Raw genomic sequence first — 144,179 nt, forward strand, 5'->3', positions numbered from 1 at the left:
TAGTTCCAACCCCCCTGCCATGGGCAGGGACACCCCACACTAAACCATGTCACCCAAGGCTTCATCCAACCTGGCCTTGAACACCGCCAAGGATGGAGCATTCACAACCTCCCCGGGCAACCCATTCCGGTGCCTCACCACCCTCTCAGTAAAGAATTTCTTCCTTATATCCAATCTAAACTTCCCCTGCTTAAGTTTGAACCCGTTACCCCTTGTCCTGTCACTATAGTCCCTGATGAAGAGTCCATCCCCAGCATCCTTGTAGGCCCCCTTCAAATACTGGAAGGCTGCTATGAGGTCTTGTCCTGGGTTCAGCAGTAGCAGTCAGTTTTTCTCCTTCTTAGTAGCTGTTGCAGCACTGTGTTTTTGACTTTCAGCCTCGGAACAGAGCTGATAACACTGATGTTTAGACTGACCAAGGACTTTGTGAATCTCATGCTCTGCCAGGGAGGAGGAGGGGCCGGGAGGAAGCAGGGACAGGACGCCTGACCCAAACTAGCCAAAGAGGTATTCCATACCACAGCACGTCATGCCCGGGGATGTAACTGGGAGCTATCCGGAAGGGCACGTCCTCTTTTCGGTCGGGCTCTTTTCCGGCGAGCGGTATCATATTTTCTTCCCTTGTTATTTCTCTTATCATTATTATTATTGGTGGCAGCAGTAGTGATTTGTGTTATACCTGAGTTACTGTACTGTTCTTATCTCAACCCGTGGGAGTTACATTCTTTCGATTCTCCTCCCCATCCCTCTGGGGAGTGGGGGGGGGGAAGTAGACTGCGTGGTTCTAATTTACAGCCGGGGCTTAAACCACGACAGGTCTCCATGCAGCCTTCTCTTCTCCAGGCTCAACAGCCCCAACTTTCTCAGCCTATCTCCATACGGGAGGTGCTCCAGTCCCCTGATCATCCTCGTGGCCCTCCTCTGGACTTGTTCCAACAGTTCCATGTCCTTTTTATGTTGAGGACACCAGAGCTGCACACAATCCTCCAAGTGAGGTCTCACGAGAGCAGAGGAGAGGGGCAGGATCACCTCCTTTGAACTGCAGGTCACGCTTCTTTTGATGCAGCCCAGGATAAGGTTGGCTTTCTGGGCTGTGAGCGCACACTGAAGCCGGCTCATGTTCATTTTTTCATCGACCAACACCCCCAAGCCCTTCTCCGCAAGGCTGCTCTGAATCTCTTCTCTGCCCAACCTGTAGCTGTGCCTGGGATTGCTCTGACCTGGGTGTAGGACCTTGCACTTGTCATGGTTAAACTTCTTAAGGTTGGCATCAGCCCACCTCACAGGCATGTCGAGGTCCCTCTGGATGGCATCCCTTCCCTCCGGCGTATCAACCGAACCACACAGCTTGGTGTCATTGGCAGACTTGCTGAGGGCGCACTCAATCCCACTGTCCATGTCACCAACAAAGATGTTGAACAAGACCGGTCCCAACACCAATCCCTGAGGGACACCACTCGTTACCAGTCTCCAGCCAGACACTGAGCCATTGACCACAACTCTTTGCGTGCGGCCAGCCAGCCAGTTCTTTATCCACCGAGTGGTCCATCAATCAAATTGATGTCTCTCCAACTTAGAGACAAGGATGTCATGTGGGACAGTGTCGAACGCTTTGCACAAGTCCAAGTAGATGACGTCAACTGCTCTGCCCCATCCATCAGTTTCGTAACCCCATCATAGAAGGCCACCAAATTACTCAGGCAGGATTTCCCCTTTGTGAAGCCATGCTGGCTGTCACCAACCACCTCCTTGTTTTTCATGTGCCTTAGCATGCCTTCCAGCAGAATCTGCTCCAAGATTTTGCCAGGCACAGAGGTGAGACTGACTGGTCTGTAGTTCCCTGGGTCATCCATTTTCCCCTTCTTGAAAATGGGGGTTATATTTCCCTTCTTCCAGTCATCGGGAACTTCACCTGACTGCCATGATTTTTCAAATATGATGATCAGTGGCTCAGCAACTTCATTCGCCATCTCCTTCAGGACCTGCGCATGGATTTTATCAGGTCCCATGGACTTGTGTACGTTTAGGTTTTTAAGATGGTCTCGAACCAGATCCTCTCCTACAGTGGGCCCAAGGTCTTCATTCCCACAGTCCCTGCGTCCGCCTTCCAAGACTTGGGTGGTGCAGTCAGAGCCTTTGCCAGTGAAGACCGAGGCAAAGAAGTCATTAAGAACCTCAGCCTTCTCCAAATCCTGGGTAGCCAGTTCTCCCGATATCTTCCGGAGGGGGCCTACGTTGTCCCTAGTCTGTTTTTTATTCGCTACATACCTATAGAATCCCTTGCTATTACCCTTAACATCCCTAGCCAAGTTCAATTCTAACTGGGCCCCTAGCTTCCCTGACAGCATCCCTGTATTCTTCCCAGGCCACCTGTCCCTGCTTCCACCTTCTATAAGCCTCTTTTTTCCTTTGAATTTTCCTGAGCAGCTCCTTATCCATCCAAGCAGGTCTCCTGGCCCTCCTGCTGCACTTCCTTCTAGTTGGGATGCAACACTCCTGAGCTTGGAGCAGGTGATCCTTGAATAACAACAAAGAGTCTTGGGCCCCCCTGCCCCCTAGGGCTGTATCCCATGAACCTTACTAAGCAGATTCCTGAAGAGGCCAAAGTCTGCTCTCTTGAAGTCCAGGGCAGTGAGCTTGCTGCATGCTCTTCTCACTGTCCCGAGGATCTAGAATTCGACCATCTCGTGGTCACTGCAACCAAGGCTGCCCTGGAGCGTCACATTTCCAACCAGCCCTTCCCTGTTGGTGAGCACGAGGTCAAGCATGGCACCTCTCCTTGTTGGCTCCTATATTACTTGCAGAAGGAAGTTGTCTTCCGCACAACTGAGGAACCTCCTGGATTGCTTGTGCCAGGCTGAACCTTCACTCCAACAGATGTCAGGGTGGTTGAAATCCCCCACGAGAGCAAGGGCCTGTGAGCGTGAGGCTGTTCCTATCCATCTGTAGAGCGCTTCATCTGCAGATTCGTCTTGATCAGGCAGTCTGTAACAGATCCCCACAGTAATGTCCCCCATCGCTGTTCTCCCTTTAACCCTGACCCACAAATTCTCTGTCGACCGCTCACCCATCCCCAGACAGAGTTCCATACTCTCCACCCTATCCTTAACATAAATAGCAACTCCCCCTCCCCGCCTACCAGGCCTGTCTTTTCTAAAGAGTCTGTAACCTTCCATTCCAACACTCCAGTCATAGGAGCTATCCCACCATGTTTCTGTGATGCCTACAATATCATACTCCCGTAGTCATGCACACATCTCTAATTCCTCTTGTTTGTTCTCCATGCTACGAGTGTTTGTATAGAGGCATCTGAGCCAAACTCCAAATGAAGCCGGCTCATTGGCTGGAGTGGCTGGAATATCTCTACATCGCTCTGAGCATTTATTGTAGGTGCTGGCAACTAACTGGGTGTGTTGGGATGGAACAATGCCCTCCTCCCCCAACACATCTAGTTTAAAGATACCTCGACCAGCCTGGCAAGCCTCCTACCAAAACCGCTCTTCCTCTTCTTTGCCAGATCAGCTCCACCAGCCTCCAGTAGACCTGGCCTACTAACTTGGGCTCCATGTTCAAGACACCCAAACCCCTGACTACGACACCACCCTTTTAACCATTTATTAACCTGGCCAATCCTCCTACCTTTTTTAAGGTCCTCCCCTGTACCCTGGAGAATTGATGAAAAAGATATGAGCTCCAGAGCCCCTAACCACTTCTCCTAGGGCTCTGTAGTCCTTCTTTATGTTCTCCAGGCTACTGCTATCAACATCACTAGCACCCACATGGATCACTAGAAGTGGGTAATAGTCCGTGGGACTTACTAGAGCAGGCAGCCTCTCTGCAACATCCCTGATCCATGCCCCAGGCAGGCAACACACCTCCCTTGAGACTGGGTCAGGCCGACAGATGAGTGCCTCTGTGCCTTTCAAAGTAGAGTCCCCTACCACTATGACCCACTGCTTTTTCCTGGCAGCACCAGTAGAGATCTTCTTTACTGGTGCACCAGCCAGCTGTTTCTTGTGCAAGTGACCTTCCTTCTTAGCCCCCTGCAGGACAGCAAAGCAGTTCTGGGTGGAGACAACAGCTTTAGGAGGAAGCCTCTTGCTTCTAATTGTCCTCTTCCTCTTTTTTTTGTTGTTACTATTTCCCAGCTTCCCAGGTTGATAGCGTACTCCACTCCCCCATGAGCTGCAGGGGACGTCTGAGGCCCCTGCACAGTTTGGGCCTGGACCAAGCAGTCCTGCTTCCTCTCAGCTTCCCTGACATCTTGCAGCCTATTAACAGCATCCTGCAGCTCAGCCACCTGCTGCAGGAGGACCTGCACCAGGGAGCACCGAGCGCAGCCCTGCCCATTGTGTACCGTTCCCTCAGGAGACCAGTGCAGACACTCTCTATGTTCTGAGCATTGCACTGCAGCCTCCCCTCTCATCGGCTCTGTCTGGGTGCCTACGCTGGCCACTGCCGGGGCAGCCAAAGCAGAGCTCCCAGACTGGGCCCTGGTCATGCGGCGAGTGCTCACCATCCCGCTCGCCTGCCCGCGCGAACTGCCTCAACCCGCCCTGTTCACCACGCTCCCGGTCGCTCGCGCTCCCAAGGGCAGGTTTTTCACCAGTCAGGGCTGGTGCCGCTCCTCGTGGCTCCGCCCCCTGTGAGTCCCTGCTCGCGTCAGCTGAGCTGCCGGCTCCTGGGCAAGTCCTGTCGAGGACCTGAGGCTCCCTCGGTGGCTCTGCCTGCTCTGAGTTGAGGCTCCTGGAGGCTGATCTCCTCCCTGCTCCGGTGTTGAAGGCGTCCTCTCTCGAGCTACTCACCTCAGCAACTGACTTCAGTATTTGTATAAATACAAAGTATAATACAAATCTATGGACTGTCTATTACAGACAATAAATTTATTTCACCACTAAAGCCTCCAGATAACATACAATAATTTCTAGTTTTTCAGAAAATCCAGAGATATCTTTTTCAAGTGTCATGCATTTTTGTATGCAAGCAGTGTCTAACTGTAGTTCAAGATACTTTGTTCTTACTGCCAAACACAGAACAAGCTTCTTACATTTTCTCTAACCCAGATTTATACAGAATATCGTCTTAAATCGTCTTAACACTAAGACATATTTACAGTTATACCAGAAGGTTAAAGATGCAGATCATAAGTTAAAGGATTTTTTGAAATTACCTCCACCAGTGTTTTCGGAAACCATCCCATAGAAATCACGATGCTATTTTTATGCCAGTTCCTCTGTCAAATCATTTGTACTGCCACCATGAGATTTGCTGCCAAAAAGGAAGACAGCAGATACAGTACCTTTTTTTTTATGTGACAACCACGTCACAAACCTGCTTCTTACCTAAGAAATGTGAGATGTTTGTCATGTTATCAGCATGAATGTGCCAGTCAACGCAGTACTAAAACAATGATGACACATGAATAATTTCTTTTTCTGTTATGTTTTCTTGGTACCCATTCAGTAATGTACATTACATATTGCTTTCTGCACATGATCTACATAGTATTTAGAGTTATTACAGCAGACAGTTACGATCAGTTTGCATTGATTCATGATCGCTTGTTTGGAAAATCCCAGTTTGGATTTTAGTGTGTCAGAGAGTCATGGCTATGGCAACAATGAGGAATGAAAAGACCAAGAACAGAGTCTTTGAAATGCTTCTAATAAGATTTTGCAATGAAAGGGCATTTTTTAATATTTTGGAGCTGGCAGAAAAAAAAAAGAAAAAAGGTCAGAGTGCTATTGTCCCTTTCTATGTCTACTTGTACACTCTGCATAAAAGGCTTACTGCTGGGAGAGACTGAACCAAGGGTTGAAAATCTTTTCTTACGTTTTTTAACCTGATGTACCTACTAAATACATACTATGTTAATTCCAGAAGACTGAAGACTCTCAAAAGAAAGCTCATGCATATTTCAAGCCTCGATCTGTCAAGAGGTGCCTTCTATCTTCTGAAATTTTAGCTGCCCTGAGCTACAAAAGTATAATTTCCATTTAGTTTATCTGAGGTGTGCCAAAGGGATATAGTAGTATATAGTGCAGAACTGACAGGCACTGTATTTCATATTATCTTCCCTTTCACAGAAAAATCACACACAGTATATGTTTTTCTGTTGACTTGGGATAGTGGGGACAAACCAGACAGCATAAAGACAGACAACATTGTGAATGCACACTGCTGAAGATGAAAGAAGCTTCTTTAATCAGTTTTTTTCATTTTTCTTTTATTTCCTGCTTATTATGCAAGGAGCAGATATACCACACTGACGAGCACAGTGTGAATGCTTGTATTAATAGATTTTCCTCAAAGTATAATTTCAAAAACATTAATTTACTCAAATTATGTTTACATAGTGTAAATCACTTTAGCAAACTAAAACCCTGCAGAATTTGACTCAAAATCCTATCATAGGTCATATTCACAACACTTTTTAAAGGGATATACTGGCACAGCTGGATCTGGACAGTCTGGATAAATGGGCTGTGGCCAGTTATACAAGGTTCAACAAGGCTCAGTGCCAGGTCCTGCACCTGAGTCAGAACAACCCCATGCAATGCTTCAGGCTTGGGTAAGAGTGACTGGAAAGATGCTCAGTGGAAAAAGACCTGGGGATGTTGGTCGACAGCAGTTGAACGTGAGCCAGCTTCTGCCCAGGTGGCCAAGAAGGCCAATCACATCCTGACCTGTATCAGGGATAGTGTGGCCAGCAGCACCAGGGAAGTGATCGTCCCCCTGTACTCAGCACTGGTGAGACTGCACCTTGAATACTGTGTTAAGTTCTGGGCCTCTCACTACCAGACAGACATTGAGGTGCTGTAACAGGTCCAGAGAAAGGCAACGAAGCTGGTGAAGGGTCTGGAGCACAAGTCTTACAAGGAGCAACTGGGAGAACTGGGAGAACTGGGGTTGTTTAGCCTGGGGAAAAGAAGGCTCAGAGGGGACCTTATTGCTCTCTACAGCCACCTGAAAGGAGGGTTGAGAGAGGAGGTGGCTGGTCTCTTTTCCCAAATAACAAGTGATAAGACAAAAGAAAATGGCCTCGAGCTGTGTCAGGCGAGGTTTAGACTGGATATTAGGAAACATGTATTCACGGGAAGGGTGATCAGGCATTGGAACAGGCTGTCCCAGAAAGTGGTGGAATCACTGTCCTGGAAGTGCTCAAAAACCATGGAGATGAGGCCCCCAGCGATATGGTTTATTGGTGGACTTGGCAGTACTGGGGTAAAGGTTGGACTTGATGATTTTAAAGGTCTTTTCCAACCTAGTTGATTCTATGACTCTATGGTCATATGACATGAACAAAGTGATATCACCTTCAAGTTGTACCTGCTGAGGCATGAAAGATCTTAATACTGTTTTAATGGATATGACATACTTATGTATTAAGAAATACCAACAGAAAGACATGCCAGCAGCCGACCTTCTTTTACACTGGTCAGAAGAGGCTGAGCACACTTCTTCAGTCTTTTTAACAGCTAAAGGATCCTGCAATTAGAACAATTCCCCATTTTTAACTGCTTTAGCAGAGAAGACTGTACTTATTATAATGTTGTGGCACTAGCACTTTCTACAAAGTTGCATCTACTTGGAATTTTGGTGAGAGCAGGAAAAAGCTCAGAAAGCTTGTGCACTGTTGCAAGGAACAAAACAGAATAATCTGAATTACTGCAGTAGGACATAAAATCTTATATTTTACAAGCAGCAGACAGGCACAAATAATAAAACATAGTTTCTGAAAGATAGCTATTATTAAAGACGTCTAAAAATAAAAGTGCTGAAGAAACACTAAGTAAATAAATGTTACATGGAGAAGTGATGGAGCAGATAAAACTGAGTCAAGCACTGGAAAATAGTATAGAGGAATTTGTTTCGAGGTCCAGAGTCAAATGTAAATACTGATGCTGTCTCAAATCCTCTGACTATTCATTTACATTATGTAGAAGATTGAAATACTCCTGAGAACTCAGGATGGAACCCTGATTTCTTACACTGTATTTGATCACTCAATTGTCTCATTCACTTTTTTGTGCAGTTTCTATGCTCTGAGGCTCTGCATCACCTGATTAACCCAGGGACTCTGGCCACCAGCTAGGATCTGGTTTACCCAGAGTGGACTGCTTCTGTGTGCAAGTAGGAGTCTAAGTTCACAAACCTGAGGAACTCTGAAGTTCAAAATACTGACACCAAATCAAGTAATGAGTTCTGGGTAATAACCTTTCTTAAGAATTGTGTTGCATGGAGCAGCAACATATCCACATTCCACCAGAAACTTATCCCAGGTGCCAGAGAACCCCCTCTGAATCATACCTGACCAGCAAGATTTTAAGAACAGAGTTTATTGAGTCTTTCAGCTTCACAAATACCTTGATCACAGCAGAGACATTTCTTAGAGTTTAGGTCATTTTCTCTTACTGGTAAATATGAAGAAAGCAAGAAGTCATTTTACTTTCATATACTATTCCCCTCAGCCAATCTGCACTGCTTGCAGAGAGGGAGAGTTTAAAGCAGAAGGAAGACAAAACAAATCAAATGAGTAGTAGCACATTTTATCAGACAGATTAAGCAAATGAGTTTTGCTCCCCAAATACCCTACCTTTCTACCAGTGGCCAATTGCTAATGGAACACTTTGATTATTTATTTTTCAAACCATAGATAAGGAAGGTATATATTTATGAATGTGCTGCTCCTTTCTAAATTCATTTAGAAGTGTGTCTATACAAATTTGTAGATATGCAAATAACTCCATATTTACCTGAGGTGAAGCTAATAAATGTTTAATGTATTCTAAAGCAAAATAACCTTTTCAAGCCAGTGCCACACCTGAGTCTAATGCTTGCTGACAGATTCTATTTTGACAATTATTTTTAAAGGTCTGCTTCTCTTCATTTTATTAGTGCATGATACAGTCAAGCCCTGCGACATTCAATTTCTGAGTTAAATGATGAAACACGGTAGTTACTGAGGAGGACTAAATTAAAAAGGTAAAAAACATATTATATATGAAAGAAAAAAAAAACAACAAAAAACCCAAACTTCCACACAGAGTGGGTTTTTTTTTAAACTTGGGCTCTAGAAAGAGTAAGAGTATACAGTACGTATAAGATGACAGTATAGGCAGTATATTATTGACAGGCCATCCAGTATAGTTCAGTTTCTATGCCTTTCAGTTGTACTAGATGGTAAGGTACATGTTACTGAATGCAAGAGAGAATAGTAACCCCTCTGACTTTGTGCTGTTTAGAGTCAGTTGGTTAACACACTCAGTAAGAAAGGTATGGACAAAACTACCGAGAAAGGCAGCAAGCTGGCAAACCAGCAACAGAACAGCTGTGCTGAAGGTGAAAGGATGTAACCTATGAATTAAGAGCTTCTCCATTTTGGAAGTGCAATGATAGAGACAGAACTGTGAACAGAAAACCTGTCTATCGTTTAAAAAACTTAACCTTTTGTCCAGTAAAGAAGCATGAAATAACTCATTTAAGCTCAAATACAGGTTTCACTAATTATCCAGACATTTTTAGCACTGGGGTAAAAGATTTTAAGCAGAACACTGTTTCATCTTCTTAGGACTGCTTATTTACATTTTGTGAAGAAGTCTTAGAACTGAACGATGTTGTGCAATATATGGATGTAAAAAGAATTTGACCTACGCCTTTTTGGATACATGAAATATATTACGGTGTCAATAGGAAACTAGTAACCAGTATACATAAAAACCTTTTGAATTGTGGATGTGAGAAAGAGGTCTGGGACAGTAGAAATAATACTAGGTTACATAATCTATTAAAAATAAACAGCATTTAGTAACATCACTGCAGCATGATTACTAAATGAAGCTTATTGATTACCTTGACCTTTATGGACAAGTATTATTGCTAGTTCCTGGTGTACCTGGAATAACCAGAAGAACAGGAGATGGGATGCACCTGACCATAGGCAAATTGCTTCACCTTCTATATGTAAGCTACTAATTTAGATAAGTGGTGAAAAAGATGGGAATTATAGATTATGTGTGTCTCATGTTAGAGAAGAAATCTTAAATCAGATGAATTGTTTCTGTGTTTTCCTTTGATGGTAATAAGATACCTGCTGTAGACATCTACATTATAAATTTACCTAAAGAGAATGTTATGAATTCTGACTCTAAATGCAACAGAACTGAATAGTATGTGTACATATAGAGAGGAAATAGTCTAGAAGATGCCTGGAGTGTGTGGAAGATAACTTCACAGCTGATGAGTGTGACAAATAGAGAAGGTGCCTTGCTGTGAATAGAGAAGGACTTATGGTGATGTGATGGTTGAGGCCATCTTGGGCATACCAATTACAAAATAAGTTTGATTCTCGGAGGGGGTGCAGCAAAACTGCTATTTTCGACCTCCAGAGGGCAGACTTTGGCCTGTTTGGAGCTGGCTGGTCTCTTCTCCTGAGAAACAAGTGACAGCACAAACGGAAACAGCCTCAAGTTCCATCAGATGAGGTTTAAATTGGATATTAGGAAAACTTTTTCATGGAAAAAGTTGTCAAGCACTGGAATAGGCTTCCCAGGGAAGTGGTAGAGTCACCATCCCTGGAGGTATTTAAAAGATGTGTAGATGCGGCACTTTGAGATATGGCCTTGGTAGTGCTAGGTTAATGGTTGGACTGATGATCTTAAAAGTTTTTTCCAATCTAAACTATTCTATGACTCTATGATTCTATATATGTGTGTGAGAAAGCAAGGAATAGAAACCATACCTTTCTTAGGAAGCACACGCTTTCACTACATGAACACTGGTTCATGCTGACTGATTTTCTGCAATTCCGTTAGTATTAATGTATTTTTTACATAGTAGCTTCTGCTACTTCATTGTCAATTTCTAGCACCTTCTTTTCAAGTAAATAGAAATAGAACTTCCAAAATATATGAATTAAGCCTTCCAGTTTGTTCAGTCATGAAAAGCATTCAGCCATAGTGTGGTATTTCTGTTTGAGCATTGTGCCTCAAAAAAACACGCAGACCAAAGAGATGAGAGGAGAATAATGAGAATATCTAGAAAACATGCCACATGGACATATGATCACTAAAATAAAAAATAACTTGCAGTCTTCAAATACATAAAACACTGTTAAAAAGAAAGAAAGTAATTTGCTTGTCATTTCTACATTTTCTTTTCATTCTCCATTTCTTCTACATTTTCATTTCTACATCTGCTTTTCGTTTCCTACAGTGGATAGGAACAATGGCCCTCACTTGCAGCAAGACACATTTATAATAGACAGTAAGGAAACACTTCACAACAATAAAGATGACGAAGTACTGCCAGTGTAAGCTCAGGTGTCTTCATCACCAGAGGTATTTAAGTGGTTAATCAAGTTGCTGTCAGAAATGCTTTAGCTCTAATTGGTCTTGCATTGAAGATAGCAAATGGAATACATTGCCTCAGCCCTTTCACATATGTTGCCTATGACACATATCTGCTAGACCCTATATCCCTCTTCCCAGAATTGAGGAGAATTTACCACTCAGAAATAGTGCATTGTTTTTCACCTTCTGATATTCCAGTAATTAAACTTTCATGAACAAACACAGACTGTGAATGTGCTTTAACAAAAAAAATTATCTATTTGAAGAAGAAATAGTATTTAATCAGACATGGAATCATAAAATAATTCAGGTTGGAAAAGACCTTTGGACATCATCTAGTCCAATCACCTCCTCCAAGCAGGTTCATATGTGGACTAAAATGCTCTAATTGCCCTGATCACTCTCTAATCTCTTTGCCCAAGGCTCAGCTGCCTGCATAAAAGTCAGCTATGCTGACTCTATGCTTGCATCAAAGCACAGCTGTGATACCCTGGTTCAGACTCCTATGAAGAAAACTAAGTTGTGAAAAAGAGCGGTGAGAAACCTCTTCTGGCTTTCTTAACCATGCACTTCTTGTGCATGGGCTCACAAGCTGCATTTAACCTCAGGCCCTTGGTTTTTTTCATCCTTCCTTGAGCTATAATGGATGCATGCTGTGCATGGCCTTGTATCTTGTTGATCCTGGCCTTGTTGGCTTGCCTTTCTGGCTTGACTTAAAACATGTTTTGTCACTACAGACTTCTCTGGTCATCACACCATGAACCTGGCTATCATTACCAGATCTGATCTCCTCATTTAGTTTATGTGGAACTGTCCCCTGTCTGCAAGGGAACAGTTTGTCTGCAGGAAACAATTTGTGCACATTGCCTGAGGCCATCAATGAAGCTGCTAGTGCCTGTGTACCAACATTTAAGAAAGGACAGTAAACACCAAGACAAAGGAATAAGGCCAAAGCAGTAGGTGTTCCACAGTGGAGATGGTTAACACCCCAGAGGGACTGCAGCCTCTAGATAAGCCCATGATCAAGTAGGTACAACCACGAGGAACCCGTGGACACTGAAGGTCCCATGTCAAAGCAGGTACATCACTGAAGACTGCAGCCTTGGAAGCACCACCACCAGAGAAGAGGAAACCGTTAAGAAGGAAGGCACAGTGGAAGAAATGGAGTAAGGAACAAGTACTGCAGAAACCAGTATGTAGTGAACACCAGCCTCCTGCAATGGCCTTTGCTTCAACGAAAGGACTGAGACTAGGCAAAGGGAATGAGATGTGTCTGGAATGAAGCTGAGCATGGGAAAGGGGGAGAAAAGGTGTTTTCTTTAAGTGTTTGTCTTTTTTGCTTCCCAATACTGGATCAGTAATTAACTGTTTGAAACTGAGTTAAATTTCCCAAGTCAAATCTGCTTTGGCCACAACAGTAATGGGTGAGTGACTTCCCTGTCTTGATTTTGATTTGTGAGTTTTCTTACTGTGTTTTTCCTATTATTCTTCCCTGTGTCACTGTGAGTGTGTATGGGAGGAGTGAGCAACAGCTTGGCTGATAGCTGGGGCCAACCCACCTTAGCCTAAACAAATTCATCTTCACAGCCCCTCTTCCTACACTATATGCTCCAGGCCCATAAACACCTTAGTCGCCCTTTACTGAATTCTCTGCAGTTTGTTGATATTTCTCTTGTACTGAAGTAGCCAAACTGGGCAATTATAACTGATTAATAACAAGACATTTAAAATTATGGTCATCTTCAAAATTTTCTCTTCTTCTGAGTAATTCTTTCATTAAAGAAAATAACTTCTGACATTACTAACGGAAAAACTACGCTGACAGACAATAAAAAATTAAACAATCTAATTCTTCTAGTTATCCATCCTCACAGGGCTGAGATGAGATGGGTTAGGAAGGATATATAAGCAGTAACAGAAAGAGGAAAATGAAACAATAGTTTCAGGAAACTGAAACTTATAATTGGATTAGGGCAAGGCTGAGACATTCTCCTTGTTCAAATATCCTTTCTTCCTACTCAGACTGTGAAATTCTTGTGTGACTGTTTTATTTATTCTTTCCTTTCCAACAATCAAGAAGAAAGGCATAGACTGCAGTGATATGGTTTTTTGACATGCTTCCAGTCAATGACAGAAGGTTCAGAGTGGGAGTTTCTATTTCTTTCAACAAAACCCAAAATAAACTAATACAGCCTTTTTTTTAACTTGATCCCTCTGAAAATCTGGACTGAGAATTTTAGGCTAATTGCTGAAGCTCACAGAAAACAATCCAAAACAAAATAAAGGTAAAAAACCCCCACAAACCTATGTCATTTACTCATAGAAATATAACAGCGTTATTGGTAATGTTCTAAAATATTACAATAAAAATCAAATGAAGTCATAAAAATAGATGTTTAAATAACATTTAAAACTTTAGCTAGACCTTATAAGTTAGATGATGGAAGCTTTAATATATTTTCTTCCCATGTGTTACTACCACATTTCCAAACAGGAGCTGAAATATTTTACCATGTAATAGGCAGAGACTATAATAAAATGGTTAAAGAATGGAGTTTAAAATGCTAATTTTGTATTCTCATGCTTTGTGTGAAGTGGGCCCCTATGTGCAATATGCTTAGGATGAGACAGCTTCCTAACAAGAAGATTTGCCTATTTTTTGGAGATAATAAAGGAACAAAGCAATAATCAAACAACATTAGAACCATGCAACATTTCCAGCTCCTAGTCTGGGGAAAGCTAGTTCTCTCAAAACATAATTATTAGTTATGATTAATCATTCTCCCATAGAGCCTGGCTAGGATCATTGATTCATTACCAGTTCATTGTCTCAAAGGAGGATATTTAAGCCAACAGCAAGCAGGAATCATGCTGAGATAGAAGTGATGTCAAAGCATTTAAGCCAAGAGGGCTGAAGCTCAAAAATATAATCAAAGCAAAAGGGCAATGTGCAAAATTTACATATTTGTTCTTGCCTTTCAATAGAGAAATACAAGGTAACACTTGTCTTAAAGTCTGCTTGTTCCTTTTATTGGCTTTGCCTGTTTGATTTTATCTTTTCAAAATAAGTCTGTTGAAGGATGATTCCACGCTTAGCTTTTACACTGAACACTTTTTTTTCTGGTTTGACATGTTACAGAAACTGTTGCACATAGACAGTCTGGTTAAAGGATACACACAAACAATCACCTTTGTGCATCTACAAATTGCAGTTCTTCTTCAGATCCAAGGCAAATTACTCAGAAATCTGCGTTTCAGCCCCTCTGTGCTACCACTACCATCTAGTTGATCGTTTAAACTAACAGATGGTATGATTGCTAGTACGGATAAAGTCTTCTAAAGCACAAAAATCTTTAGCTTATGTTCCCATTGAAACAAGAGGTATTTATCACAGATATTAGGGGTGCTAACTTGAGATATAGATGTCTTTTTTGAGGCATTTACTGGTTAAAATAATTTTGTAATGATAAATCACAGGAGTGATAGGCCATAGGAACAGAAAACAGGATTCAGCACAGTTTTAATCTTGAAATTAAATGAGAGAAGTGCGATCTGGGAGGTGTTCCAGTCCAGATCCCTCAGCCCTCATGATGTGGCTGAACCATGCACTGGAAACCCAGCTGCTCTGGGGATATGAGCAGGTTTCCCAGGGTGCTGTAGGCCAGACAACCTGTGGAATTTAGCTTTGCAAAACTGGAACAGCCACTGAATTGACAAAGCTCCCTGAGGCAGGCTGCTTCACAGGGAAGGAAAACTACAGTTGAGGTTACACTCAGCACAGGTATCTCCATGTCCTCACCAGCAGGACACAGTACCTGAGCAGGGTGAGCACAGTGGGGATACCCGTTGCAGTGGTCCCACCCACAGTCCAGACAAAGCTGAGGTAACCAGTCACGTCTAACATCAGCCCAAGAAATCTAACCAACACGTTAGGAACAGCAGAGGACAGGGCTGGAGAGTGTCTGCTGAGGCCAAGACTAGGGGCTCAGGCTTGAGGTGAAATGGGGCTTCTGGCCATGGACAGAGTGGGTGGGTGAGAGTCCCAGGGCAGGCTTCTCAGGGCACTAAGGCTATTTCATAGAAGGATTCAGGAGCCTCAGCAGAAGGTTTTCACTGTTAGCAAGAGGAAAATTCTCTCATCAGGGCCTCTAAGCTGTCCTCCTTCTGTAGCAAAACATCCCAGTCTCATTAGAGTTAGAATTACCTTGGGTAACCGACTGTGAAGGAAAAGTAAATGACTGTAGACAGACCCATAAAACCAAAGAAATAATTAAATAGGTCCTTGTGGATAAGCAGCATTCCAGAAAACAGAGCAACGGTGGCGCCTATTTGGTAGATGTGTTCTGACTTTATGGGAAGAATTAAAGCTGCTTATTACTTCTCTCATTTTCAGTATTGATCCTGGTATCTAAGAAATAGTGCTTGATTATGATGCCAACTGGTTCCAGGGAAGGTGGAAAGTACACAAACCTTATATTTCACATTTGTTTCTTGATGCAACAGCATTGCCTATCCTGCCTGTTTCACCCATGGTTAGTGTTAGTTAAATTTAAAATTAATAAGACCCTACAAGTGTAGATTAAAAGAGACCTTCTTGATCTCTAGCTCTTTGCTTTCTGTTCTATAATACAATTAATAAACAAATAAACTTGGCCTTTGAAGTAATTGGTGCTTTTGTTGTCACTTATTTTTTGAAGGCTACTGCAAGCTATTTGTTTGCATATCGTGTAGTCAGTATGTGCAAATGTCAACACTAATCAGTCTTACAGTCAAGTGTTCATAACAGATTTAAAAAAAAAAAAAAGGCTAATTTTATGAATGGCCATTTCAAGTTATCTATTAATAAAAATGGGTCAATTCTTATTCTTCACTTAATCTGTGAATGGAAAAGGAAAGACCATTACACAATTGATAAGTAAAAAAGGTCCTATCTTGCAGAGCAGGGATGGATCATCAGATCATCACAGTTTTCTCAGAAATACCACTGAGTCTCTCTTAAAGGTGTTTATCAAACAAGTTAAATAAACAGTCTGATCAGAATCAACCGCTTCACCTGACATCCATGTAGCACTGAAGTGTTGCAAATAATTGTGGTAGAGGGAATCTCCACCTGACAACATTCAAGATAGTTCAGGCTATATAGTGAGATTTTTCTGTTTATCAGTTTTGCTTCATTCTCTGCTTTTCTTTTTCTTCTCAGCTTTTCTTCAGTCTGTGGAAGAAACATGCTAATACTTTCCCAATAATGGAATAACATTTAAATGAATACTCTTTCCTCCAGCTCTGCCAGTTTTTTCAACTATCATACTATTGCCACTCTATTTATCTTATATTTCATTTATCTTTATACTCCTGTGGCTACACCAGTACTATCAACAGTGAAAGAAGATCACTACAGCGGCCTTAGTACTGGTGAAACAGTTTGAGTGCTGGCATGGTGGATTTGCTGTGTAAATTTGGATAACCTTAAGCTACTCTTATTCATAAGAAAAGTTTAATTGGCTCTTGGCTTACCAGGGCCATGGAAAAAGAAATATGCATTTGAACATAGTTAACCAGAATTCAAGGGAAGCTGTCTGGACTCAAATAGTACTCACTTGTCTTAGATTAATGTCTGAGTATTATTTATACAGTTATACTGAATTTTTCAGAAGTAAATATCCATGGAGAAAAAAAAAAGCTTCTTCTATTTCAGTTTCCAGCTTTAACTTTGGATGTTCTGAGCTGGATCCATAGCTTTCTGAATATTTGCCAATTATTTTTCCATCAGGAAATCTGGTATAGTAAAAAGAAAATAAAAATAGAAACACATTAGGCTAGACAGAAGGACTTGTAACAACTTACCTCTGCTCCTTCATAAAACCCTGATGTTTTCCCTTGAGGGAAATCACAATTTTACAGCATGAAAATCTGTAAATTCCATTTGAAAAACCTGGGGTGAAATTCTGAGATGATAATTTTTCAGTTTTTCATATGAATTTTCAGTGGAGGAGAGAAGCCAAAGTCACTACTTCCTTTTAGGAGAGGCAGCCCTCAGGGGGGTTTATTTTCATTTTGTGGTCATGAATATGTCTAAATTTTTTACTAAGTCTGCTCCATCTGGCTACAGAATATATATAAAAAAGAGTATAATTTTACCTATATGTGATGCTGTTGAAATTACCAATGTTAGTCATTGATATCAGCCATTATGAGACGGCCTACTGATTTCACAAGGATTAGCTATGTCAGTAATATTAAAAGCATGCATCTATGACAACAGAGAGTTTAGAATAATGTAGTTTATGAATTACTATATGCCTTTAAGCACTTTGGCAGTTCATTTTATGTGCTTCTGCATTTTAGGATGTTTTGCTACTGCATTTACAGGAAAGTCTATTGAGAATTTTTTCCAAAGCTTCAGTGTATGGATTCTGGTGATTCATGAGCAGCAAAAATATTAAATTCCTAGACCTAGGTAGTTGCAGAGAAAAGTTTGAACATCTGAGATATAACACTTACGGTAAATTGAACCAATAAAAGAAACATATAATTATTTTCTTAATTGACCCTTCAGACAGTTTTCTAAGTATGAAAGACCCAACTTAGTTTTTCTGAATGTAGTCTAACGCTGAATTGTGAGAGATCACAGGGAGCTTTATGAAGATCAAGTAAAAATGAAAAGAAAGGAAAAATGAGACACCAGAGAATTATGCTAGTAAATTAAATTTACTGAGAATATTCCTTGATCTTGAAACCAGCTGGCACAGCAAAGGCTGCTTCTATGCTAGTAATTGCTGCTATCCTGGGAAATTGGGTGGTCGCATGCAAACTATCTATTGGCAACCCTCACTGGAACTCTCCAACTCCAGCATCATGCCCAGGAATTCTTTGGGTAAGCCACTTGTGGCACATGAAAACATCATGACAGGAACACTAATTAAAAAGCTAAAAGCTTACTAGCATAGGCAGTGGTATTCCGACACTCAGAAACAGCACTGCAAATCACGTAAAGAGTTAGTAGCTTGTGTCCAGTGTTAGGATTGCATGAAATATATATATATAAAAAAATCAGATATACATAAAATAAACCTATAAAAAATAAATGCTGCAACAGCCATATAATGTGACAACAGCTTCTATGGCTTCCTACATACAATATAGTCTCAAACACTGTGTTTATTTATACTGATTCAATTTTACATCATGTCTTTACATTGTGTTAATCTAATGCTATGTTTATCTACTCATTATTGATCTCACACATTGCTCTTCTGCTCCAAGTGACAAGTTCCTGTCCCAGGCACTCTGAAACAACCCACAGACCATGGCACCAAGGTAAAACTTAAGATGATCTATTTGAAGATGTTCCTGCTCATTGCAAGTGGGTTGGAACTAGATGACCTTTGAAGGTCCCTTCCAACACAAACTATTCTATGATTCTATGTCTGAAATGCGCATGTGCCTTTTGTCACATGTTTTCTGACATTGTTTATAGCTCCATCATTCTTCAGGAAAAGCCTGCAACTGACTGTCTCCTGAACACAGAGCACCCTCAGGCTGGTTCAGCTGACCCACCACGCAGAACAGCACCTTACATGGACAAGACTGGAGTATATGGAGCTGATGACCCGTAACTATTGACAGGCTCCACAATAACTATAAGCTATGATAACATACAACAAGAGGGGATTTCTCCTATTTAGGTAAACTCTGTTGATGTAAAGTTAGCAAAAATATGCATACAAGAGGCACAGTGGACTAGACAAAACAGTTCTCATGCAGCTTCAAACAAATCCAAACTGCCTTAAACTACGCACACGCTATTTGCAGCTGACCTGTTCTATTTCATCCAGCAGTGGGAAAGTATTCTGAGCGCACAGATCATGACCTCAAGCAGAGAAAACTTACTGCAGGAGTCTACCAAACATTCCTTCTTGATAACAGAAAACAAAGAAGAACACTGTGGCTCTTTTTGGCCAAGCCCAGCCATGATTATCTCATGCAGCTGTTTCCAGGTGGTTTACACTGTCTCAAGGCACAATAAATTGTTGAAGGGTTTGTGAACAAACTGCTCCACAAATTGTAGGCTAGGATAAATATCCTAGACTCAAAGAAAGTCAAAAAACATCCTCATATTTTGAAGCATTTTTCATCTTGAGGACAAAACATCAGGTTTGGGGAATTTACAAACCTTCCAGGTGAAACAGTCAAATTGATTTCCAGAAAAGTGTTTTGAGCAAGAGTGGTTCAATTCATCAAATACTGTAGTTCTCTCAGCTGACAGAGAAAATGTCAGGTGTGGAAGCACAAATCAAGCTACCTCAAGTAGTGTTTGCATGCATGTAGCAAGAAAAAAAGGGTTTTGATATTACACTGGGCTCTCTGACATATAACTGCCACAGCAGAGCCAAGCATGCTGGCTAGTGCTGAGAGTGTGAGGCAGAAGCAATTGTATAAAAGATTAAAAGCCACATTTTTAGTCTTGTTTTTTGCCATAAATCCTCCAAAGACTTTTGTGATTTTGTGACTATCAGTTACACATCTGTGCCCACATAGTCAAGTAATCTCAAGCTCATATTTCTGCCAACAACTGAAAAGTCCTGCTGCTTTGGCCAGCACTGAAAGACCACTTCTTGTCTGCTGAAGCAATGCCATATATATTGCCCTGCTAAGCAACAAATCTGCTTTGTCGTTGTTCAGAGCCTGCTATTGTTATTCAGAAAAAGCCAGTGCAGTTTTCAAAAAGCTGAACTAATTTCTCCACTTCATGTAAGAGATTAAATCAGTAAACAGTAAAAAAATTGAATCCCTCAAAATTTCTACATCACATCATGCAATACTACTGTGAATAAGCTATATCATTTCATAAAGTACAATGACATGAATGAAACTTAATTCTAGCTTAGAATTCCATATAGTCAGAATTGTTTTATATGTTTGCATTTTTTATTTTTCCTCTTCACTCTCTTTTCCCCTAGTAATTTAGGTAGTTTTGCTTCTTTTGACTTGTGGTATCTGTTAAAATATGGCAAAAATCAATTTCACTAAAATAACACAGGTCACATACATGAAAAGGAAGCAGGAGAGAAAACTATTAAGTTCTAACCTACCTTTTCCTGGTTTACTGCTGTATGTATTATATAATAATAACATAATAACATGTATTATATAATAATAACATACCCTGCTGTTCTCTGCAACAGGGAAATAAAAATAGCAAAAAACTATTACATGGAAAACTTCTTTGGAAACACAATTTCGAAAGGGTGACAATATTTAAGGAATGCAGGACTCAGGTTGTTTATCCAGTCAGTGAAATAAGTAGGGTTTTTTTGCTCTTTCATGTGCTTAAAGACTGTACCCTCACCATTTTTATAACACACACTTGAAGAGCTTACAAATGTGGACCAAGTACTTCCTCAAGGGAAGCACTGAGTTTTCGTAGACCAGTGAGAATTTTCTAAAATAAATCTTTTCTGCATTGCAAACTCTCAGATGCTGTTAGATAATTTTTAATGAAGCCCTCCTGCTACCTTCTGAGCAACTTTCTTCTGTTGAGATTTAAAAAGATCTTACATTATTCCTAAATTAGTCACATTTGAAGCAATCACCAGGGGTTTCCTTGCAGGTTTCTTGGAATTGGTTGCTTCATGGAAATTTTGACTTCATGAACTGTGAAAAGATCAGAGTAACTGACAAATTTGTCAAGCTTGAACTGGAATGTAAAGACAGGTTGTTTGATGCAGTAAATCATGTGAAAGCTATTTCCAAGAAGCATTTTGACAAGCTGTCAGGACATTGGTTGGACAAGCACCAGGTAGTGCTACTCAGGAGTAAAGCAGTGACAATGGTGAGAAAACTCATGTCATTTCACTGTATTCCACTTTTTGAGAACCAGTCGTCATACGATAGAAAATATCCTTCCTGTCAGATTGATTTTGTGTGCTAAGGCTCTTCAAGCTGGCTGCTGAAAAGATGCACATTTACAAAGTGCAACTTCAGACACAAGAACCTAAACTATGCAGTTTCCTTCTTTCTCAGGCAGTGGTGAGACTGGCTCTTCCACAGACTCCTTCAGAGATCACAGGTGAGGCTCCTCTCACAAATTAACCCTGAAATGTTTTTTCTCTGGGGTTCCTGTTGGTCCACTTCTCTGTTGTGGTCTCTCCGAAGGTTAGATAGCATAGCCATTCCTCCCAGTTTTGCATCATATTCAAGAATCATATTCAAATGGCCTGTCCTGTTGTCCAGGCTATTAATGAAGATGTATGAAGATGCCCCAATATCAACTCCTGGGGCATGCCACTAGCAGCTGTCCTCCAGAAGGACTTTATCCTGATGATTGCAACCCTCTGAGCCCAGCTCTTCAGCCAGTCTTTAGTCTACTTCACTGTTCACTTATCTAGTCTGTACTTAATCAGCTTGTCCTCAGAGACAAGCTGTTAGAAGAAATAAAATCAATAGCCTTACTTAAGTTGAGATAAACTACCTTCCCCTCATCCTCCAAGGCAATAATCTGACACAACCTAAAGGGTTACCTAGTCTGCAAATGTGAAGAGGTTATGACTGTGGGTTCTTAGGATTCCATAATAGACAAGGACATGGAGGCTTTATCTTCTAAATGTCTTTGCCCTATTACAGATGACCACAAGCACCACTAGACAGTATAACTATGATTAATAAAAAAAAAAAGATTTATCAAGCTCTTACAAATTATTATCAGCCATCAGTAATACAGTAATAGCAGCAATCAGTAGTATAACTACAACTGATCACATAGCAACAATCAATATAATAGCAACAACCAGTAACAACAACAACGAAGTAGGTATATACTACTACAGGGTAGGAGGAACATCATTAATGAAGCAAATGTATCAACAATGTAACATTCATGTTCATATACCTATGAACATTGTGTGTATATATATATATATATGGATACAGAATACCAGTATCAAGAAAATTCATTTCAGAAGGGGGCAAAAAATCCCAGAGGGGGGCAGAAAATCCCAAAAGGGGAACCAACCATCCCAGAAGTCAGAGGACAAACCAAACAGAGCCCGAAAGTGTGGGCCCAGAGGGGGACCAGCAGAATAACTGACGGATTCTCACTGCAAAGATGATCCATACAGAGATTCCAGGATCTTGAAGAAAGTTTGTGCAGAAAATTCAACCTATTTAGGAAGTATTTGCAGCATAGGAAGCTTTCAGAGAAAGGCTCCATTTTGAGTAAACACTAACTTATTTTTCTGTCATAGTGACATAAGAGACCATGGGACACCACCACTTTCAGCAGCCAATAGGTGTAGTTATTTTTTTTTTTCACCTGGAACAGCCAACAGGTGATTATTTTCTATTCTCTCAGACCAGTTTTTATTTTTTCCAGACTGTTTTTCTGTTCCTACAGTTCAAACAGCCGATGGCAGTTACTGATTCTTACTGTCTGAAGATGTTTCCCCTTTTTGTGGAAAATTGTCAACAATTCTCAGCAGCATTCAAAAAGAATATAATTATTACTGCATTGACTCAAAGGAAAAGCATTATGCCAGACTCAGCCCCATCTGACGAGCTCTGATGTTTCACAAGACCCACCAATAACTGATAATTTTGGCTTTTATAAGAGCCTTATATAATTTTAAAGTTTATTGTAGGGGTATTTCTCCTTACTTATCAATAAACCTAAGACCTAATCGTAAGTATCCCCTTTCTTGGAGTTCTTACTCATCCTAGTTTTTGCCCTAAGGGTGGTGGTATAGACTTAAAGTGAATTATAGATGACTGATCAAATAGTGAAATGTTAATGTATCTTTTATTGGTTTTATAGCCTTCCTTTTTCTTGTTCTGCTCCTTTTCTATCTTATTTTCTAGTTCAGCTTTTCATATCACCTTTTTCTGGTTTTCTATGTAGATATGCCATGACAGTTAAATAATTCATAAAAGGATTGTTCATGACTTTCCATAACCATCCATTAATTTCTGAAATGTCACTCTACATAGAGAGTCCACATCAATTCTCAGATCATTACATCCAACACCTGTTGGTATCAGGAAGCTGTGCTCTGTCACACATTATCATTTCAGGCAGTACTGATAAAATTTCCATTTTACTAGTACCACACAACAAATATTTCCAGAACAATCTGATTCCTGACATCAATATAGGACAGAAAGATTGTTAGTATTCTGAGCAGTGTGTGGTACTTTGTTTCGCAAGCACGTCATGTGGAAAATCACTATATTTCAGTGATTATTAAGTTTAGAGTGAGATTATGGCAGTAAACAGACTACCAATTAATCAATGTCTTGCTATTATCTTGCCTATGAACTTCATGATTGTCATCTCAGTGTCTTCCCACTTGTGAGATATGCTAAACTGCAGTACCACTGTCATGAGAAAACTGTAGAAAGCCCTCTCCACAGAGGCCAGAGGTGCTGACCCAATAAACATACAAACCCTAATTTCTTTGTTTTCTTCTTCTGATACCAAGAGTTCAATAAAACTACTATGAAGAAGGGTGGATGAGAAAAAAGGCAGAGTTTATAGGTAACGATGGCACATTCAGATTTAAGAGATGTACAAGGTATTGGTCTTTAATCACTACTGCAGCCCTTTCTTTTTTCTTTTTTTTTTCTTTTAATTATCTCTGTGATTTCTTCTCTCATTTAGCCAAATACAGTAGCTGCAGGATATCTGAATCCTCTGGAATGGTTATTGGCTATTTCTCCAATACTGGTAATGAGCTACACTGTTTATTATGATCCTTTTTTTTAAAATCTTGTCCACCACAGTTCCTGCCTTCTGGCTTTTTCTCCCTCTTCACTCATTCTCACACATGCAGACTGGCTTCTGTCAGACCAATAGGAAAATGGACAGATGACTCACTAAGAAATTGGACTGCTGACCTTGGCAACACTTACTTTGCTGCTGTGCTAAAACTACCTCTCATCAGGCTGATCTTATTACTTCGCTGGCTTTCTCTTGTCTTCAACTGGTTGAAAGCACTTACTGTCAGCAGCTGTTGCTCTCTTCAGGACAATGTGGTGGTAGTTTCTCATAAAGCTCCTACTTGCTAGACTAATAAACCTAATATACATTAAAAAAAAATTGCCTACCCCAAGAGAAATTTAGAGCTGGATATCAATGTAAATGATAAATTATCTCTGTCAATGCACAGCAATATCTGTTGACTGTCACATAAGTCAGACTAATAGCTATAAATAAATATTTTATTTTTTTTAATTGAAAGCCATTAGCCAATCTGAGAAGAAAGGAATTGTGAAAGCTGACGAGAGCATGCAGAACTTCAAATTTCTGACGATTTTATTCAGTTCTTAAAGTGATGAGATATGATTTTTCTGTCTGAAATGTGGATGGATAAAAGTTTCTGTGTTGGGGTGGCAAGGGTTTGGTAATGGGAAGTTGCAGAGGTGGCCCCTGTGGTCAGGGACTGTGCTGGACACAGTTCTACATGGCTCTGGACAAATCACAGGCCAAAGCTGAGCCCATCAGCGAAGGAGAGAAAAAGGGAGCAGAGATAGGAGGAAGGAATCGGAAACAGAAAGAGAACCCTGAAGTCGGAGGGGTAGGAGCTGCTCCATACCAGAGCAGGCATTCCCAAAGGGACAGAGCCTGTGGAAGACCCATGCCAGTGCAGAGGGAAAGCACATAGAGGAAGCAACAAAAAGAACCACTGTGTCCTAACTGCAAAGACCACCGTCCCCTACCCCTCACCCCCTCCCTCGCCTTTTGCATTCCTTGCCTCACTGAACGCACTGAGCATAGCCTGCGGCCATAAAGAGGTGGGAAGAGAGATGTCTGATGTGAAGTCAAGCCTGTGAAAAAGAGTGGTGTGTTTTCCCTGTTTTAATGCTTTTTTTTCCTAGTTCTGTTTTGGTTTGGTTTTTGTCTCTTTATACCTGAAAGAGTAATTAAATATCCAATTAGATTCTATTTTGCCTGCCTCCATAACTGGTAAGTGACGCCCTTGTCTCTATCTTGACCTCCTGGCTGCCTTGCTCCTGTTCTATTTTCTCACTTGCCATGCTGAGGGTGGGGGCAGTGAGCACACAGTTGGGTGGATGCTCAGCTGCCAGCCAGGGCCAACCCACCACTACTTCCTTAGTAATTATCTTTTTAGTAATGTTGCTTCAGTAATCCCTGCTCTTAAAAAGAAATGCACCTTGTTTTGAAGAATCTACCTTTCTAGCCACAGAGAAGCTAGAACTCGTGAAATCCTTACCATTGTAAATATTTCAGAAACAGCTTCACGTTTGAGAAGACATATGCAGATATGTAGTGTTTGATCAATTATAATGTTGTTCTGAGAACAGAATCACACAAAAGATTCTCATGTAACTTGCAGAGAAATGCTCATATTCACCAAGGTTGAGACAAAAGTGATCTACGTGAATCTCCCTAGTGTGTCTTCTTGGAAAAATGTCCTGTTTTCTTTGAAAATACCATCTTGGACTTCTTCTCTACAGATATTAACTACAGTAACATTAATAATCATATGCAAATAAATTGACCTTCTCCTCTAAGAGTATTTGTATTAGCAAGAGTTGCAAGCTCCAAATGTGGTGTGCTGTTGTGCTCCTTCAAGCCTGACTGCTTTCTTAAAGATGCAGAAATCAGTATCAGGAATCCTTGTCTATATTCATTGCAAACGCAGCATTCATCTGCAATTTTTCAAAATAATTAGATGCTTGGCTGAGCACCTAGTTTTAGTCAGTTCAGTTGAATGCACATATAATTACATCAGAAATTCTGTCTAGAATATTTATTCCTTTTTGCTACCAATCGAATTATGAAATAGATTTTAAATTTTATTTTTGAAACCACTTAGCACTTCTTAGATTTTTCAGTTATCAAAAAGATGACAATTGCACCAATAACATTAAAACACACAAACCACAAAACTGAATAACACTGTCAATACAAAAAAAAAAGAAAAAAGAACTAAAGCAGCATGAAAAGGTGGCAATGAACAATCACGCAAGATTGGATTGTGTAAAATGAAACTAAATTACAGCTTTTAAGCACATATTAACCACAACCAATCAAATACAATGAATATATACTAAGTCACAAAAAAGCAACAAATCATAAATATTTCACAGTCTGCATATAAAGAGCCTTCCATCCTTGGCCAGTGGTTGCTTTGTGCTAAAGTAAAAGACATAGAATAATGCTGTCTAACTGAGAATAGTACAGCTTTAAGAAGAGAAAACATTTTAAGTAAGTTTCATACCAAATCTTATAGAACCATAGACAAATAGAGTTGAAATGACCTTCAGAAAGTATCTTATCCATCCATCTACTCTGAGACAGATCAGCTACTTAAACTAAATATTTTATTAACCTGGTCAAAAAAAAAAAGATCTCTTTAGTAATGCAGATTTCAGAAAAAATATTCCATGCCTCAACATTTTTTTTTGTCAGAGTCCATCATATTCTCCAATAAGAATAATCCATTTTGTAATTTAAGCTTATTACTTCTTCTCCTGTGTACCATGGACACATAGAAACAATTATTTCTTCTTTGTTTCTATTTTTTATTTACCACATGACTCCATATGAGAAAAACATACTCTTGACTTCAGGCTAAATAATCCCAGATCTTTCCATTCATCTTTAGAGACTATGTTTCCTAAACCTTTCATCATTCTCGCTGATGTCCTTCAGAACCTCTTCCAACTGACCTATGTTTTTCTTGAAGTTTCATGACAGAAACTAAACACATTACTTCAGCTTATCAGAGCCCTTGAACAGAAAGATAATTTAATGTATTTTACAGGTTCTTTATGTCATTTGTTCTTTTCCAGAAGTGAATGACACGGCTGACCCACAATCAGCTTGTGATTCATTCCTTTTTTCTCCAAGGAACTGTCACTTAGCCCACTGTTTTCCCGCATGTATTTATGCAGTTGACAATTTCTGATTAAGTGCAGTGTTTTTTGCTTCTCCCTGTTGACTGTATCTTATTTTTAAAACCCTTTTCTTCAATCTGACAAAATACTTTTGTAGTACAACAAAGAAGCAACATCCTCAGTATGTGATATTATTTAAGTCTTTCTTCAGATTACCTTGCTTCCCAGGGGTGCTATATTTAAGAGACCACGGCAACAACTCCATTGCTGAGGATGTGAGAATATGCCAGCATGTTCTCATAATTCTGGAGGTCCTGAGTATCTACTGTGACACTTTTATGGAAATTCAGCTCATGCTGTACCTCTCAAGAGTTCAGTAGTCTGCTAAAATAAGGTCTCAATGCAGCCAAAGAATGCTTATTTCCACAAAATTCCATGTGGCTTCAAGTCCCACAAAAATCATCAAAGTACCAAACAGGTGAACTCAAAAAAACCTTGGCCAGTAAGGATGAAATCACAGGCATTCTTAAGTTAAGCAAACCTTAGAAGTAAAGATGAGTGCAAACTCATCAATAAACTGTTATATCAGATATTTTCACACAGGTTAGAAGCTTTTCCTGTGCTTCCCCCTTACTCAGTTGCTGAAGGATTCTTTTTCATGTCAGTCATGGTAAAAAAAAAAAAAATCTAATATTTTGCCTCAGTCTGAATATTTTGGCTGTTTCCAAATGCAAAGAAATATTTATGTTTACCACGTTTTGGTAAAATCTGCTTCTGTTTTTCTGTAATACAAAAACTTCAAAAAATAATCATCTGGCCTGAGAAAATAAGCAGATGAAAATTTTTGGAAGATTAAAACCAAACATCTTCAAAATTATAAAAGTTTTAAGACAAGGTAGTTTGCCATTCATGGTAGAATAACTTCTGTTCAGTTTTCAAAGAGCACTGAAGCAAAAGGGGTTAAGAGCCTGATGCTTTAGCATCAAGGTGCTGAAAACCACTTAAGGTCCTTTGAGTTAAAACTTGAAATGAGGATCTCTTAGAAAATCTTCAGGATGTCTCAGGACAGGAGGTGAACATGGCTAATGATAAAGTCATCCTCTTTAAGCCACTGGTCTTTCCCCTCCTTTATTTACATAGTTTTGATTTTCATTTAATTTTCCTTTTATCTTGCTGAAAGCAAAATATATAACTTCTTAAAAATATATTGATGCAAAGCCAAAATGAGAATTAAATGTAAAAAAAAAGCAGGAAAAAAAGATTATATAGATAGATAGGTGGATATTTAATAATCCCACCACAGCCATTGAAGACAAAATTATCAGAATTGAGCCATAACAGCTAAAGATTTTTCAAGAACAAGAACAAGGGGAAAGGGACCTGGGGGTCCTAGTGGACGGCAGGATGACCATGAGCCAACACTGTGCCCTTGTGGCCAAGAAGGCCAATGGCATCCTGGGGTGTATTAGAAGGGGGGTGGTCAGTAGGTCGAGAGAGGTCCTCCTTCCCCTCTACTCTGCCCTGGTGAGACCGCATCTGGAATATTGTGTCCAGTTCTGGGCCCCTCAGTTCAAGAAGGACAGGGACCTGCTGGAGAGAGTCCAGCGCAGGGCAACTAAGATGATTAAGGGAGTGGAGCATCTCCCTTATGAGGAAAGGCTGAGGGAGCTGGGTCTCTATAGTTTGGAGAAGAGGAGACTGCGGGGGGACCTTATTAGTGTATATAAATATATGAAGGGGGAGTGTCACGAGGATGGAGCCAGGCTCTTCTCAGTGGCAAACAATGATAGGACAAGGGGTAATGGGTACAAACTGGAACACAAGAGGTTCCACTTAAACTTGAGAAGAAACTTCTTCTCAGTGAGGGTGACAGAACACTGGAACAGGCTGCCCAGGGGGGTTGTGGAGTCTCCTTCTCTGGAGACATTCAAAACCCGCCTGGACACATTCCTGTGTAACCTTATCTAGGTATTCCTGCTCCGGCAGGGGGATTGGACTAGATGATCTTTTGAGGTCCCTTCCAATCTCTAACATACTGTGATACTGTGAAATGCTCTTTGTGCTTTTGGGGTATTTTATATACACCAAAAAGTCTGGGGTTCCTTAAATTATAATTCGTTTTATGTAGTGAAGTTTTCTTCAGGCTGGAGAATGCAATGATATCTAGAAAACTGACACCATTATCACACAAGTGAAAGCAAAGTAACGTAAGGAATAGGTTTCCCAGTAACATCTCTTCTCAAGTCTCCTCTTGCTTCCTGACATTTTTGTTTGTTTGTTTTAGATTAAGTATCTCACTACATTATAAATTCACTTCAGTTCTAATTGTCTCAGTGTATTCTGACTATAAACCTAGCAGGGTAGAGGCTACCATCACACTGTAGAACACAAATGGATTTTCAGTTCATGATGGCATCTGTAGATTTCCACAGGGAGGACAATGATGTCTGGGATAATAACCAAAGTCAGACTTTCATTCCTGAAACTGAAGAACTTGAATTTTCCAAATAAACTGGTTGCTAAAGAATGCTGTTTAAAAAGTCAGAAAAAAACTTCCCTTTCAGGTTTTAATATATATCATAGAAAAGCAATTGCTTCAGTTAATGAAAATAACAGAGCAAGAAACACTTCACTATATTACAAGTAATACTTAAATAGCTTATAGAAATAGTTTTATTTATCTGTGCTTACACAATTTCACCCTTTAATAAGCTCTTTCAAGGACTTCCTTGGAAATAGATGCCTAGGTTCCTGTCCTCTGTTGTCTACAATTGAAGCACATTTACCGAATTCACCTGTAATGAATGGGCATACAAATGCTCTAGCATCAAGTACAGGCACATAAAAGATTAAACACCTCGCTGAAGACACTTTCTTTAAAAAAGAAGATCCAGTGCTTCTGAAGTGTTGGGGTTTCTTTTAATTTTCTTTTTCTTATCTTACTCCCAGGACATGTGTCACATAACACATCAACTCCTTGAGAAACCACATAAATTAGATTTATTTTTGCAGGAACTTTCTTAGCCAGGATAAGCTCTCAAGCATCAGTGAAGGAAGCACACAGAAACTTCTATAGCTAGTCAGACAGATGAGGCTTTAGAATAAGGAACAGTATTTCTGCATTCTTAGAGTAGGGAGTATTTAATTTAAAATATAGAAAAATTACTATGTAAAGAGAAAACAAATCTCCGTTACTGTTCATTTCACCAGAAGGCTTTTGTGCAACTGCCTCATTAGAAAATAAAAGAATATTGCTAAGCAAATTAGCTAATACACAACCACAGAGCAAGCATAGTTAAAAAGCGTATTAAATTTAGAAAAGAAAAATGTCTCATTTTAAACAAAGAGGCAGACTTAATATTGGCAAACAAAAATCTAATATGCAGTATCTGTGATGATTTGATGAATGGGAAAGACTTGAAACCAACAGAAAGACTAAGGTTGATTTCAACCATTTTTGGGTTGGGTTCCAAAATTTACACTGACTCTAATAACTATTTATATTCTATTAATATCTGTCTTATTAATGCTGAAAACCCCAGTAAGCTTTGAATTAGCCAGTAGGTATAAGAACTATTCCTTTGAGGGAGACTTCTTGTATCATCGTCTTTTATAAGAGAAGTTGGAGACTGAAGATATATTTTAGAGTTGCTGAACCACATAATTGCCACAAGCAAAGATGTTTCAAGAATCACAATAGTGGAGACCACCTTCACTCCTTTGCCTTACATTCAGCTTTTTGCTTTTCCCTGGATGTTCTCCCATTTCTTTTCCTTATCACCTAGATACAGGAGAAAATTGTCTTCTGACAAGAACGAGTCTTTCTTCACCACTACTACTCTCTTAACAGAGTTATTTACAGCTGGCTTCTTCTGGTCAGGGACTCATGAATCTGTTCTGTGAGTGAGGTTCTCAAACACCAGCAGTAACCTGTGAAAGTGACCCACTGCTGTCATATAACTTGTACAATCTACAACCTATGCAATTTGGTCTAATAAAAGATTTATCCTCCTTTGTAAATCTTGCTTCCTTAATTATCATAATTATCATAATGTACCATTAAATACTTATTAAATGTATGTTCTGTTTATTTTTACATCAACATAAGCTATATCTATGTATGTGAGATTCAATTACATAAAACATTAATATAATACAAATAGTGAAGAATTACTTATTTAAGTACTTTATAGATACTGATTTCAAAAGACTAATTCTGGCCTCTGTATTTCAGGTTTGCCAGCAGCGAGAACAAAAATTCATGGATCTGACTGTTCTTTAGAGAACAAAAATCATTTAAGCAAAGCACTTTGCAGTGGTTCGCTGCACATAAGCTATGTTTAAAAAGACGCAATTAGTCAAAATGCATTCTTGGAAATCACCTAGAAATTGTTAAACATTTATACTGTAATAATTTTAGTAATTTTGATAAATCTGGTTTTTTTACTTCTATTAACTTATCAACTATAACAAGCAACACATCATTTCAGATATCCTGCAAAAGATCTTTGCCCCATAACTGTCTGAATTTGGCCTGTATCTGTAAAAGTCTAGTAAAAAAATGAGTTCTGCCTTTAGCTGTGGATATATTTGGAAATAGTTGTACAATAGCTTTCAAATGAAATGAAATGAAAGATGATCTTTTTTGAGAGCTACATTATTTAGAATTAGAGTATCTACTTCACATTTAACACATCTCAGCAGCCTCAAATGTCTCATGCTGAACATGGAAAATGCTGTACCAGGAGAGCTGCTAATGGAGATAGGCTGTATTCCTACAGGATGATTCTCTTGCTATTGTCTTCTAAGATGTCAGAGGAAAATAAGGTTGAACTGATAGAATTTTCAATATTGCTGTGGACTTGACTGCCACTGCAATGTTAAAAAAAATAAAAAAAATAAAAAAAAAATTGAAAATCTTGCCCAGTATTTTCAAGTTACGCCAAAAATTTGAAAAAACCCATGAGCCTGACACTAGTTTCCGAAACCCCTATTTAGTTCCCTGCCTCTTTATGAGAACAGTCTTCAGGAGCTTCAGTGACTACATATTGATTTAATGTATAAATCTATTTCTGAAAGCTTTGATTCAGTGTCTTCTGATGCATATATTTTCGATGGGAAAGTTTTGGTCTTGCTGAAGTGAATGGAAAGTTTTCATCATCATCATTATTATCATTATTATTATTATTATTTCACTGTTATGTGAGATCATAATTTCAGTAGCAGGGGCTTTCAAGGATTCGTTAACTGGTTAGGAGTACAACCAACTGTTGCCTGTGTATCCTCTTTGCAACCCCCCCATTTCAAAACACAAGTTCAAGAAATAAGGCTATTGTGTTGTTATTTATTTATGAACTTTCGTTTAGTAGTGAAAGCTTTAAACATGATTTATTGAAAGTTACATAGCAAACCAATGTTAAGATGAGAATTCTGTTGAGGGGGGTGGTTTGTTTGGGGTTTTTCCTCTACAGAGATATTATTTTTTACTAAGATATATATAAATTGCAGCACATTTAAAGATCACTGCAAATAGCATGAGAACATACAGTATATACATACCAGAACACAAAATAATAACTGTCTGATGTAATGTAATTCAATATATTTTTCATCTAAATTCTCATATTGACTGTAATATTATACTGACAGAAACTGGATAATTTCTTGAAGAAAACTAATAACTGAAGAGGAAGATTACTATAATTAAAGAACAGCCCCCCCCCCCCCAAAAAAAAACAAACCACAAACAAACAAACAAAACAAAACAAAACAAAACAAAAACAAAAACAAAACCCAAAAAACCAACAACCCTACAACCAGTATCAAAAACTAAAAAAAAAGATTTCAGGCTACATTTCTGACAGACACAACAACAATTCTGATGACAGATAGAACTGGGATCTATCTTCTTTTGTCAAAATTCTGCTTATATGCCTCTTCTCATTTATTTTTCTCTTTTGATTATATACATATAGGTTTGAGATGAGAAGATCAAGTAATCATTTAAATTACTCAGGAGTGCAACTTCCGAACAATTTTAATTTAATTCATCTATAATGCATAAGCTTTCCATGATTTCATTTCACCCTAATTATAATTGCTAAGCAGTTCTTTTACAGGCATGAAAAAAGAATCAGAACAGAAAAGAGAAGCACATCAGTGGGCTGAAGCAGAATTCCTTCACATTGCACTCTTTTTTAAATTTTACAGATTTTTTTTTTCTACTTAATGTTTCTAAAAATGTTTCATTCTTGACTGTATTCTTTGCTGCTTTATCAACTTATTTTCTGATAAATATTTAACTGTAATCAAAACTGTTGTTTTCAAAATGTAGATTTAAAACAGAAGACATAAGACAGGACAGGCAATACCCCACCAGGAATGCTCACTTGATATAACTTAACAGTCTACAACTAAGGCTGATTTCTCTAAATCTTTTGATGGAAGCAAAGGACATGGATAATTGACACCAATCTTCTCAGCCTATCTACTCTGCTGTAGTTGGCTCTTCAGACAGCCAGATCATTAACCCTCCAGAAAACCAGGTGTGCTTAAATTCCCAGCTCCATCCTAGCTCAACTGTGTGCTATTTTTATCATGCCTGTATAACAAGGTCTTAACAATATTCTTTGCTTATAACCAAGCATGCTACATTAATACCCAATGGAAGGCATAGGATCAAGATTATTCAAAACAGCTATGATCAAAGAGAAGAAACCTATTCCCGAAAAGTCTGGCAACGATGAAAATGAGTACAAAACATAAATGTCAGCGTATCCCCCTCCAGAGGCTTCCTGAACATGAATGGATTTAAGTTCCAGTTTTTAAAGTGAATTTGGATTCAAAGTTCAACTAAAACACTTCAGAGACTTAACTAGAACAGCTGCAAAATACGGGGAGGATTGTAAAGAAAAAGTTTTAAAGGTAGAGAAAGGAGAAAATTATTTCCAGTGGGACTTTTTTTTAAATCAGTGATGAGAAACAAGAAGAGGAAAGGTGTCCCAGATACCCAGAACTGCAGAGATGAGAAAGGGGAGAGCAAGCACTGGCTGGCAGAAGACGTTTCTTTAAGGTACTGAAGAGAGAAAGCTACAGTCTTTAAAGGAAGGAGCCTTGCTGTTGCGATGTTGAGCCACGTGTGCTGTAATTTTGAATTGTCAAGTACTGCAAACGGCATCTTGGCATGTGTCAGCTCTCAGAACATGCATCAGTAAGCCTGAGGGACCCCGTGTCTCTGACAACGACAAATACTGTTGTTCAAAGCCTGACTGATGCCTCCTGCCGTTTAAACAACCAACAAACACAACCAGGCAGCAGAGCATTTTTCCTCCGTAGCTTTTGACATACTGCAGGTGAGAGTTTAAAGTGCTCCTGAACACTGTCGAGGCACCCACGTTATACCGGCTCCCCAACAACGGGCCGGCTCCTACGGGCGCAGGACACACTCCCAAGGCGGGGGCGGAGCAGCCTCGGGCCTTCCCATTGTTCGCCGGTTGCCCTGGCGGCCGCAGGCAAAGGTGACTCTTGGAGCGTCGCAGCCCCTGCACCCACACGGCTGATGGTGGGGTTCAGGGCCGCACAGCGGGGCTAGGGGCCAAGCTGCCAAGCCCGGCTAAGAGAATACTTTGTTTCTCCCGCCTTTCCTACTGCTCCCACCATCGCCACCCCTAACCGTGCAGCCGATGAGAAAAACACACTCCACCCTCCGCAGAGCGCATGCCTGCTCCGCCCTGTGCCTTGCCCAACGGCGGGCACCCCGCCCAGCGCACGAGGTACGCATGCGCAGGTCGCTCTGTGTGGCAGGAACAGGCGGAGCGCCCGGGCGGAAGTGGGATTGGTGACTGTTGCGGTGGGTGTTCTTCTTTCGGAGGCAGGTAGCTTTGGCGTTGTGCTGTGGTTGCTCGGCTGGAGTGAGGTGCGGCGAGATGCACTGGTCCTTCCTTGGGGCTGAGGGGAGTGAGCGGACGGGGGGCCCGGCTGTGGAAGAGAGGCTATCGTAGCTCCGAGGCCTCGCCTCCTCCACCTGTACCCTGGCCCCTGCACGGGAGAGGTAGAGCCCGCGCCCTGGCTTTGAGCAGCTCTGGCGCCTTGCTAGGCTTGCCTTTCCTCTATGAGACCTGCAGTTACCTTGCGCCGACCTTTCGTCCCTGAGCTGTCCTGCAAACGGCCTCTGCTGCGGGGGTTGAGCCCCCACTTTGACAAACGCAGTGTTTCTAGGATTAGGAGCTTTTCCCTTTTCCTTCATAGGTGTTGAATGTACTGAAAAAAAACTTTTGTTGTTAATACACGTGCTAATGCTTCTAAACTCTTGGTTTTAAAGATCTCAGCTTTTTGTAACTGCTGGGTTGACTAATTGCACTGTTCGTAGCCTTGTCTTCCTGAGGTCTGTTTGTTTTTCAGTAGCTGAAGCATTGTTCAGATAATGGCAGTATAGTAGTCTAGTTTCCTTGAGTAACATTTGGTTGTGGCCTCTTTTGCACAATATCAGATTACTAAATTTTAATCTGAATTTAATAAGGCAGATTTTTTGTTTGGGTTGTGGGTGGTTATTGTTTGTTTGTTTTTCTTTGTTTTGGATTTTGTGGTTTGGTTGTTTGTTTTTTCCCCTTTGTTTTGTTTTTGCTAGATTTCTAGTTGTATTCTAGTGAAAGTAAGTACCAGCTGTGTGGTTAAGAGTAATAGCCTAAGACTTGTTTCCAGAATGTAAGTTCCTGAAGATTTGCAGCAACAGCAAGCTAGATCCTTACAGCTAAGGGAATAAGATGTGTCACAGTGCTGAGTTGGTTTCTTCTTCTGTTTTAGTTAGCTGACATGGTGTTTTCTTTTGAGAATTCTCAAGGACATCACAAGTTACAAAATTAAGGCTATTAGAAAAATTCTAGACTCTTCCAAACTTTGTTCTTTGTGAATGGTCCTCTTCATTTCTTTAATACTGCTATATAATGAAAGATTTCTGTTGTGGCTGATAGCAGGTAGAGTTTGTGGTAGTTCTGTACTGTTTTGTTCAATGGTATAAATGTTAAGAAAATTTCACATAAACTGTATCAAGAGCGTATGGCAGCATCTACATAAGTATGCATATTTAAAATGAAGTGTTGTCTATTTCGTATCTTTTAATTTTTGCATATTTATCCCAAATATTGCACTGACTAGTGTTTGTGTTTGCAGGACCTTCTGATATCTACCATTTTGACTGACTACATCAATAAGATGCTGATGCTCTTGGCTATTCCTTCATTCTTCATGAAACTTTGGTGAGGTTTCCTCCTGAGGTCCAGCCAATCATGTGTTTTATTCTCTGATTTGTAGAATGAGTTTATACGTCTGTCTGCAAGTAGCATCTGCTTGGATAGATGAGGAATCTCCTCATGCTTCTGACAGCTACACCTTTCTTCTCCCAAAATGACATTAATTCCCTGTACGTCATTTTCATGTTCCACTGAAGTATTTCTTGGTCGTAGAGAGGGAGTAATCTTTCCAATTTACCTCTCACTTTTTGTGTTTTGTTTATTATTCTGCCCCAAAGCTAACCTCTCAGTAATTCGTGAAGAAAAATTGTGTTCTAGAGGAGACAACAGCGGAATAGCCCACTTGTTCTAGTAAGAGTTAGAGTCAGGACCCAGTAGTATCTTTGTCTTTGATGAAGGCTCAGGTGTTGGCAAGATGTTAATTACTTCCTGTCCTATGCTCTGGATGGCTGCACTGTGATGATAAACCATAACAGAGGAACAGATCTAACTTTCACTACCTCCTCCATGAAGCTAATTCTGGAGTCCAGATGGAGAATATTTATATGCTTGTTTTTCTGTCTTGTTTTTTTCAGGATTAAGGGTTTGCAGTTTTTACAGTGGGCTTCTATTGTCTGTATTTGTATTTTTAGTTTTTGACAGTGTGAACTAAACATGACAAAGCTTGCCTTGCATCTTACTTATAAATTAGGGTGCTCTTATGGGCTGAGTTTGATTTTATTTTTTTTTTTTAATTCTTTTAAATATGTCTTGATAATTTTTTACTGAAGGAAATAGCGAAATTGTAATGGTTTAGAGAATAAACATGGAAGACAAATATGGTGGACTTATTCAGCAAATAAAGGCAATGGGGGAAAGTTTTGCTTTGCAATCTCTTTTCCTCTTCCACAAAATGCTTATTTCTCTAGATGTGTGAGGAAAAAAACCAAGATATTAACTCTGACTGTCACCCTATTTTTCTTATATTACTTGTTCCGCATCTATCCTCAGATATAAGAGGTCTATGGAACATCATTCCATTATGAGCAAAATGAGTTTTCTTCTGATTTGTTATCATATGTGAACAGTAAGTAGATATTCACTGAATGCTAGTGATTCTTCTTGCTCAAAAGAGTTCACCAACTTGTATATTCAAACTGTAGGTGGAGTGATTCCTGGGCCTAACAGGAGGTTTACTTGATCTGTCTGTCATGGCTAATAAGATGTTTTCCACTGCTAGAATGTTCCCTGGGGCTGTAGGTTATTGTAAGGCATGTTAGTACCATTAGTTTAACTTTGACAGCATATAGGAACATTTTTGTGTACTGAGCTTGCTACCTACAGCTTTTTATACTGAAATCTTTTTAAATCTTTGTACTGCTTTACTATGTTTACTGCCATACAAAGTTTGGCTATTTCATGTCTATTTGCTTGGAGAATCATGGATGAAGGGGAGAAACGGCGGTGCATTATCTTGATGATAAGAGCAAATTTGCCTTTCATTTGTGGCTTATTTACCTTTGTTCCTGTCTTTTGATCATGTTACGCTGCTGTTCATGTCAACAGTTCTCTATTATTTGTGGATCTGTGGTGTTAACTTCACTTGCAACTGCACCTTGTCCTTTCTTAATGATTTTCAAAGTGCAGTGAAGGGTGATGCAACTAATCTGAGAGTTTAAATTCTGGTGGTTTTCCAAACATAATTTAAGATGATAATGATTTTTTTTTTAATTATTATTATAATGGAAGCTTAAAAAGCCTAGAGAAAAAAGATGTGAGGCTTTCACAAGACTTAAATGAACAGGGTTTTTTTTGCAGTGCAAGGCTCCAAAATTACAGTCTTTAAGCCTCTGGTAGAGCCACTGTCTGATTCTGTATGTGCATAAGCCTCTGGGTGTATGCTTTGTCTTTACCATCGAAGTTACCAGGCTCTCAGAGCTTGTATCTGGGTTGTGCTGTACCTAAAAGGAAATGGTAATTATTCTGCTTTCTGTGTGAACTCATAAGAAGACTGTGAACCTGAAAGCTTTCTTGTTTCTGTGCACATACCTCACAGCATACCTAGCTGCCTAGTTCATGTCTGAGGATGTTTAAACTCTCAAGCTGCAAGTGAGAAGAATAAGGTAAAGTCCTTCAGATATAGGAATTTTTTTCTCTTGCTTCTGGACATAGAGGCATTCTGTGACTGCAATATTCCAATGGAATAGTGTCCTCATTCCAGAATAAAAATAAATAAAATTATTACTTATTTCTGTTGAAGGTTAACCCTTGCTCAAAGTGATTTCTACTAGGCAATTGTTTTCTGGTGTATTTGTGTTTAAGATGGGTTGGAATACATACTAATGTTCTGTTGTTGCAATACATCTTAATGTTTTGTTGGCAATTGAGGCAGAACTAGTCGATTGTTCCACTCTCAGAAATGTAAGGTCTAGAAAATTAGGTAGAAAATCAAAGGTAGGACAGAGCAGCACATGAAAAAAATTCAACCCATAGCCATCCTCAAATGACTTAAATAGGTGGCATAGTTTTCTCTTTAGGGTGCTGTGCTGCCTTTTTCTCTTTACTGTGTGTGTCCCTCCTGTTCCAGACACAATGCTGTCTATCTTAATTGCAGGCCTTTATTTATTTATTTACTTATTTATTTATTTTCTATTCTGTTAAACTGATGGTTCAATGCCAACTTCATGGATTTCAACAAAGCCAAGTGCAAGGCCCTACATCTCGGTACGGGCAATCCCAGGCACAGCTACATGTTGGGCGGAGAAGAGGTTCAAAGCAGCCCTGCGGAGAAGGACTTGGGGATATTGCTTGATGAAAAACTGAACATGAGCTGGCAGTGTGTGCTCGCAGCCCAGAAAGCCAACCTTATCCTGGGCTGCATCAAAAGGAGCGTGACCAGCAGGTCAAAGGAGCTGATCCTGCCCCTCTACTCCGTTCTTGTGATACCTCTCTTGGAGTATTGTGTGCAGTTCTGGTGTCCTCAACGTAAGAAGGACATGGAGGTGCTGGAGTAAGTCCAGAGGTAGCCACGAGGATGACAAGGGGGCTGGAGCACCTCCAGTATGAAGACAGTCTGAGAAAGTTCGGGCTCTTTAGCCTGGAGGAGAGAAGGTCTCCATGCAGCCTTCTAGTATCTAAAGGGGGCCTGCAAGGGTACCGGAAAGGGACTCTTCATTGGGGACTGTAGCGATAGGACAAGGGGTAATGGGTTTAAACTTACACAGGGGAAGTTCAAGTTAGATATAAGGAAGAAGTTCTTTACTGTGAGGATGGTGAGGCACTGGAACTAGTTGCCCAGAGAAGTGGTAAATGCTCCTTCCCCGGCAGTGTTCAAGGCTAGGCTGGACAGAGCCTTGGGCAGCATGGTCTGATGTGAGGTGTCATTGCCCATGGCAGGGGAGTTGGAGCTAGATGATTTTAAGGTCCTTTCCTAACCATTCTATGATTCTATGAATAGCTCTGTTTATGACACAGGCTTCTTGAACAGCAAACTCAAAGACTGAAGTTGAAATGATTCTTGTGTTACGAAGTCAGCCTTTTGAGGACAACAGAGATACTTGTCATACTTACTTTCATTTAGATGCTATTCAGGAGAGCTGTGAACACCAAGCACTACACTAAACATATTTTCCTATAGATTTGGGAAGCCAGTGCTATATCAATTTGGTTTTTGAAAGCTTACCTTTATGGCTCTTAAGGGCTGGATACTCACATCTTTGTTTTTTAGTTGCAGGGAACAAGAATGTGGGAGTACCAGTGCTTAGCAGTAAAAATACATGACCTTAGTTTTATATGTACAGAAGCTGAAGATCTAAAAAAAAAATAAAAAATAATTGTTTTCTACTTGGATGGTATTTACATAAATGTCTTAAATTGTAGGAATATATAGTAAGTAAAGGATATGGGCAGGTCCTACTGCATCAGCCTACATATGGCTCCTTTTTAGAACCTTTCCTTTGTAAACTTGAAGGCATGTGTGGGATATTTGTTCCATTGAAATAAATAGCAAAGGCTCTTTTTAAGTGAAAGCAGAGGAGCTGCAGAATTTGAGGGTAGTCATCAGAGAGAGTTTTAAAACTTCAATTCTGGTCTTTGCTTTGTTTTAAGAATGATGTTTGAATTGTAACAGAATGCATCTTGCTGTTAGACATCTTTGTGGGGAAAAAACCCCAACCAAACAAGAAAGTCTAATTGCTCAAGTACCGTAACAGAGAGTAATACATAAAAAGTGTTAATCTGCTGTGTTGTATATCTCCATAGCTCATTATAGTGTTGCTGGATGAAGATCAGTATTACTGATTAACTTTGAAGTTGCCTGATTCTGGGTGGAAAAGATCAGCTTCTTAGCCTGCTAGAATATAATGAGCCTTTATAAATATATATGGAATAATATATAAAAATATACATAGAATAGATATATTTATAAATATATTTATATATTTATAAATATATATAGAATATAGTAGAGTCTTTAAATTGATAGGCTTTGTGCGACTTCTAGTTGCACTTTACACTGGAGGCTTTGAAATCTTGGTAAGCCAATGACTAGGCTATCCCGGTTCATGTTTGAAAACGTGGAGATCAAGCCATCATCTTGGCATCAGTTAGTGATATTTTATAGAAATTCTGACTCCTAATACTTCACTAGTTAAAGCAGCCAACAGAGATGGAACAGAGTCTGCACATCTGCATGAAGCTTTTACCTTTCCTTCAGCTCAAGTGGAAACTGAAACCTGCCTGGTGATCTACCTCCCAGCTCTGCATTGTGGTGGGCTGACCCTGGCTGGTCCCAGGTGCCCATCAGAGCTACTCTGTCACTCCCCCTCCTCAGAAGATGGGGGAGGAAAAGTTTGTGGGTCAGATAGGGCCAGAGAGATCATTCACCACTTCCCATCATGGGCAAAAGACTTGAACTTGGGGAAATTATATTGATTTGTTGCTGATCCAATCACAGTAGGAATGAGAAATAAGAACCAATCTCAAGTCACCTTCCTGCCACCTCTCCCACCTTCTTGAGCTTAGCTTCACTCCTTCCTCCTCATGGTTTTTCCCTGCTCCAGCGTTTGGTCCCACCCGTGACTGACTGTCCTCCATGAACTTCTCTGATGTGGATTCTTCCCACAGGTTGCAGTTCTTCACGAATGACTCCAAGTGTGGGTCCTTTCCATGGGGTGTCACTGTATCCTAGTGGATTTGTTTTAGAGATACACTGGATCAGTCTGGGATGAAGCTGCCTTTATAGTAGCACGCATAGTGCTGTGTTTTGGATTTGTGACTAAACCAGTTTTGATGATGCATGGGTATTTCAGCTGTGGCTGAACAGTGCTTGCCCGCACCAAGGCTTTCTCTTCTTCCCTCTGTTTCCCTCAGCAAGTTGGCTAAGAGAGGTTTGGATGCGATGCGGCTGGGACAGCTGACATGAATTGGCCATAAGGGCATTCCATACCATTGAGTCATGCTCAATAAAAACATGCAACAATAAAACCCAGGCTTTTTCATTGGGTCTTCCAAGAGAGCCATTGGTTAAAGACCATCAGGGCATTGGTCTGCTTGTGAGAGATTGTGTTTCTGTTTTGTGATGTGTTAAAGTTCCCTGCCCTGCTGTCCATTCCAGATAGTTGTTCTTGTTTGTGTCTTTTGGGTTCCTTTCAGAAAAGTCAAATTCTCTATGAGACAAAAGACTCTCAAAAGCTTAAGTAATTAGGCTTAAATTTGTTGTTCAATTTAGGTGTAAGCTAATGTACTCTGCATTTGGGACAGGCTAACATGGTACACAGATGATTACTGAGGTGAAGGTTAGTAATCTGTAACTGTAGCTAATTCCATGATTCTGTATGAATTCTTTCTGTGCCTATCCCAGCTAATAAACTTTTTGAATCATCTCTTCTTAGTAGTCAAGCTCTTAACAGTAATTGGTGAGATCTGTCTGTTGCTCAAAATCTGTGCAGTAATAGTGATTTCTGGAGCCTCTTGTGTCTTCTGAATGTTGTAAGACCTCCTAATTTTATGTATACGGAGTTGGATGTTACAAAGGAACAAATTGTTTATTGTCTTAGGTTCAAAGCAGTCAAATTGGCTTTTACGGAAACAGCTGAATATAGAGACTGTTTATCCATGACTTACTCTGGGGAAGGAGTCATTCAAAGTGCTTGGTTTTTAATGTGCATTTCTGTATATTAAATGTTCACATTGTTTATATTACCTATTGAATTCATATATAAAGGAGGACTTTGTTGCCATTTGCAGTGTTATGAAATGCTTGCAAAATAAAGTAATTTGGATGGCTGTCTATTGCTAAGGAAATGTTACTTTCTCTCTTCCTGCTATTCGTGGTACTAAGAGATGAGGCCAGTCCCTCTGAAGACTTTGCCTTACATAGCTAAACTTTATTATTACAAAATAGATAAACACGCCACTCCTAAGTAAATTGCAACTTTCAATAACTCTTAATTTGAATAATATGAGTAGCTTCAGGAATCTGTTTATTATTTTTGTTTAGATAAAGCAGCTATGCCTGTTCAGTTGCTGAAGATCATCAAAGGACAATCTGAGCCTCCACTACCAAGCCATTTGCAGAAGGAGGATTTGAAACATTTGCGGGAAGGCTTTGATCATACCAACAAATATTTCAAGGTAGCATACTAATAAAAAGAATTTTGGCTTACTTTGAAATAGCTACTGGTGTATTTATGAGGGACTCCATATTTCAGCTCAGTTGGTGACTTGCTGCAGCTGTGTCTCGTTGTGTGCATCTGTTGCATATCTCTAAGTTATGCAGAATTATGACCCTGTTGAACTTTGTTGCATGTTGCTATTGACTTCACTGATTTACTGTCCACCTCTTCCTTTTACATGGTCAGACTTAAGTTTTATGAGAGATTTTCCTAGTTTCTAAGCTTCTAACCCATTTAAAACCACATTGCTATGCAGAAAGCTGTGCTGAAAATGAAGGCCTTGGCGAAGGTTAAGTGGTATTTTGTTAAAAAAAAAAGAAAAAAAACAGCAAGCATCATTGTCCTTTTAAAGATCAGATTTCAGAGTGTAATGACTTCTGAAGCAGTTTTCCTTTCTTGTATGAAGCAATTCAATATATAGTTTTGTGGACGGAGGACTCTGTAGCAACTACCTGCATCAAGATAGAATTATGGTTTATTAGCATTAGCAAGTGTGTATTTATGTTTTACAGTAGTCCCAAATATATTTCAGATTGGAATTACAATCCTAGTGTACTAATGAAATACAGTTTTGTTTTTTTTTTTTTCACATCCTTAAATATGTTGTGTAAACCTGAGTATTAGTTCTTGAGGGTTTTCTTTTTTAACCTGTTTAACTCTTTATGGATGGTTCTGAAAATCCTTTTAATTCCTGACAGGTAAGTGGCAAGAAGTCAACATCGTCCTGTGCCTGCCTTCAGCCTGTTACAAAAAAAAAACCAAAAAAAAAAAAAACAAACAGAAAACCAAAACCTGAGGGAAGAAGAAGAAATTCTGTAAAAAAACCTTAGATGGCTTGAATCTTTAAAAGTTGGCACAGATCCTTTAAAAATTAGCTGAACTGGCCTAATGATTTTCTGTATCTGAAACCCATGTTTGCTTCCCCAGCTATATATTCCAAGTTCCAACTCTGCTGCTTATCTAACCCTGTGATTGTGTCCATTCATTGGAAATAAACTGGCAGAAGACTATCCATATCAATAGAGAGAGAGTAGTTTGCTCCTGCTCTCACTCTTGACTAGTTCATTGTGGTGTCAAAGAGATGCCAGGAGTAGTGCAATCAGGTAAAGCAAAGGATCAAAACTGTCCTTTTAGGAAGCAGGCAGCAGTAGAGTGTGATAGGAAGTGATTTGACCAAGAATGATCCAGCCTCCATTAGGTCTTACAAAGGAACAAATGGAAATATCAATAACTAGTGCTTCTGGTAAATGGGGTTTTATTCCTCAGAGTGTAGTTTTCTGTCCCCATTCACCTGCAGGGTGTATAGGCTTTCCTGCTTTTAAGAGCTATGTCTGCAAGCATCCCTCATGGAAGAGCAGGGATTCTTGTTCAGGAAGGAAATGTTGAAGCAGACAGAAATGAATTATAAATTAGAAAATCTTTCTGCCAAAATGAATGTTTCCACTAGGAAAGCAGAATAATTACTACCATTATTAGAGCATACATGCGGTATTATAGTTGATTGCTGAAAGTCTCTTTCTCTGACTTCTGTCTTATGTTAAGAGAACTTCATACTGCTGCTGACGTGGATTAGTAGGTGGCTAAAAGAGCTTGGCATAAAAACAGTGCAGCTGAAGAGCTGATAAAGCTGGTGCTAATGCACCATTAAATATGTAGGAAAATCCAGTTCTGCAGGCTGAGCTTGAAGTGAACTTTAGAATGCACTGATGTTAGTTTATCTTAGCTGTGGCACAGCATGCTGTCACTCTAGACCTGCCAAAATAGGGATCAGGTCCTGCTTTAAGGAATGAAAGAGGATGTTTTTTATGAAGTGTGTTCTGGAAAAAAGCAGCAGATATCATCCACGATGCTCCTGTCTGGCTTGTGTGCCTCAAGTCCTTTCATTCTTAAACTTTTTTGCCTTTCTTTCATCCCTCTGAAAAATACAAATTTTAACTTAAATTTATAGGAACACAGCACAAACAATGTCATACATCCTCAGTCGTGGTGTTCATTAACTGAACCTGATGCCTTTTCTGTTAATTCATTGTCCTCTGGATTTTCCTGTGGCAAAGCTGACCCAAACCTGAAAATCAGCTGTCAAATCAACTGTTGAAGCTGACTGAGGAAGGAGGCCAATGCAAAGAAGGAAATGGATTTGCTAGAGGAAATGCACATTGTCAGTTTAAATCTAGTGGCATATGGAATGGGGAGGGCTTTGGAAGAAGTTTGTTGATAGGCTTAATAAACAGTGCAGTATTTGTAGGGGAAGAGTGAATTTAAGCAGATTTTGGTAAGGTAGGTTTTGTTGAAACTTGGAGCCACGAGCTGCAAGCATGGTCAAGGAAGCAGCAGGTGGTATTTCTGCTGAGGAAGAGAACTACAGCGTAGGTGTTTGAGATACAAAGGAAAGTGGTGGGGCAAACTATTTTAATGAAGAATGTGGTCCCAGAATTTGAACACTCATTGGAAGATATCAGAATGTAAAAGAAAAAATACAAAGTAAAAAATGGTCAGAAAACAGTCTATATCTGTGCTGATTGACATTTCTTAAATAAAAAAAAACAAAATATGTAAATACAGTGTTCCTTAGGTTATTTTGTTTCACTGCAAAGACTTTATTACAAGAAAAAGTCTGTAGTTTATTAACCTGTGAGAACAGTTGAAGACAAACAATCTTGGCAAGAACAATTATATATAATACCTGAAATTTTAAACAAAGCTGAATTTTGTAAACGTGGCAAACCTTTCTGTAAGTGTTCATAGACAAATCTCAGAACAGTGTTTTGCGGACCCTGATTGTTAAAATAGTATTTGATACTTAAATTTCCTTACAAATCTCACTAGACTTCTCTGTGAAAAGTAGGAACTTCCCTGTTAAAAACATACAATCACAGATTTTTGACCTTCATTTTCCTTTTAAATGAAGCATTACTACTGCATCAAAAGAAATGAAGCAATGTGGTACATGCTAAATCTAAGTAAACATAGCTGTTTTTTTAGTGTAATAAAATTAAAATATACTTTGGATTGGAAAAGGATATTCTGTGGAGTCTTACTATTTCTTTATAAAACAATAAAATAAACTGTTGAATTTGATTTGGATTCCTCCTAGTCAACATGTAGGACTAATTTTACTCTGAAAAGCCTCTATGGTAACAATTCACCGCTGCATATTTGGTTTAAGAGGTTGTTACTAACATTTAAGTCAAACTTCCTACTGAATATATGTACTGTAAAATTATGATTTACCTGACTATCTTCTTAATGTTGCTTTTGTGCATTTATACAGATTGCTGATGCAGTCTCTATATCAGAAACCTTTTATTTCTGGTGCTGTTTATGTAGTTCTCTTAAATACTTTACAGAATCTGTTTGTTGTTTTTTTTTAATCCTCTTTTTTTTCCTTATTGAACCAATTTCTGTATTTTTATTCCTGAGTGGGATACAGTGTTTTATGTGTCATACAGTGGAGGAACACATCTGTCTGACATTTTGCTACTGTTGAAGGAGAACCTCTTTTAATGAGTTACATATTTCTAACAAAACGTACTTGTTCCAAAGAGGTGTTAATATCACTGAAGGCACTGATCCATGATTTTTGCTTCATTATAACTTCAACTTCATGATAAAAAGAGTGTTTTTATTAATAGAACCTCTGTGTCTTTTAGAGCATTTGTATTACTGATGAATTATATAGTTCACTACAGCTTCAGAACTTTGCAATACTGTTACCTCAGCTGTACAGGTTTTTATTTTCACAGATTATTTATCTTCATATGCATCTTTTCTACCTTGACTGTGGTTTTGTTTTCATATTTGTGTTGTAATCCTTTGCCAGTATTTTTTGAGAAATGGCCGTACTTGGTACCTTTCAGGTTTTGTGCTAAGCTGTAGCCTTTGTGCTATTACTGTAACCGGTAAAAGGTACTTTCATAGCTACTGTTTCATTGCTTAGTCTAAGCTTATCTAATCAGCAACATTTAAGTAATACAAACATGTAATATTTCCTTTGTTATATCCCAGGAATATTGCTCTTCAGTGCTGTCTTTAGCAGGTTTTTTGGTGGTTTTTTTTTTTTGTTTTTTTTTTTTTTATTTCAGGAATTCAGATAGTAATTTTCACTTATTTCAATTCCACCTTTTTAGCTTACAGATGGTTCAGCTGTTACCAGTGTTTCACTAACTTAGAGGTACATAGTCTTAGTTCATGACAATTTTAATTTTTTTTTTTTTTTTTTTAACTTTTTAGGGAATAGTTATTCTTTCTTACCCGGTAACAAAACTCAGAGATGGGACAGACTTTTTCAAGGTCGTTCTTCAAGGTACTACATTTACGTATACGTTTTAAATTTGTTTTGTTGAACTTCTTTAGACTTTTGTGACATTATGCTCTTACATCACTAGTACTTGCTTTTTACTATTGAGTAAAATGTTATATTTAAAATACTCTCTGAAAGTGTTTGTTTTCTACAAAAATAGATTATATTAAATTTATGCTGGGTAACTTAATGGAAGCAATACAGTCTTCATATATCAGTAGACTTCTTGTTGCAGAATTTTAATGTACTGTTCTGAATGTGCATTAGCTATATGTACAGATTTAATAGTGTATTTTTAAACTGCTTATCATAAGGAAGGACTGGGAAAAATGCACACTTAATAGTTACCATATGACATCTATACTTATATGTAGTGGATACATAGTATATACTATGTAAGTGCGCATTTAATATAGGTCAGTAAGTTACTTGTATTTCATTCTGTTTTAATCTAAGCAGTAAAAAATGGAATTTCACCTGATCACTCAGGTATTAAATATCAGTAGGCACATTAACACATTAAAAGACTTCAGTTGTTCATCATGTAATCAATGATACAAAAATTAATATATCTCTTAAGTCCGAAGCTCATCGCCACCTCCAGCTAGGAAGGAGGAGGATGTCATTAGTCAGCAGTCTATGTTGGATTCAAGGGACTTTCCATTTCTTTCCATTTCCTTCTCAGCTCCTTCTTTACACTGGTTAGAGAATCATCACTTGCTCCCTCTGAGTCTTTCTGATTCTACACATTCTGTGGCAGTGACTGAACAGCAGCCTGGGGGCACAGATCTGACTTGGTGATACAACTTATGTCTGGTGTTAGTGGAGGTGAATGAGGCTGATGGGACCAGAGTCTGTTTCTGGATGGTTTCAGAATTCCCAGATAGGGACCTAAAACTTCTGTGAGTCTTGCTGTTTCACATGGCTGTTTGGAAGAGCCAAGAGTTTCTGCACATTTTCCACAGCCCAAAAAATTTAAAATCATCTAAATTATTTGTGTTATTTCTGAAACAGTAAAAGGTAGAAAACTCCTTTAACAATATAATTTCTGCATCAGTCTTGCTGGAAGGCTGTTTATTGATATGTTTATATCCTGGAGTATCTCCAGTTTATATAGTTCTACAATATGATCTGTGTCAAAGTGGAAATCTTTGTAATTTCTCTTTAATGTACACTGGTGTAGGATGTTTTCACCTTTTAAATGGTCCTCTTATGAGGAATGTTCTGCTTGATATACCTATAGTTAGCACATAAGAGAAGTTGTATAGCTATTTGAAATGATTTTCTGTTTGGAGATTAATTTAAATGAAAAGTGCTGGACTGTAGGTTTATTTTTTTTCTTTTGTAAATCACTTCCCATTGCTCTTTTGTTTTGTTTTGGAGAAGGTACAGTGATGGGAATCACTTCTGGTTCTTTTTCTTTTCTGTAGATATGGATAACTCATGTTCACGGATCAACAGCATCAATATTTTAATATACGGAAAAATGGCAGAGGATTGTGCACAAGTTGTACTCCATGGGGTAAAATAGATATGTTTGGGGTTTTTTTTTCTTATTTTAGGATTTTTTTTCCACAGATGTATGTTGACTTCTTGTTTTTGTATAGTTTTATATATATATATAGTTATTGTATATAAATATAAACTAGAGGAAAAACTCCAAAGTACTTGCTTATATAAATTACTTCTAACATTAATGTTGAAATAAAGGAATTCTTTTTGTCAGTGCTGTTTACCTAACAAGTAAAGGATCATGAATGTGGATGATAAAGAAGTCATCCCAGAAACATGTATAGCCATGTTGTTCCTTCTCCTGAGAGTCTTCTGGTTCTGTAACAGAATAACTATTGGGGAAAATACTGTCTTTCCTGTATTTCTCACTTCTTTTGAATGAGGAGAGTGGAATTTCTTCTTGCTGTTTAAAAATGTTGGTCAAATCCTAGCATGTATATGTATGCAATATAGTTATCTTCTGTTGATATGAAAATTCACCAATTTATGTAAATAGTTTTGATCCTCAACCGATTATAAGAGAACATGTTAGCTAAAAATGGTGAAAACTAATCTATTTTGAAAATTAATGAACATAAAATCTCAAAGCACTGTGTATCACAGTATCACAGTATGTTAGAGATTGGAAGGGACCTCAAAAGATCATCTAGTCCAATCCCCCTGCCAGAGCAGGAACACCTAGACAAGGTTACACAGGAATGTGTCCAGGCGGGTTTTGAATGTCTCCAGAAAAGGAGACTCCACAACCTCCCTGGGCAGCCTGTTCCAGTGTTCTGTCACCCTCACTGAGGCTCTAGCTGGGCTAGCTCCGATCAGCTGACTGACTCAATTGTGCAAATTATGTAAATTTTTTGCATGTTTAGCAACTGCAAGTTACAGCCTGCCAAAGCTGACTATGAATTTGCAACAAATCTGAGAATATACCTGTTCTTTATATGTGTAAAAGTAGACTTTGAGGTTAGTGGGTTTTTCCCTATTGAAATTGCACAGTCTTTTCACAGGTGTTTTTTGAATGTCATATTAAGCATCACCAGTAATCACCAGTGATCTAATACTATTAAGAAAAAACATTTCCATTAATTATCAACCTGTGTAAAGGCTTGAGTCTGTGTAATTCTAAAGTTCCTCTGACACAGGAGAACAAGACAAGTCAGCTGTACAGAGCTCCAGTCCTGACTCAGCAACCAAGTCCTAGCGTCTTGTACAGCCTGCAATCTAATAAAATGCTGAAATGGGAATAATGTATAGCAGGGCATAGCTTTTTAGCTGAAGGTTGATTCCACTGTTGAAGGAACATGAGTAGCATCAGTACAGTGAAAGGAAAGACACATGCAAACACCTAGTTTCTGCAAAATAGCTGAGTTTCCTGAAGCCTGTGTTTGAGTGTGTTTTTATCTGGAAAGAATGAGATGTATGTTAGTAGGGCAATGTGTTCCCAGTGTAAGGAATATTGAGTTATATAATTGTTTTGTCCTATTTTAACTTATTAGCTCTGAGTATGACTTACACTTAGGTGACTAACATATTATATTTTAATAAAAATTTATATTGTATTCCTATTTATGGCACTACCTGAAAATCACCATGCCCAAAGCAGATTCATTATATATTAAACTGCCTGATTAAATTTATTTCCTGCATTATTTTTTTTCCAAAACCCTTTAATAGCTAAATACATCACTGTCACTTAAGCTAGCAGCCTTTCTTTTTCTTGTACAAAACATTAAGGTTTTGGATTTTGAATCATTTAGAGTAGCATTGTCAGATTGCTGAAGTAGCAGAAAGGAGCCATCGTAGCATAATATTTTGCTAAAGCTGTCAACTTTAATCAGAATACTCTTTGTAATCAAATGAACACATGAACAGAGTCCTTCAGTAAAAGCTTATGGAAGAGCTTTTGGTAGAAGTCATCTAGAAATAGGGTACCGAATCTAATATGCTTATTGGAATGAGTCATACTGGTGCAGCCCTGCTGTACTGTTCCAGTACCAAATGAGCTGACTATAAAGGAGCTTTACATTACATCAGAGTTCCCAGCACTTTGATCACATACCTTTCTTATTATCTCTGTCTTCTAAATGTATTTTCTATCTTCTCTCTCTCCTCCTTTTTTTTTTTTTCCTTTTTTTAAATTGGTTGCTACTAAAAAGTGAGCTGCTGCAGGCATTGAATGATTTACTCCTTAAATCATCGTTTTCTTGTTCACTTTGTAGTATCTGAGGAATTTTATACCAAAGTGAAAGTGCAGTTGTAAATGCAATTGCTTCTTGTGCTGGAATCTTAGGAGTGATGCCAGAAATGTCCTGTTTGCTAGCAGAAACCTACCTATTGATTGACCTGCTTGGCCCTTAGGGAAGAAATTGGAAGATGGTGATCCAACCAAACCGGAAAATAACTACAAGGAGAGTCTCTTCAAAGTGCAGCTATGGCTCAGGAAATAATCTCTGAGAAAAGAATGTTTGTCACTGCTGATCCAATGTGTGATTCCTTCTCAAACTTACCCAGATAGGAGTATGTTTGAAGGGGAGTGATTCTTTTGCTTTATTTGCCATGACTCTTCCCATCAAGCCTTTGTCAAAATTAGCACTCAGTTGTAGTAACATCAAGAGTGTGAAAATTTTAACAGAATTTAAAAAAAAATAAAACAAAAAACTTACTTTCTGGCATTGGCTGGAAAGATTAATTCTGCTGGTAGAAGAACTAAGTAAAGAAACTTCAAGGCAGTATTTAAAATTTGCTCAGCATTTTTGTTTCTTGAATGTCTTGAGACTTTAGGGTGAAATTTCACATCTCATACTCTTAAAATAAGAGTATGTGATACAGCCTGTGTAATCATCTGTTTTATCACTCTGTCCCCATAGGACACCTTTGTAGTTGCAGGATTTAAGTTGGCAAAATCGCCTACAGCACGAGAGGATGGTAGACATGGTTGCCACCTGGAGGTGTCTGAAGAATCTGGATCAGCCATTTATGTACGTGGGTACCCAACTTTTTTTTTTACCTTCTTTTTCGTCCAAATAGCAACATAAACATTTTGCTTTACGGTAGAAAAAATTATCAAATCTATTAGAATCTGAAATGCTACTGATTATTTCAGCATGTTTATCAGGAAACAATTGGGACATATTTGTGTGTGCATTCAATTTTATAATAATCTTAACCATGCAAGAGCTAAATTATCTTAGGCCTCTCAGGTAAGTTTCTACTTGTTGGGTTCAGAAAATTGACCTTAGTTGGCTTATAGATAGATCCCTAGAGCTGTTTAAGCCATTCTCATGCATAATACAGTGTAATAATGCAGGCAAGGTAGAGGGTGCAAGAGTGGTCTTAGGTCTGGCAGGAGTTTGTACTGCTTTAATTCTCATCATTACTCTTTGCCTTTGAAATACAGGGATTCCTAGATTCTTAACTTTTTTTAAAGGAAAATTACACCTCTTTTTTTTTTAGGAAGAAAATAGTTCTTTTGTACTATTCAATACTGTTCATCTTAAATACTTCCATCTGCTGAGATATGGGAGTGGAAATACCGTGTTCTGCTTCTGTGTCTGTTATAATGAATCAACAGTGTATGTTTATTGTGACTACTGTGTCTTTGCTTCAAGAGACATTTGCTACCCTTTTTAAGTCTAAGCATTAGTATTTTAAAAGTTATAGGCCTTAAAAAAATCACAGAAGCTTAAATACCAAAGGATTTAGGATATTATTCTACATTTGGAAACCTGTAGTGGAGGAAAAGAGTTGTGGAATGGTAATAGAGTTGCAACAACTTTGTTGAACACTTAAGCGGGCTTAAACACTTCATATGTCTTATGAAAATTACCCCAACAGTTAAGGACATTTGGTGAGAAAGTGTTGCACAATTTTGATCACTGTAATTGTCTACTGCTGTTAAAAAGAAGAATGATGGTGCTGAACTGAGCTCTCAGTGGCAGTCTTGTGGACTCCATTCTGTAGTCAGTGAGAAAGAAAAGGCACCTTCACTGAAGAACAATACAGCTTCATGGTGATTCCTTTGAGCCTATCTGTCAGATTTTGAAATAAACTTAGAAATAATTATGAAAACTTAAACACAGAAATTGCATATAAAAATTTTTACTAACAAAAATCCTGTGCTCCTATCAAGGTTTGAACTTCTGTTTGTATAATTGTTGTCTGACGGTTTTACACTTAAGAAAATACATTCTTTGGTTCAGAAAGGAATTTTTACCTCTACAGATAATTAAAGCTTGGAATGCAGCTCAATGACAAACAAAATGAATTTAAATTGTAATGCAGACTGTTCCATGGCATTGTCTGTTAATTATGTAAAGGTAGAGAAAGTATATGTCATTGAAGATATCGGATCGTAAAGCTATGCCCTGGGTCTGAGTGAACGTGTCTAAATGTACCTGAATTTTGGCACAACTTGAGTATTGGCAGCACATCTTCACAAACAATCCGAAGGAAGATGTGCAGCTCACTGAATGTCTAGGTTGTGCTGAGGAGGTGTCTGTCTCGTCACTGACCACACAATGGAGCCTGTGGCGCTTAATTTACTGACACACTCATCGAATGCTTAAAAGTAGTGCGAATTATCTGAATTTTTGCATGATTCACTTTCTCAATTATAACTGTTCACTCAACTATTTAAAATAAATAGATGAAAGTAAAACTTGCTTCAGGAATGCAGTTGAGTGTGAAGAGCAAAACCATATCCCTAGCAGGCAACACGCAACTGTGAGTGTGACCCTGCTTCAAGCAGACAGACAACAGTGTCGTGTCAGGGTGTCATCTGAGCCCCATGTTTCTCATAGAGTGTTTGGTGTTAGTATCGTCAAATCATCACAATACGGTCCTTAAAAGACCTTACACTGAAGGTAAGTCTGGCTTACAAGTATGGGTCTAAAAGCTTAGGAACTACCTTTAAATAGAATTTATCCCATTCTGGTGAATTTGCCTTAACCTTCTTCTTTTTTTTTTTTTTTTTTTTTTTTAATATGTATTTTTTCCCACAAAGGAGAGTAATGAGTCACTAAAAGTAGATCTAATGCTCTAAGCATTGTCATATACAGAACCTAAATCCATTTAAGTTCTCTGTTAAGCAAGTACAATTTTAAATTTGTGACCTCTGACTTTCAGATGCTGACTCTATTAATGTGGCCTGACCTATATTCAACTAAGTGCATTTCTGCTTTAGAAAGTGTATGTTGTTTAAAGTAGCTTTGTTTGAGTGTAATTGGAGTAAATGTTTTCTTTTTTTTTTTTAATTATAAAAACATATTACTAGTTTCAGAGGTGATTTACATAGCAAAACTGTCTATAGTGCTGCTTTGTGTTTGCTTTAGCATTATATTTGCTGTAGAGTTATCAAATGTTGTTATGTTTGCAATGCCTTCATTTTTGTAACCAGAGAGTTTGCTATTTTTTTCCTCCTCAGATTTACAGTAGACAAAGAACAACTGCTGCTTCAAAAACTGCACTGGTGGTGAGTTTATATTCGGGATGTTTTTAAACCATGTGAGACTAACTGCATATAAATGAGAATGTGTAAAATTCCTTTTTCCTTCTGTTTATTTTACTCCATACTCTCATCCTAGCAGTCATTTGTTTAGCTTTTAATTTTGCAAATAATGTGCCTGGAAAAAAGAATAAAGTATGAAAAAGTAGTGCTTTTTCTATACTTGCAGTTTCTGTCTCTATCTCAAAATAGTTTGCATGTTCGTTTAGGAATATATAAACTAGAAAGGTAACCATTCTAAAAAAGGTTGTATGATTGTGCTTTAAAAACTGGAAATATGAATCTTCCTTTATTTAAAATCAGAATTCAGGTACTGGTCTTAACAGTACTTTTGATTACAGTTTGGAACAAACCTTTATATGTGTAAATAAAAATTCAACAGGAAATAGTGTATTAAAGGCATGGGAATTAGTGTATGGAATTTTATTGTTCTTTATCATAAAGGTTCGGTATTGACAATGACAGCTTGGATTTGAGTTAATTTTATAAAGAGTTTTCAATGAGTTTGGCGGAACTTGTATTCTTAAAAGAAAAGGTAATCAGCATATAATGTAACCTTAAGATGGCAGGAAAGCAGTCCTTAAACAATAGAGGGTAGTCTTTAATTTCTTTAATCCAACACGTGTGCTATTTTAATAGGAAGACTTACCCAATGACTGAGGTACTGCCCACCACAAGACAGTGATTCTGTGCAGTGACGCTGCCAATAAGGATTACAAAATTATTTATGTGCATCAAAAAGCCCTTTGAATGAACATGTTAAAACCTATCTGTAAAAAATTGCTTTCCATCCTTATTATTCACCTGTTTCATGTACTGAAACTAGTTGACTGGTTAGTTCATTGTAAGGAAGATGCAATCTCAAAAAGAAATGGCAATAAGTCTGGGGTTTTTTTGTGCTTTATTGCTTGTAAATATGTTCAGGGAGTCTAAAGTAAGTAAGATAGAAAGAAATAACTTCTTAATTATGATCAAATCATATCTGAAGGTGGATGATATTAAAAGACAAAATTCTGGGGGAGAAGGTTTGAATAACATTTTCTTATGTTCCCTAATTTTATCACACCTTTCCAGTCTGTTGCACCTAAATATGTGTACACTCCTCTGAATCATCTTAAAGATGGAACCGTAGTGAATTTGTATGGCATTGTGAAATTCTTCAAGCCTCCATATATAACCAAAGGAACTGGTATGTACTATATTCAAAAGATTTAAAATCTCCTCTAAACAGTACTATTCTTACTATGTTTGTTATAAATAAACCAGAACAAATTGAGGTGATCCTTTAGCCATGGCTCTCAGCTAACATCCAGGAAACAGAACAAGAAATAGGTAAGGGGTATCGGAGTTGGTTTAGGCACATGGGTGGAGATAGCAAATGAAGAAAGTATTTATCAAGCTAATGCTATCAGTACAAAGCAGGGAAAAGGATCCTTGCAAAAAAATGTACAGAAGCCCTGTACCTGTCCTGTGGGGAAAGAATTGTTGTGTAACTAAGTGCAATTCTTCCTGGAGATTTTGACAGGATGTGCTATGGTAGCCTATAAATGTGCTGCCAGCATATTTGTTAATGTAGAAGCAGAGCAACAACTGAATCATTTTTTCTGTCTGTGAAGACTTACAGATTGTACTAGTTTTGCTAGAAGACTGTACTGTTTCACTAGGTGCTTAGTAAGTACATAGCTAGTTGATATCCCTGCTGAATTTGATTAAGCAGTAGAATTTCTTACTCAGATTCAGAATTAATCAGAATATTTTCTGTTTATTGTAAAGTTACTGTGCATTTTAATGTACTGGTTTGTTTTTGTTTGGGTTTTTTTATCGTGATGCTGACTGATTTTTATGGTCTAAATTACTTATGCAAGTTTCTTGAATAATGTCAATAGCCATGAATTTGCTTCTAAATGCAGAAATTTAAGAAGTGAGCATGAAAAAAATCAGAAACCTAGAATGAGGTTTGCTTACAGTTAGGTAGCTTGAAATGTAAGTGAAATAGCTGACAGCTGTGCAAACATGGTGGTACACCCAAAAAAATTTCGAAGTCCCACTAAGGTTCAGCTAATGACTTCAACTTTGAAGATGAAGCCATCTTCAGCCTTGGTTTTGGGTCAGTTTACAGTGTATGAGTGGGAGGAACATCTCAGAGGTTAGTGCAAATGTGTGTGTGCTGGTTTCAGAATGTTCAACTGAACTATATTGATACAGTCTGTATTGTGAGCATGCTTAATCACTTCCCTTTGGTGCAGTGGTATTATCCTAGATGAACAGATATACTACTATGAAAGATCCTTTTGACAGGAAATTTGATACTGTCTCCCACTGCATCCTCATAGATAAGCTAAGGAAGTGTGGGCTTGATGATCAGGTAGTGAGGTGGATCAAGAACTGGTTGAAAGGAAGAAGGCAGAGAGTTGTGGTCAGTGGGGCAGAATCTAGCTGGAGGTCTGTGACTAGTGGAGTCCCTCAGGGGCCGGTGCTGGGACGAGTGCTGTTTAATATTTTCATCAACGACCTGGATGAGGGAACTGAATGTACCCTCAGGAAGTTCGCTGATGACACTAAACTGGGAGGAGTGGCTGACACACCAGAAGGCTGTGCTGCCATTCAGCGAGACCTGGACAGGCTGGAGAGTTGGGCGGGGAGAAACTTGATGAAATTCAACAAGGGCAAGTGTAGAGTCTTGCATCTGGGGTGGAACAGCCCCATGTACCAGTACAGGTTGGGGGTTGAGCTGCTGGAAAGTAGTGAAGGGGAAAGGAACCTGGGGGTCCTGGTGGATAGGAGGATGACCATGAACCAGCAATGTGCCCTTATGGCCAAGAAGGCCAATGGCATCCTAGGGTGCATTAGAAAGGGTGTGGTTAGTAGGTCAAGAGAGGTTCTCCTCCCCCTCTACTCTGCCTTGGTGAGGCCGCATCTGGAATATTGTGTCCAGTTCTGGGCCCCTCAGTTCAAGAAGGACAGGGACCTGCTGGAGAGAGTCCAGCGCAGGGCAACTAAGATGATTAAGGGAGTGGAACATCTCCCTTATGAGGAAAGGCTGAGGGAGCTGGGTCTCTTTAGCTTGGAGAAGAGGAGCCTGAGGGGTGACCTCATCAGTGTTTACAAATATGTAAAGGGTGAGTGTCAGGATGATGGAGCTAGGCTTTTCTCAGTGATGTCCAGTGATAGGACAAGGGGTAATGGGTGTAAACTGGAGCATAAGAGGTTCCATGTGAACATCAGGAAGAACTTCTTTACTGTGAGAGTGAGAGGGCACTGGAACAGGTTGCCCAAGGGGGTTGTGGAGTCTCCTGCGTTGGAGACATTCAAGGCCCGTCTGGACAAGTTCCTGTGTGATGTACTTTAGGTTACCCTGCTCTTGCAGGGGGATTGGACTAGATGATCTTTTTGAGGTCCCTTCCAACCCTTGGGATTCTGTGATTCTGTGAAATATTTGTTCTCACTTGTAGCTAAAGTGTGGCCTTGCTGTACCTGTAACTCAGGTGTGGACTAACATCCACAGAAAAGGCAAGACAAGTATGTGCAGCTCTCTGGGCTATGGTATGCCAAGTGTCAGATGTCATAAAGGCAGCATTCAGAGTTGTTATGCAGCGCAACATAGGATTTTTCAATAATGTATTAGATTAACTGGATCCACAGGCTAATGAATAGCTTTGGGAAATTCATCAGCATTTGTACATAGTGTTGACCATGTCACCAGAAGAAACATGTACCCAAACCACTTGAACTCAGTGCTCTGGTGTCTGCAGCAGGGCAGTTCTGTGCTTCCCATGCAGTTTGTTGTTGAAATGTGTCCCCGTTCATGTTTATCATAGATGACAAGGCTTGCTCCTAGAAAACCTTTCTGCTCTACATTCTTACTCAGTGTTGAGAGGGCAGTAGTGTTTCCCAGAATAACTCTGAAACATAAACAATATTCTGAAGAATATGGAATCATCTAATTTAAACATTAACATTTAAAAATAGATGTAGTCATTAAGTTGGGAACTGAGCCAGTAATGATCCATCTGTTTTTATAGCAAATATAGTGCATGTTTGGGGTTATTTTTTCCTCTTGAGACTTAAAGTGAATATTATAATATCCTACATAGTCACTGATACACTAGAGTTTTGTTAAACTATGTATTGCAAATCTTTAAGATGAAATACTGTTTTGATTGGTTTATGTAGGAGAAAAGCATATGGTAATTGTTAGAGAAGGCTGTGGAAAAGTTGAATTTTGCCTTTTTTTTTTTTTTCTTCAGAAAATAGTTGGGTTTTGATAATACTGTAGCTCAGTAAAAATGGGTAAGTACAAATTCCAGGTATCTTACATTATGAATGTTACAATACCACAGATATTCCTAGATGTAGTTGAGGAATAATGGTAAGTGAAAATATGTGCAGGAACTCACATTTAGACTAGAAACAGAAGTGTTTTCTGGCATCTAATTAGAAATGCGAACATTCATAAAATAATAAACGAAGTCTGTGAATGCTTACCATGTGTATAGCAAATCAGGTTATGCTGCCAGCTTAGAAGTAATAGTAATGAAAGTACTTAATATTTGAAAACTATTGATTAAAACAAAGAGGGATCTCTTTGAAGGTCAGAGATAGATACCCAGATAGGCGTGAATGGGTGATGTTAGGTTGCGGGGGACTTGAGGAAAAGGATTCAAGGCAGTGGGGCATGAAGAAGGATCAGAAAGGGGAAAGCAAGCTGTGCTAGGTGTCTGTGCCCAGGCATTGGCAGGCCTCTGTGAGGAGCAGCGAAAGCTGCCTCATGCTGGGCATGGCCAGTTCCAGCTGGCTCCAACTAACAGGGCACAGATGAGACCCTGGGACAAGGTGTTGATGCCTCTGGGAAAGGGTATTTGAGAAAGGGCAAAACACTGCATGACAGTGAGAAGTGAGGGGAAAATGTGAGAGGAACAGCCCAGTGACACCAAAGCTGGGGAAGGAGAAGGGGAGAAGGTGTGGCCGTGCAGGAGCAGAGATTCCCATGCAGCCCACGGAAGAGAACTCAGATGAGCAGATTGATCTACACTTCACCTTTGCAAAAAAGTGTGAGAAGGAAGGTATAGGAGAGAAGAGGAGCTGTTGTGGACTGACCATAACCCCACATTCCCTTTTTCCCCTGTACCACCTGAGGGAAGAAGAGATGTAGGATATGAAGAACTACAGTTGAGCCTGGGAAAAAGGAATGGGGGGAATAAGTGTTTTAATCTTTGTTTCTCACCATCCTACCCTATTTTTGTTGGCAGTTAGTTAAATCAATGTTCCCCAAGTCAAGTCTGTTTTGCCCATGGTGGAAACCTGTTTTTATCTCAACCCATGAGCTTTTTCATCTTGTTTTCTCCCCGTCTTGTTCAGGAGATGAATTGAGAGAGCAGCTGGGTGGCCACCAGGCAGCCAGACAAGGTCAACCCAGCACACATGCTGGAACTCTCCGGATATTTCAGGCTTTCTGTTCTTTGGGTTACAATAAAATAAGGATAAATCTTATGAAGGAATCTTGAGAAACGAGTTCCTTGTGAAGATAAGATTGTTAGTAGAATTAAAAATTTCTTTACCTTAAAAAGAACAATAATAGCAGACAGTCTTTATGTCTTCTCAAATGGAATAACCAAAAACTTTATGAAACTCTTCCTTTGGGTAGGAGATTTCATCACAGATATTCTTTCCTGCCTGATGTGCCACTAAAATTTGTAAAAGACTTCATTGTAAAGGTGCAAGTATAGTCTAGACATCTACACAGTAGAGATCAGTGTTTTGTTTTTAATGTAAAGTATTGGTAAATTATTTCAGTATTAAGTTACTCTATTTGGTCTTTTCTGTGCAGGCTGTCAAGCAACACATCTGTCACTGTAATGAGCTTCTCAAAATTTTCATTTTGTGGTGGTGTCTAGTGATTGCTTGCTTATGCTAGATCTGTTCAAATGCTGTCAATCTTACAGTAGTTCGTATATAAATATATACAATACATTTATTTACTTAAGAATTTGTGCTGTCACTGATATTCTCAGCCGGCAATTGTAAAAGATTTCTTAGCTGTGTTAATAAGCTCTACTGAAAAGATTTGCTTTATCTGTAGTAATTCAGGATGTTGCCAGTGGTGAAGAGAGGTACTTTCCTCTTGAAAAATATTGTAGGTTTAAAACTCAGGCTTAAAAGGAAGGAAGTGAACAAAACCCTACAAACATTTTAAATTTTTTTTTTCCTTTGTTCACATTGCTGACAACAAAAAGGATAAGAAGAAAATAAATCAAATGTAGAAAGTACTAGTTTTACTCTTTGAGTAAATCTTGGAAGGGCAGTTCCTGAAGGATCACAAGGTCTAGATCTGTTGTTTGTCCAGCTGCTTTAACAAGACTCTGGGGACATGAGGACTTTGAACATCTTACTTAGAGAAGCACTTATTGCTGGAAATTATTAAGACAGCCATTCTTTCCAGATGTGTAGAAACAATAAAGTTAAATGCACTGATTTTCAAGGTAATATGTCTCTGAAACAGCTAGGACAAATTTTTGCAACTGAGTTATTTGACAAGTTAATTGCTTCAGTTTCATAAGTAGTAGAAATTCAAAAGGGAAAATTATTTACTTAACAACTAGTCCTTGCCTAGATGTCATTAATAACTATGTATCTTTCTAATATATCTATGTATTTTCAGTTGGTAATAGTAAAAAAAAGCTAACACAACAGAATCAGTGGAGATCAAGGACACAATTTCAAAAGTTTCTTATTTATGAAGGTAGTTGTAATTCTATTTTATCGTGAAAATTTCTAGAACAGTTTTAATTTGGGGTTTTAGAATTATTCACTACTCAGTTAAGTATTTCAGACTTGGATTTGGTTGTTTTTGTGGGTTTTGTGTGTTTGTTTCCCTCCGCCCCCCCCCCCCCCCAATCCAGAATTATGTCTGCTTCAGAGGGTGCAAAATGTTCAGTGATTGGTCTGAATTGTCAGGGCATGAAATGGCTCTTGTCAGAAAATTCTGTAGTCTCCTTACATCTCCACAATCATGTGCTAATACATTCTCTTTCTGACACTGTGTTAATAGAATCATATAGCTTTAAGATGGTACCTGCTGGAAGCATGGGCAATGGAGTCACTGTACTTAATCCATATGGGCCTTTATTCCCTAGATAGATGTGCACCTAGATATAAAATATTGCTCTTTCTTACATATATTAAAGCTTAAGGCTGAAGTTCTGCACTGTGTTCCCCCTGAAGGCAAGTGGTACCTGACTTAGCCTTGTCAGTTTATGTAATCTATAATTAAATATTCATTTTGATTACTATTGCATTAGACAAAAGTTAAGACACCAATGGATGAAATAAATTTTCAGTATGATAATAAATTACTATGTATTCCAGAGAAACGTGTTTTAACTGAGCATGCTTCAGCTGTTCAGTTTAGTTTGGAATGTCTATACTGAAGAATTTTATGTGTTCTAAAAACTGTCCAAGGACATGCTTCATGTTCTGCTTGGTACAACAGACAGATGGGTTTCTGTCTGCTGAAAGGTCTGTTGGAAGTGTTCAAAATTATGTTCTAGCTTTCCTTCCCAAATAGTTTAAGAGTCTTAGATATTTTAAATTTTGAAAGAAAGTTGATTCTGCCCTCTCTCCCCTCTAAAGGATACGTCAAGTATTTAGTCTGAGTAAAACCAGCAAATATAAAAGAAAAAGAGCTTTGGCCTTTTTGTAGCATCCAATTACAAAGATTATGTGCTTGACCATGAAACTTTGGGGACATTGCAATGCTATGCTACTGCTTCTCCAACTTTGTCTCTTTCTCCTGCAGATAACAGACAATGTTTTCTATAATAAAGGGAGGAATTTTGGCAAGAAGACTCCTTACTGCTGGTTAACAATAAGTCATAAGAGTAAAATCCTATTTTCCTGGGGAAACCTCCACCTAGCTTGTTCTCTCAGATATATGCAGTTTATTCATTATTGCTCATATTGAAGTAAAATCTCATTTTAGCCTACCTAGACATGCAGGTGGAGGGTAACTACTTTTACAAAGCATTTCTTAGAATCAAAATTAATAAAGGGTAGCACTTTCAGAAAAGTAACACTTCAGAAAAGTACACTTCTAAAAACCATGAACAGTTCTAGATCATCTTTTTTGCAAGCCAAAATACAGCTTAAGAACCATAAATCAGATTCTTAAGGATATTTTGAAGCCTTAAGGTTTATTTTCAGTTTTCATTTGATCTTGAGTAAAGTTCATCAAAACTCTTAGCCCATAATTTGTTTGAAACTATGTAGCTGAAAAAACATTAAGTTGTAGCATGTGGACAGTCTCAATTAAAATAGTCAGAGTTTCGTGAGCAATAGCAAACCAATCTTACAGTGCAAAACAAACCAATCACAGACTTTTGCATTTGATGGTCTGTTTTGAGAAAGCAGACTCAGTTAAATCTGCGGTAGTTTTGTTCTATGAAGTTGTGTGTTTTTGTTTTGTTTTCGTTTGATTTGTTTTTTTTGTTGGTTTTTTTTTTGTTTGTTTTGTTTTTGTTTTTGCTTTTGTGGTTTTTTTTTGTTGTTGTTGGTTTGTTTTTTTTTTTGTTTTTTTTTTCCAAATCAAAATATTGTGGTGTATTTAAATTTTGCAGAACAAAATAAAAACTGTTACAGAGGTAAAGATAATGATTTTATTTCTGGAGCCTAAAGATAAGAGTAATGTTCTGTTCCCTTCTAATCACAGTGGGTTGTATGTGTATTTCTTTTTTAAATAATTGCCATTTAGTATCAACTAATGTTAAAAATAAAGAAAAGTTAAACATTTTAAAAAGGAAATAAAAATTCAACAGTTGAATAAATAGTGAATAGAAAGAAATCTCAAGACTGTTACTTTGATCTGCAATTTACAAATTATGGCATTAAAGTATCTGTTTAGGCAGATGCTTCTGGTAGTTACTCAGTGTTTGTATCTCTTAAATGTATTCCCATGTTAGAAATACTGTGCTGTAGTAAAACACATTCAGTCTGATTCTTCAGAAGTTTTGTTTTGGGCTTCTGAAATATCTGTATATATGTACATATTTACACACACACACACACATACACACACATAGGAGAGTGTGTACATTTGTAGTATTTTTCTTCCTGTGTTTTGTTGAACATATTTGATAAGTTAGCTGGTTCAGCTGATAATTGGTGTTACTGAATAGCCTCAGTAATTCTTGGAATCAGTATTAATGTTTGGTGGAGTTTAGAAAAGAGAATAATTTGCTACACAAATCTCTCTTGTTTTATGTACATTGAAATAAAAGAAACAGAAGGCAATCTCTAGTAGAGTCCCTCATTGCCAACACATGGCCAGAAATATTTTTATCTATTTGCAGGGGTAAGTTATTGATTCAGACTAGTGGGTTTCCACTTAAAGATTAGTCAGGAATACATATGTGATTGTTGAAAAAGAGAGTCATAATCAGACTGATGCTTTGTACCTTAAAAATTTATATAAGCATCTTCGTTAGGAATTGCTGAATAAAACTAAAATAAATGCTTAATCAGTAAGTATTAAATGCCTTCCTACAAAATCAGTAACTACTAATCTGGAAAGCCTTTGTAGCAATTCTGGTTTTCTTCCAGTGACTGAAAAATAAATTTGTGAGGCCATGTGTTTTGAGGGTTTTGCTGTTTTGTTTTTGTAATATATATATGTGTGTGTGTGTCTTTACAGTGTGAAGAGATGCTGACTTTGTGAGCATGCTAATGACTTACCTAAGAGTCCATAAAAGAGCGGAAATGCGATGATAGTTGTAAAAAGAAAGCTATAACCTGAAGAATGAACCTAAGTCATCATCACAGTGGAGGAAACTTTTGTTTTTCAATTACTGTTATGGGGATACAGAACACTGATATTTCAAACTACAATGAGGAGCTAGAATCTTGGAGATCAGCATTCTCCATGTATTTAATGTAACATTCTTCTGTCTTGATTTGGAATTTTATTGATTTTTTTTTTTTTTTTTTAAAGATAGTCCTTGCAGTAATAATGAATTCCTGTTGTTGCATAAATTTATTTTCTAAAAAAGCTGCTTCTCTGAATAGTTGTGGGGTTTTCTTTTATGAGATATAATGCCAGTTCTGAAGTGTTGCAAGCATCCTTACAGATAGGTGCCCATTGCTAGTAGTCCCTCCTGTGACATTAATCTAAAGCCTGAGTGGGAATACCTCTTTAGAATAATTAAGCATATTTAAAAAACCCCAAACAAACCATAGGTGCAATTTGGCATTCTGTTTATTATCAGCCTAAAAACAGTGCTTTTGCTGAGTCAATCTAGTATGAAAGTAAAAACTTTTATAATATATAAATTTGCTGAACTGTGCATCCATTGTGTCATATTTTTAGCACAGATTATTGGAAGTAAAAATTGCTAGTGGTAACATTTCCCTTCTGTAGGAAATGTCCTGGGTTCAGCTGTAGCAGTCATTTTTCTCCTTTTTAGTAGCTGGTGCAGTGCTGTTTTCAACTTTAGTCTGAGAAGCTGATAACACGATGTTTAGTTGTCGCTCAGTAGCGCTTACCCCAGTCAAGGACTTTTCAGTCTCATGCTCTGCCAGTGAGAAAGGTCACAAGAAGCCGGGAGGAAGCAGAGACAGGACACCTGACCCAAACTAGCCAAAGGAGTATTCTAAACCACAGCACATCATGCCTGGTATATAAACTGGGGGGAGTCGCTTGGAAGGCCCAGATTGTTGTTCAGGTCGAGTTGGGTATTGGTCAGCAGGTGATGAGCAATTGTGTTGTGCATCACTGCTGTTTATTGAGGGTTTTTTTCCCTTCCCTTTTCAGTTTTATATTCTTTTTCCTTGTTATTTTCCTTATTATTATTAGTGGTAGTAGTAGCAGTTTTATATTATACTTTAGTTATTGATTTTTCTTATCTCAGCCCATGGGGTTTATGTTCTTTTGACTCTCCTCCCCATCCTGCCCAGAGGGGGTGAGGGGAAAAGGAGAGGAGTGGGCAAGTGACTGCATGGTTCTGAGTTACCAGCTGGGCTTAAACCACAACAGGAAAAGATAATGAGTGAAATTAACTTACCTACTAAAGGGAAATTGACTCTAGTATGTAAACTTTTATAATTTTTTTTTTTTTTTTTTTTTAGCTGAGTAACTGAGGGGCTTTGCATCACTGGAAAGTATATTGTGAAAAAAATGAAAGTTTGACAAATGACATTTTATTATATTGTTTCCTGTAGCACCGGGATATTATTTAAATTCTGCAATTCTGTTTCGAGTTTGACTCATTATTTGTGCAGAAAAGTGAATTGAGGCACTGAACTGTAACGCTGTATGGAAAGCAAAAACCAATTTTCACCTTCCAGCTAGAGAAGGAAAGACAGGTAGCTTTTTATTTTTTAGCCTTCAAAAAGGACTTGCTGGATGAGGATTTCTTTAGAAGAAAGTACGTCTTTATGCTTTGTTCTTGAAAAACTTTATTTTAATTAGAATTATTGTAGAATGATTTTTTGAGGTGGTAGTTGAGAATGGAAGGCAAAAATCACAGAAACAAAGAACCTATATTATGTAGAAGGTATTCTGTGACTGTATAAAGCAAGTATAACATTTTTATGATACTTTGAGTGGGATGATAATTAGTCTTTTGAGTATGCTAATTGCACAGAAAATAGAGTGTGTTAACTTTTCCCACCTTTAAATAGGCAGCTTCACAGGTAGGAAACTGACTAGAATAGATAATCCCAGTATCAGAAAGTAACCACAATTTAAATGTGTTATGTTTTTATTATTACACTCTTGGTTGCCATGTTGGATTATATCAGGGCACTGTAGCATGTTATCCTGTATCCTCAAAGGATTTTAAATCTATGAACATGTTTTTTTTTTTCTTATTAATTGCTCATTTTGCTCATATTGCTTTGCAGCTGACCTGTGAAATTAACCTTTAGAATTCATACCCAAAGAAATACACCAATCCATCTCTGGATTACAGTAGTAAATACTTGCAGTTTTGTCAGCCACTGGCTAGACTCTATTCATGTCTGCTAATCCTAGCATACAACATCAGAATAGGTGCTGTATGACACTTGACCTTGTGCCTTTAGTGTAAGCATGCCGAAGAGCAACACTTAGTAACTCCTGAGTGCAACAGATGGGAATTTAACATTATTGAGTCTGTGTAAAAATCTTGTGAAGAAGAGTAGTGGTTTTATAGAAATATTAGAGGTTTTTCTATCTGTAGGAATAGTAGTTTTATTTTTCTTGTAAGCCTTCACTTGATTTGTTCTTTCAACACTTCAGTCACTCAAATTGTTGGTGAATTTAAACTTTTAAGTGATAGTAAAACTTAAGAATGTATTTGCTGGAAGTGGCAGAGTATTTCTTTTGAAGGCATAGGCAGTGCACATGCAAGCATGTATTTTCATACAGTCTAATCTATCTGTCTTTGTGGTTGGGAAATCTGTTTGCAAAATTTACATGTAACAATTGTCTTCTTTTGACTGCCTTCCTGTAGTTTTTATTCAAGGCAAATCTGTCAGTTGTAGTAGACTGCTGGTATTCTCTTTCAAAGCTGTCTGGCAACTGTTTATGTGTCTGTATCTTTATAAAATACATGATGGAGATTTTATTGAATTTGTTTTGGCACTGTCATACCTTTGTTCAGTTCCCAGATATGTTAACTCTGGTTTACTGTCATTATCACAAACTGCCTCATGGAATTACAGCTAAGGGAATTGGGGGGGGGAGAGGGGGGCGTTACTTGTTTATGATTTTAATTTTTCAGCGTTGAAAAGGTGCCTGTCACAGCCAAAACAGATTTGATGTGGGTAATTTTATTTATTTACAGTTAAACGTTTCATAACTGGTTCAGGTATTGAGAAACAAAAAAGATAAATAGTTTTACACTTAGGGAAAACAACTTCCCTCCACTTCTCTCAGGCTCAGCTTGATTCTAGGCACCTTTCCTTCCCTCTTCCTCATCTCCACTTCCAGTGTTACTGTTGCAGGTTACACTGTGTCTCTTGGGGTAGCAAACCCTGGTGCAGGAGGTTGAGGTTAGCATGTACTTGCTCCTTATTCTTTCCCTTGCCTGCAACTTTCTTTGTGATGTCCTGTTCTCCAGTATGGGTTCCTCCATTACCTCAGTCCTTTTGTTAAGGGCACATTTCAGATCCTTATGGTAATTTGACTACAGCTGTGGGGCTGTATCCTTGCAGTACATATCTTGCATATTTTGTTAAAGTGAAAGGTAAGTCATTTATGCTTTAATATGCTTTTAGAACTTGCAGAACTCATTACCTCTTTAGGAGACCAGATTGTACAAGATTGTATATATGCTCCCTATTTTATAGAGGAAGAAATTGAAACCTGAAAAAATTGCATGCCTGTTGCAGACAGAAGGAAAAGTTTTGTGTGTTCCTGGCTCACAGACCTGTGCCTAGTCACCTATTTCATTTTCAGTTGTCTGGGCTAATTATTGACAAGATGGACCACGCTTCAGTTGTTATGCTATTGTGACTAAATTGACTTTGGAAGTCATAGCAGAAAAAAATGGCCATATGGTTGCTTATCCCACGTTTAATAGCTGTGTATTAATAACTCCATAATGCTTATAATTTATTCATTTTAATATTTTACAGATTTCTGCTCAGTTGTAACACTCGTGGACCCATCAAATGCGAAGTTAACATGCTCTCTTTTCAGTGGAAATCTGGATTCCCTACCAAAAATTTACAAAGTTGGAGATATTGTCCGGTTTCATAGAATAAAGGTATGTACCAGGATGTGGGGGTGTGTGTGTGTGTGTGTGTGCTTGTTTTCTTGCAATGAGAGGACTGTAAAAATAATTTAATTCTTCATGTACTGAAATTAACACATGCAGACATTAGATGAAGCAGTTGATTGATTAAACAGCTTATCTGGGGTTTTTAGTGTACAATGTCCAGTTACTGCTTTGGTGTTTTCCTGCCTTACCTTATTTACCTGTATCAAAGTCCATGAAGGAAATGGTGTTTATAGCTTTAGTTCTGCTTCTGCTGGATGTTGTTCTTAAGCCTGCTGCAACTGTATAGGGAAGAAGGACCATGCTACACAGACTGAACGGAAGTCTTATAATGCTTGACTGTACTTAAGAGGTGCAGAATAGTACCAAAGACATGATTTTACTTGTTACATATTAATTTGCAAGATAACTGTATACAATTATGTATTTTTTTTTTGCTTAAAATAATTATAGCAAAAATAAGCAAATGTCCTGAAAGAAGCCAGTTGGGAAAAACCAAATTGCATATTTAAGTACTGTTGAGAGATCAAGGAAATTGAGGATTGTACAAAAGAATGATGAAAGCAGTAAAGATCAGCAGTGCTAAGCATGTACACTTTGATATGCCGTAGCAGGAGAACAAAGAAGAAAACCCCATGACAATAAATGTAAGAAGTGCTAAGATTTAGCCTGTTACTGAGATTTGTACCACTGAGATTATTAAAAAAGAACTTGTTAAGATTCAGAAACAGTATTCAGTTATTTGTACATATTATAAATACTTACAATGGAGAAATTAACTAACCTGTTCTGGGTTAGTATAAAGGCTGTTTAAGGTCGTCTTTATGTATAGAGTAGAATTAAACTATATTTAGATTTTGAAGCTTGTGTTGCTAATCAGTACCTGAGATGTGTGGTTAGTCTTGGGAGTTCATTGATTTGACTTCAGATGAGAGAATCTTATGCTAAATTTTAAATTCTCTCTTTATCCAGGAGAGTGTTACACAGATATTGTTTCTGAAATTCAGTAGAGATAGAAACATGTTTATTGCTTCTTAAATAAAAATACAAAGCTTATATGTGTGGAAAAAAAGAGAAAGTAAAAAGGAGCCACATTAAAAGAATTGAGACATTGTATGTCTGTGGTAGGTTAACACTGTTTTGGTTTTGGGTTTGGTTTTTTTTTTTGAGATGGAAAGAACAGGTTAAAAAACCAAAGAAGGTCACTGTCATAGAAATTATGTGTGCACCCTCTTATGCAAACATAGTAGTGTCTCAACTCCTCTCATTATCTTTTAGTATAAACTTATTAAAGAAACTTACGGACATAGCACATGTAAGGAAGTTCACTCTTCTGATTTGGCATCATGTTTTGGAGGACATTATTCTAAAATTCCTGTCAGTTGGTACTTCTTCATTCTTCAAGATGATGTTTCGTTATTTAAAGATGGGTTTGTCAATTCCCTCCCACATACAGTTTTTTTCATCACATCTGAGCTGTTTCAAGTGGTTTCCAGCCCTGACTGACCTCCAGCTGCCCACAATCTGTATCTTCTCAGATGTATAAACTGACAGCTTGTTTAATTATTTTCTAAGTTAGAATGATCTGAAGTCACTAAGTAGTCTTTTTCTGGATGAGAATGTCTTCATTCACTCCAGGCTAAAAAAACAGCTACTTTGGGAGTTTCCATATCTAATCTGAGCAGGTAAAAATCTGATATAGAAGCCTGGTGCCAACTGTTGGGAGTGAACTGGAAGTGGGTGACCTCTTTCTCTCTTGCACCAGCATAGCATTTGTAACTGCTGTGCCACATAGTTTTCATTAAAAAAAAAAAAAAAAAGAAAAAAAGAAAAAGTCTAATTAGAGTTTTAATTACACTGTCTGCAGTTCCTTCTTAACTCTCTTCTTTTGTCTTCTGGCCTTATCACTGTCTCGTAACTTGCTGAATGGGCAGCAATTGAGGGTATTAGAGGCTACAGCCTTCCAGAGCTGTGCTTACCAGTAAGGACAGAAATACATAGTCCTTACAGCATGAATTCACATATCTCTGTCCCAGATATGCTTTTGAGAATCTTCCAAGAAGTTGACATTGATAGCAAACACATTTTAAAAATGACTGCTCTCAGCTACACTCTCAGCTCCTAATGAGTATCTTCTCTTCCTAGTAACGCAGGTGTTGGCAAGGTCCGATGGTTCAGGGCTAATACAAACTTAATGGAGGGGATTCTTTTGGGATCACTCGGGTAGAGAATAATTTTATTTGTTCAGTATTTGTTACAGAGAATTAAAATTTTAAGTGTCTTTGTAACAGAACTGAAAGATTACCCAGTTTTAATTAAATTCCAGTTAATATTCCTTGAAGTGCATTTTTATGACTTCTTATGATGATTTCTTCTGAATTATAGTACTTAGTGATTTGCAATAGTGTATTTGGGCCTTCAGCCTCAGTCTGTCACCTCTGCAGAGATGACTGGGGGGGATCCCCCTAACCAACAGTGTGAAAGCTAAGCCTGTGATCTGATTGTCTGGCCCCCACTGTCATCATGGCAAAGAAGGAGTTGTCTCAAGTAGAGTTTTCTTGGAACATTTTTTCTTCTATAGCTGACTGTGGATGCTCTTAGTATCTTAGACTCAATGCCTAATGTTTAAGCTACTATAGAGAGGAATGAGGCAACCTGCTGGTGCTGACTAAGCCTGCAGTACTTTATCCTCACTTGACTTGGGAGTTTTGGCATATATTCTGCCTTTCTTGTATTGCTCAAATCCTGCCATGATGATAGAATTGTTAATTTCCTCATTGGCTTTTCTCTAATATTCCTTATTACCTCAGAGTGACTCACAAACAAAAATTTATTTCCTCACTCTCAGTGAAGTGAATTGGTATTTAATTTCTATTTTAATGCTTGAGAATCAGAGAAAAGTGAAGCACATTCTTGTCTAGGTGTTCATCTTGTTCAGCATACACTAGTTGTCTGATACAATCACTGCCTAGAATGTGTTTTGGTGGCTCTTCTTCCCAAATACACAGCATTATAGAGATGTGTGACTCATCTGGAACACTTCGAGAATGAAGACTAAAGCAGTGACCTCTTATTATAAACTATTGTAGGACATCCTCAGTATAATACAGTCTCTGCAGCAATTACAAGTCTTAATTCTCTAGGTTTTGTCATGTCTTAAATATGTAGGAAATATTCCAAATCATTCATTTTTTACTTTACTAGAATTTTCTCAGATACACTATTCTGCTTTCTCTGAGGAATGTTTCTAAAGCAGTATCACAATATGTACTGGTTTTTTTAAATGATTATCAGAACAGAAATTGTTTCAGCTGGTTAAGTATATATTTTGACTTCTGCTTAGGTAAAACATACCTTACAATGAGGTCTTCAACTGAATGTATACTCACATTGGAATAGAAGTTTGGACAGTGGATTTCAGATGATAAAATAATTCTAAAAACAGATAAACAAAAAGAAAACCCCAAAGCAAGCCACAACACAACTTGATGTCTTGAAATAATTTTATATGTATAAATAATAATCAAGTTTAAGTGTAATGTACTCATAATTCAAAATATTGTCTTGAATTCCTGATCTGCAAATTGGTAGTAAAATTTATTTTAGGAAATCTTTCTTCTTAGTAAAAGAATGTGTACATTAGCTCAGTATATGTTGTTTTACAAGGCATTTGTTTGATATTCAAAGATGATCAGTGACTGCAGTGGTTTCTTAATAGTCCTTTGCTTCTGTAATTTAACGATCAGTTTTGATAGAAAACTACCTTGGAGATGCTATTATTCCAGCTTTATACATTACTTAGTATTGCACTTTTCTCTTTCATTGAGTGAGGTGAATAACAGCAGCTGCAGTTAAAAAAAATAATTCAAGTGGTTTAGGCTGCTGTAAACCTATTTATAAATGTTTCAAGATTAGCTTTTTTCAATAAGCATATTCAGGATAGAGTTGTACCTCATAGAAATCACTAGAGTTTATTGTCCATACAGTTTGTTGAGGTGACATTTCACCTTTTGTTCTTTAGTTCATAAAAACTATGCCAAACACTCCTGCAATATGTATTTGAATTTACTTGCTTGCTTAGAAAAAACCAAATACATTGTATCTGCTCTGGTTTTGTGCCAGAAGATACTCTTGTCTGGAACTATTATTTATTGAATTTATTTGAAATTCTCAGGGAATTTTTAAAGCATTTCCCAGCTACCCCCCCCTCCCCCCAGCTTTTCCCTCCAGTCCACCTTTTTTGAAAGAATCCCCAAGACCTCTAGAAATGACACAAAATCTACTGACGGGGAGTTGTCATCATATAGGCAAGTCTCAGATTAGCTCTTTTCCCTTAGTTTAATAAAATCTAAAAATCAGTTATGATGATCTTTAAGGCCCGTTCCAACTCAAACTATTCTGTAACTCTATGATTCTGTGAATTAATGTGCTCCATTATTCAGGTCTGGAGAATACTTAAGTAAATGAAAGTTTGTCCTAGAGATGGTCTTTAATGCATTTATGCATTATGTTAAAGTAGCAGGGTTTAAAGGAGTTCCTGTCACCAAGACTGAACTTTGTTTATGATTTTGCAAGGAATACTTGATTTGGGTGCTTTTTAAATTTAAGTGTGCTTATAAAATGTAGGACTAAATAACTGGCAATGTTTTGGTAATAAATATTGCTGTTTAGAACTTCTGTCACATATTTCAGATTCTGCTTTTTTAAATCAGTAGTTTTTCAAGCATTTGAAAATTGAGCACTAGGAATCCTAATCTGTATTGTCTCACAAGTGCTATATGGAGAAGTCTTGTTGCTTTTTTGGTAAATAAATTTTAATTAAAAAGAGATGGATCAAAACAGTCAGTTTGAGATTTCTGATGATTGCTTATATATATATATATCTATCTCCTTGCAGTGCTTTTATATAAGTACAAGGAACAGGAAGATTAAACTAGATCCTTGAAGGAACTCTTCAGACTTCGAACACCATGTTTTATATGGTAGCAGATACAGAACTAAATCAGCAGAATAGAGGGGACCTGCGATGTGCAGGGTAGTAGACGTAAGAGTAATTGTGAGAGCTGTATCCATAATTCAGTGTGTGAAAGCTGGTCACTGCTTACTTTATAGGGGAAAAAAAAAAAGCCTTCCTAGAACTGGTATTTTCTTTTTCAGTACCATAATATCAGGAAATGGGGCTATTGTGAGAGGCAGAAAAGAGGAATCCATAATAACTTCGCTCTACCATCGCTTTGCTGTGTGACCCCTAAAAATTGTTCATCAGTTTTCCCATCTGTAAAAGCAATTGTGATGTGTTCCCCACACAAACATTGTGATATGTGAATGCTCTCTACCGATGCTGTATCTTTACAGGTGGTCTGCCTCCTTAAAAAAAAAATAATCTTTCATCTTAGACTATATTTTCTGCTTATTCACTTTGTTTTCTTGTTACTGTTCATTTCCTTTTTTTATTTCATTTTTATTTTGACTTCATTCTCCTAATAGCACCGGGAACAAAAGTGATCAATGGTCTGTTCTTCATGCACGTGATAAAACAAATGTATGTATATTTCAATGCAATGTAACAATTTACTTTTTTTCTTCATACGTTGTTACAGATCAGGGAATACAATGGACAGATGCAGGGAATTACCAGTGGAGGATTTGCATCCTTGACATTTGATGGAACTGTAGGAGCGCCAGTAGTTCCTCGAACCTCTAGCAAAGGGTACAGTTTCGTGGATGAAGAACACAAAACAGTAGAAGATTTACGTGTTTGGGCAGCCAGTAATCTTTCTATCTCCGAACCAGCAGTAAAATTGTCTGGTGTTCAGCCAATGCTGTTCTTTGATCTCACTTGCCAGCTGGTAGGAAAAGCAAAAGTGGATGGATCTTCTTTTCTTCTAAAGGTAGATTATTTTTTTAATAATAAATTGTTTTATTTATTAAGGCATTGTGATTCAATTTTGGATAAAACAGACATATTCATTGCTTTAATGTTATGTAGATAAGTATTTTGAGGTTAAGTAAACTGATGATCCTTGACCATTTTATTTCCATGTAAACAAAACAGAAATCCCAGTTTGCTTTAAAGTTCTTCATCTGATACATTTCTTTACCGAGGTTTTGTAAGATGGCATTGTTATGGATCAGCATTTCACAAACATTTGTAGATAAATATAACAAGATTTCTTAAAGTTGAAATATATTGTTAGTTTTAAATTTCAACCTTGCTTTTTAGTTAGCAGCAATTGTTGCTTGTTTTTCTAGATCTGCTGATATAATTAATGCAGTAAGTAGCACGATCTAAGGAATGGATTGTATTACTTATTTTGATGGATTGATTTTAGGTAGCTCCTTTTAGTTGTACATAAATGCTTTGGGGATCACCGCTCACTGAAAATATAAAATGCAAAGTGCCACACACCTTTCCCAGGGTGATCCTTAATATCAGTTAACTAAAAAGGAGGTCTGCATAATTTTCCTGGGTTTAGCTCCAGGTATAAGAGTCTGGTGTTATTCTGAAATTCCTTTTTAATTTTTTTCTTTTAAAAGTTGCCTATTAAAATATCAGTGAAGAACAGGCTGTTATTTTTCATTTTATGACTTCATAAAATTATGTATTGGTTCTACTGTATTAAGCTGTACTGCTACAACATTTTTAGAAACAGCACAATTCATTATTCCTTCATTAAAGCAGCAAAGATTTTTCTTGTGCAGAGCAAAATGCTTGCACTACATAGAAACAAGTCTTAAGTGTCATCCTATGATATGCTTTGCTGCTGTTACAAGCATTTCCATTTAGTTATCCCTTATGAACTAGATGTTTAATGAGACCCAGTAAAATTTCAGAACTTTGGACTGTAGTGCAGTTGTTCGTTAATATGTTCAGCATTGAAAGACCCTTTACAAGGACAGAGACAAGTGCTTTTGTAAATTATTAATATTTCTTTACACTCTTATTGTAAGATCTGAAGTCAATTTTGTCAGGTTTGTATAGTAAAGATAATGACTTGGGGACAAAACTTAGGATAGGCTTAGGAAGGTAAAAGCTTGAGATCAGACAACAGTAGATCAATTTCTCTGATACATAATTCCTTTGACAGTAGATTTTTTAGTGGTGTAAGATATTTGTCATGGTTTAAACCCAGCCATGTAGCTCGTTCACTCACTCCCCCCTGCTTCTTCCCTCCCGCCCTGCTCCCAGAGGGATGGGGAGGAGAATCGGAAGAATGTAACTCCCATGGGTTGAGATAAGAGCAGTCCAGTAACTATGGTATAACACAAATCACTACTGCTACCACCAATAATAATAATGATAAGGAAACAACAAGGGAAGAGAATACAATACCACCCGCTGACTGATAATGTTGAGCCCGACCGAGCAGTGAGTCAGCCCTTCCGGGAAACTCCCAGTTACCTCCCCGGGCATGACGTGCTGTGGCATGGAATACCTCTTTGGCTAGTTTGGATCAGGTGTCCTGTCTCTGCTTCCTCCTGTCTTCCCCTCCTCCCTGGCAGAGCATGAGACTCACAAAGTCCTTGGTCAGACTAAACATTTGATCAGTAACTAAAAACATTGGTGTTATCAGCACTGTTCCCAGGCTGAAAGTCAAAAACACAGCGCTGCACCAGCTACTAAGAAGGAGAAAAATACCTGCTACTGCTGAACCAAGGACAATATTTAATACTTAAATCCATATTAAAATACATCAGACAAGCTTAAAAATGGTATATTAACATTGGTAGGCTGTTGGTAATTTCCTCCATTTCTCAAGCATCCCTTTCTCATGTCAAATGCTGGTCAGAATAGAAGCCTTTTTAAAAATTGTAGACAGATCTCTATTTTTTTCATTTGCTAAAGAAAAAGAAAAACCAAAACACAACCCAACAAACAAACAAGCAAAAAACCCACTGAAACAACAAGAAAAACAACAAATATAATGTCAGCTGAACTGGAGTGGTCATTAAATATTGTATTATTTTGGTTATATGTTTTGTAATAATGAATTAAATTTATCATGTCATTCCAAGTATATCAGTTATATTAACAGTTGATTATACTGTAAAACATAATGATTAAAGTGTTGAGCTCATGTAACTAGTGGGGATTACTTCAAAGAACTGAAATGAATTTCAATGATTTTGTGCATCAGTCATAGCATGGTTTTTATTATTGAACTCGATAAGTTAATTGGGATATGCACAGCTTGGGGGTGACATGGCATAAAGAGCATTAGTACTTATCTTTTTCTGAGTATTTTGTTATTGAAACTGATGGACGCTAAAAAATTCACACTAGAACTTCTGTCATTTATGTCTTTCATAAGAGTGTTACTACTAGTCTTTTCTTTCCTTCTGTCAGTTAAATTGCTGACATTAAGCTATGTCACACAGTTAGCATGCTCTGCTGAAGAAAGCAACAAGTTTCATTGTCTCTCCCATTTCAGTGTTTTGCCCACCATGATGGACAAAGGTTGCCACTAACTATTCCTTAGCTCCAGTCTGTTCATGACTAGTAATAGAACCATCTGCTGTTTCCTATCCAGAATTAACTTAAACAGTGTTGGTTTTTAGACCACTTTTGGTTTTTGAAACCAGGGCTCTGTGTTTTCATCCATAATTTGAGTACAGTGAAGCTGGCAAGTTCCTGAGGTAGAGAGCTTGATCTGTTTTCGTATTCATGCAAATAAAAAACAAAACCAACTACTTTCCTAATGATTTTCTTTTTCTGGTTAAAGAAAGCTTTCTGGCTTATAAATTCCTCCGAAAGGTACCCCAACACTAGCCTTGTTAGTTCCTCTGTCAAAGGACATTTTAAAACTAAGTAGTCATCCTTGAATTTGACAGGAAACATTCAGCAATCCATTTGTCAGATTGATCTCCTAAGTGTGAAACTACCGAAGTGTCCCACGTAAACCAGTTGAAAAATAACGGGAAACTTAACAAACTTATGATTCTGTATGTTGTCCAAGTGACTAAATTAATGGTACTTATGCACTAAGTCTGTGTTTCTCAAGCCCAGTTCTGGAGAAGGTTTGATAGTTCAAACAGTGGACAACCTCTCTTTCAAAGGTGGTTTTAAGCATTTCATGGTACAGGATCAGAAGATAATAGAATTTTTATTTTATTTATTTTTTTTTAATCTATGGCAGCACGTACCACCTTGTCCTGACCATCTGAGTACTTCAGAATACAATCTTATTTGGGAACATTAATTTTATGTTGTGGGACATTTTCACTGAACAGTTTCCCCTTTTATCTCTTGATTTGGATGAATATTTCAACCATGAGTTTTTCTCAGTGTATTTGCACATGACTCTGCTGATTCTTAGATCTTCTCCTGTGAGTCTTTGATCCACAGCAGTTAAGCATAAGGGGTAGAAACCCTTTAAAAATTAAGTTTTGTTTTCTCCCCTTCTGCAGCACCTAACTCATGGGACAAAATGCCTTGGTATCATAAACTGTCTGAAAATTAGCTTCTATTGAATTTACATGCAGGAAATCCTATGAAATGCAGCATTGCAGTCTTATAATCCAAATGCCTCTAGATTTTCTTTTTCTATGCCAGTATTTCACCATTATTTATGTTGTCTTTGAGAAGAGACTTTCATCAGGAACTCAGGAAACCACAGTTTACAGAACCATAAGCAGTTACCACTGAAATTTTAATGTTTGGTTTAAGTATTAAGATTTGGGTTCCAGTCTGTTGGTAATCATACTTTTTTCACAATAACTTTGATAGCTAAAAAATAACTCTTACTGATATTTCACTACTTAAGAATATCAAGAACTTGGCTTTAGGCAAACAATTTTTATAATCCTTGTAATTAAGTGTATGTTAAATACTGATATTTTTATTTTTTTTTTTTTTCTAACACGATCTGGATAACTGGCAGTGTATACTGATATAGGAGATTCAGTAATTAAGGGAGTACTCAGTCTTCATGTACTCTAGCTAGAGGGGTTAAAAAACACCCCATATCAGGATTAAAATATTAAATATAGACAGTTCTGCCTACGGAGAATTCTAATAGTCGTAGCTGCTGGATAAACAGTTGAGGTTTTGCTAGCACAGATTTTGTTATTATTACTGTTTATTATTATTAATATTAACAAATCCCAGGTTTTAACACTTGATCAGATTCTTTGTAGAGGATATTTTATACTCTGTAAGGAATGATAATTAAAAATAATAAAATCAAATTTAAGTTATTTAAGGACTTACAAGACTAAGACTCCATTTAAGATTTCTTATTGTTATCAATTACTAATCAAATTGTTTAAAGAAAGTTATTGACAATCTCAATATGCTGTATTCTGAGCATTGCAGGTATGGGATGGCACAAAATGTCCCTACCCAACGTGGAAAGTGCCTGTGGAAGCAAGGGACCTGGAAGGAGAAAAAGTTCTTCTTCGTCAGCTGCAAAATCTAACAGTGGACATTCTAGTTTATGACAACCATGTACATCTGGCAAGATCACTTAAGGTAATGCACTGTTTGATTTTTCTAACTCATTTTGTGTCCTATTTTCTGCTTAGAATGCACTTTAGAGAATGTATCAATTCAGTTACACTGTTAATTCATTTAAGATGTTCATCTTTATATTTCATTGTATTTCCCATACCTTTTTTTTTAATGTAAAATCCCTTCAACATGTGTGAAACAGCATCATTATCCTAAAATTGCCATGAAAAAAAAATCTTCCAATTAAGCAGTTCTTTTCAGACACTGCGATACTATATAGAATTCTGTGAAAATAATGTGGTCAGAAAATGTATTCTATGCTTTAGAATTATTTTTTAAATTATATAAAGTGGGGTTAAACTTGTAGTTACAATCAAGGCCTGTAATTCTAAAGTCAATAAAAGATTTTCTGTTCTATAAACTTCTGCAATTTGCAGTGCAATCTTCATTTAGTGGGTCAGTAATGCTGATTATGCTTAGAGAAAACAACAATATAATTAAACATTTGATCTTCAACAATACTGCCATCTTGCTTCTGAATACAGTAAATTAGCAAAGAATACATCTTTCATTTTATGCTTTCCCCAGTATACCCAAGCATCATTTTTAAGGAGTTTACCAGAAAATAAAGGTAAGTGATAACAATTTGTTAGGCTGGGACTATCAGCAGACATGAAATCAATTTGATATATTAATGCTTGTTCGTAAGTAAATGATAGCAAAATAAGTTGCCCTTGTGTAAGAATTCATAACAAAACTCAGTCACAGAAGTATTTTGTTACTTGCATGTTCTCTTCCGGAATTTTTCTCTTGCTATCTGATGTAACCTATTGATATAAGTATCAGCTGATATTCCAGTGAAGCAGTATCTTTTGAAAACTAAGTGAAAAAAGTAATAAAACATTTTCTTGGGTAGCTGGTGATACTCCCTTTATTGCACTCTCCCATTTATATTCAGGAATTCCTGTTGAATATCTGTCACATAGAATGTCTTCATCAGCTCTCTTTCTTTTCTATGAACCCTTTCTTTCTTACCTCTAAAGCATCTGTGGCTTTGCTGTATACTGCACTGTGTAGCAGAAGCTCTAATGCGAAAGGAAACTAAAGAAACCTGGTTTGACCTACTGAGCAACATGGACTGTTCTCCTAGCTATGTCCAAAGTTGCAGTAGTTTCACTCATGCAAGACGTATAAGTTTTAAGTTAGATCATTTTTGAACACCGCTTTTTAGTGGATTGTCTTAATGAAGTCATTAAAGAAAAAGTACGGATCTTAACAGTTAAACTTCAGGAAGATTTCATAAGTTCAGCTTGCAATATGTGCAGTTAATTTTATTTCACAGAATAATCTAAAGGTAATAGAATTTGGGGTGACCTTTCCTAAAATAGATAATTTAATGAAAGGTTTGGTTTAAAATACTAGTAGAAATAATGTTATGTCATGAGAAAGTATAATTGAAATACTCTATATTAACCTGATTAATATTTATTTGAGGGTCTTGTTATGTAAAAATTTAAGAAATCGTTTATGTAGGTGTGTAAAACTGAAGAGCATTTAGTGTGTGCATGTGCGCCTTCCTGAGCGTGACCACTGTGGACAGAAACTGTAGTAAATGCCTTGCCAACTTATGGTTTCAGAAATAATAAAACTACACTATTTTTCATCTGTTTCTTCTGCATTTAACAGTAGCTTAAAATTGCCTTTTTTAATGTAAATTGTTATCTAATTATTAGGTTGCACTCTACCGTATTGTCATGTACCATTTGCAATGACAGTTGGAGCTCTGAAATGTTTTATGTAAGAACAATCTGTTTTACGAGCCTTGATACTAAGAAGAGTAGATTGGAGAGGAAAAAAAATTTTTCCAACAAGGAAGCTCTGAGTAAGCACTACAAGTCTAGAGAACATAGGTAATATAGTGAATTTTTAGCAAATCCTGGAGCACAGTGTCAGGGATATTCCTGCAAGAGTTTGTTGAAAGCTCTTTCTTTGGATTGTCTATCCAGACAACACTGAAGACAGGAGCATTTCATCCCATTTTCTGAAACAGTCAAATAATATTTACAATTTTCAGTGGAGTGAACTTTAGTAATACAGAAGGAACGCTACAGTTGATACCGTAAGCAGACTTTTTGTCCCCTATATTTATTTGCCTCCCTTTCCTGCTGGGCAAGATTGTGGCTTTCAGTGTTTGATGCCTTAACAGAACGCAAACAGAATTTTCAGAAATCTCATCTCTGAAGGAAATTATTTTCTGATGCATAAAGACAACAGCAAGAGCTACAGCTAAGCAAAGACACTGATGATCACTGCTTTTTCCTGAATTCCCCTCTTCCTCTGGCTACCTGGAGTGCATGGAGCTTTCTCATTACTCTAGGAACCTCAGCCTGCAACTAACTCTCCAGGGTACAGTTGCTCCCCATAGGCTGTAGTTCATTATTTTTCAGCTTTTCTCATCCTGGTGTTTCCAGAGGGTCTCAGGATTCACTGGCATTGCAACAGGACTGTGCCATGGGTTTCTTCATCTGTGGCATTTTTCTAGATGGTAAGCATCAGTCAGCACACTGTAGGGGTCCAGCTATCTACAGTGGCTTAGAGATTTTCTTATGTATTGTCATTCATTGAATATGTGATACTGTCTTCTTGTGGCTTGATATCATCAGTTTTGTGTTGCCTTGCATTTTCTGTACAGTACTATTAAAACAGCTAACCTTGAGTATGCATACAAATCCTAGTTCATAGGTCCACAGTATTTGCTTCATGTTATGTGTCTTCAGATGCAGAATTAGAATATTTTCAGCTGTTCCTCCTTCTGTATACAATGTAATGTCTTTTTTGATAGTACTTTGGACTGAGAAGCCTTGTTTGCTTTTCGAGTGTCTGAGTCACGTTTCCAACATGCAACTTAAATGGGTTACATGACTGCAGTAATTTCTAGCTTCCTACTTTTCAGGCCTGGGTAGCATTCCTTGGACTTGTCAATGGTATTTTCCCCTTTTCTGTCTTTGTACTCATTAAAAGAGTAAAAAAACCAGCAAACCACAACACCGTCCCACCCCCAAGTCCTCTAAACTCTTTAATTGTTTTAAGTTGTTTTTTTTTTATTGCAAAGGACCATACCCATGTACTGTGTATATGCTTCCTGTCTTTTGCAAAAAGTTGTGCACAGTCTATTCAATAAAATTAAACTGTTGATATGATGAAATTATGACAAAGAAATGTCATTGAATATAATAAGCAATAAAATAGACATAAAAATTAGTACAGATTATTTTAAGTGATTCCTGTAAATAAAGACAGACTCTTGTCATGAGTTCTCTTTCTGGCCAGATGTGAACATTTAACTACCATGATAAATGACTGTTCCAAATTCATCAGTGCTTTAAAAATTAATGCAACCCTATATTTTTTGAAATAATTAAGGGAATTTTTGAGATAAATTAGAAAGTTGTTTTGTTTGGCTAACTACAGGGAACTGCATATGCAACTTCTTCATTTTTCTTTTAACCTTAATATTTATTCTTAAAATAGTCATACTTGAATTAGACTGCAAATAGAGTCTTAATCTATTTTATGTTACTGCAAGAAATGTGCCCTTACTGCTTTAATTTCATTTTAAATGAACTTGCTTTAAATGAGGTGGGTAACTCATAAGCAGAACTGCTGTAGTCAAGTAAGGAGTTGGTTTTGTAGTAGATTTTAGATGTGGCTCTGTAAATCATGCTGTTTACTTTAATGAAGGTTATAATTTCTTCTCAGTCAAGTAGATGAAGTGTCCTGGGTCTGCAGGAACAACAGAAATATAGTAACATTTTCAGCAGTAAAATTTGCTCACACTGTTCACAGTAAGCAATGCTGCCTCCCAAAGGAGCTCAAGGAAACTGCACTAGGAAGATATTTTTATAGTCATAAATCTCGGGACAGTGAGACATGCAGTTTGGCTGGCTTCTTGCATGAATTTCAGCGCAAAAGTCTAGAAGGCAAAACCAACACTTTGTATTCTTGCCTTCTGGACTTTCTCCTCCCATGTTTAATGTTTTATGTTTGCACATACAGTAAATAATAAATACTTTTCATACATGGTTTTTGAAAGAAAGTTCTTCACTTACATTCAACTTTTTCCCACTTATATACAAATTACTCTAGGGGGAAAAAATATTTTGACACTATTAAATTGACATAAGGTTGTTTGATAAGTAGAACTTTGCTAAGAACTTAAAAAAAAAAAAAAGCTTTCTCCAAATGCAGTTGTCATAGTCATCAGATTAGTTTTACAATATGAAAGTCCCTTGCATTTTTGAATATTCAACATAATTAAATGAAATTTTGCACCTGGGAAAAATAAGAAAAGGCTTTAGATAAGCCTCTGAACTGCCACCGAAATGCACAAACTGTCATGTTGATACACTCAGAATGAACAAAATGAGCAGCCCCTTAATGATGCAGGTCAACTAAAACTCTTGTAAGAGCTCCGTGCTAGAAGCAAAATAGGTGCAGGTTGAAGTGTGCTTCTTATGTCCCTGGTGCCTCAGTTTGAAAGTATGCTGCCTTTTTCAGTGTGATTATTGTTTAAAAGAGCAATTTGATACCAGCATTATATACTTACAGCCTGTCCCTTGATGCAGAGGAGGATTCTAGAATCAATGTTGCTTAACTGCTTGTGTGTGTGTGTGTGTGTGTGTGTGTGTGTGTGTGTGTATACACATTTGTAAGTGTCATACTAGGACCTGGCCAATCCAGTCTAATAGGGATGCTTTTTAGGTTTCTACTGGTTAAAGCAGGAGCTGAAACAGAAGTAAGATTTAACAGAATTCTGCTGTAATATTAATATTAATTGAAGTAAATTTAAAGTAATTAAATCATTTATATAGGGCAATTTAAAGATACTTAGAGTGAACATAAATTCAGGTTATTGAATGTGTTGCTTGCCAGCTATCAGCTGGATCTTAGGTTATACTTTAGAGAAGGATTTGGTGCTAGTTAATTTGATTCAAAGGCTTTTAAGACACATTGAAGGAAAACTATCTAATTAAGTCTCCAGATTGTCTACCTTTAGAACCTTGGTTTGGGTTTAGGCTTTCAGGGAGGTGAGAGAGAGGCATACTGTGTTTTTTTGAAATAAAAGCAAAGTTAAAGATGTATTTGATGTTCATGCCTCTGTAACTTCTTTCTTAATAGGTACTTGTATAAGTTAGCCTAAGTCCATTTGTATAACTTGACAAAACTGTTTAAGAGAGCACAAAATAACTCTAAGCAAAACAAGAAGTATGTGCTCCATGTACCCAAGGAGAAAATCTAACAGAGTTAAGATCAGTGCCAGAATCTTTGAATTTCTAACATGTGTTGCCTTGTATCCTGGTGTAGAAAATATATTAACTTGTAATGTAAGACAAGATTAAGAAGTCTGGGTAAGCAGATGTGTTTGCATGTAAACATAAACAAATAGTCCATTCATGGTGATGGACATGAGGTCAGTTGCTGAGTGTAATCATACATGGAGAAATCACAGCATGTCAGTCTCCAGAGAGCTGTGTTGTGAATATAGAAGACAAATTGTGCCCTCAGGAAAGGAATATATTGTCTCGTTTGATCTGTCTTCTGAAGTCTACTTGAGAATCAGTAAGAACTCTTGTGCTGGTTCTGAATCAGCCTTTGCTGCCACTAATGCTGTCTGATAAAGCAAAACAAGCAGGTCACCCAGAGAGGTTTTGGGGTCTCTGTCTTTGGAAACACTCAAAGCCCAGCTGGAGACAGCCTGAAGAAGCCTGCTCTAGTTGATTCTGCCTTGGGCATGGGGGTCGGACTAGGCACTTTCCAGAGGTCCCTGAAATTCTCAGCTGTTAGGTGATGCAGTGAATACTGGGGAGAAGCTGTATGAGGCCTAGAATTTTCTGAGTAAGCAACCATTTTTTTTTTTTTTTTTTTTTTTTTCCAGATTGGAAGTTTTCTGAGAATTTACAGTATTCATACAAAACAAGCAAGTGCTGATAATGAAGATGCCTCACATATAGAATTTCATCTTCATGGAGGTACCGGTTATGGTCGAGGAATAGGAGTCTTACCAGAAAGTAACCCGGATGTTAAGGATCTAAAAGTGTAAGTTATATATGTAGGGGTGGGTTTTTTTCTCAAGCTGATTCTGGAAAACTCTAAGCTAATACAACAACTGTAGAAATTAGAACTGTAAATATGTAAGAACAGGAAGCTCTGGAACAGCATACATATTTAGCACCATTAATATGAAGAGTATTTGGGGAGTTATGTAAATAAAGGCTAATTTTTGGAATTTAAAATACAGTAGATATTGAGATTTCTGTTCTATAGTGTTGTAATAATTATCACATGTATTCTCTTCTAAACTGGCATATCTTTTAGGGATAAATCTATGGTTAAGCAGATAAATTGAGCACATTATAAACGTGCATATGCGTTAATTGAAAGTGGTGAGACTTAAAGATACTCAAAATGAGTCGTATAATATGTTTTACTGAACAGTGTTATATACATAAAGAATCATAGAATACTTGAGATTATAAAAGACTTTTAATATCATTGAGTCAAACCATTAGCCTAACGTTGCCAAGTTCACCACTAAACAATGTCCTAAAGCATCACATCCATTTAAATACCTCTAGGGATGGTGACTCAACCCCTTTCTTGGGCAGCCTGTTCCAATGTTTGACATTCCTTTCAGTGAAGAAATTCTTCCTTCCTAATATCCAGTCAAAACCTTCTCTGGTTCAGCTTGAAGCCATTTCCTCATGTCCTATCACTTCTTACTTGGGAAGAGAGACCAGCATCCACTTTGCTATGACCTCCTTTCAACTAGTTGTAGAGAGCAGTAAGGTTTCCCCTGAGCCTTCTTTTCTCCGGGATAAACAACCCCAGTTTCCTCAGCCTCTCCAGTCAAATGGGACCTCCCCAGTTAGCCAGGACAGCTGATAAATGACTGAAAGTGGCTTAGTGAGCACATCCACCAGCTTCCTCTGTCCCCTTTGATGGATCCCATCTGGCCTTATAGACTTGTGTGTATCCAAGTTGTGTAGCAGGTCGCTGACCATTTCCCCTTGGATTATGTGGGCTTCATTCTGAGCATGTCTTCCAACTCGGGGGGCTGCATACCAGAACAACTGGCCTTCCTATAAAGACAGAGGCAAGGAATGCATTAAGAACCTCAGCCTTTTCCTCATCCTTTGTCACTACGTTTGCCCTCCAGCCAGTAAAGTATGGCAGTCCTCCTTAGCCCTGTTTTTGTTGCTAATGTATTTATAGAAACATTTTTTGTTGCCTTTTATGCCAGTATCACAGTATCACAGTATGTTAGAGATTGGAAGGGACCTCAAAAGATCATCTAGTCCAATCCCCCTGCCAGAGCAGGAACACCTAGATAAGGTTACACAGGAATGTGTCCAGGCGGGTTTTGAATGTCTCCAAGGAGACAGTAGCCAGATTAAAGGCTTTGGCCTTTCTAATTTTTTCCCTGCATAACCTCACAGCATCCTGAGATCCTCCTGAGAGGCCTGCCCCTTCTTCTACTGATCATAAATTCTCTCCCCTCCCTTCCTTTCCCCCCCTCAGGAAGGGCTAAGTACCTGAAATCAGAAATCCTGTTTCCAGCTGTACAGATTTATTTTGGTACTATATTGTGTTTAAAGTTCCAGAAGTGATTCGGAAAGGAGTGTCTCACCTTCATCATTAATATACATTCCTGCACCTTCCAGCTCAATTTAATTTATGGCTCAGCTGGAAGATTTATGTCTGGATGTTACACCTGTGTATTGATAAAGACTAGGCTTCATATAAGTATATGTGTGTATGTATATATATAAGAGACTTATGTAGAATATAAAATGTTTATTTATTTATTTATAGATTCTTAGAATCGGTGGATCTGTCCAACAGTCAGGATATGGAAAGCATGTCTTCAGTCCAATTAGATGACACTTTTTACAGTGATGCAGGTAGGAACATTTGAAAGCTGATATGCTGTTTCATCTAACACATACATGGTCAACATAAGGTCACAGTTATTGCTTCTGGTAAGCGTATAATGTTGGTTTCAGACACAAAGCTTTAGAGAATTCTTTTGGATTATTAGACTGGAAATTGACATTACCGTAACCTTCTGTCTTGCAACAGAAGCCTTTCGTATACATGGAAAAATACTTTCATAGCAGGCAATGAATAAATTCTTCAACACAGGTGTTGTCTTATTCATACTATATTAGATTATAAAGCACTGATTAATTCCCTCTAAAGGCGGATTACTCAGAGGCAGACACTGAAAACACTACTAAAGAGCTGCTTCTTTGAGGAGCCCTTGTAAAGCCACTGGATGGAAAGTTGTGTCAGTGACAGAGTTGCAAGGTGCAGTGCCATGGAAAAGTAGTATTTTACAGACAGTTCTACAGTTCCCATATTATTCATCCAGTGGTATTTTTAACCCAGAATAAGAATAACTAAAAATGAATTAAACTCTAAAGCTGTTCGGACATAGTTTGCGTCTTTGCTCCTAGCTTTTAAAATCATATGGTACTTAGCCATTATTAACATACTCTGACACAGATATTTCTAAACGGGTGTAAAAGTCAAGAATAAATCCCTCATGTCTAGACCATAACACTGCAAATTTAGAGATAATTTTGCACATATTTACTGTACTGTGTATGTGTAGTAGAGGTTGTTCAGAGGAGGCCCTAGGCAGTCCACAGTGCTTTTAGAATAATGTGTTTATACTCTTGTCCAGAGGGATTACAGGGGTGTAGACGCGGAGGTCACGAACAGTGCTGAGACAATCAATGTGATCAAGCAATTGCCAAAGTTTATTGCGCAGACACCGGGTTATATACCAATCCTGTTCTTCCAGCTTATGTCACATCCTTGGATACAGCAATTCCATTGGCTAACATACAAACGTTAACAAATGCCAGCTTACTAAACATTACTTCCCGACTGCAACTTTTTAACGTCTTAATTCAACAGTTTCACATCCTACTTCTAACCATAAAACTTTATAACACCAGCAATCTTACTTCCTCTGATGCTCTAATTATATGAAGGCCCAAGTTCTCCTTATTTCAATCACAGGAGTACGAGTTCTGTCCAGGATCCCTTGCCTCTGCTCACAGCTATGACGAACCTGCCCACAAATCCCCCCTTTTGTTTTTGAGCAGAGGCATTTATTTCAGTTCTCATATATGTCCATTCTCCATCATGAACGCGTTGACAATTCCTTCCGGTGGAGCCGTCCGCTGGATAAGCCACACTTTGGATAGTACCTTCGCAATCAACGCCCTTCCACAAGCAAGTATTCCACGTGCTATGCACAAGATCACTATAAGCGTTAATAACAACTGTACCAAACTATATATCAACGGTTTTACCCAACCACTAACTCCCAGGTTCTTCAACCAATCACCTAATCTGGTCTCAACCTGTATCTTATTAACATGCTCTTGCAATTCCCGAATTCTTGCGTGTATGGATTTTGAATGATCAGACAAATTAAAACAACACAATCCATCAAAATCATCACACCCATGTCCATGTGCTAGCAACAAAAAATCTATAGCGGTGCGATTTTGCAAAATAGCTTTGCGATTCAACGTCTTTCATCAGCTCAGTCAAAACATCTGACGTGAGATTAGCTTGTTTTGCGGCCCAACATGCCAGCTTCTGCAAATTGGCATTAGCAATCGCTGCTGCACAGCCAGGACAAAATATGCTAGCTAACAGATTCTCTGCTTTTCCTATTAGAGTTACTGAGTCATTACAGGTTGCTGACAAGGTGTCTAAAGCGCGTTTACTTCGGGTTCTATTCCACGCCCTTAAGTGTTTCACTGATGGTGCCAGAAGGCTGAGCCTTCCCAAATAACACAGCCCTCCAAGTGGGATACCTTGCCAAGCACGATCGCCACAAATCAAAAAGACTCCCTTAGGCAAAGCTAACGACATGTTTGGGAAAAGTTCATGCCGACCAAATTCTTCGAGCCCTACATTGAGCCCTAATATGACCCAACTTTCCGCAATTATAGCATCTCTTATCCTTTCTTTTTCCTCCTTTCCTCTGGACAAGTGGTTGGACAGCAGCACCGAACACCTCAGCCATATATGCCGCCTTCTGTTCATGCCCCATGCGTTCTAGTTCTACTGCCTCAAGCAGCTGAGCAGCAGACGTCCCCCTCGGCAAAGTACTCAAAATCTGTTTCGTCTGATCATTGGCTCCATCAAAGGCCATGATATCTAACAATTTTCCCTTCATATCGTCGCTTAGATCAGGATTTTTTCTCAAGGCAGCAAATAGCCTATCAATAAATTGCTGATACGACTCCATTGTTCCCTTCTTAATAGACAAGAATCCAGGAGCAGTTTTGTCATCAGGCAAGGCATACCAGGCTTTCAATGCCTGCTCCTGGGACAAGGCTAGGACAGCCGTTGGCAGATTAGCTTGTGCCTGCGGATCGTCATATTGACCTTTTCCTAACAAAACATTGGCCGTTACCCCAGACAATGGATCCCCCTGCTGACGAGGCTGACTAGCAACCCTTTGGCAGGCTAGATCCCACTTGTTAAAAAACCAAAGCTGCAAATGTGGAGCAAGCAGCAATTGGGCAAGTAACCGGATATCATATGGCGCTAAGATATAAGCCGAAAATATGTGAGCGATTATGGCCTGAGTATACGACGATTTCAGTCCATAGGTGGTCACTGCCTGCCAAGCCTCCTTAACTCTTTTTAAATCAAGAGCCTCCCACTCCTTTGCCCCTTGCTGGGTGGTGAACACTGGGTAAGCCGAAGGCTCCATGTCGGCAAATTCCTCGTCTACAATTGCATCCCTGATAAACCCGCGCCAACGATGTGCCGGATTTCTCCTGCCTCCCGATCCCTTCCCCGACTCCTCCCCCAGAATCCCTTCCTTCGAAAAAGGATTATATGAGGGTGGAGCAGACAGCCCAGCAGCGCCTCCCCCGGCCTCCAGAGCTTCCAGCTTTTCAGGATCAGTTGAAGTTGTTCATCTGCTGGGTCAGCTGCCTTCTGTCGATGAGCTGAACAGACTGACTGCTCGGAATTGAAGTCGGGAGGATACGAGTCCGGTTCTGACTCCACGGATCCCGGACCTGGATCCAGTGCAGCCTCAGGGTCTTTTCCCTCAGGATCTGGGACGCAAGTCGTCGTTCCTTCTACTCTTACTGCGCTCTGTGATTGCTGCCGAAGCTTTTTCTTCCCGGCCAGTTGTGACGGTTTTTGGGGAACAGTTCCAGGCACAGTAGGAGAAGCAAACGCCATGGATGTCGCGCCCACCCCTGTTCCCTAATGTTCTGAGGAGGGGGCGGTGGCCGTAAGTACAGACACCACTGCCGCCCGTTCAGATTTCATTTATTTTAGAGTCTCTAACATCAATCTCCACATAGTGGAGTGCTTTTGTGTTTCTTTGTCCCCTTACTGATCTCATCCCACAGTGCTTGTCCTATACGCTCCCACTCAGAAGTCTTGAACACAGCTTGCACAGTGGGGATAAAGCCACAATCACAGGACCATTTTAACAGCCTTTGCAGGGCGGCACTATTATATTGCACTCCTCTCTTAGAGAGAATATGTTGGAGGAGCTTCACCACTGCCTGTTCCTCCCTGGACAGCGAGTGCCCCATCTCCTCCCTGGCTGCTCACCTGATCAGGGTGAGATTCCCGAAGTTTTCGCAGACATCTGACTTCCAGCGCTGGGGCAGCGCTGCTTTCGGCCGGCTCTCCGCCCCCTCCTTTCCTGTCGGGCTTTCCAACTCGACTCTGCAAGCTACTGAGGTGAGGATCCCTGTTCGGGCGCCACTTGTAGACGCGGAGGTCACGAACAATGCTGAGACGATCAATGTGATCAAACAATTGCCAAAGTTTATTGCGCAGACACCGGGTTATATACCAATCTTGTTCTTCCAGCTTATGTCACATCCTTGGATACAGCAATTCCATTGGCTAACATACAAACGTTAACAAATGCCAGCTTACTAAACATTACTTCCCGACCGCAACTTTTTAACGTCTTAATTCAACAGTTTCACATCCTACTTCTAACCATAAAACTTTATAACACCAGCAATCTTACTTCCTCTGATGCTCTAATTATATGAAGGCCCAAGTTCTCCTTATTTCAATCACAGGAGTACGAGTTCTGTCCAAGACCCCTTGCCTCTGCTCACAGCTATGACGAACCTGCCCACACAGGGGGATGAATATGGTTTATGCTAGCAGTATCATTCACAGTATGCATTTGAAAAGTGTTCATTTTGGCAGGCATTGCTAGTTAATGTGTACACTAATTTCTCCTCAAATATATTAACCTTTCATAATTAATGTTTGCTGCTTACTTTGCATTTTCCTTTTGCAGTATTGTTTCCATACATTATTGGGATTTTCATTTTCCTTTGTTCAGCTTTTGGTTTTATGTGTGTACCTATCTGCCTGTCTGTCTATCTGGTTTTGTGTGCCCACATGGTAAAAAAGGAATGAAAATAATTAGAAATTCTTTATTTTAGATTTTGAATCTGACTTGAAGAGGTATCAGCAGTTACCTGTTACAGGTAGGAAACATTTTGACCTAAACATAGATTTTATTTTTACTAAAGAACAAAAATATTTTTGAGACATCAGCTGCACAACATTTGTTGTGATTTACCTGAAAGACTGTAGTAACATGCGTCCTGGGTTCAGCAGCAGCAGTCACTTTTTCTCCTTCTTAGTAGCTGGTGCAGCGCTGTGGTTTTGACTTTCGGCCTGGGAATAATACTGATAAAACTGATGGTTTTGGTTGCTGGTCAGAATGTTTACCCTGACCAAGGACTTTGTGAGGCTCATGTTCTGCCAGGGAGGAGGGGAAGCTGGGAGGAAGCAGGGACAGGACACCTGACCCAAACTAGCCAAAGAGGTATTCCATACCACAGCATGTCATGCCCAGGATGTAGAGCTGAGAGTCGCCTGGAAGGGCTGGAACGCTGCGGGGTGGGGGCGAGGTACCAGTTGGTGAGCGGTTGTATTCTCTTCCTTGTTATTTCGTTTATCGTTATTACTATTAGTGGTAGCAGTAGTGATTTGTGTTATATCTTAGTTATTAAACTGTTCTTATCTCAACCCATGGGAGTTGCATTCTTTTGATTCTCCTCCCCATGCCTCCAGAAGTGGAGGGAAGAAAGGTGGGGGGGAAGTGGACTGCGTGGTTCTGGTTTGCAGCCTGGGCTTAAACCACGACAACGTTATATTGATAAATTGAGGCTGTAACTGGGAAGGGAAGGTGGACATTAAAGGAAAATGCATACTTGGAATGGCCATTTCCCATATTCCACATATTATGGTGTTTAATAGATAGGCACAGCTTTTTTTGTTTTGTTTTTGTTATTTTGCAGTATTAACGGATCATCTGGATCTGAATAACACAGAACTGAAAACCATTCTGAGCAGCACGGCTCCTCAGCAGTACCGCATTAGAGCAAAGCTGAGAACTTATAAACCCCAGAAGCTCTATCAGGCTGTTAAACTTCATTGTTCCAAATGCAACTCTTTGTAAGTGTTTCACACAATAAAAGCAATTGGGAATTGTTCTGTAGGTTTTGGGATGCCTAAATTTTCGGTGTATTTTCATCTTTTTTGTGTAACATGAGCTGAATGTAAATGTATTTCATTTTGAGCAAAGATTTGAAACTCACTGGTAATAGGTAGGAAAATTTGAAATCATCAGATGAGTTCCTTTTTTACAGAGTCCTTTGAGTGCTTTTGAAGAAAGAATTTTTCTTTCTTTTCAAATTTAGCAGTGCAGTTTTTCCCATATTGAAGTTATATTGCGGTTTTGAAATAGGATATGCGAAAAGGTATCATAGTCTCCAAGTGAATGAATAAAGTATCTTTGACTGAAGTGTATCTTCCAGAGAGGGCATCTTTTCTAGATCCAAAAATACCAGGGAAACACCATTAACCTTGGTATTTTGTCTTTTTTTTCTGACCTGGGTCAGTTCACTGACCGTTTTATCATTGCTTTTCTAAAAATGAAAGAATGTTTGTTTGAAATGGCCTGGTTTTGATTAAATTACTGTGTGATGTGATATAGTCCTATTCATGATCATCTGAATCCTGTCACTTTTTTTTGCCTGACTTATCCTAGCATCTGTCCCAAGCAAGCAGTTTTATTGTTACTGTTGAAACTAAACAACTACTTTCCTTAAAAGATGGCACGTAGCATTCTCCTAACCTTTTGAAATTTTTTGCACAGTGAAAATATATTAGATACAAATATTACTGAGACATTACTATCGTTCTCTGACAGCTTTTGGATGCTAAGTTGTATGCTTGCCCCTTTAACAATATTGATCCTTATCAGATGTTGTTACAACATTCTCTTGGCTTCTAATGTAAGAGGAAATGCTTCGTCATTTTTATAACATACAAGTACATGGTCTTTATTGCCAAGTATAAAAAGGAGAAAATTACCAGCTATCTCTGCCACTTTTCTTACTTTCTTGATATATTTGCCAACTCTGTAATAAGCAGATACAATTGATAGAATTTTTTTGTTCCATATGAACTCTATCCTTATCCCAAAGTGAAAATTAGTGGATCTGTACTGCAGCCTGGATTTGGGTGAGTTAAGAGGCCCAGGAAGGAAACATTTAGAGACATAGTTCTCTCCTACATGTTCTGCTGTGGCAGAAGTTGTTTCATGTTATAATGTATGCTTTGTTAGTATGAACTAATGACATTCAATGCAAGTTCTATTCTTTGACACTTTGTGCAGTAAGATGCACGTAACACCTGGGGTATAAAATCCTTGGGAGATGTATTTTTGGTTTTTAGACTTTGTCTGGAAGTTTCTCTGTAAATAGCAAATATCAATATATGTGGATAGTTTTATTCATGTGTCCACATTACGGAAGTTTCAGCCCTCATGTGTAGTTTAGTTCAAAAACAATTCATTTCATTCCATTCCTGCCTCTGCAGGAAATCTACAGGCAGGCTGTAGAGGCTGGAAGATTTTAATGGGTATATCTGGAAAGACGACCTGTTACGTTAGGTCCATTGCTGTTGCATTTAAAATAGTAATCCAGGAACACAAGTGGAAAGAGTTCATGTGAACAGCACTGTGTTCATGAAATGAAAGTTCAGGTTCAGGAAGACCTCTTGTGTGCCAGTTCTGTAGTCACAGCAGAAGAATTATCACCATCTGGTTTCAGAGACAGGAATTATCCTTCTCACTGGTGGAAGCAGCTGCTCTTAAGTTTGAAAGTGAAATTGTCAGAATGATCTGCAGAAGTCAACTCTGAAGCTTGGCACCTACTTTCTTTCAGTGTTTCGTGAAATAGCTTTTTCATTGTCCTTTTTATCATGGTTCATATTCCTGAAGCCCTGTCTTGCTTAGGAGAAAATATTTGAAGGCATTTTTATGTGCCAACCACTGGCTTTTTTGCCTCTTGGTGGCAATATTGGTAAAATTTTGCATGACCTGCATTATTTCTCTGGGTGACAACTGGAAACGCACAAGTGGTACATTCTAACAGAATAGGAAGGAAACTGTGGTGGTGCGGAGTTGCAGATTTTCCCTTTGCAGGACATATGTGAAGCTATTGTGTGCCTGTCCTTCTTCCCAGCCCACCAGATATGCAAAATAAAATAGGCTAGAGCATAGAACTAAAAATTATACGAGCATACACAGTCTTTCCACTCTACTGAAATGGTGTGCAGTTGCGTGGCCCTTCTAATGTGGATTCAGACCCAACTCAAATCATGTAAAGCTTATATAATTTATTTTCTTGCATGGATTTACATACATGTGGATGAAGTTGCAAGGCTGCCTCTGTGCCATAATCTAAAAATTGGATTACTTAGAAAATTTATTAACACAGAAATTAATTATCTTGTCATAATTTGCTATACAACCACAAATGTCTAAGCTGATATAAACCAGTTATTTTTCCTGTATGTACTTTAACTCTCATGCCTATATTTTAATATTTATTCAGAGTACTGTTGTCCTTGTTGCTACATTGCCTAAGGAGAAGCTGTTAGAGTTTACTTACTCACTTTGGAAATTGTTTTAGGCAAGAAGTTCCACATGGAGATGAGTTGGCCTTGATTTTACAAGGCTCTGCCATTCCTGCTCCAAACCCAGAATTACACAACACATCCTGGTATGATTCTGCAATGTGGACTACGCAAGACCAGAAACAAAGGAAAATAGCTATCCATTTTGTAAGGCATGATGAAATTCTTCAAGAGCCTGAAAATTCGTTGCTTATGATAGAAGGTAAGACCACTTCATACTGCACGGTGTCCACTCTGAGTATATATAAACTTAAGATCTGCTGAAGTTGTATTCAAGTAAAGATGATCATAAAGGCTTCTTCAAAAAAACAGCAACTCAGCTGTAACTTTAAGTTACTGTTCTGCAAACAGCAAAAAGTCATCTATGAAAATCTTATAAAATCTACTTTATACCAATAGGTTTACTATTGTTTCTACTAAAATTAACATCTCTTTTTTTTTTTTCTAGCTGTGCTTACTGTTTTCTCAGTTTTGATTTGAGAACTGAGAGTCTCTTAAAAAAAAAAAAAAAAAACCACAAACCAACTGTTTTTAGTATTAATGTGAAAAAGTTTTTTGAAAGCTTCTGATAATACAAGCCTAGAACTAACTTTATCAGCCTCTGGATGTCAGTGTTGTTTCAGATTAATAGAGCTTCTTGCAGCAGGAGGTATTTTTAGTGTGGTTTTTATAAAATTTCCTCAGGGGGCAAAAATAGCCACTGACTGTTAAACAAAGCGATTTAGCAGTAATACTAATAAGGAATGTTTTGAATAGAAAACAATTGCATATAACACCATTCTGAGTTTAAAACAGTCTTCAGTTGTGCTGAAGTGGTGGTGTGAATAAGTCAGGTGACCCTTTGTGTAAGGGTCAATGACAAAACCCCTTCTGTTTTATAGTTCTGTTTTATAGTCAACTACTTCTGATAGTTGCTTTGTTTTAGACATGTTATGTTCCAAACTGGATTTTTGGTTTTTTTTGTTGTTTTTTTTTTTTTTTTGTCAATCTAACCTTATCTTTGTGAAAACAAAAGAAAAAATAATCTATTTCTACTGTGTGTTCTTAAAATAACTTAAAAAGACTCTCTCTATATATATATATATATAAAAATCTTGGTAAATCTTTTCTTCAAATATTGAAATGCCAGCAGCTAAGTATTTGTGTATGTGGATACATGTGCTTTATATTGGAGCACAAGGAAAAGGCATAATCAGTGTTTTCACACTTTTTCCAGAACACTGATCATAAAACTTGTCAAAGCTACATGCCATTTTAATATATATCTCTAAAATTTTGGAGGTGGAGACTTTGAAGTCCCCATAGAAATCTTCCCAGCACTTTTCCAGATACAGACAACCCTCAAATGCCAAACATATGACTTTTATTAGATAGACATGGTCTAGATTCTACCTATTTGTTAAACACAAGCAATTTCCTCTTCTACAACACAATATTCTTTCTCATAATCATTATGCTGAAGCAAGGACTTCTTTCTGAGTGTTTGGCATCTTTTCGGCTGGAATTGAGTAAATAGTTGGGTAATGGACAGAATTTTATGTGGCCCTCCACAGGGAGCGAGGGGAATCTATAACCATTGCTACAAATTTGGTGAAGAGTGAAATGTTACAGTTGACAAGAAGATTAACTTTTTTGCATATCTTCATTATTTGTATGTGAGATCGCGGTGATTGATGCCATTGTCAATCCTTGCCAATTTTCTGTGGTTTATGCCAGTCTCTTAGAAGCCAGAATACATTTGCTTGATGTAATTTCTTATTACAGCAAATTTGAAACTCTAGAGACCTTTTAGCAATGTCAGTTAAAACTACCCAGAGTTTTGTATGTTAATCCCTTGAATGAGAGTTCAAGTATACATGAGAGGCTTTATATGTTTCACTGTACTTGGAGGACCTTTATTTTATGATCTTTTGGGAAGCCATTTCAAATATTTGTGCTTCTGTTTTCTTTGATTTTTTTTGTTTATTTTTTGTTTTACTAGAAGCTAAGTTTATTGAAGAGGTTTCATGCTGTGCATTTTTCAATCACCAGTAATAATACAATTTAATTGATTTTATTTTCTTATTACCTCTGCAATACAAGTAACAAGTATATGTGATAAATATTTTACAATCCAGTGTCCTAATTATTTGTTATAAATTCTTTGAAGCATCTCATAGTTAGTGGTAAACAACACAGTTGTAGAATGTATTTATTTTAAAACTGTTTGCTCTCTTTTTTAGTTATTGTTCACAAGCTGATTTAAATCATACATTTTTTTTGAGCTATGTTCATATAACTGCTATGTATTAATAAATTTAACCACATTTGCACTGAATTGCTGAAATGTCAAAAAGATTCTGTAATCAGTTCTTCAGTCCATACTACAGAGACAGAAGGCAGGTTATCCTGTGACTTACAATAAATTTGAATATTTCCTGGAACTGGAAAATCTTAGGATTCCAGCTGTTAATATGTTAAATTTCTTCTGTGTTCATAGCGTGGCTCCAGTTTATTGGCATGAAGTTTGGTGGTTCTGCATTTCCCACCTCATGTCAATTATGATGTGGTTGAATAACTACTTTTTCATAAACTGCTAGTTAAAAATTAATACATTTTAGGAGCAGTTGCAAATAGTTTGGGTTTTTTTCTCTCTAAATTGCTGGTAAAATCATAGTAGAAATTATATGAAGATGATGCTAACTAAATACAACTTCACGGTTGCAGTGATAGCTACGAGGAAGCTATTAAGGCATCTGCTGTCATTAATGTCCGTCTTTGATTCTTTATTGAGTCTGTTGCTCAGTAAGCATGAGAAGGTAATGGATCAATTTCTCAGTTCTCAATAGTGGATCTCAGTTCCTATTGAAGGTCCTGAAATCAATATCTTATCAGCCAAGAACTGCAAGTTGTTTGATTTATTCTTGATTTAATCTTGATTGCAGTTTCAAAAAACCCCGCTGTGTTTTTCTGTTTTTAATAGGTGGAACATTAAAAGAAATCTGGAAGCTTACAAAGAAATTTAAATGTGTTATTCCTGTGAGATCCACAGAACATGATCTTGACGTATTAGATCTTTCAGCTCCATTTCTTTTCCAAGGGAACATAAAATATTATGGGTAGGTTAAAAGTATTTGTTGATATTTCAGTAGTAGCAGTAATAGGTAGATTCAGTTTTTTTCAGTAATTCAAAACATGGTGCTCAAGGCATAACTTACCCAAAGATTCTTCGATGCAGGATACATAATGTGATCAGCAGTACTAAGATCAGGGATGAAGCACCATACTACTACTTCTTTTCAAAGGACTCAACTGCAACTGGGCTTTATTTTGCTCTATAAATTTTATGCCCTTAATAGACACAGTGTTCCAGGTTCAATCTTCCCTGTGGGGTGGGGGTACGGCAGTATGCTACAGAGGCAAAAATGCACACGTGAACCTCTTTAGGCTGCAGAATTCCTGAATCTTCCACTTTTAGTCCAGATCTTCTGTTTTCTGGCCAGAAAAGTGCATTAAATACATTTTCTGGTCTTACACATTAAGCTAAATTCAAAACATTTGTTGCTTTAAAATTGTACGCTGGCAGTTTTTTGTACACACATAATATTTAAATAGAGACCCAGAAAATAGTTTCAGGCTGTCAATCCACATCTCATTTTCTCTTATTCTTAGTGTTGGGAAAGCTTGGGTTTGGGATTTTCTGATAGGACATGGGGTGCTGATTTTAGATTAAAAGAAGGGAGATTGAGGCTGAATATGAGGAAGAAATTCTTTACCATGAGGATGGTAAAATACTGGAACGGGTTGCCCAAATTGGTGCTGGATGCACCATCCCTGGAGACATTCAAGGCCAGGCTGGATGTGGTTCTGGGCAACCTGATCTAGTTGAAGATGTTCCTGCTCATTGCAGGAGGTTGGACCAGATGAGCTTTGAACTCCCTTCTAACCCAAACCATTCTGTGATTCTGTGATTTTGGACAGCCTTTCCTAACCATTTGCCATTTATTGATATCCACAACACTATGAGGTGCCTTATCTATTTGTGGATATCAGTCATTGTAGAGACAACTTCAGCAGGTTTCTGAATTCCACAGTTCCAAGGCTGTGCAATATAGTACATCCATCTAGGTCTGGTATTGGAGCCATGTTATGCGATACGGTGCTCCTGCTCAATGAAAGCTAACAGTAGTATGTTCTCTCATGCACAGTCGTATGCATTTACCAAGCTCAGATATGTGAATCTACTTCATGCAAGCTATTGAGTCCTCCCTCCCAGCAATCCTAGTAAGTTCAAGCAGAGCAGAGTTGCGCTACTTCAGTCCTGTAAGCAGTAAAAAAATTTCTGTGCAGAAATACTGCATGTTTCACATGAACCCTAAATTTTCCTATAAGGCCCTGATAAAATGAATGCAGATAATTATTTCTCTTTGTCATATATTGTTTTGCTTTTTTGGCCATTCACAGTTTTTTTTAAATAAAGACAATATATAGGTATTCCTTCTGAGACTGATTCTTCACCAGTACAAACTATTTTCCCTTGCACTTTCATAATCCATGTATTTTTCCAGCTAAGGGCAATTTGCCTTCAGATGTTCTCTGTTTAAATGGCTGTATTGTAAAAACCAACTCTCTATAACATATTCCATGATTGTTTATAGGATGTTTACGAAAGAGCCTCACAAGAATGGTGACAGATCAGAGCTTTGTTCCGCATGCTTTTTTTATCACTAGCATATATTTAGCAAAGTCTAAAAAAGATTCTGGATAGTGTAATGAAAAGCAAATTTATTTTTGCTATAGCAGTGAGCTTGGATAATTGTATAAATATTTGTGTGTGCATATATGCATGCATATTCATATATAAATATAAAAATCATGAACACACTTGCATAGAAAAAAATCCCCAGCTCAGTTACTTTATTAAGTGGGTGGGTTTTTTAAAGGAAAAAAGTAGCTTCATTAAGCTTGACTTTATATCACTTGAGCAGAACCAGTGCTTTTGATTTTTATGACACATTTTGCATGTAATTCTAAAAGGTAAAAAATGTCTATTTTATAATTTTATTCCATGAGGCAAATGAGAGCAATGTTAAATACAGTTCTCCAACATTTTTATCAACTTACAACATTTGGTATGTCTCATGTAAAATCTATAATTACTGATGTAAATACAAGTAATAAGAGACAGTTTTAATAACTCATAGTTAATATTTTTTTAACATGCGTAAAGCCAAATTTCTCTTCTAAGCTTGTTTTGTTTTTAGTGTGCTACAAGTTCAGATTCGTTCCTGGTTTTACAAAGTTAGGTGTTGTTTGTATTGCTAAACAGCAAAGTAGTGATATATGAATGTATTTGGAATGTAGTGATCTTAAAATCGTAGATTAGTTTGGGCTGGAAGGGACTTAAAGATCATCTAGTTTCAGCCCTCCTGCCATGGGCAGGGGCACTTTCCACTAGACCAGATTGCTCAAAGCCCCATCCAACCTGCCCTTGAACACTGCCAGGGATGGGGCAGCCACAGCTTCTCTAGGCAATCTGTGCTAGTGCCTCACCACCCTCACAGTAAAGAACTTCTTCCTAATGTCTAATCTGAATCTACCCTTTTTCAGTTTAAAGCCATCCTCCTTTGACCTATCACTACACAGCCTTGTAAAAAGCCTCTCCCCACATTTCTTATAGTCCCCCTTTAGGTACTGGAAGGCTGTTCTAAAGTCTCCCCAGAGCCTTCTCTTCTCCAGGCTGAACAGCCCTGACTCTCTCACCTTAGATATACAGTTTTCTCCTTCCTATTCACCGAGGTGGTCTTTTCCAGACCAACATGATTTTATTTCTCTGCAGGGATAATTCAAAAGGAGTATTAAGGGTTTTGGTGTTGTCTAAAGCTTGTTTATCTGGTAAAACAGTTATTTTAAACAGCAATAAAAATACTTTTGCACTCTCACTGAGTGCAAATCAAAAAGAAAATCAGATTTCTGTTTGGTTTTTTTCCCTGTGCAGAAACTTCTAGTATAAATAAATCAGTGTTTGCTTAGTCTCAATATCTTGTTTTAAATGCTAGGTGCAAGCAGTGTTCAACTCCAAAGCCTATCAAGAGTCTAAGTTCCATCGTAGCAGAACAACAACAACCATCATGGGAACCAACTGAAATAGCACAAGGTCAGCTGATGTGTTATTGTCCTGAAATACTGTTGTGCCTTGATTCTGAAGTGTTTATGTGAAGTGTTTTGGTTTCTGGGTTACAGTTTTGTACAGGAAGTATGTCATTTATGGTTATGTTTAAGCATGATGCTGTAAAATTTATTCACCTTTACCAGTTGAAATAATATGTTTCCTTTTGAAACTGTCACGGTATTAATTAAAGGATTTTACATGTTAAATAGTTTCTTTTACCATAGGTGTCCCTAGTAACATGTATTGTGGCACATCACAAATGTGATGAATTTTTGATTGCAGATGTCAGTTTTAAACTGTGTACAGGCTTGCAGTCCTAGAAGTTAGTCTTGCTTTTCCTTTTGAAGATATATTTTTTCTGACCTAAAGATGACTATTACAAGTTAGAGTTCTTTCTTCTGTAAGCATAATTGATCCTAAGCGTATTCCAGAGAGTCTGCAAGAAATAATATTTAAAGGAATTATATTGTAACACTTGTGTTACATGCTTTGTGTTACTTTATGTAGTCAGTACATTCAAATGCTGAAGATAAAACGGAGCTTAAAACTTCACATTAAAGAAAAAGAATATTCTCATGCTTATCCATTCATGTTCTAACATATTAAGTTGCAATATCTAGCAGTATCTAAGCTTAGTAAAAGTTTTATTAAAGAAAAAAACTATTTGAGCCGTACAGTGGTTCTCTTAAATAAACTGTTATAATTATATTCTCTTAAATAAATGTAAAATATGACTGGCAGTGTTACAGCATCTGCAATTGACATTTAATTCTCAAAATGAAAGCAATATTCATTAAATGCTTTCTGCTTTTAAACTATTTTATGTGTAGTACTCTTTTATCATCTCTATTTTCAGACTAAATTGTAACCTGCGAGTATATCAGATCAGTTGAACGTAAAATGACTAGCCAATTTAAATAGATGTACCCAGAAAAGACTGATGAAGAGTTGCAGTAACTTTGTATGTTTAAGATATTTTATGTTTGAAGCATGACAGTTACTGCTTCCAGTGAGAGAATGACTACAGTCATTTACATATGCTGGAATGTTTTCAGAACTGCCAGCAGTTTTTCTGAATAAGGCTTTGCCTGGTAGTTTTTACTACATCGTATGTAAGAATTTTTTTCCTCAGAAGATATGTTTTCAGGTGGAATGGCAGCTTACTATCACTGAGTTAAGAACAAGTCTCCTTTAATCTTCCGTGGATAAAAGGAGGAGGAACTTACCAAGGTAGTATCTAAGATCTAAGCAAATATTAGCATTTCTTTTACTAGGATAAGGGCTTAAAAAAAATTCTGTGTGTTTATAGACTGATCTGTTAAAGTGTTTCTAGGCAGATTGCAATGCATTCTGAAAATATGAACCTCTTTCGCTATTCAGAGCCTTTATTTTTTTGGCTTCTCAATTTATACTTTTAATGGCTGTCTTCAAAATCAGTTTCTGTTAAAGGAAGGATATTGTCAGCTTGAGTTGTTATAGTTTGTCTTGCATACATAAGAAACAAATTGATTTTTTATTTTTAATTCAGTTTTAGGCATTGAGCCACTCCAGTATGTTTTTATTATGAAGTTTACACTGGTTGATGGAACAGGAGCACTAGATGCATACCTTCTTGACTATGTAAGTAAATATAGGTAAAGGTAGACTCTACAGATTATGTGGCTTTGGATTTTATTGGTTTTCAAAATAGCAAATGGATGTACAGAAATACTCATTCTATGTTACCTGCAGTGTTTTGCAAGGACAGGTGCAAGTGCTGTAATATCCATCAATGAAGATACATGGAATGTAATTTTTAGTAACAAGAGCTGGTCGTTGCTTCCTACATCTCTGATTTAGGGTTGAAGATGAATTGTATATGTGTGGGATCCTCCTTAGGGAATTTACTCCTGTAGATGTATTTTTGTGTGAAGTAGAAGTATCTGTTGCTCTGTACTTTGTGGGGTTTTTTTCCTCTTTTTGTTTTACCTTTTGGGTTTTTTTGCTTGGTTGGTTTGTCTTGGTTTTTATACACACATGCATATGCCCATTATAGTTACTACCCTAAATTTTGAGATGGTATGTCAATAATTTTAAAAAGGGAATAATAAAAAAGTGAGAAGAGCTTGACAAAGAATAGAATTATAATATAAAATAGATAAGTATTACATTATTCCTTTTGTCTTTCTATAAGTGCATTTTGATTCCAGCAGTTCATAGTTGGGAATACCAGAATATCACAATACACTTTGGAGCAATCTATCTACCCAAATGGAAAATAGTCAGTGTATTGGTGCTTCAGAATTATAACTTTATCCAAAGTAGGACAGAGAAACAATTTAGTGGGGATATTTTTTTCCCACAACAATGTTAATTAATGTATATATATATCTCCACAATTTTTCCACCATTGTACTAAGTGATTTTGAAAGAGACTTTGAAGGGAATACTCTTCCCTTAATTTTAAGACTGTAAGGAAAAATATCTGGAAAACCTGTGTGTTTTCTTTAAATACAGTGTATTAGCAGCAACTGAGGTCAAAGACTGCAATCCCCATTTCAGCTAGTCGACTTTTCCTCCTACTACTGTCCTTTTCCCTTTTTATATCGAGAAACTAAACTGCAAAAGTGTCATGGTTTATGCCAGTCGGCAAGTCAGCCATGCAGTTTCTACTCTCCTTCCCTGCCCGCCCCCCCCCCCCCCCCCAGCCCCAGAGGGATGGGGAGGAGAATCGAAAGAACGTAACTCCCACGGGCTGAGATAAAAACAGTCCAGTACTAAGGTATAACACAAATCACTACTGCTACCACCAATAATAATAATGATAAGAGAAATAACAAGGGAAGAGAATACGATACCATCCACCGGAAATGAGCCCGACAGAGAAGAGAGATGTGCCCTTCCGGGTAACTCCCAGTTACATCCCCCGGCATGACATGCTGTGGTATGGAATACCTCTTTGGCTAGTTTGGGTCAGGTGTCCTGTCCCTGCTTCCTCCCAGCTTCCCCTCCTCCCTGGCAGAGCATGAGATTCACAAAGTCCTTGGTCAGGGTAAACATTCTGACCAGCAACTGAAAACATCGGCTTTGTCAGTGTTATTCCCAGGCCAAAAGTCAAAACAACAGTGCTGCACTAGCTACTAAGAAGGAGAAAAAGTGACTGCTGCTGCTGAACCTGGGACAAAAAGGAAAGTGGGGGAAAGTTTTTTAAACCGTGTCTTGATGCAGAATTCTGAAAATCTCCATTTCAGGGTAGCTCAGATTCTTAAACAGATACTGCTTAGTACTACAGCTTAGCTGCAGGAAAAATAAAACCAGAGTTTCTTCTGAAGTGCCAGATGCTAGCCTTCCTGGTGCTGGCACTTCAAAGACAAGCCAATACCTTCCAAGCCTAAACTTGGGTCCTCCAGCACCACCTGAGAAGGAACTGGGCTGCTTCGAAATGCAACTTCACTATTTTCCAGTCATGCTTCTGCTGGAATGCTCTCAGTTCTTTTCTTTCCTCTCCTCTTTATAGGAAAAGGCATTGAAGGAAAAGAATTTAAAAGTTTTATAGTCGGAAGAAGAATTGGAAGAGTAAGAGGAAAAAGTAGTTGTCTGTCAATGTTGCTACTGGATTATCTGCTAACTTGTGATCACTTCCAAAAAACATGTCACAGAAAAATTGCATAAAGGCAGATAATTCTGTGTTTTTATCTTTTAACAAAAATAAGTGCCATCAAAAACCTTAGCTCACTTTGAGAAGAAGTTGTTGAGTCTTTAGAGATACAAAATCAGGTAACAAACTTAGAAAAAAATAAAATGGTACTTCTGCAAGTCATGATTACTGTATATGTTTTAAAAATACACAGAAAAGGTTTATGTGGCATGTCAGTGTTCCATTCTTTATCTTACTCCTCCATTCAGGCTTATAATGCAGGATACCTTTCTTTCTCCATAGTTTCCAAAACTATCCAAAAATGAAAGTCACACTAAGGGGGTTCCACTTGTATGAAGCCAGGTTGCAGTGCCCCCTTGTTTTCAAGTCACTTTGTTCTCAAAATGTTCTGCTCACAGCAGTGAAGGACTGTTGAGAGGACTGAACATCCTCTCTGGCTATAACACTGTTTGCTTGTGGAGGTTTAAGAGAAATGTCTGCCAGTTATATGTGTGCTCTCTGGGTGGCTCTAGTCCCCGAATACTCAAGGGTACTGAAATACAGACTTTGATTTTTCTCTGACAGTTTGGGGTTTTTTCTGTATCTGAACAGTTTCAGAAATAATATTGTTCTTCTGTTGTGTTACCTATCTGGATAATTTTAAGTTTCTTAAATTATAGAAAAAAAAAAAACCCATGCAGTGAGAGTTCTGGCTAATGATTTCTTACCCCTCTTCCAACACCTCATACTTTTCTGTTCTCTTCCAGGAAAAGTTCTTCAAAATTCCTGCCTCTGAAATCTTAACTTCTGATTTTCTTCAGCAGAAGATGCAGATGATCATGAATGCGCTTTGTCCTCCAGGAGGAAAATTAGGTCAGCTTGCTGATATTTTACAAGGGGAATGAGAAGGGAAAGGGTCTTTCAGTCTGCTAATGCATATGCAAAGTCTTAGAATTCATATTACATATGGGCAAAATTCAGAACAGAGAAATGCAGGAGTTGGTAAGAAAAGTTCCAGTTATTTGTTCAGTACATTTCTATAATAGTAGGACTTCCTTTTGAGAAACAAAAGCAATGGTTCAGTAAATTCACATGTAGCATGCAGCGATATGTGAATACAGTCATGCCTATGCAGGCACTAACATGTCATTTGTAGTCATATGGAAGTTAACCAGAACACGGTGGTACTGTCACAACACATTAGGGAAAACTGAAAAGGAATATGGCACATGCTTTTGGTGAGGTTCTAGTTCTGAATGCTCATCTGATTTAAAGCATCCCTTACTGCAGGAAACTTCCATGGAAATTGAGCAAAAACTTAATCCAAACCCACGCACAGAGGTTTTTGTGCAGTATTTCACTTGTGGCAGAAAGTAGCTCTGCGTGAAATACACATGCCCAAAGTAGCTCTATGTTCCTGCCACAGCTTCAGCCTTTGGAATGTGTTCCCTCTAAGCACCTGGCTGTCAATGACCACCATAACCCTGCTGGGGCCTTTGCCATACCTATAAAAAGTGGCCCTGTTCTAAAGGGGGTCAAGGATGTTACCTTTGAGACCAATAAAATTGTCTCGTTGAGACACATGGAAATAAGTTTTTATCACTGGAAAGTCTTTATATGTGCTTTGCTGTGGTACAACTACTGGCACCCAAGTGCTTCAGGGAGATGCTGGGGTGGGGAGGGGAAGGCTTGGGAATTTGTCACTGAACACCATTTCAGATGGTGTGAGAAATCTTAAGGTACAAATTGGAATTTCAAAATTAGTAATTCATATATTTTCCTATTAACTGTTGTATACATTTAGATATCCTAGTAACGATCCTGCCCAAATTATACTTCTGTTTTATAAAAAATAGAAATTAGTATTCAACAGTAATTTTGGTTTTGTTTGTAGATGACTTACCATGGCTGGAATGCTTCATCAAGTCCTATAATGTCAGAGATGCAATGAAACATCAAGTTTATTACCAAATTTTTGACACTACAATTGTTGAAGATGTTATATAGTGATATGTTGCTAATTGGATTCTTACTGGATTACTTCCTGGTTTGGGATCAGAGACTGTATGAAAAATCTTTGTTCTTTTCTTGGAATTCAACCTGTATGTATGAAGTTTTAGTTTGTATATTAATGTGAATGGGAATTATGCTTTGATGTATTTACTACTTTCCTGGCATACAGCCTTATGATCTGAGTGCAAGGGCAGGTGCTAAGCTTTTCACTGGAGGCTGCTTGGCTCAGGCTGAGGTAGGCAGTCTAGTATTCACCTGTCCTTCAAGAAGGCAGCGATGATGTTACTCTAAACTGGTGTTTTACTCAGAAAGTACAGTCAGAATGTTGCTGCTTTGTTCATTTCTGTTTTAAAATAAACAAGGTCAGGAGAAATAAGGAAAAGGAGCTCTTCAGTAAACTTCCTCTCAGTCAACTTTGTGCAAGCATGTGTTACTCTTCTCAGCCAGTTTGATGGGAAGGTTTTCCATTTTTAGACTAATTTGATTTTTGCACCGATACGTTTAGACAGAACTCTTCCTGATAATCACTAAGGTAATTGCTGTGTGCACCAGTTACTGTAAATTTTGATGGCAATATGAATGTGACCGTGTAATGATTATCACTAAAATTAAAGTCAAGCTATGAAAGTAAAGTAAAATTGTAAAATGAATATTGACATTCACTAGAACATAATGACTTTTTAAGGTGGCCCTACTGCGTACTGGAGTTGTTAGCATGCTTATTAGCTGTGTCTGTGTTTTCAAAGGCTCTCACATATCTGTCTGAATTTATTGTCAGAATACACTGCACAGATCTGCCTTTTCTGTCTTACATAATCAGATTATATGACTAAATTTAGAGTTACAGAACTGATCTAGTGGGTTAAAAATACTACTGGGCTACAGAAATGACTCAGTGGTTTTACTTTGCATTCAGAAGTCTGTAGAACAAATTTAGGACATGCTTCTCCAAGGATTAATAATGTAGAAATCACTGTCAAATCAAATGCTTTCCATCAGAGTAAAATTGCATAATATTTAAAACAGCTGGTTTTTAAGGCAGTTCAGAAGCAAGATGGAATACTTATAAGTAGATTGTTATTCTGATAGTAGATGACATTTTAATTTTTTATTTTTCAGGGCTGTTTCGATTATGCAATTTGTCATTTCATCTGAATATCTGGTGATAATTTTCTGGTACTCTAAAAAATTATGCTGGGTTTATATGTCATAAACGAGGAGATTGTTCTTTATTGATTGGTGTATGGGGAAAAGCAATATAAAAAGTGGTTAGAGGATATTTCCTTTCAAGAATGTGTAAAAAACAACTTTGGAATTGAACAAGCAGCTTACAGAGGAGCAGCACTGTCTTATGAAAGCTTGCCTGAATCTGTGAATTAATGGATACACAAATGATAGTTAGAACAGGTTATTAAATGGATATTATAAAAATATAGACACTGGCCCTATCCAAATTATTTCAGTAGTTAGGGGTTAAATTAAAGGCAATCATTTTTGCTTTTCTTTCTTTTTTTTTTTTTTTCATTTTTTGCTTTTTTTTTCTTTTGTAGTGTATGAAAACATTGGAATGAAATGTTTTTATTTAAAAATTTTTCGTAACTGAGATATTGATATTGTACATTTTTTCTAAATAAGTCTTTTTAAAATAATAAATAAGAACGTTTTGAACTTCAGTGTAAACTGTATCAATTTCGCTGCATCCCTTGCCCAAAATCCCTGCCAGAAAACCCAGCATATGCATCACTTCACTTTTTACTCTTGACTATTGTATTAAAAAGTTTAATAAAGATTTTACAAATATTGAGATTTTCTTGTACTTGACTTTTAGTTCCTAGGTTTTAAACTTTGTTGTCAGTAGCTTTCATCCAACAAAATGCTCCAAATTAATGTTTTTATAGTTGTTGGATTGAAACATACATGCTTAATTCTCTTTCTAAATATAATTCATAGAAACAATTCTAATTAGTTATTAAAATTATTTATTTGGCAATAGTGAAGATCACTGTATAGAAAGGAATTAGTGCACAGACAGTTGAAATTGTCTGTGTCTTGTTGGTAGCCTATATAGAGAGAGATGGAAGTCACAGAGATGGGACTCGGCCCTTTAAGTATTTACCCTGGCAAACGCTGAGACCTATGAATAGCTGACTGATGGATGGAATATTGGGATCACTGTGTCCTGAACTTACAGCACCATGAGACTCCAGTTTTTGAAAGCTGAGCATCCTGGGCAGCAATGACTTTTAGCCATTACTTGCAATTTCCTCAATACAAACAAGAGTCATATTTCCCTTGCTCAGTTTCTTGACCTTACAGTTCTGAAACATTAATGTCTAATAGTTAAAAATCCGAGTCTGAAATAGATGATAATGTATTTAAAGACACTCAAAAGTTGAACCAAAAGTAAATCAGATTGACATTGGTACACTCAGATCCAGTGAAAAATCCAGGCATGTCTTCCTGGTATCTTGTCTTCCTGCATCCACACATACATCCCAGCATACAGGGTAATTGCATCAAAGCATCAGCTTCTTACTAGAAATGTGGACTAAATGGTAAATCTGTACGGAATGTGAATTACATCGCACAGCAAGCAACATCCCCGTGGGCAAGGGCTCTGTTTTCTTTTATATGACTATAAAAGAAAAGTAAAGCAACATTAACCCACCCGCCATCAATTACGCAGGTTAAGTGCATAAAAGTGCTGAAATTGAAATAAGAAAAAAAAAAAGTTTTCAGAAGAAAAAAGAACATAAATGTGGAGTAATGTTTTTGGGATTGGGCTCCTTGAAGTCCTTGTATTGATGGGGTTAAAAACACGTGATTGGCAGTCTGTCTAAAGTAATTTGAATTTAACATCTTTGATGCTTCACACTCTCTTGGAACTCCAATTGGAAAGACAGAAAGTAAATAAATATGTACTGCAGAAGCAAAGAGTCATTCCTGGTAGGTGACCTGCTGTTCAGTGGTGATTGAACTTTCTCATCAGCTTTTGCTGTTACGGGATCCAGAGATTTACAGACAAGACTTTGAAATGCTCTGCTTAATACTAATCCTTTGGCTACTGAGCAGCAGGAAGTGGGGAAAAACAACAGAGCCCACAGGCTAACAGCTGGGGCTTGCAACAGAAGGAAGAGAGTTTATGGTGTTAGCGGGGATGAAGCTTTAGCTCTTCAATACCACTGGTTTACATCCACAAGAATTTACTGCCATTAGGTTACTTTTTGGATGAAGCCCTTGTGTAAATATGTGTCAGGAGCTGAGGCAATGCAAAAAGGGGTAAGACCAAATATTGAAGTGGAGTTGTGAAAAAGCAAGTATAAAATTTCAAGTTCTTCAGATGGAATGGGAACACTGCAGGAAATTTGCTTCAGTGGAGGAGAGAAAAAATTTCAAATAAGAGTTTCCCACAAAGAAACTTTGTTCTTAGTGAACAGTGAGTATTAAGAATTTGAAAGAAGGAAATTTGGCAGAAGATGGAAGGAAAAGAAAACAGTTTCAGAGGACACTAGCAAAGGCAGAAGTGATACTAGAAAGTCTGCGACGGTTTGCTGTACCTCCTGTTTACAGCATTTCCTATACATGAAATTCCCATAAGAACTATGGTTTGTTGAAACATCCATCTGATGAAGGATTGCCAGGTCCTAAGTGCTTGAAAAATAGAGAGCAGAACTATGCTGTAATTAATGAGCTCATATTTGTGTTAAAGCTACAGGTGAACTTCATTCCAGAACCATGCTATAGTGCATTTTTCCTTCTTTTTGCTACAGCGTCAGTACATGACTGCTGAGGTAATGCTATAAAACTACTGCAGCATTATCAGTCTCCATAAACCGAGCAAATTCAAAGTCTAGGAATAAATCTGTATTTAGTAAGCACTTGTTTTAACTTGAATTTTTGCAAGTAAACGAGAAGAAAATGGGCTTAATGTGGACATACGCACCAAAGAGAAAAACATTACTTTTTTTTTTTTGTCGCATAACTGTTCTATTACAAATGTGAAGCTTTGAGCATAAATTTGTTCTGTACCTTCTCCTGTCTCTGTACAGCCTGTGAACTACCGCTGTTAAAATATACAGTTTTGTGAAGTGCAGGCTACATCTTTAGAACTGAGTCTGAATTTAACTGTAATTTCAAAGACTGGCTATCAGGTAGCTTTGAGTTATGGATATGTTAACTTCCCTGAAGGCAATTCTCTGAATGATGGCAGTTTAGAAATGCTGCTCGAATTTTGTACTAAAAGAGTGGTAAAACTGAACACTAAAATCTGCTGACAGATTTGAGTACAGACTTCGTATCTTTCTTCTCCTGTCTACAAATAACCCTTAAGCAACTCAAAGCCCCTCTGAAGCAACGTTTCAGATGACAAATATGATCAGTCACAAGCAGGATGTGTATTTACCAGAGGGGATTTTTATTGTTTTGAGCAGGGGGTAAGACATTTGCACCAGACAGCAGTGTTCCATGCTGTTATTCTGGCATACAAACATATGGTACCCCACCTTGAAGGATACTCTTTTTCTACCACATTTACTATGCTAAAGGTGCAAAATCTCTCTTAAAGGGAGACATTTACTTTACACTTCCCCTATTTGCCGTGTTTTGTTGAGGGTAAACCAGCTAACGTTAAAAAGAGAAAGGTGAAGAATTGCTTTTCCCCTACAGGTCAGTCTGCATTTGTTAGCAACATGCTGTGGCTTGGGTCCTTCTTGGAGGAAAATGCAGCAGAAAAGGAAGATTGAAAAGCTTAATTTGAAGAGATGAGAAAGGTCAGAATCTACACAGGAAGGGACAGTAAAGAACAAGGAGTTCCCCTTAAAGATCTAACAGAGCCTTTCTGAAAATCAGATATTGTAACTTGAAAATCCTGATGCAAATCTGTTGACTGCCATTATCTGTATGATTTGTTAATGATTAACCTTCTGAATATTATTCCAATCTGTAAATGATTAACTAGACTACTAAGTCACAATTATGTCTCTGAACAAGTTTAATTCCTCTGGGTTCAGCTACTAGAAATTGTTTCTATTTGAAATGAGAGATGTCTGTTTGGTTTCCATTTAAAAACTGTGTGGAAAAATCCATTTGGCAAAACTACAACATTCATCATTAGCTAGGTACGTTCTTGCTCTTCAGCAAGTGCCAGGGCCTGCTCACATCAGATCATTTTATCTGGCAAGGACTATATTCCACAATGGTACCTTGCAAGAGTGCCTATTCACAGCAAGCTTACCAAAGCATTGTAAAAATAGCATGAGTTTTCAAAGCTCATTTAGCTCTTCTGTAAGACCTGGAAAAATGTGAATGTCTCTGGCCTACTTTTCAGTCTGGGTAAAGAGGTGGCTGATCTGATGTGATGGGGAAGGGAATTCTTAACCCATTTCTTAGTGGCGACGGTAAAGGTACTCACGCCTCATTTTAAATATTGAGGTCATCAGCTAATATCTGTCAGGAAAGCACAGGTCTGTACCAAATACTCCTGTCAAGAGCACGTACACCAAAGCAAATCAGAACTGGAAATCAATTCCAGCTGAAACTGACACAAGGGAAAATGTGACAGTGGTATATTCTCTTTTGGTAGTTCATCTTTTCTAAGGAATTCTGGTCTGAAACTTAAACTCAATAGTAAAAAAAAAACTTAATCTAATTAAAAGCATAATGAAAATACTTGCTTAAATAGAGCAGAGACTGCAGAAGAGGCACTGTACTGAGAAGCACTTTTTTTCTTGTGGAATTTCAACTTGTCTTCCTGGAATGTTTCATTCTTTAGGCAATTCTCCTCCCAGTCAGCATACTTAGGTTCCCAATCCCAAAATCTTACTTTACTGGAACTGAAGTCTAACCATCTAAGTCAGCATAGAAGAACACCACTGCTTGGAGACTGTGATTATTTTAGGCTCCAAGAGGCTATCCTGAACATACCACGTGATAAGAAGTGTCACTAATATTCATGAACAAGTTCTCCATGCAGTCTTTCCTATCTGTAGTAAGGTGGCTGGAAGATTTTTGTACAAGGAGTTTTTGATACATGAGCTTGTTGCCTTCTCATGCATACAGGTGTACTCAAAATAGCCTCTGAATGCTCACCAACAGAGTAATCCATGGTTACTTGTGTATGCCTCTGTACCATGGATACTATGCAACTGCTTTATATAACAGCATAACTGATCAAGGTATACATAATAAATGCATGAGTAACCAATTTGCATGTATTAAGTGCGTATTAAATCATAATTGTATGTAGACTGCCTTATCTTGTGCACTTCAAATACATATGCACCTTTTTGGCAACCACAGCTTTATTGAGATAGAGTATTGGAGCACACTATCCAAGGGACTCGTCAAAGCTGAGTCCAGATCCCAAACCTGACAGCTGTCAGTGGCTGATGAAGCTGTACCTGAGAGTGCCAGTGAACACAGAGCTGACGAACCCCACCAGCGACTGGAGCACTGTGCAGCATGCCGCGACCCACAAGGAGGAGTCCTGATTTTAGTTAAAGAGAACGGCATGAGTATTGACAGCATAATAAATAAATCATGTGGAAAGTTGTTAATCCAGAATCCAGAATAATTCTAGCCTGTTCACTGATGGAGCAAAGCCAGGCTCTTGATGAGATGTGAGGGTTCGGTAAACACAAGTAAGTGTGCTTATGATCCATAAATGGCTCGATTTCCCAAATTAAGAGCAGAAATAATGTGGGACAGAAATAAGCTGTCCTCAGCTACCTGAAAAACACATTATTAAATACTTACAGGGTATATCGTTCCTTGTACTAGATGCACACAGCTTAGATGTTAGCTGGCAGTAGAGGACTTGCACATTTTAATCAAGGCAAGAACTTAACACTAAAGGCCTAATTGTACAAATAACCCATCTGTCTTGTAAAGTGCAGAACAGAGTAGTATTTTTAAGGCTAAATCAACCCTTTAGAAATTAGTCAATCTGTTGCCACTTCTAGCCAGCTCTGCTTCAGGCAGTGGCATTATTAGCCATTAACTCATATAGTACTAAGCGACATGCAAGTGGACAGAAAGGGCTTCAAATGAGCAAATTACTATCACATCTCTTCTTTTCATGGTATTAGAACTGTTGCAGCCCCAAAGGTATGTGTACTCACTGAGACAAAATGCTGCTTCATTTATAAATGTGTACAAGAAGGAACTGGGAAATTCTCCACAGATTTCTCCTAATTTTCATTTTATTATTTGAAGATATTGTGGAACAAGGGGTTTTCATGTAAATAAAATTGTCGTCGCGCACGGAGGGAACACATGCACAATCAATATGATTGATAAAAGTGATCCGTTTATTGTGCTCAAATAATGGGTATATATAGTGTCAAACTGCCACGTACACACAGCTTCCCGTAGTGATTGGTTGGCATATACAGCATTGGGTACATTCCAGGTGCATTTCGGTGATTTTCCCCTGCTCATATACACATCCTCCCCTCAAGGTCTCTGCTCCTAGTTCACAGACAATTTTTAGCTACAAGGTAGGCCAGCTGGTCTTCTATCTCTATTGGTTAACTTCCAGGGTTTTTCCACTGCTGGCAACTGTACACAACTGGTGTTTTTTCTCACTTTCACAGAATCTGTGCTTAATTAAGCTCAGACATGGGAACATGACCTTTGCTTGCTAACCATGTCTCCACAATTCCCCTTTTTTCTTTTTGAGCAAGTTAGACGGACGCTACACTTTTCTTAAGCATTGATATCACACATCGCAGCATACAACTTGCTATTAATATGAATAAGACTACCGCACATAATATAGTTGCACCTTGCATAAGCAAATCTTTAAGCCATCCAGAAATTCCCCATCCTTTAAAGAGTTTTGTCAACCAATCCAATCCATCATCCTTCATTAGTCACTTGACCCCTTCTCTTAATTGTTGTATACTTTTATAAATTGACTCCGAATGATCTGACAAATTCATACAGCACATCCCTTCAAACTCTGCGCAACCATGTCTTTGTGCCAACAACAAAAAATCTATTGCTGCTCAATTCTGTAAGGTGGCATGACGAATACTATCGACACCAGTTAAAAGTCCGCTCATAGCAAGTGAAGTAGCATTTGTCTGTCTTGCAAGCCAACAACCTAGTTTATTTAATGTTGCTAAAGCTTGAGCTCTAGCTACTTTGGGAGCTAAAAATGAGGCAGCTATTATTTCACCCAGGTTCCAAAAATTTACTTTGTCATCACAGCTCAAATGAAAAGCATGCTTTGACCTTCAAGAACACAATCCTCTTTTGTATATTATCATAGTGCTATTAGGGATAAACATGCCTAAGATATCCACTGTACATGGGCAATTATATGGGACTTTATATGGGATGGCACCCCCTGCCAGGCCCGATCCTGTGGCAACTAAGGCACAGACTCCGTTTCTGGCTGCAAACAAAATCCCTTATTGAGTGAGCTTACAGGCTTTTATAGTATTCTGCCTAGCGGTTAGTAGGGGGTTAGTTCCTTTGGTCACGAAACAATCTTATTGATCACGTATTTTCTTAGCCAATCACATTACTGTCCACGCACTTTTGCTTGACCAATTATTTCTAAACATAGTTCTTTGCCATCACTACTCATTATATCGAAACTTTCACTTCCCCTTGACTACACATTCTTTATCATGTCTTAAGCATCCTCCTGTTTCCAAATTTACAGTCCTCAGAAATTATCTTGCTGTTCTCTCTTTGGTTCCACCCGATGTTCTTTCTCCAGTTCTTCCCAACTTGTCCCTTTCACTTCTTTCAAGGTTTATGGTTGATAAGAGTCCAAATGTTCAGGCTCTCGTCCAGGTCTACTGGTGCAGCTTCTTGTGCAGCATGTTGAAGACGGCTTTTTTTTTTTTTTTTTTTTTTTTTTTTTCTTTTTTACCCTCTACACTACCATTGTATTAGAATCTTTCTAGTTTTTGTCTTAGCATTTTCTAGTAGCTGCTGCAAATTTGCATGCTCTAACATCGTTTACAAGTAACAAATCCACACAGTACAAGGTATAGTTTCTCGTCAGTAACTGGCTAGTAAATACAGGTGGTTTTATACACAAAATCACAGCCTCTAATAATAGCTACGTTACAAGCACACATATTCAAGTTGTTACTTTTCAGTTACCCCCAAGTGATGTCCTGCAATCATTTATTTTTCTCTTCCTCTATCTCATTCTGCTTGGGGTATTTACTGTCATCTGCTATAGCTGAGGTATCAGATTTCTCCACTTGTCTGTCCAGCTTATGGTAAGGGTTAACAAACTTTGCAGGTAGCCACCATGGATCTGTAGGTAGGAGGATACAAACATACCCCCTATCAGCTCCTCAGAAGGAGCTGGGTTAGAGTGATTCAGAGACATTCTGATGGGAAAGGAATGTGAAGCTACAGCTGCCTGCCTGCTTAGCAGCAGCCATAAATACCTGCTAGCAACCACACTTTTGCATTAACCCTTTCTTGCCCAAAATGTTAATCTGCTACCCATTAAAACTTTTACACAAACCCAACAACAAAAAATACACAGAACACTGTCTGCCCTCAACACACACACACGCATGGGATCCCACAAGCACACTCCATACAACTACAATATTCAAAACACAAAGCCCAGACAATCATTATTCCCACTATACAGTCCCTCATACGGAACATGGCATAAGGACCCTGTGAAGACAATAAAAAACCAGCTCCAAGCAGCATCATCGCAGTGTGAGGTGGCAGGCTCAACTTCAGCGGGCGTCCCCGCAGAGGCTCTGCCTCCCCACATCGCATGAGCCTTGGGCTTTTACACTGACTAAAATGCACACTCATTCCGATGCAGGTGGTCAGCCTACATGGGAAGAAGTGGTCAGCAATATCCATAAAAAGTCTCCAAGGGCTAATAGAAACACAAATATACATGGATATATATTTCCCAACTTCTAGTACATGTGGTTAACAAAGAGACTATCAAATGAGCTGTATACTCATATAACATGTTCAAAAGGCTATAAAGGTACTTTTTTTTTTTTTTTTTTTTTTTTTTTTGGTAGGGGCCAATTTATCGTCAGCAGGGAGGATTCCCCCAGGGTAGGCTTTGAGGGTTGCTGTCACTCGTTGTGGGGAACCCCCCTGTCCCTCACCCTGTCGCACAAAGGGGAGTGTTACCAGGACTCACAATGCTCCACTTCGCGTTTTCCTGCGGCTGCCGTTGTTGCTGTTGCCGTTGCCGCGGTTTCTGGCAGTCGCGCTGCAGCTCCAGCGCAGCCCGAGAGCTCCGGCCGCGCCTCTTGGGGCACCTTCCTCCACAGCTCCCGCGCGAAGGTCTGCACCCGCGGCTCCTCCACTCGCAGCGCCTCGGTGTCCCGCAGCCGCTCCAGCAGCTCCTCTCCTGGAGATAACTTTCTCGATGGCACCCCACGTCTCCTTCCATAATCAAAGAGGGCAGTAAGCCCTTTTCCTAGATCCCGCTTCTCTAAGAAGCACTTAAATAAATCAAAGGCCGCTTGTCTTTCCATTTTTCACTACTCTCTCTTTTTTTAAGTTTTGGTACCAATGCAGCTCACCAGCAAGCAGGCCAACTTCGCAGGCGGCGGAGGCTCCCTCTTCGTCCTCCAGGCTCAGAGGCTCCTATTCTCTTTCAGGATTGACCTCTGTCTCTTCTCCGGGCTTTACCTTAGGACTACTTAGTAGTCCAATTCTTTTTTTTTTTTTTTATCATAGGCTCTTCTCTTTCAGGATTGGCCTCTTTTTTCTTCTTTCACTGCCTGTTCTCTGCCCGGCATCTTCGACCAGCAAAACCGAGCATTTTTTCTTCTTTCAGCCCTCCGGATGCTGCTTCTCCGGTGCTTTCCCGCTCCGTGCGCAATTCTCCCAGCCACTACGGGTACCCGGGTTCGTCTGTTGGTCCCTGTTCGGGTGCCAATATGTCGTCGCGCACGGAGGGAACACATGCACAATCAATATGATTGATAAAAGTGATCCGTTTATTGTGCTCAAATAATGGGTATATATAGTGTCAAACTGCCACGTACACACAGCTTCCCGTAGTGATTGGTTGGCATATACAGCATTGGGTACATTCCAGGTGCATTTCGGTGATTTTCCCCTGCTCATATACACATCCTCCCCTCAAGGTCTCTGCTCCTAGTTCACAGACAATTTTTAGCTACAAGGTAGGCCAGCTGGTCTTCTATCTCTATTGGTTAACTTCCAGGGTTTTTCCACTGCTGGCAACTGTACACAGCTGGTGTTTTTTCTCACTTTCACAGAATCTGTGCTTAATTAAGCTCAGACATGGGAACATGACCTTTGCTTGCTAACCATGTCTCCACATAAAATCTTCATGACAAAAGGCGTGAGCCTTTTGCTCTTCCCTTCATTCTGTAATGAGAATCTCTTTGGCATATATCTGAAAGATGTTTGAGCTTTTCTTGTTTACCTTTATTGTTCTGTTGCATCAAGATGCTTTCAAAGGGAAGCCTACTATAAAGATACACAAATTGAGGATGACGACTGAAAATTGGCTCTGATGAAGAGAAGAAACAAGCATAGAGACAATCACAGTAAGCCTTTTGTGAGTCCTTCTGCAGTGTTGTCCAACAAAACTATGACTTTTTTTATACATTTTGCCATAGGCTCGTGTGTCCACTTAAACAAAAAACCAAAGTCAAAACCTGTGCAGTATTTCTTGAGGCAGTGCCTATCAGCTGGACAGTTCAGTCCAGTTATTCAACTGTAATCTTCTGCAGCCACTTGAGATACAAAAAGCATTGTGAAACTGAAGAAGCTCCAAGGTGTACTAGTAAATTCAGATATTCATTCAGGACAGAGGAGTGAAACAAGTGGTCAGGTGAAACTGCTCCTCAGTATTTGAAGCAATTGCTAATGTCTGACAATGGCTGCTCTGAATGAAAAATGTGTCAGATATAATAATATTTGGGGAGTAAGATTTTACTTGCTTTTTTTTTTTTTTTGTAGTGGAGCATTTTAGTTCACTGTGGTCATACTTCAACCTTAGATGAGACCTTCAAGTGAGATTCGAACACAGAACAGGAATGAAAAAATAAATTCTGACACAACAAGCTGAAAGGGAACAAGGATTAGTCAGAAAAATTGCCTTTAGACAATCACAATAGCAACCATATTTCATTGTAATTTACTTAAAAGAGCAAGACCTCAGCCTAAGCAATCATATTATCTTGTTAGGAGTGCATCTGAAGCATTTGCTAGCTGATCTCCATGGACAGAAAACATCTGACTAATGCACATCATTTTTAAGCCAATCAAACCAGGGACCACAGCCAGAGCTGGGAATCATGTACTATGCCCCTCAAAGACAAACATATGGAGACAGTCCCTGTTGTAGATTGTGTGTATTTATGATCGGATGCAACATATGCAGAGGGGGATGTTACAGAAAGGTTGTCAGGATAACAGTTAATATAGCAAACCTACATAGCAGCTACAGGCCAGCTCATCACACCCATTTTCCCAGAAGAGGTGTCACTGCATTTCAAGTCCACTGAGCAGGAGAAATTTAGTTTCCTTTCTTAGCTTTGCTGCAGGCCAGGGGTTCAAATACTGCTTATCTCCCACTTGAGAAAGTAATGAGGTTGTTAAAAGCACTTTGAGCTGTTCATCTTGTCTTTTGAAAAGGTGGCAAGGGCTTTGCCCAATGACTTTGTTAGAGGCTTTCATTCAAAGCTCTGAAGCACTAGTGAATTATTGCTTTTCCTAAGGAAATAGACTCAAAGCAACAGGACATCATGCACGAGATACGAAATAGATCTTTCCTCTGTGTTAAAACTACAGCAAGACAATTATTGCATATGGAGAAACCAAGTTTGATTGAAGTTCATCACTTAATGCTTCTGCAAGAAATAGAAAAATCTCCTACCTTCTGAGATTATACACCAGAGTCTTGATAACGTGCATACTGCTTTGTGGGTATGAAAAGTAGCTAAGAACTGGATCTTTACAACTTCATGGTCATTCTTTTGGGACATCCAAGTAAGGCAGGAAATAATTTTTGAAAGTCTGCCCAGTGTTGGTTTTCATTTTCAAGCAAATTAAACACCTTTTTATGCCAAACTCTTAGAGTTTGAGTTGAGATTGACATAGCCTTTCTTTGAATGCTGATGAGTGATCATTATAATTTTATCTCTGAAAATACGGAGATAAGCCCTCTTCTTGCTTTCTTACTCAATAAGCCTTAATCATCCCTTGTGTAATTATGGCAATTTCCAAGCAGTTACACTACCAATAGGCGAGACGATGTGAATCATATTTGCCGATGTATGACTTTTTAGAAAATGGAATAAAACCCGAAACATATTTCACTTTATAACAAAGATTTACTGTTGGCTCAGACTGCTCCAGCTGATTGCTAATTAGATATTTGGCCTTAAAAACAAAACTATGTGAACACACCAAATATCTTTCATGATTATGATTGTTAATCTTGTTAGAGTGGCACACTTACCAAAGCCATCATGGGAAAGTAAGTATAATTACTATAGCAGTGCAGGCAAAAGAACTTTGAAACTTATTTCACTGGCAAAAGGCTAGAGCTCAATTCTTTCTAATATAGAAACAAATTTTTATATCTCAAACCCTGTAGTTTGTTATATGTTGGTTTGGTACACAGAAAAGAATTCCTCTAACGATTTATCCCTTTAACATATAAGCTATCCTTCACATTTTAAGTTTTTGAGAAAAAGGAGCTTGTGTGTATATATTTCATAGGTTCAGTGCTCCTGCAGAAATTCATTTAAAATTGCTTCATCTGTAGCAAAGAACACGGATGGAATTTGTGCACCTGAATAGAAAAAGGAGCTGACAGCCTTTTTCTGATATCAAACTCTGTGAAGGTGCCTCTGTGTCTGGTTTACCTGACTGCATTCTGAAATGCTGCCCCACTCTGAAAACTCATGTTGTGGAAATGTAGCAGTCACTTCAGAGCCTGGTAAGGATGGCATGGGTTCAAGGATCCCATAATGACAGGGCTTAGTTGATACTTAATATTAGATAGGAGGTCCTCCTAATTTTGTCTAGGAGCTGTGAATCCAGGTTGCTGCATTGCTTTCATGCACGACCACTGATCTTCTGAAATATCACCACTGGACCCTGGAAACAATTGCTGCCTTCTCTAACACCTCCATGGAAGGCCCTCTGCATCAGCAGGATTTGCACAGGTACAGTTCTTTCTGAAGATGCAACTTCATAAATCACTTAAGTCCCAGCAAGTCCATGATGCCACCAAAAAGACGAGTCCTTCATTTTCCTCTGCTTATAAGTTCCCAAGCCCTCCTTCATGCTGGTAATAGTAGGGTTGTATGATCCCTGATGTAGCTCAAAATTAATTTTTACAGGGAGAGAGAAAAAGAAGAGATTTAGACACTACCTATGTAGATGCAGGGAGCAACCATACACTTTGACAGTGTTACTATCTGTCTCTAGGTTTTGAGCAATTAAAACACCAATGAAATCAGTGTCCAGGTAGGGGCCATTATAAGAAAAATAGTACTAATGTTTGGTTCTCCAGAGCTCCTTGGAAAAACTCAGACTTGCCTGCTCTTACTGCCATAAAGATTTGCCATTCTCAGTGGACTGTGCAAATTTTTGCAACATGATTTCTCCTTCTAGTGTGATTTGATCAACAGTGAAGTCATTAAAAGGATGACCATAAATTGTTTTCATCAGCTTGTCATAGCAAAAATGAGTGCATATCAAATGTCTTGGGACTATTATTTCAGGTTGTCTCCCTGCAGACTGTGGGAGCAACCCCTGTGCTGCTTTGTATTCATCTTGTTTCTGCTTCCCAACTACAGAGTTTAGGTATTTTCTTTATTATCTATCTATCTATCTATCTATCTATCTATCTATCTATCTATCTATCTATCTGTCTATCTATCTATCCATCCATCCATCCATCTATCCATCTGTCTATATCTATCTATCTATCTACTTAATTTTAGGGATAGGAGAAGAATGTTAATTTTGGAGGATAACAGCCAGCAAAACTCCGCATTGTCCTTGCTATTGCACAGCAACTCCATGTCCTACAATGGCTTTAGCGGCTTCCTGAAATGCCATCTATGCTCTTACAGTCCTCCCAGTACACACACAGCTTCAAGATTTCAGTTTTACAGATACTTTTCAAAATCAAAGAATGTTTCAACCTTTAACAGCAAACCTTTTACTACCATTCCAGCTGGTCATTCTGGTATCATAACCTGCTAAGGTGTTTCTTCTGATGATGACAGATGTCCACAAGAGATTCAACACTGAAATTGATGAATTAATTTCTACAACATCTTAAGATATACACAATATACCTTAAAAGCAACCTTCTGAAAATCATCACAAATATAAAGAGTAAGTATGTTCAATACAAAAAAAAAAAAAAGGGTCCTCTTGTAGGCCAAAAGAAAAGCTGTGTTAGAGACTTGCTCAAGATCCTCATACTGAAATTCAGAGAAAACATTTGCATTCAGATATTGACCTGCAGACAGGAACACAAATATTTTACAGCTAAGTTCAATAAAAGTTTAGTTCTATACATGCATCTATGTTGAACAGCTATTTCATAAAACCCAGAAACAGTCCATAGAGCAGAGATTAGGACCCTCTTGGTCCTGCCCTAAGAAAGCAGGAGGTCACATGTAACCTGGTTCTGCTTTCCCCATGAGTCATTCTCAGTTGAGATCATAAGAATGTGTCTATAACAGGGCTAATCTTGAGGGGCTGAAGTTCTTTGTTAAACCTAGACCTTATCATCTGACTTCTAACTTCTTCATATTGAATTCTCTTTCTTTCTGCCTCTTCTTTCCTTCTCTCCAAAGAAGGGCAAAGTAGCACTTTGAAAATCTGTGCATTTTCCTTCATTGTCGAATAGAAAATGTGACTTCTTTTTCATTATCTACTTTTATCTAGGTAGGATTGTCCTGACAATAGGAAGAGGTTTTGTCTTTAATAAGTCTTGGGTTCATTCATCAGTAGAACTTATTTCTTGCTTCCAGGGGCCTGGCAGCTCTTCCTTACTGTCCTGTTCTGCAAGTCCTTTCTGATTTTTGAGAATTTCTCCGTCAAAACATGATAAAAAGAGAGCTTAACTGAGAACTTTCAACTTTTAAATTACACTGAACTACTAGTTAGGGGGAAGCAGCTTTCTCTCCACATAAGCTGCTATTTTATTGGCACTAAATCCACTTCCAGATTTATATTTTTACCCACCTGTGTTCTCATTCATCCCTTCTCCAAAAGTTTATCATCTCCTCCGTATTCGAGCATATCAGCTCTCCAAACAGTCTTTAAATGTCTTGGCCTAAACAAAATTTCCTTAAAAAGAAATGTTAGAAAGTGACCACTTTATTCCAAAAGTGCAGCTGTGGAAACAGTCACACAAAATGTTGGGTTACCAGAACTAAGGAGCAGTAATAATTAACAGAAACGGTGGAGGTAACTTCTTAAACTGGATTTGCTGATGAACTTATAGTGACATGTAACCACAGCTAGAAAGACCAAGTAGACAGGGCAATGCTTGGGTAGTATACCACAAAGTATTTGGATTTATTTTCTGTTTTAACTCATGGTTAGTTCTTAAAATCTGTTGCATTGGATGAAGCTTGGAGATCTGTCCAAGTTTCAAAATTGTCTCATTAATTTCAGAGTGGTTTCGAAAAATAATATTGAATCATAGAATGATTCAAAATAATATTGAATCATAGAATCTTAGGTAATATCAGCCCTTCTCTTCAGACTGAAAAACCATAGTGTTTTACAGTGCTTCATGGGCCATACATCACCCTAACTGAGCTGACCAAAGGCCACAGGAACATATCAGTACACTGAATGATCAGATCAAGCTCAGAACTGTACTAACCATGCCAACATGGATTTCTTTCAGTTCTGACCACCAGAAGGACACATTTACCTTCTCCTATGAAGTATCCCAAGTGAAAGACTGATTCCTCTGTTGAATAATTACAGCACTTAGTGAAGAGAGCATCATCCTTTTTGAGGTGTGGGTAGCCTTGTTCTATGAAAAGACCTTTGTCGTATTGAACTTTGAAGTAGGCAGAGTAAGATTTTACCCAGGTGAGTCCATATAAAGGAGACTTCAGCCAGATGAGCAAGGAGAATGTAACCAAGGAAAGAAAAGCATCTTTTTTAAGGAGCATCTGTGCCCTAGAAAAATCCAGTATGACTGTATTGCCTAAATATCAGAGAAATTCACAGAAGTATAAACAGAGAAAGCAGAGGAGGTGGAGAAAAAGAGGATAACATTACAGAACCATAGAATCATAGGTTTGGGTTGGAAGGGACATTAACCTTTAAACACTACCTAGTCCAACCCCCCTGCAATGAGCAGGGACATCTTCAACTAGTCTTCCACCCAACCCCAGGCAGAACTCGCTATGCCTACATGTTTCCTACCAATGTTTGCTTTGACCAGCTTTAACTGACCTTACTGCCCATGGCAAGGTCAGGAAAAAGACTTGGACAGTGAATACTGTGAGGTTAAGTTATGCAGCACGGCCACAGTTAGTATGTACATGCTGATGTGGGAGGCCACTGTGTAGTCAGGATGACCTACATCTAATCAACACAACTTCATCTTTCTATTGGGAAAGACTGGGTGAGCCACCTCAAAGTGCATTTGTGGCTATGACATCTGCAAGATGGATTTAAGTTTGTCACAGAGATAATCCATTCTGAATTTTGTGTACGTAATAAGTACTAAGCAATAATTACATACCTTAAAAAGTCTGCAGGATGAGAGAAACAAGGAAGGGGAAGCACATTATAAGAACTGAAGTGCTAAATAATGATATTTCAATAATCAGTGAATGTTGCATGTCTTTTTAATAATAATAATGCAGTAGGAACTTATATGTAGTTTTCATTAACATGTTCTAAAACTTGGTATATTATAAGAAATTGTTTACAGAGAAAAAGCAGCCTTAATACCTCTCCCAATCTGTCACTAACAAAAAAAAAGCTAAATCTCTAAACAAAGATCGTGCTTGGGGAGCTTTGCTGTCTATCTAACCAATAACAGTTCATGATTGTCTCACATTTGAATTATTTGACACATTCTTTGTCAGACCAAAATTACACATTTGGAAGTGAAAATAAGAAAAATATGTTTGTTACAAATTTGCATAAACTCTGATTTCAGACCAAACAGTGCAAACTTGTCATGTATCATAAGAAAAAAATGCAGATTGAAGTGGGTATTTTGGGGAAGTAGCAAAAAAGCAGAAACATGAGAAACTAAAATCTTACCAGCCATTTGTATTTACTTTAACTGTGTCAAACCTTCAGTCAAGTTAATAATAAGCACACAGGTCATTAAACAGCTCAATTGAATTTGAGTGGCATCTGCTTTTGAGCACTAAGGAGGCACAGCATATATTCATAATGAAAGAATTGACTTAATTTCTCTCTTTTTTCACTGGAAGTTTATTAAGTACTTCAGCCATTAAAGTGCTTATTTATTACTGAAGCCCAGATGGCCAGCCACTATAAGTGTAAAGAATAGTTGAGCCATGTCAGATCTTAATTAAGTGATTGCAAATTAGATGAACATTACTCAAAGCACAGAGGCTGAAATTACAATTTTCTACCTTATAATTCCATAATGATTTGTGGAAAGTAAAAAAAAAAATCTAAATATGAATTGTTCAGAAAGCAAACGTAACCACAACACAAGGAAAATGTGTGACATCTGTGGTGTTAGCCCTGTACCAAAACTCTGTCGCTGCTTTTGTTGAACTTGCAACTCCTTGTCCTGGTTTCAGCTGGGAGAGAGGTAATTTTCTTCCTAGTGGCTTGTGCAGTGCTGTGTTTTTTACTTTAGTCTGAGATCAATGCTAATAACACACCAGTGGTTTAGTTCTTGCTAAAAAGCATTTATCCTTATCAAGGCCTTTTCAGTCTCTTGTACTCTGCCAGTGAGGAGGGGCAGGGGAAGCTGGGAGGAAGGAGAGACAGGACACCTGATCCAAACTAGCCAAAGGGGTATTCCATACCACAGCACATCATGCCAGTCATTGACAGTGGGATTGAGTGCGCCCTCAGCAAGTTTGCCGATGACACCAAGCTGTGTGGTTCAGTTGATACACCGGAGGGAAGGGATGCCATCCAGAGGGACCTTGACACGCTTGTGAGGTGGGCTGATGCCAACCTTAAGAAGTTTAACCATGCCAAGTGCAAGGTCCTACACCTGGGTCGGAGCAATCCCAGGCACAGCTACAGGTTGGGCAGAGAAGAGATTCAGAGCAGCCCTGCGGAGAAGGACTTGGGGGTGTTAGTTGATATAAAAATGAACATGAGCCGGCTTCAGTGTGCGCTCACAGCCCAGAAAGCCAACCTTATCCTGGGCTGCATCAAAAGGAACGTGACCAGCAGGTCGAAGGAGGTGATCCTGCCCCTCTGCTCTCCTGAGACCTCACTTGGAGGATTGTGTGCAGTTCTGGGGTCCTCAACATAAAAAGGACATGGAACTGTTGAAACAAGTGCAGAGGAGGGCCACGAGGATGATCAGGGGACTGGAGCACCTCCTGTATGAAGACAGGCTGAGAAAGTTGGGGCTGTTCAGCCTGGAGAAGAGAAGGCTGCGTGGAGACCTCATAGCAGCCTTCCAGTATCTGAAGGGGGCCTACAAGGATGCTGGGGATGGACTCTTCATCAGGGACTGTAGTGACAGGACAAGGGGTAATGGGTTCAAACTTAAACAGGGGAAGTTTAGATTGGATCTAAGGAAGAAATTCTTTACTGTGAGGGTAGTGAGGCACTGGAATGGGTTGCCCAGGGAGGTTGTGAATGCTCCATCCTTGGTGGTGTTCAAGGCCAGGTTGGATGAGGCCTTGGGTGACATGGTTTAGTGTGGGGTTTCCCTGCCCATGGGAGGGGGATTGGAACTAAATGATCTTAAGGTCCTTTCCAACCCTGACTATTCTATGATTCTATGATTCTATGCCCAGTACATAAAGTGGAGGAGTTGGCCAGGAGGGGCAGATTGCTGATTGGGTTGGGCTGGGTATCAGTCAGTGGGTGGTGAGAGATTGTATTTTGCATCAGTTGAGTTTTTTTTTCCCTTGGGTTTTATTTCTTTATTATTATTATTATTATTACTTTTAATTTCAATTATTAAACTATTCTTATCCGAATCACAAATTTTACCTTTTTTCCAATTTTTCTCCCCATCCTACTGGGTGACTGGGAAAGGGGACAGGGAGTGAGTGAGTGGTTGGTCACTCCTGTACTTCACATGCCCTCAACGGGAACTGAGGATACTCAGAAGGTGAAAGATTAGGTTAAGAAATCTGACATATGTATTTAGTTATAAATCTGTCTTGTTTCGTCACTCTGAAAGGAAATGTGTGTGCAACATTTGCCAGCTCCTGTGGGACTGTTTTGTTGGGTGAACACAGAGACCAACAGCTCTCCCAGGCCCCTCTTATCAATTTTTATGTCCCAAAATGCCTTCTTCACTGAGGATGGAGAAAAGGGTTGTGATTTAGACTACAGTGGATTTGCATTTCCTGGAGATGCAGAGGCAGCACTTAGGTCAGTTTTCTGCCTACTTTGCACAAAGCTGCTGAAAAAAACACCCAAAGAACATTATTTTTTAACAAAGCATCATGGCAAAATTAAGCCCTTTATATAGACTTATAGTTCCTATGAGATCTGTTATTCAGCAGCCGGGTTTCTTTGTGGCTCAGCTTCTGTTTTCAATGCTTGCTTCTAAGCCGAGTACTCAGACAAAACTATCACAGCTTAAATAACAAAAATAAACTTTGTTCAGTGTTCAAAGTTCTTGTTTCTGGAGCACAAGAAGAGTTTCCATGACAAAGCATAATTCTAAACCAAGTTGGTACTTTTGCAACCCAAGTATTCAATACTGTTATTTAAATAACTGCAGACACTAATTAGATCCACTGTCCAGGCTGGTGTTTAAACACTGGAAATCAATTTAAGCTTAATGATGCACATAACTCTTCTTAGTGTAAAGAACTGTGAAAAATCTATAATACATTTCACTTTTCCTTTGAACATTTAGGAACTTTCTGGATGTTGCTATTAACAAAACAATTAGAAGACAGCTTTGAGCTGAATGTGGTGATGACAGAAGCCCACCATTTCTTTTATTCCCAGCTCAGGGTTCTTTGTCTATGCAGTATCACAGGGAATGGTTTCTCAGGCAATACACTGGAGATGAAATAATTCTTCAGCTCACCCCATTCCTTCTGTGTTTAATGTTCTTCAGTTCCAAAGGCCACAGGCAACAAAGATAGCTTCATAGCCAATGCTGGTGTTACCACACCACCGCACTGCGGGAGACACTACATGAATTTAGCCATGGTTTTAAGCCATTGATTGAAACTCTCAACATTTTGCTCTTGTGAATTGAAAAAGCCACTGGTCACACCACCTTTCTAGCATGAAATGTGAGGTGTATTTCACACTGGATGCATTAAGGATGAGAAAAGCAAACAGATCGAGGACAAAATCGCTGATGAACTGGTAAATGATGCAGTCAATAAATTGCTGGTGCTGCTGAAATCAATAGGTGTGTTTTGCTTTAAATTTCAAGAAGGCCTGGATTTCACCAACAGCTTGCCTGCCTTAATTCCTGATGGGATTTATGTTCACTGTTAATTGCTTAGCAGTTCCTACTTCCAAGCTATTCTTGACTAATCAGAAATATGAACTCTCTGGCACAGCACATCCCTAAACCATTAAGGCACATCAAAGAATATTATTCACCAGTGCTGTTTCTTGTACTCTTTTGTTGGAGAGACAGGGCTATATCTTACCCGAGTTTTACAGTTAATTGGCTTGAAATTGTCTTGCAATTACATCTGGAGGAAAACTGAAAAAGTTTGAGTTTACAATTCCTATTGTAACTTTGCGGTGAGTGTACCAACTCTTCCGTTATGTCACACTGCTTACAGTCATAGAATCATGGAATATCTGGAGTTGGAAGGGACCCATAAGGACCATCGAGTCCAACTCCCTGGTCTTCGCTAAACCATGTGACTAAGAGCGACATGCAGATGCTCATTGAACTCTGACAGGCTTGGTGCTGTGACAGCTTTCCTAGGGAGCCTGTTTCAGCGAAGAATCTTTTTCGAATGTCCAATCTGAAGTTACTCTGATTCAGCTTCATTCCTTGTGCCCCCAGAGAGAAATCAGTGCTGTCCCCCCACCACTGCCCCCCTTGAGGAAGCTGTAGAATACAATGAGGTCCCCCCTCAGCCTTCTCTTGTCCAAGCTGAACAAACCAAGCCTCTCCTCATAAATCTCAGCATATCCCATTATAGTTTACTGTTGGGTCTTATAATGCAAAAGAAGAAAACATTCTTTCTTATATATTACTGTCTTTTCTTTTAACTGAACTACCATGTACTTAGTCAACAGTTAGTAAACTAAATGGCCATCCATCTATTCAATATTCTTAAAAAATCCTTCCTTTGTATTATAAAATGGGTTTGGCTTCTTGTATCAATAACTATTCTCACCGTTTTGTCTTTACTAGAGACATCTTTGAAAGATCAGATATGCTGCACTACAAGCTATCTATATATTTGTGCATCTGCATACACTCCTCAGGTATGGGCCAGCGTGTCATTTGAAAGAAACTGACAGCATAATCAGTCTCAGTAAGGTTATGCCCTTTACTGTGGCCAGCAAATTAGACTCCAGAATTATGATGTGCAACCCATCAAAACTGTACCAAAACCAGCAAAAAGTAATTGTGTGTTTTAAAATATTTTCTGTATGAAAAAGAAAGAAAAGGAAACAAAGAAAAATCCATCAAGAATTCCCTGTTACTAGTTCCGCCAAGTTTCCTTCTGTTATTCCAGTAATAACTTGGTAATAATGACTGTGAACTGATGTTAATTCCTATTGCATCATTGTCATCTGGGAGGATTTGCCAGGAAGCAAAGAAGAACTCCTTGGCAGTGTTCAAGGCCAGGTTGGATGAGGCCTTGGGTGACATGGTTTAGTGTGAGGTGTCCCTGCCCATGGCAGGGGGATTGGAACTAAATGATCTTAAGGTCCTTTCCAACCCTGACTATTCTATGATTCTATGATTCTATGCTACATGTTAGGAGTGACAGGTGGAGACCTAAAGTGCTTTATACCCTGCACCCTGCCTAGTAGCCAGTTCTCATAGAAATGAGAATAGAGATAAATCCTGTTAGCTCATCACAATCTTTTTACTGTTCTTAAAATTGTCAGTTTCCTTCTGCCAACTTCTCCACAAATGTGTATGTTTTCCAATAGCAGGAGTGAGGATTTCACAGACACTTGTGCCACACATCACAGTCAAACCCCAGAAGCTTAGGAGTTTGCTTTTGCTCTAAACATGTCTGGGTATTTTTCAGATCAGATGCTGGAAAATGATTGGCATCTATATTTGACAGACTATTTTAGTGGCTTCTTATTAAAATAGCATATGTCTGGATCTACTCTTTTAGCACTGGTGGGTTGCACATTATTTATTATTAAGCATATGTTGAGAATGATGTGCATAAACACTGTGAAGATTCTCTTCAGAAAATTTAGCCAAAGTGTCTGAAATTGGCATTTAGTAACTGCTTACAGTAAAGCAGACTCAATTCCTGTTTGTGTAAGTCTGAGGAGGATGTTTTGAGAGCCAACATTTAAATTTCTAAAGTTAAAGAAATGCTTCTTTCTAATCAGTGTTTCAGAATCAAAAAAAAACGTGTTAGTGGGAGTAAAAATAATGGACTCTTCAAGTGCTATATAGCAAGGTTAATAGTCTATTCTACAACTGTGGGTCTGCAAAATACAGGGGATCTGGCAAACCCATATTAATTTCTAGGGAAGGTTTACATATAAACTTGTTTGTTCAGTTTTCAAATCCAAGTGTCTCCTTCCTTCCACTCATTCCACACCAGAAGGGACTCATTTTGATTCTGCTGTCAGCAGACTTTCATATCGCACAGCTGGACCTGCCCATTTACACCAGGGCTCTGGCTGTTTAGAATCTTAATCATGGTGTTATTTGAAGCTAATGGCAAAACTTCCCTAGATATAAGTAGAGTACACTCAAGATTATACTCTTCTTAATTTCATAATTCTGGAAAGGTTTCTGATATGAAGGATTAAGCCTGGCTCAAGTATACAACTGAACTAGAATAGTTTTAGGTAAGTGGTTGGTTAATACCTTTCAAACTCTTTTTCTGGCCACTCCAGACCAGGTGCTGGTGACCTGAATTGGAAGTGGGCTACTTACAGTGTAATCAATGCATATGGAAGGAGAAATGGACTCTTAATGCTATGCTTGTTAACATCAGCAGCAGTCCAAATCAGATGTACCTTAAAAAAAACAGATGCAAAATATGTTGTGACCTGATGGACAGATAGAAAACGAATTGCCATATTTTGGCTGGCAAACCTCTGGAAATAGCCTCTCTCACTTGCTGCTCTGAATCTGCCTCAGCACCTTTTTCTGAGCATTAAAATGCCTTTACAGATTTGCTGGATAACAACATAGAAGTTTATTATTGTAGATATATATATATATTTAGTCCATTCTAGTATTTCCTGTAATTTCATACTTCTAATCTTAGCACTAGGAGAAGAGGGGGGCTTTTATCAATGCACATACTATATTTATTATTTGTATTGCTGTTGCATCCAGGGGTCCCAATTTGTATGGATATTTCCAAACACCTGTTAAGCAAATGGAAGAAGAAAATATTATCTAAACCACTTCTCATCTTTGGTAAAACCATTAATTTACTTCTTAGTCCATAGTTCTTATAAAGGATTCATAATCTGTTAAACTATGTCATAAATTTTATTGCAAAGACATGAGGTGCTAGAATTCATAAAAATGAACTCTAAATTCTTTCAGGGAAGTGGGGTTTATTTGGCTTTGGGTTTTCTTTTAGGAAAAGATTGCTGTCTGTATATGCAAGTCTTATGCTCTTCTTGAAGCATGAGATACCAAATACTTTTTGAGACAAGATATGATAGATGGACTGACCTGGCATCTGCAGTTCTTACAGTATTTGTATTCTTACACTATTATGCTGTCTACATACTGAGTCTGAAACAGATGCTTCTTTCATAATTTTTTTACTGGATGAATGTATAAGCCCTCTAATCAGAGAAGCCCAGGAGATGCAAATTTTATTTGTTCTTAGGAAAAATTTTCCTTAATGAGCTGTTTCTATTGTGTTTCTTAAAGATTCTTATTGTATTTGTTAGTGAATTTACAACTAAGTAAGTCTCAAATAACATGCTCTAAATATAGGAAATACTGTATAAATGGATCAGCAAGTGCAATTTACCACTGGAATCCAATTAAACAGGCTGATTTCCCCTTTAACACTTAAGGAATAGGTACAAGATTGGTCTTTTATGGCTTGCAGCAATACCTTCTGTTTTGCAGGGGAGGGAGCTGTTACCTGCAGTTTTTAGGATGGGGATGTGTGAAATCACTTTGTGCTAAAGAGAAATATGCAGCAAGTGCAGCTAGCCTGGATAAGCTAGGGATGCCCATGAACCATATATTGTTTTGTTCTGTCCTGTTTCCAAGATTAAAACAGATAAATAGAGATGATTAGAACAGGGGAAATGCTCTTTACTGCAGACCTTCAGCCTAACAGCATGTTCCAGCTACTTGCTTTACATCCCCACCTCATCTAGGGAGAAAGGACCTGAATCTCTGGTCTCTTTATGGGTAAATGTGTCTGCACAGATTTAGTAGTGTTAATTGCACAATCTTTTTCTGACAATATAAATAAAATGTAATGTTAAAAACCATATAATTCTTCTCCCAAATCCTGACTATTTGTTGACATCTGGCAAAAGGTTTGTGCTCAGTTAGAGGTCTGTTCCCACAGGGAGGCTGCACTAAGGGCCCTTAAACTATGAGTTGGAAAGTCACAATGTGCTGAAGGGGAAGCTGTTTGTATACTGGTAATGTCTTTATCTGTAGTATCAGTAGCACACTACTCTTTGGGCAAATTTCTTGCAGCACAGACAGCAAGTGCCTTCTGTGCAGGAGAGAATATGGGTAGCCTTGGTTGTCCTCTGTCAGAACATCAGTTCATCCACCTGTGGCATCTGGAGGAGCCAAATCTGAGTAAAAAATTATTTCCTGTTTTATCCATATGTTGCCCCAAACTAGATTTCTAGTATCTAAAACGGAAGAAGTATGCATTAGATAGGACAAAAGCCAAACAAACAAAAAAAAGCCCCACCAAACAAGACTTTGAAGTATTGATAGTGACAGCTGGAATTATCTCTGTCTCCTTTCATTTCATTCCCAATTCAAATTTCTGTGCTGGTCCTATTTATGCTGCATAACAGTTAACACTGCAAATTGATGTGATTTCAACACAGCCTAAACCACACAGATGAAACATACACAGAAACATATTCACTACATTAGCTAGCAACATCAGTCAATCACCTGCACTGTAAATTGAAAGTCACAATTGGATAGATTGTACTGGCTAAACACTTCCTGAAAACCACTGAACACCTTCTGTATGGGAGGCAAGGAAATGGAAAACAACTTCTTTAGGTCTCTAGCATCCCCCCACTCTTGCCTTCCCTTCCCAACATTGTGTTCGTTAGTAAAACAAGTTCATAGGGGACTAAATATTCATTCCCCCATACCTGCATCTTCATGCAAAAGGTAAAGCAAAATATTGACCACTCCTCAAGTTCATAGAACCACTGCAACTTCAGACTAGGGAGACACTGTTGAAACTGGTAGGACTCAAATGCAACTTCCTCCATTTTCATTTTTACTCTGTAATCTTAACGTAATGTTATTTTTTAAAATTACTCTTCTTGGGTTTTTTTCTCTTTAGCTTCCGAAGTGGAAATATGGGTGCCAGAAACCCATCAATTTAACTCAACAAGCCAACTTGGACACAAATTGAAGGAAAAGAATTGTAATAAAGAACAGATTCACTTTCATGCTGAACGATAGTTGTTATGGAACATACAGAAAGAACAATTTTTACAGTGATTGTCGTAATTTTGAATGGCACCCTCCTCTTTCAAATCCTTTTTCACTCTTGGGCAATTGTATTTATGGATGTTAACAGACTTTTTATTTCTCTGCAAATTCTCCTCCTGCAAAATCAGCTACAAAGACCAGTATAAATTGCCTGCAAAATCCTCTTTAATGCTCAATTTGTGTCTATATTGAACACATTGATGTTGAAGAAAACCACGAGAATTGTGTTCATTATTACACAGAAAGATTCTTCAGGCAAAAGAAATAGCCATCCCTTGCTTCTGCCTTTGGAACTTAACGTTGTTCAGCACATACTATTTATGACCAATATACAAATAATTTTGATATAAGCCTTACATTTTAAGGTCTTTCCTGAAAAACAAGAAAAAAGAAAAACAGTGTTATATTCTTATAAAACAGATTCATGATCAATATTTGCATTTTAGAATTTATATTTATATGCTATTCTTGGTACAATATTTTTCTGCAAGTATTGCTGTAATTCACTCAGTTTAATGACAAATATATTGTAACAAACTCCTCTGCATTTCACTTCTGTATTGTAGTTTTTATTAGGTCTGAAAAAGGAGCTTCAAAGCTGTCTAATATATACGTCTGGGCCCTTTTTTTTGATCTTGGTGTGAAGTTTTATTTCTCCCCTCCTGTCAGTCAAAGCAATAATAGCAATATGATAAATAATTATATGCATACATCAATTTGGGGATTCCACGCTATGGACAAATAACTAAATATGAAATATGATTGCAAACCCACAGTCTTTTGGCTAAATTTGAACAGCTTGACTCTGATTTCACTCATGGTTATTTGCCTGAGTAAAAACAGCAAAAATAGCCTGGAGGCAACGAAAAATAACATCAACAGCAAACAAGTGTCAGATCAAGTGTCTGATCTGTCAAATCCCTCTCCCATTTTTATGTATTTTTCTAGCTCTGGAAAAAGCCCTTTTAAAGGGAAGAAGTGCTGTCCTGTATTCAAGCCAGAGACGAATACCTGAATCTTTGAACGGGGCCTTCAGGTCCTCAGGAGAACAGCAGGAGCTCAGTAGAACTCTGTCATTCCTAGGGTTTCTGGACTGCCAGGATTGCAGCTCCCCATTTCGGAGTGCAGCTGTCAAAGCATCTCACACACTCCATCCCAAATAATTTTCCTTTTCTATCCACATTCAGATTTCTGTTGCAAATAGTGCTCAAGAAGCACTTCCTCCTGCTAGTAGACGGATAAGCAGCAAGCTGTTCAACTGCTACTCAATCACCTGAAGGCTTTACAGCACAGGTTTTCACCCAGCTGCTCAGGATTACTCCTCAGCAAGAGGGTAATGTATTGTGCAGGAACGCCTTGGGGAGCAGAGGCAGAGGTTATGCTTGCTTGCTTTTCAGGAAATTCCTAGCCCTAGGATGTGAGGTAGTAGAAAATAGGTGTCTGAATCATTCTAAGAAGGGAATTGAACATAGGGCTGTTATTTCTCCACAGAAGGTACTAGTGACTAATCTGTGATGTAAAAGATGAGTGTCTAATCCCTCATTTCTGCAGCCACATTTTCTTCCTTCTTTTTTGTTCCTGTAACTCCTACATTCCTGACGACAACAAAGAAATGAAAAAACTGTACTGGTCTGAAAAAGTCCTCTTCCTGTCCAAGCACTTTAACGATTAGAATATAACAGAAAATTCAGCTGCTACTACTACAACATCATCCACTTCAATCGTTTTGGATCAGACATTTAATGCTTTACTGTCTGTCAACTTTAGAGATCCCAAAATCTCTTGTTCCTTCACTAATTACCTATCTTCGCTGCTTCATTTCTCCTGCCATCCAATATGCCCTCCCCAGTACTCACACTGCATGCTAATCTCTCCAATACTTGTTATATTTGCCATTAGTTACAGCTATGAATTGCTAAGCTGCAGCATATTTGAGCAGTTTGCTTGATATCTTATTGTTAAATATTTCAGTTGCAGCTCATCAGTTTAATTTTTATGCTACTGTAGCAGGATAGCTGAGTTTTCAATGCTAATAAGGGTACCATCCTCAGAGGATATTCAGAGACGGCTACTGCTAACAGTACTCAAACTTCATCAGTCTTGCAAAAAGGTGAGCATATTTTTTTTAGAGCTGCCAAAGTATCCCATGAAACATCATTTCTCTTTTTAAACCACATCTCAACAGAAATGGCTAAAAACTCTCACTCATTCTGACTAAGCTGCTGTGGGATTTAAAAACCCTTGTGAATTTATTGCCGTGACCTCAGGGAAAGAGAAGAATGTGTTGTTTCCTCATTCCCCCTTTCACATTGCAATAGCAATTTTATGTCAAGCTTCTTTTCTTTTCTTATTTTTTCAATCATGCCAAATCATATCGGGTAAAAATTTTAACAGCATGATCAGCAAGAAAGAGCATCTTCCAGGAGCCCTTGAACGTCCCTGATTGCTTGTTAAGAGAGGTCATCTCTTTTCAGCTGATTGTAGCATCAGAGGAAAAAAAAAAAAAAAAAAAAAAAGCATGTAGAATGGAAAGACTTTTCTGCAAGTTTGTTATGTTCCCTCAGGACTGCTCTCCTTACTTGGTCTTTAAATTTACGCAATCCAGAACAGGTTTATTTGACATCTCAGTGTAAAGCAATAATCCTGTGTTTTCTGAGGCTATTCCCCAAAAAAGCTGGGAAATCTTTGCTGGAGAATTTTACAAACGTGCTACACAAGTTGTCTGCTGGAGCCAGTCATTATTTAACTCACCTCATTCCTAGAGAATGATGTTTTTTGCAAGGTCTTTCTGCAGTCCCCAGCTCCAGAGAAGAGGATGCTGTACTGGTATTCCACCATGGCAACTTAGGACAAGACTGCTTTGTCTAGTCTTCCCTTACAACACCTAGATGTTAAGATGCCAGAAATAGCAACATTCTGGTAACAGGAGAGAAAAAAAGCAGCTCCTACCTTCCTGTGATTATATGTGGCAGGGGAAACCAGCAAGAAGAACTAGGAACTTAGCATCTCAGTTATAGAAAGCCATGTACCGGCACCCCCAAGTGACACAAAATGTCACAGCAGAAATATGATAGATGTATTTCTACAGGGCCAATGCAGCATTCATAACTCTGTGTGTGTGTATTGTGTGCGGTCAGCAGTGCCTTCAAAAAATAAAGCACTACGGCACATGTTAATGAAATGATATTACCATTCCTAAAAGTTCTGCCACACTGAGCTGAGGTGTCCAACTTGATGGTGACTCTCTAGGGTAACAAATCAATGCTGACACTACATGGTTGGTACCAGGATACATCATCAAATATATTTTTAGAAATCTGCTGTCAATCACATGGGTAAAAGAGCACAGGTGTTCTGAAAAGTATGAATCCAGATGTCATCAGTAATAACATCAGCTGAAACACTTTGCTATGTGAAGGTACCATATATTTGCCCTCTGGCTCTTTCAGGAATATACAACTGCCATTATGGTTAGCATTCTTGTATTAATAGGCACCAATAATTTTCTAAATTGTTTTCTGCTTGCTCTGATAATCTACCAAGCTATTAGCCCATGTCAGTCTGATATAAAAGGCACTCTAGAACATGCGGATATATCAAAAAGTACTCAGAAACAATAATGTATTACATTGATCAGGTGGCCACTCATTTAACAGGTGGGTCTATAAAATATTAGCAGGGTTCTCATTATTTTCTCCAGCATATTGTTTCAGGGAAGTGTTGTAGGAGATGTGAGCATTCAGATTTTTAAACATCTCTCACTGCAGCCAAGGTCCTGCTGCTTCTCCTTCGTGCTGACAGCCAAGACCACTCCCCTCTCTTTCCCTTTGTGAATACCAACCATAGAGACTCAAGAAAAGGATCTTTAGCAGCACATTTGGCTGAGGAGAGGCAAGATCTTTTATTTCACATGACTCACAAGCCATTTCAGCGTGTATTCATTGTATGCAGCAGGTACGGGGTTAGAGAGCTGCCAGTGCCTTGGGGGATGCTGCAGTTTCAAGCAGGGTACACAGAACAGGCACAGGATACCAGCGCTGCAGTGCTCACTGTCATCACCTCTTCTGATTTCACCTGCAGCCCCTCCTCACCTATCTCTGGTGACTGATACTTTTGCTTTCATTACCAGCTGTCGCATGGAGTTATTTCCTGACAGAGTACATCAGGGGCAGCATACCCAAAGACAGAATGTGTTCCTCTGTGTGTGCACGTGTGTGTGCACATGTGTGTGCATGACAGGTAGACTCCAACTGCAGCCCTGCCATGAGTCTACGGTGCATCAAAGTCCTGCCCTTACACCAGCGAGAGAGAAGGGCATAGGCTGCTTCTGCAGCGCCTGGCTACATCTATTGACGATGGACTCTCAGCACTGCTGAGATCCTAGAGGTATAACTGGTACTCTGCAACAGCTGCCAGTTGCTCCTGGGGTGTCCATCATTGCCTGCCTGCAGCAGGTACACATGGCCTAGAAGCTCCAGGCAAGAACTCTTCTTGTTTCTCTATTCCTGTTGTGCCCAGAACAGGCTCTTGCCACTGACACTGACCGTAAGTAATCCAAAACAAAGGGAGAGTTGCCTCTGGAATACTTCTGCATCTGCGGAGGGCTGCCACCAATATTTTTGGCTGGAATAATTTCCAAGTGTAGCATTTTCTATGTGAATCTTTTTAACATAAATACTTGTGCCCTTCTTGACCAATTCAGAGACCTGAATAGAGTGAAGATGTAGGGTCACAACAAAGGCACAGGATGGGTGAAGATTTAGGAGCTCCTATTTGTCTCCTGTGGCTTTGTGCAATTTTTGCATGAGATTGCAGCAGATTTTCTTTTATTTTCTTAATTCTCTTCTACACCTGGTATCTCAGCTCCCTTTTCCTGTGTTGGTGGCTGAAAGTGATGTCCTGACCCCACTTCTTTGCTATCTTCTAATGATTCACCTTTCTATGAGTGGTAAATGCTGAATTACACCACCCTGTCTTCCTTCTGAGCATATCCCTATTCAGCATAGCGCTACATTTGTGCTACACCATCATAGTGTATGTTATAACAATTCTTGTTAAGTATGACATGGCTTTTGTTCAAGCTTGTCTCCTGGATTGCTCAGAGCTTCATCTCAAGCTCCCTTGGCATTTCAGATCTGCATGGTGTGTCTCCATAAGAAAGTCTGGAAAGCTAAAGCAAAATCAGTTGAACAGGTTTTGATTCAATCAAGCCTGAAAATTTACAGTCTTCTAATCTTCTGATCAGAAGCTGTGCCCTTGGCTGACCTAAATGTGACTGAAGCTAGGTATGCTAAATTTGGCTCCATCTTGCTCATGCTTAAAACAAAATTTCACTTCAAATGTGGTTTCATAGGTCTGAAATATACGAATATGTGCGGCTGCTGCCAGCGAAAGTTTTGTACATTTTAGAAAGACTATGTGAGTGCTATAAAATAGCCTCACATCCAAAGCGGGTGTCTTCTAGAAGTGACCTACCATAAGAAATTGAACATATGGTGAGGTAAGCCCATGGATAAGCAGTCATTATTTAGGTAGTTTGCTCTTCCTGGAAGTGCACATTTAAGCGTGCATTGAATTTGGAACAAGTCTTTTCAAACATCTAGATCAGAGGGGATCTAGAGATGTGGAGGGTCTAGATCATGGAAGGCTGCTGGCAAAATAAGACCAATTAGTTTTAATTAGATACATTAAGCAACTCAATAATGCACAGGCTGTATGCAGTTAACAATGGGGAAGTAGCCTTCAGTGAAATATATTCTGAGCATGCAACTTTTAAATTCTCTGAATGCTGTCCACAGTATTTTTAAGACACTGAAATGTTTGGAGTAGGGAGGGGAGATTCCTGTGACAGACCCTTGATGGGAGATAACTACTCTTCTGGCACAATTCTCTGGCCTTTGATGGGTGGGTGCCATCAGTGGAAGGCCATTATCCCTTTAAAAGGGGGTTTAAGAGCAATGTTTTGCACAGCGAATGGCTGCTGAGATTCAGGAAGGTTGACCACCCCAGGAGAGAAAAAAAGATGTGTAATTGCTAAACTTGGAGTTGGAGTAACTGCACTGTCTGTTGTAGCCAGAGTTTGAGTAGCTGCTGTACTTGTCACTGGGGTTGGTGTAGCTGCTGTATTTGGAGTTAGAGTAACTGCGCTGTCTGTTGCTTTGCCATCAGATCCAGAGACATTTTTTTCCATTTGAAGGTGCTGGATAGTGTTGAACAGGGCTCTGTAAGCATAGGCCAAGCCCCAGCACATTGCCATGATTTGTCCCTCTCTGGTATGACCAGGATGACAACGCATCTCGTTTAAGTGTTTTACTAATTTTTCTGGATTTTGCACTTGTTCAGTGGTGAAGTTCCAAAGCACTGGAGGGGCCACTGGCCTAGATACTCGCCCATACTGTCCCACACACCCTGCTACTTGTGACTGTCCAGCCTCGGGGAAAATCTCTTGGTCCTCCTATATCGTCCTCTAATCCTAGACAAGGCCCAAACCCGACTCTGTGCTTAACTCTTGAGATCAGACAAAATGGTCGTGGGTAAAACACACTCTGTATGTGTGCCAACATGGCCTACAGCACCTGGGATTCCCAGGCAGTCTCTCATCCAAGTCTTAACCGAGCCCAACTCATTTCTCAAGCTCAACTCCGTATTCTAGAAGTTTTTGCCCAGCCTCTTCCCACCCCATCCAGGCCTTCTCCATCCCCTCTTTCTTCTGCCAGCTCCTGGCCTCCTGTCTCATTCCCTCTTCTCCAGACTCATGAGTTGTCATTCCCTCAACCTTATCTTAATTCCTGTCCCTTTCCACTCAATTTTCCACCCTCTAGCTACCTCCCCTGCAAAATTCCTGTCTTCCTTCCTTTCTTTTCTGATGCTGAGATTCTTCTCTGATTCTTTTCTGATCTCTGGTTAGAGTAGGGTGATTAGTAAGAATATGAATGGTAGAAGAAGGAATTTCTTTCCTTTCATTCACTGTCCCTGCAGCCAGATACATCTTCATGGCACCAGCAACTGGGATGAGCAATTTCAGAAAGAGTCCTGATTTGGTGCTGTTTCCTTGGGATAGTGAACTTTCAGTGCACCAACACTGGCGATGGCACACATGTGGCTTGGTCACAGTGCTGAAGCATCTGCAGGAAAAACAGGATATACACCAGGAATCTTGCAAAGAGAAAAAACAGCTCAGGTGGAATAACATTTCAGGGAAACAATAAAAGAGAACCTCCTCTTTCTCAGCTGTTTTGCAATCCATGTCAAGCTTCTCCTTGAAAGCTTCCAAACGAAAGAGGTGTCAGCATTTCACAGTGATCAAAACAATAGATTGTTTACTTAATGCTCTACCTGGGAACTTTCCAAGAAAATCCCAAAAATTTGGCCTGAAGCAAACAAACCTACTTGATTTTGGCCATTTCTAGGAAAATGGAAAAACTCTAGAATTAAATTTAAGGTCATCATTAATTATAGGTGTCATTACCTGTTCTGTCTCTAAAAAAGTTTAGTATTATTTTGATTTTCCTGGAATTTTTAAACAAATTATATTTCTAATCCATAATGTTTCATTTTTAGCAACCTTAGGAAATGGCTGATGTTTCTAAAGCTGTTCATAAGTAGTGTTCATTATTCACTGTTCATTATTCACTGTTCATTATTTGCAGCTTGGTATTGCACACAGGCTCTTTGCAATGTGTATCTGACACTTTATAAGTATTTGCTGCAATGCAGTCACATCTTCAAGGACCTAGAAGTATCAAGACAATTAGAAGACCAGAAATAGTGATCCTTTTGTAAATTAGGGGTACCAAATAGCAGCCAGCTATTTGCTGGCTATTTGCTGGTACCAAATAGCAGCCAGCACTTACTCAAGAGCACACTAAAAGAGCTCTCTCAAAGCCAGCTACTGAGCTTGTATCTCTCAAGGTCTTACACATAAGAGCATCCTTCCTTCTCCAACTGCCTAAAAAATGGAAGATAACTGGCTCTGCTGGGTAATTATGTGTCAGAGTAAAGGAATGTGAAATGTGGCACCCTTCAAGGCTCTTTTCCTTTCCCATTTCCCATGCTGTAAATACAAAGTCTCTTGGTGAGATCATTACTGAGCACAGGACAGTGCATTATCATTATGCTGGTGATGCAAGACATATTTTTCTGGCCTTGTAGCTGCAGGGCCTGCTCCATGGGAAATTCCAAAAGATGCTGTTAAGTGAACACATCAGGAGTTGTTAAACCCCAGACCTGAGAAGATCTGTGTTCTTGGCAAAGGTCACACACCTGAGGAGGGTACTCAAAGTCCCCAGCGTATGCTAACAGAAACTTGTTTATTATTTTTGTTCAGTTGTACTATTCCAAGACCCCATCACAGGACTCTTGTTGGGGAGGTTAATGTCATTGCAGCTGTACATTATCTCAATGTGATGGACTATTGTGACACATTATGTCCACCCAGCAATTTTATTTTGCATCAGCTGTTCCTTATTATTTCTAAATCTTCCACCAGGCTTTACTTTGGCTATGTTTAAGAAATACTCGCTGAGCTCTAAACTGGTGTGCCCCTGCACTCATACACCACCCACTGCTGAAAGATTCTACCACTGAAAATGAAGTCAGCTGGATAGCTTAATTCTGTTATGACAGCCCTCCAGAATAAAATTCCTTCTACATCACATCTGTTCCCATTTATCTATTCCCAGCCTTATGAATTTAGACTGAAAATATGCCCATATTTTCTTGGTTTTAACATTACCATCCAACACAAAATACAAAACATGACATATACACTTTAGTGTTTGACAGAGCATATATTTTTGTGGAACACTACGTGTACATATGTGCATTTACAACATAGAGCACTATAAATACATAATTAATATTGAATTGGACTATGCAACCTGTACAAAAAAATCTATTACATGTATTTCAAGATATTAGTGTTATGCATTTCTATATTTCCATAATTTATAAGCACTCTATGAAATAATGTGTAACATTTCTATTTGCTCTTCTGTGTGCACAGTTGCATTACAAATGCTATTCAAGATCATACTCTCCTGTACTACACAGATGTCACAGAATATGTAAATATTTTATTGTAATATGCACATACTGTGACCTACAGGGTATCCCATAATTTATAAGTGCTTGATGAAAATATTTAGGTTTTACTTGATATTATTTATTTTCAATAGCACCGCAGGAAAGCTAGTGTGCTTTCCTGGGATAATCTTGATGGATTTGCTATGACAGATCCGGTGATTTATAAAATCTTCCACCCCAAAGAAATCAGTTCTTCTGCAGTAATGACTCATGGGAAACTCACTCAGATCACTTCCATTAGCGACGATGCACTGGTAACATTACTGTATTCAGATGTTAGGGACTCAGGTTAGGATTTATAAAGTGAGCATAAAGAAAGCACAGGGTTTTCTTGGATGGACTCAGAGTAACTGCTGTGCATTACCTCCCAGCACGATGATACCTGCAACATTTGTATTTTTCCTTCTATTTTGCCAGCTTTCCTTCACATTTGCTCTGTTGCCACCCTGTGTATTCAGGGAATAAAGCCAGTCTCTCCACCAAGAACACTGCAGGGTCCTCTGAGAAACCCCTTCCCCCATGCATGGCCTCGGAGTCTCACATCTGTCTGTCTGAAGTCATTAATCCAAAGACTTCAGCAAAGGCAGGATTCTCACGCTAACAAGCTGGCAGCTTCGGTTGTGCTCTGTGTTTCCTGGCTCCAGCTAAAGCCTGACCTGCAAGAGGCTAAAAAGAGCAGCCCCCCATTTTAAGCAGTGCCCAAGTGGGTGACTTGAGCTGAACTGTGAGTGCTTTTCAGAGAGACTCAGTCTCAAAAATATCAACAGCCTTCTCCTATTTAAATATTAATTAAATATATTTTTAAAATTCTTCACATAAATCACTTCTGCTGTTCCTCACCTTTGTAATGCTGGAGGGGATGTGACAGAAGCACTCGCTTACACCAAGGTACACAGTTAAGCCAGGTTTAGGCTATATCATCTATGTGTGTTTCACATGGAATGCACATGTTTCACTCTACAGCAAGCTAACATTTTGCCAGCACCCAAACGAAATACAGTTTGACAGGGGCTGCTAAGAGGAAAACAAAAAACCCTTCAGCTCCAAAAAAACAACACATCAAACCAGATAACATTCATATCATGATTAGAATATAATAATTCTCAATTTACAGCCTGTAAGTAAACCTAGTGTAAAATAAATTCCATTAGCTTTCTTTCAAGCCATAGTTATTTGAAAGGGGATTCTATATTATTTGATGGATTTTGAATTCTTATTTTTAAAAGAATTTTAATCACCTCTTCCAGCCAATAATACATTTTCCTTCTAGAAAACATTTCTCTGTTGTTCAGGCTCCTATGTAATTAAATTCTTTGAGAGATGGATAACACATTTCCTAAAGCTCTTTACAGTGACCAGACTAGATCCTTGACCTTTTTTTGGTGTCCCTTTATGCTAAGAAATACACATACTAGAAAGCAGCTACAGCAAGACAAGTGAGATTTCCCTGATAGGAAAAAATGCTGATTGCCAAGTGCCACCTAGGACGGCTCTGTGACACCCTTGTGAGGAAAGGGGGCTGCAGATAACAGTCCAAAGCACTATTTCTGTAAGTATCCCTGAACCCCAAAGCAGTTTTTAGAAGCTTTAGAATCGAAGTAGCTTAAAGGCAATTAACTTTAA

At 38.4% G+C, this 144,179-nt stretch overlaps 1 protein-coding gene across 6 annotated transcripts; it reads left to right on the top strand.

Annotated features, from left to right (window-relative positions):
- The first annotated feature begins 35,006 nt into the window (after positions 1 to 35,006).
- On the top strand, positions 35,007 to 108,147 carry POT1 (protection of telomeres 1). 6 transcript variants are annotated; one of them, XM_080613840.1, is made up of 21 exons: positions 35,007 to 35,076; positions 36,375 to 36,460; positions 42,933 to 43,066; positions 47,338 to 47,410; positions 48,838 to 48,929; positions 51,781 to 51,891; positions 54,336 to 54,383; positions 55,491 to 55,605; positions 68,025 to 68,155; positions 73,768 to 74,058; positions 78,483 to 78,638; positions 84,553 to 84,713; positions 86,490 to 86,578; positions 91,145 to 91,189; positions 92,009 to 92,165; positions 94,691 to 94,896; positions 97,657 to 97,792; positions 100,733 to 100,830; positions 102,374 to 102,465; positions 105,229 to 105,334; positions 106,356 to 108,147. In XM_080613840.1, exons 3-21 carry the CDS (start codon positions 42,944 to 42,946, stop codon positions 106,466 to 106,468), a joined length of 2,343 nt encoding a protein of 780 aa, XP_080469966.1. In that variant the 5' UTR covers positions 35,007 to 35,076; positions 36,375 to 36,460; positions 42,933 to 42,943; the 3' UTR covers positions 106,469 to 108,147. The 6 variants fall into 6 exon arrangements, with proteins under 6 accessions (XP_080469966.1, XP_080469967.1, XP_080469968.1 ...); XM_080613841.1 differs by having other exon boundaries at positions 35,014 to 35,055; XM_080613842.1 differs by having other exon boundaries at positions 35,035 to 35,080.
- Positions 108,148 to 144,179: the final 36,032 nt, after the last annotated feature.

This window comes from Psittacula echo, assembly GCF_963264785.1.
Source record: "Psittacula echo genome assembly, chromosome: 1".
NCBI classification, from domain to species: domain Eukaryota; kingdom Metazoa; phylum Chordata; class Aves; order Psittaciformes; family Psittacidae; genus Psittacula; species Psittacula echo.

Coding starts and splice junctions, on each gene's coding strand:
- POT1 (XM_080613840.1), top strand. CDS start 42,944: ATGCCTGTTCAGTTGCTGAAGATCATCAAAGGACAATCTGAGCCTCCA. Junction 68,156..73,767: donor TCCGGTTTCATAGAATAAAG/GTATGTACCAGG, acceptor ACGTTGTTACAG/ATCAGGGAATACAATGGACA. Junction 94,897..97,656: donor TTCGTTGCTTATGATAGAAG/GTAAGACCACTT, acceptor TGTTTTTAATAG/GTGGAACATTAAAAGAAATC.